Source organism: Thermobia domestica, chromosome 9 (genome assembly GCF_964235325.1).
Source record: "Thermobia domestica chromosome 9, izTheDome1.hap1.1, whole genome shotgun sequence".
Classification (NCBI taxonomy): Eukaryota; Metazoa; Arthropoda; class Insecta; order Zygentoma; family Lepismatidae; genus Thermobia; species Thermobia domestica.
Window position 1 is genome coordinate 158,819,315 of NC_137462.1, and position 144,179 is coordinate 158,963,493.

The window sequence follows — 144,179 nt, forward strand, 5'->3', positions numbered from 1 at the left end:
GGATGAATAGGCAGTACTCATACTTTCTCTCGAGTTGGTCACTCTTCCCTCAGTATTGATCTCTAGTCATGCTTCGTTTTACGAGATTTTTATTTATACTATAAGTAGTATATCGGGTTCAACTTTATTACGTTTGAAGACTTATCTTTTTTTTTTTTTTTATTTCACCTTCTTGCAATTGAAATTAATATTTAATTTATATAAAACTTCCAAATAATAAATAGATTTTTAAGATTTTTGTAAGTTACGTCATTAATCTTTTTTTCCTGTCTTATTTTCCACAATTTTCACGAAAAAGATGCCTTAACTAACCTCTGCATATAGCATCCCAGATAGTATAGTAAACCTTACTACACACTATCAGAAACTTTGCAGTACAAATCATGTAAACTTGCACTGCAAGTCTGCAAGTTTACAGCAAGGTTCAATCCAAAGTACGAAGTCAACATCAAACAACTTGTTTCAAATTTGCACGTAAGTTTGCAAGGCCAGTCAGCTACAAGATTATAGTATAATGTCTAGTAACACATTGGCTAGTTCATAACAATCCAAAACACCTATTGACCCAATGTTTTTGTTTAAGCCCTAAAGATACTAATGCTATTAATTGCATCATTTGCCGAGAATGATGACTAGCAAATTTAGCATATTTATTTCAGAACTTTTGATAAAAGTCTCAATATGTTGTTTTAATTATTATTTTTCTGTGTTCCTATGTGCATCTTACAATATATATATATATATATATATATATATATATATATATATATATATATATATATATATATATATATATATATATATATATGTGTGTGTGTGTGTGTGTGTGTGTGTTTTAGTTTAACGTCACATGTGTATGGCTTCTAGGCATGGGAGACGATGATTAAGGCAAGTTAATGATGATGAAAGAATTGGTGGAATGATAAAGTGGGAGGAAACGGGACTACTCAGAGAAAATCCACAGACACAATGTTGTCCCCTACAAACTTACTTAGCCGGAGATCGAACCAGGGACCCCACACAAGAGGTAAATACTCTACCACTAGTACTCTACCCCCTATTTTTATCGTCTACACTCCTATTTCAAATGAAAAGAATGTTTTCTTCCGAATAAAACCGAGCAGACACGAACTTCACGAACGGAGCGACTAGCGAGGAAACACTGTCGTTGGGTACTTCCCTTTAGTGTAATTGGCATAGCGTAAATTTAGTGTTTCATCTAATTCAGTTCGTTTATGTGATTTTTACCTACCTAAGTAATAAAGCAATTTCTTCACCTTTTGTTATAACACCTTTTGAAAAAAAAATCGGAAAGTCTTAGGTTATCATATTCCTAGCTAAATCTGTGCAAGTAAGACGACGAGGGAATACGTAAATATTGGCTGTTCCAAGTTCATGGATTCGGAAATTTCGTCTTGCATAAAATCATAGACAATGATAGAATTCAACCAGCAAATGTGTGATCGAGATGAAATTGTGTGCTTATGGATCACTGAATTTTATAATAAAATTTTACCCCATATAATTTAAAACCAAAAGAAAATCTTACATTGGGACTTTCCAAAGTACTTTTAATTCTGCAAAATGATTCAGCAGATGTACATTAAGTGATAAATTACAATATTTGCCGTATTTATGTTGTTACACAGAGTTTGAAATTTCTTAAAAATCAATGAGAAAATAATTCTCATGTAGATAGTGGGCCACATAAACCGTGGTCCCAAAGACATCTCCACCTAATTGCTGTGTTAAAAACATTCGGTTATGTAAGAATCGACAGATGAGTAACATTGCCATGGGAAACATACGTAATTAAAATATGAAAAGAAAAATAAAGAAAATAAAGAAAAACATTAGAACGCCTGATTAGTATTACAAATTTCCTTTTTCAAAGTAGGAATTAGAATTTAGAAAACTAAAAGGGTGGCAAGTCAATGAAAAAAAAAAGAAACTATACGAAACTGTTAAATTTGATTCAAGAATATGATTCAAAACTTGCTGATCATTTGTCAAAACGCAAGAACTTCAGCTAGAACTTCCTATACAACTCAAAATGACCTAAGCAGTTTTATAGCAGGGATAATGTTTGACGAAATAGGGCATGAAATTTTCAGTTCTTTCTATTGCAAAATAGGTCTACTTGACAAAATAATAGACATAAGTTGCAATTTCGAACATTATTACACTTCTTGGCAATGGTTGTGGAACAAAGATCCATTAGAGTTACTGATGTTACTAGAAATTGGATTCAACTGAAGCTTCGGACAAACACACGTAAAAATGGAAATAAATCTTTAATTTAACGTTCCAAGTTAACCGGTGATTACTAAAAGCGAATGATTATGAAACAGATTATGGAATGAGAATATAGGAGGAAATGGGAGAATGCCAAGAAAACCAATAACATTATCCATATTACTTTATGTTCTTTAGGTTGTATTCCTCCACAGTTATGTTCTTTAGGTTAAAGAAGACAGGTGATTAATGAAAATGAATGATTATGAAATTAAATTTTCTGTGCTCTCCTACTGGGAATCAGTGTTTCTTCCAGACATGTTTTTTGGGGGCACTGCCCCCCCCCTGGAGCTCTGACAGTGCCTCCCCGGAGGAGACCAAAATAATACGTCTATAATATAATAGTAAATAAAGTAGTACCAGCAATGCCACCCCAAAATACTAAGTGTGCCCCCCCGGAACATTTTGTCTGAAGAAACGACTGCTGGGAATCAAATACAGGATCACATGCACCAAAGGCACACGCACTAGCCACTAGATCAACTGAGAGGGTTAATATTTACTTTAGAGTTTGCCCTGCTGCCGAAGGATGTGTTGCCATTTATGATCTGTTCCCCCAGCCGGAAATAGCACCAGACGCCACTGAATAAATATCTAAATAGGGTAACTGTCCCAATAAATGACAGTATAAGAGCAGTATTTGACAATTTGCGTGTTTTTTCACCACCAAAAATCCTGGATCCGGTCCTATATATATACACACACACGAAAAGTTGTTTATTGTACCAGAAATTGACACTATCGTGACCCAGTAATTGACATCTCTTATTTTCTTACTTCGGATGAACAATATATAACTCTCTACCAACTTACAAAGTTAATTTATAACAGTTTTTGCTTGCATAAATACAGTATATGTTTATTTCTTTTGCTAATATAGCTATTATACTATTGTTTTTACATACAAAGAATGTTAATACTAAAATAATACAAATATTCATAACATACGTAGTCTTATTTCCAGTTGACATATGACAAGATACAACACAATCAAAGTTATATACTAATAATTAGGGTCTATCTAGTTGAAAAGTAAATTATTTCCTAATAGTACACTGAAAATTTGTATTATGTATAGGATTACTAAATGTAAGAAAAACTTTATGTAATATACTAAAGCTACATTTTTACTACATAGCAAATTAATGTATTGTATTTTCTGTAATCTCTTGTTTATTTTTTAAAAGAATCTAGCAAGGAACGCACATGAACCTGTCAACATGGACAGAATAAGTATGAGGGAAAAGCATGTATTGGTATACAACCTTTCCCCTCATATCTATTCCATCTATCAATACAAAACTTGGTACACTACTTCCTTATTCCTTATAGTATTTTCGAGATACATTTGGATTGTGTGCTTTTATCAGGGGTCACTCCAGAGGGGTCCAAAGTTGATGGGAGGAATTTCTGGAGGGAATTTTTCCAACATTCTTACAATTTTCCCTGTTCAAGTACGTTATGGGCCCAATACATAGCATAGCACCTGTGGAAAGCTCGTTTTATGCTGAAGAGAATGAACTATAAACCATGACTTTCCAATGAACAGTGTTGACGCAATAGCTATTTCACTGCGAGTCTACGATTTTCTTTATACTAACAGGATTAATGAGCCCCAGGATTAATGAGCTCCGTTGTCCGTCGCACCTAATTTTTTATGCAGGAACATATTTTTGTTATGTTTATCGAATGGACCAGGTTTAATTAGGATGTCTGGATGACAGGTTCAAGTCCTTTCCTTGTGAGCTTGAGATTTTGACAAAATTTACATTATTAAAAGTGCTGTCATATGTTTTTGTACTTGTAATTATACCTATCTCATATTTGTTCTGCACTTGGCTAATATGATCTTGAGGCTATGGTCGACTTTATACGTAGATTAGTATAAGAATAACTCTTGTAAAATGTCAAACCAAGGAGTGTTAAAATATGTTGAATAAATCTATTTACCCTCATTACTTTTAAATAATCTCCTTACGAATGCTATTTCCTCTTTCAGATTCGAAAGGGGTCGAAAAAATTTATAGAAGAAAAGAATTGAATCGCTTTTGTTTATGTCACATGATTAATGTATTTAAGCTAAAAGAGACAGGTAAAAGGAAGCGAGAGAAGGAATAATTGAAAGAATGAAGATAATGAGGTGAATCAAGAAAATCCTAAGAAACCTGAAGAGCACGATGCATTACATGCCTGGGATGGAACCAGGAACCCTTTTCACCCCACGAGTGAATATTCTGCTTCAGTGATCGTGCCGGAACACAGAGAGCCTCTGTGAGAGGACAAAGGAAAGCCAAAGTGTGTAGTTGATCTTAGGGTGTCATTTTGCTTAAACTTGGTTCTGTTGCATAGAAGTATTATGTATTCGATTGGCAAAAAGCAGGACATTGATTAAATATATACTCTATTATTTTCTTCGCATCTTTACATGTGTTTTTTGTATGTTCATTAAAACATAAACATCTATCAAACATTTCACCTAGATCTCTTACCGTACCAATCTTTTTAAAAATGTGCCTTGTATTTTATATTGACTGACGTAATACTGAGATTTATTAATGTATGACATACACATAAATTTTAAACCATTTATTACATATAACAGTTGGTATCACATACAAAAATTTATTACATACATCATACAACAGTTCTACTTAAATCATTTTGTAGCATAATATTGTCCTCGATGTTATTTGCTACTCAGAGTAAAATTTCAGAACGTATTAAAACTGTTGGCAAGCCATTAACTAAAAATTGTAACAAGTAATGGTTCCAAAGGAGAACCTTGGGGAATTCCATTGCTGATAGTGGATGAGTCTGGCAAGATATATTCTATTTTAATTTAGTATTTTCTATCTGTCAAATAACTTTCAATAAACTTTAAATACAAGGAATATATTTCCAATTTCTTTAAATGTAGTTTATAATCAACCGAGTCGAAGGCTTTACTCATATCACTATATATTGCATATGTTTGCGACCTTTGTTTCAATGCGTGGTAGACATGATCAGTTATTTCGCTGAGGTTAATTACAATGGATTTTCCTTTATAAAACCATGCTGGGATTCATGTAATATACTTTTTATACTAAAAAATAAACGTTTGTGAATAATGTTTTCAAAAATTTTAGAAAACACATTCAATAAAGTTATTGTTATGTAATTATTTGGATTCAATTGTAATTAATCTTACAAACTGGTACTACATGCATAGCACATGTTTCCAATTCTTAAATGTTGCAGTTCTTAAAGAGTCGAAATCGACAATAAGGATCATCGGCTTGTCTATTACACAATAACCATTCTCTCTCACACACGTGCTGTACATACGATACATACACCGATACACAAACAAGTTAAATTAATCTGGCTAGAAACAGTTTGAGTTTAGGAAAGCAGGGAAAATGAAACATTTTCCCGGATTTTCAATAAAATCCAGAATCCTCCACGGCCCAGGAAATGGTTTCCAGAGCAATTCCTCTCGGCCCTAGCCGATGAGAGAAGACAGATTGCCTACAAGTTGAGTATAGCGTAGGGTTTCTGTGATGTTCTAATTGATATAACTTTTACATTTATTAACTTGAGCACTAGTTGTTTTTGCATTATGTTAAAAGTATTTTTAAAATATAGTAGACCGAATTTCATAATCCTGTCATTATTATATTTTTAGTTATAACCAATTACAATTGTTATTATCCAAATAGGGATAGTTGTCTTGGAGGGCACGGCAGTGGCACAGGAGCTCTGGTCGAGTATAGCCTTAAAGGAGGTTGAATTAAAACGATCATCGTAAAATAGTTTAACTTTCTTATAAAAGATATTTTTCAAGATAACGAGAAAAAATAATAAATTCAATAGAATTGTGTTGACGAAATTCAAGAAATGTTTTTAGTGGGAAGAAATTAGAAATATGAAAAAAAAAAAACTATGCTTATAGTGTTAATTTACTGTCTTAAAACAATATTATCTATTTTACAGAATGATATGCTCTTAAATTATATGAATATGGATATATTGTCTGCTTTTCGAAACAGTTGCATATTCCTGAAAAGATAATATACAGAAAATTATTTTGTGTAATTAGGTTTAATATACTTCAATGTAGAAGCATGCCGCTCCGAAGAAACTCTACATTAGTCATTAGAAATTTCAAATTTGGGCTACAGAAGGAAACTACTAGCGATACTAATAGTAAAATACAGAAAACTTCATCATATACTTTGATTGTATATAATTTGATCATTAGCAAAACAAGAAATCGAGATATGTGTGAAAGAATTTAAAATTACTAACAACCCACCATGATGAGTGTATTTAAAAAAAAACGTTGTAATTCATTAACACATTAATATTAATCCCTCCTACTCTGCTTTCCTCATCCCTTTCTGTTAAAACAATTCAGAACATAATAATTCAAGCATGTTAGTTGAGATCATGAGCTGAAAATGAATTCGTATTTTCCTGTTTCAATCATCAATAGTACAGTATTTCTCTCTCTCTCTCTCTCTCTACTCTGACATGGCGGAAATGATAGAATATGGAAGTTACGAAGTGAACCTATGATCTATTGAATGAAGATAATGTCGGACTTGACGTGTTATTCATTGAAAGCTGTTGGATCGCAGTCAGCTTGGATGCAGGGAGTGAAGTGCTCGATAAATCTCTCCCTCTCACACTCATTCACTTTCTAACCATTTTCTAACAAGAGAAGAGAACAGACGGCGACCAAACCGAGGTCAAAGCTGCTGGGATTGTTACACACTGGGGAATCACCGGTCGGAACAGTTAAGCGCTCCATTTCGACTTCTGGGTACAATCCACACAAGTTGGCAAAGTGCCCACAGGGAAAGGAGATTGTCATGTTCGGGAAGAGAAGTCTTTACCAAACCAACAGCTTACTAAAACTCCTTTACATGGAAGATTTTTATCAAGAAATTTCCCTTGAAGCCGGATTTTGGAACAAATGGAGATGTAAGGATTATGATCTCGTAACGATAAATACGGGAACACGAGAACTAATGAACTGTGAATTTCCCCCACATTATAGATATTTTATTTCACTGCTAGCTCTGTATTAATTCTCAAATCAGGATTAACTTTTCCATATCAAGATTTACTTATATTAGAAGCATTTTTATATAAAAGCCGCGTACAGATTAAGGATTTTAGCTACTGTTGAAAAATCGTCTACTATTTCATTTATTTCAAATTATTAAATAAATTTTACGATATAGCCTACACACACAGGATAAATTGGTTTGACTAAAAAGAAAGTGCTGATAATTTCAGAACATTAGTAAATCTTAAATGTTTAATTTGATCAAAGATTAGAACATTTTGACATCTTCTTTTAATATTAGATTAATACAGACTAATGTTGGGTTTTAAGGTGAGTTTAAAAGAGCCCTAATCGCCGATAGATAGCAGCACGTTTTCTTTATTTTTTCAATGTATTTTCCTAGAAAGAAACAATATTTCCAATAACTTAGTCAAACTTAAGAGAATGATTTCGAAACTTTATCTAAGAATAAATTAAACCAATAATCAGAGATAATCCGTGCAGTTTTTAAATATCTTATTTCTCCCATTGTTGAAAGAGTGTCAATATTAGGAGTAAGTTTCCGAAAACTAAAATTATTCTAGATATTCTCAACAATAAATTAAACAAAATAATTAAAAGCCTGCACGAAATATCCTCTGAATCTATATCCAAGTTGTCTTTGGACAACGTTTGGATATTCATCTCTTGAATTTGATTCTATTATTGTGAATATTGTCGTCGCTCCTTATAAAATACATTGCAAAGATTGGGAAATTGTGCTGTCATCTATTGGCAATAGTCAAGCCTTTACATTCACCTTAACTTTCTTTTTCAGCACCGTCATTTGAGATGTACATAACCGTAATTAACTCATTAACCAGGAGTAAAATGAGGGGGAACGCCGTTATCCCACTATCAAAAAATACCTATGGCGTCCCTATATGGCGTCCCTATAGATAAGACAAAAAGTATAGACCGACCTAGGTGCACAAATGCTTCCTTTCGGAGTTATAGGCTGCCGAATACATGAAAAAATGAACTTTAAAGGTCCATAGCTCCAAACCAAAACTATGGTACCTACCGTAATCTGGTCAAAACTACACTTAGTAATTAATATGTGCGCTATTCAAAAACACATGTTTCAGAATCTTAACCCTTATCCGGGCAAGCTATTTTTGTAACGTAGACTGCAACTGGGGCCTTACCAACTCTATTAGCCTTACCAACTCGATATGTTCATAACTTTAACTTCGACTAAAGATAGAAGAATGCAGAATTTTATGGCATCGAAATATTAAGAAATTCGAAGAAAAATATGAAGCTACTGGGCCTGGGAGGCCCCGGTTGCCCGGAAAAGGATTAAAGTACTCACGCAACAACTTTAAAGAGGGAGTTTAGCTACGGGCATTCAATTTGAAGTACTCACAAACTACCTCTATAAAAGTTGTTGCGGAAGTAACACAGGATTCTGAAACATGTTTTTAGATAGCGCACATACTAGTTACTAAGTGTAGTTTTGACTAGATTACGGTAGGTCCCATAGTTTTGGAGCTATGGACCTTTGAAGTTCATTTTTTCATGTATTCGGCAGCCTATAACTCCGAAAGGAAGCATTTGAGCACACAAGTTGGTCCATACTTTTCGTAAAGAATAATGCATGCTTAAATTTTTCGTAAGGAATAATGCATTAAACGTATTCTTGCTTTGCAAAGAACGGAAGCAAAGACTGAAGTATGAGGTGCGACGCCAAGAGCAAAGTCTCCAGTTAGCCAAACGATAGTTTCATTACATTTCTTAATAAACTTATCATGCTGTTATACATTTAGAAGACACATCTAAAGCTCCAGCCAATGATTATATTGTTTCCTAGACAAATTCGGTCAACTTCGTAACTAAGACTAAACAAAATCGTAGGTTTGAAAGAACATACTTTTCTATTGGCTCCATATAAATTTCATTAGGATCTCATGATAGTCTCTGGAGCTAAACCATGAGACACCTCAACAAGTTTAGTGTTAACATTGTAATAAACCGACTTCATTGTATATATATATATATATATATATATATATATATATATATATATATATATATATATATATATATATATATATATGCATAACCCTAACATAGGTGCGCCGATTTTTGGGGGGGCGGAGGGAAGAGTACGCTGCCGCGGTAGTATTGTATAAATTTAATTAGGATCTTATGTTGGCCTTCGGGGCTAAACCATGGAACTTTTCAACGGGTGAAAGTATTGCATTAGATTTGAGTTTAACCTCCTGTTCAGCAGCGGTGCTATATGAGACGTGGATCTATAATTTAATAATGGTATTCTGCCATTATTGCTAGGTCACTTGTCGCAGCTGAGAAACTTCCATGCTCCACAGTATTCACCTAACTTTTCGTCTTCACTTACAATTTTTGTTTTGATGCCATCCAACAACTATAGGTTCCTCCGCCACCTCCTTCTCTTTCTTGCCACTGTACTCTCTAGCACATCCCTCATGATACATTCTAAGACATTCTTTTATTTCGTAATATTAAAAACTAAAGTGTTTTATTAAGCTCTTGTTTAGTTTTACCAAAAAATTAAAAAAATAAGTCCAAACCAGTTCCTCTTTTCTATTATATCTCAAACTGTTCTTTTATCTCCCAGCGCTCGGCCGGCATCCCGTGCGTGCGCACTGTGTACCTACATCTGTTGGCAAGCCACAAACACCATTACGCAAACATTCGATCGCGTTTTTTACGTTTGTTTGTGAACAGTTAAAATTTAAAATGCCTCCTTCGATTGGGAATCCTGCTGACTGTGAAATATGCGCTGTGATTCGTTTTCTTAATGCTAAAGCGTGAAAACGGCTGAAATTCATTGCCAGATTAGTCAAGTGTATGGAGAAAACATTATGAGCGATTTAATGGTACCGTAATTGGTCAGAGCTTTTAAAGATGGCGGTACGAATATTCATGATGGGGAACAAAGTGGGCAACATTCTTTCATCACTAAAGATTTGATGCAGAAAGTTGATGCAAAAATGAAAGAGAACAGAGGCTTTACGATTTCTAATAAGCTTCCTCAAGTCTCAAGAAGTGTTCTCTATACAATTGCGACTCAACGCTTAAACTATCGAAAGTTGTCCTCAAGCTGGGTACCGAAAATGTTGACTGAGGTGCACAAAATCAAGCGTTTAGCAGTACAGTGAGGAATGTAATAATTTTTAAGCAAAATTGTAATAATTTTTAAGCACAGGCGACGAAACATGGGTGGCTTACCTAACATCCGGATCGAAGCAACAATCCATAGAATGATGGCATTCAACATCATAAAAAAAGTGAAGTTCAAGCAAACAATTTCAGCCTCGATAATCAATGGTACTGTGTTTTGGGACAGGAAGGAGGTGTTGCTTGTTGATTTTTTCTTTCGTGATAACACAATAAATTTTACGACGTATTGTGAGACCTTAAAAAAATTGTACCATGCAATCCATAACAAAAGGCTGAAATGCTGAGTAAAGGGATCTTTTTTGCTTAATGACAATTCTCGTCCACATGCGGCAACTCAAAATGTCAGAGCACTTTTTTTTGGCTGGAAACAACTTGATCACCCTCCGTACAGTCCCGATCTAGCACCCAATGACAACAATATGTTCCTACACTTGAAGAAGCATTTGGTTGGTCCGCGCCACGACGACGACGATGATGAGGTCAAAAGGCCGTGCTGCAGCGGTTGTCAAATCAGGCGGCAGACTTCTATGAAGCTGGTATTCAAAAGCTTCTTGTTTGATACGATGAGTGCCTTAATATTGGTGGAAACTATGTAGAAAAGTATATTAAGATACGAGGTTTCATTAATAGTAAAATTATTAAGAAAATTGTACTTTTACTTTTTCAAAACGGCACTTACTTAGTAAACTGAACTCGTAACTAAACTGAAATCAAGTGCATCGTCTTTTTTGCAGGAAAACTGCTGAACCATTTGAAATGAATTTTTGAATATAGTTAACATTTGGCTCGATTCTTTCTTTTATTTTCTTCTTTCGTTTTTTCTTTCTTTCTCTTTTCATTTCACTTTGATTAAAATGTTATCCTAATGGGGAGAAAAGGGTTTAAATTATTTACCGAGAATAAAGCATCACGTGATCCCTTCAAGTTAGGGTGAAGATAGACCCTACTCCTCATTAAAAGTAAGTTAAAATAAATTTCTGCGTTTTCAAAAATTCCTCTTCTAAATAGGGAAAGTGAATGATTTGTATAATATTATAAGTTTCGATTTTGTAGCCATAAAGACTGCATAATTTGGTTGAATCTATAAAATTAGGGGTTGAGAAAACGATTTGACTTGGTTTTGGTGCTGTGAAAATTTATTTAGGAGTGATTGTGTGCAGGCGCACACCCAAAAATTTTTGTCGCGAGAGATTCAAGCTTTGAGGGTGTCCAATACTACAAGTCACTAGGTCTATGTAATATTGAACGGGTATTACTCTACACCTGAAAAAACGATAAGTAATTGTAAAATACTTTCACCTATATTTTCAGAAAAAGAGTGATAGAACTAGATTGTTTTTATTAGCTAGAGAAAGAATATAGATGAAGTGTAAGATCAAATTTTCGTGCTATATCAATCATTTTCCCGTTTCACAAACATAGTTTTATTGCGAAAGTGTACAAATGTATATTAAGAGTCTTCATCCCGGCGAAATTAAAATACCGCTAATTTTACAGTAATTATGTGATAGCTCCAAATAGATATAAGATAATCGAAATGTGGAACAAGAGCTCCCTAGACAATATTATTTTACATAAGAAACCGTTATCACGACTCACTTATCTGCTTTCGATTTCGAGCCATTGTGAAAATCGGCATTTATTTTCGCGTTTCTAAACAGCTGAAAACGGAAATCCACTAGGTGACTTGTGATAACGGTACCCCACGCAAAATAATATTGTCTAGGGCGCTCTTGTTCCATATTTCAATTATTTTTTTTATCTATTTGAAGATATCATATAATTACTGTAAAATTAGCGGTATTTTAATTTCGCCGGGATGAAGACTCTTAAGTTATGAAGTTTAGGAGGGAATCCGCCCTCAGTAGATCCTCCGTGGGTGCGTTTCTGATTATGTGATAGTTTACGTAACTCCAGTGAAATCGAACTTGCACCAAGAAATATTTTGAAAACCAGAAATATGCAGACTTAATTCATATATATCTGGGTATAATCAGTAATGCTAATATATTTCTTTGTTTTATATCTCAACAATCTATTAAGTAAGAAAGGGAATAAATTATTTTGAATGATGTCAAACGTCATATAGATACTAGAATTAATTTTGCACTTTCAGCTATTTATTCCGTTAGATTATTGTTTGTTTGTTTATTGTTTAAAGAGATTTTCTATTGACATGAACACATCGTACATTCTAGTTAACTCGTTAAATGAATCAAACATTTATGAGCGGTAGGCTACATAAAATACTTTTCTAGATGATAAATACTAATGTTACAAGTGGACGACCAAGGATAACTATAGATATAAATTATCAAATGATCTACTTTAATTTTTTGTAGTCTTAAATAAAAAAGGGGATAAATTATTTAAAATGTCAAGTATCACACACTGAATTAATTTTCCACTTTCAACTATTCTTTCTATATATATATATGTACAAATTGAAACTCTCTCCCTCTATTTTCAAAAATTAACTTTAGTCAGTATGAAATACATGATATAAAAATCTGAAGTATATCACGATTTTCATTTAAATATAATAAGAAATGATAGAGGTAATAGTTTATTATTTTAATACGCTAAATAGTAAAAAATGGTGCTTTCGTACTGAAAAAAGTCGTGATAGACATATTCGCTTTTCCATGAAATGAATTATTTGAAGAAAATAGTTTATAGTCCACATACACAGAAATGTTTCATTTCACCTCATATATCAACTTCCCTGAACACTACATACTTACTATAAAGGTCTCACCCTCCACTCCGCTGGTCTAGTGGCTAGCAGCTTAAGTCTTCGGTGTACACAATTCCTGGTTTCGATTCACAGTGAGAGAGTATTGAATGCATTATGATGGTTCAGATTCCACCTTAAACTGTATACCCACGTCTCACATAGCCTCGGTGCTGAAAAGAAATGCTAAACTTCAACAAACAAATAATTGTAAAATAATTACAATGAATGTTGTCGTTTGACCCATATTATTGATGTTTCAAATCGTACTTTGATAGACCTCATTCTCTGCGTAACTTTTTGATTCCCACTTAATGGCTATTATTGACTTCGGATATATATATATATTTGGTCTAGGAATTAATTCGTGCGGTTGGTACGCACACATTGAAGCTGTAGTACAAACACAAAATACATAAATACCTTAAGAAAAATATTGTCCATCGCTAGCCACCACTTTCGCCCATCTGTCAGGCAATGTACGGATTCCGTGGCGAAAGAAGTCCTCATCCTTGGAAGCGATCCAGTCAGAGACCCATGTTTCGATATCTTCTGAAGAAGTAAACCGCTGTCCAATCAAATCGTTGTTCATGCAATCGAACAAGTAGTAGTCCGAAGGAGCAACGTCTGGTGAATACGGCGGGTGGGGTAAAACTTCCCATCCGACATTTTCTAAATAGGTTTTGACCGGTTTTGCGACATGTGGGCGAGCGTTATCATGTTGAACAATAAGTTTATCATGTCTGTTCTCCCATTCTGGTCGTGTTCTGGCCAGAGCTTGCTTCAAACGCATTAATTGTCGTCGATAACGTTCTCCATTCATAGTTTCACCCGGTTGCAGCAGCTCCTAGTACACCACACCTTTCATATCCCACCATATGCACAGCATAACCTTTGCACAGTGAATATCTCGTTTTGGTTGTGATGGACCTGGTTCACCTGGTTTCACCCAGGCCTTTTTTCGTTTAGGGTTCTCGTAATGGATCCACTTCTCATCACCCGTAATAATTCGATGCAGAAACCCCTTTCTGCTCTGTCGTTGAAGCAGCAATTCGCAAATGGTTTTTCGTCTTTCAACGTCTCTGTCTTTCAATTCATGTGGAATCCAATGTGACATCTTTTGAATCATTCCCATGGCTTTCAAGCGTTTGGAGACTGTTGTTTGATCAACGCCTAATGCTGCTGCAAATTGTTCCTGCGTTTGACACGAATCCTGCTCGAGCAATGCTGTCAATTCTTCGTCTTGAAATTTTTTTGGCTGTCCAGCTCGCTCTTGGTCTGCCAAGCCGAAATCACCACTTCTAAACCGTGCAAACCACTTCTGACACGTTCGCTCAGCTAGAGCATGGTCACCATACACTTCCACCAAAATACGATGACTTTCAGTCGCACTTTTCTGCATGTTAAAGTAATGCAGCAGAACACCCCGCAAAAACACTTTATCAGGCACAAATTGCGCCATGTTCACTTCACTACAAACTGGTGTTGTTGACGCTTTAATCCACTGCCCTATACTACGAACGATACGCGATGACAGGGGTTTGCAACACATGTGTGGATACACGGAACTGTGGGACTCTCCGTTCGTTGCGCCATCTCTTGTCCACCCGCACGAATTAATTCCTAGACCAAATATATATATATATATATATATATATATATATATATATATATATATATATATATATATATATATATATATTGTTCTAGCAGTTAGCTTAAGGATCAAGATAAGCTGCTCTTTTGCCATTTTCAACTTGTTAAAAGCAAATTTAGATATGATTAACAATTTTAATCGTGAGTAGCTTGTAGCTTGTGTGATTTCTTAACGCCTTTGTCTCCATAAACGTTTCTCCTTTTACTCTTATTAGAACAGTTATTGTTCTTTATTTTTTATACAAGATATTGATGAACTCAGCGCCATAAATTTGGGAGGTAAATCTGCACACCAAAATACAAAAAATATTAATGTAAATACTACCGCATCATTCACATATGAGCATGAACCTCTTTATCATTCCTCACATCTGTACATGTCCCTTTACAGACACAAGTGAAAGACATCTTGATAAAAATAGGCAAGGGGTACCATCAACGGGAGATTTTTCGATTATTTTTTTTTAAATCTAGCACGTTTTCAAGATTTGAGCCTACTTCCGGTTGGAGTTTCTAATTCATGTATGATCAGTGTTTTCTTTCTTCTTACATGCAGTATGTAACAAGCAAATACATTACATACACAATTAATGATAATGTCAGTGATATATGGGGTTCATTGGGCAAAACACTCGAAACAATAAAGATTCATCTTAGCCTGAATAAATGGTTATCCTTCGTTTTTCATTATCATTTGGCCATGAAACAAACGCCTGAAGGATATACAACCACTGTATACAAATATATTGTGTTAGAATATATAACTCGTAGGATATAATCTTTACTTTTTTCTAAATTTCAACACTTCCAGTGTACTCCTAAAAAAATGTGATAAAGAAATAACAACCATGATTTTTAAATATTCAATTAAAACTGCATAATCTACACAAAATTTGGAATCGACCAGCGAAAGCGGCACGTTTCTAGTCTTTGTGGTTTTTGAGTTCTCACAGTGGAATGGATTGGAGACAAACATATAAACTTTTCTTTGGAGACAAACATGTAAACCTAGCATTTTAACATACGTATAGATGTTTTTAACTGCTGAAAATAAGAGAAGAGCATCTTTAATAAAGCTGTGTTTCTTCAACAAACCATCAACCCACAACGGTGGTCTAGGATTTTGAAACAGAAAAGCAGCACTGTACTATCCAAAACCGTACATGGAGAAGTACGCAATGGACTGCGAAACGGATTCTCCGTAGGACATAAGGGATCTCTGAAGTAAAGATGGGTCGAATTAAGCATGGATGGAAGAGAGCATCACTAGGAAATATGATTTCGTGTCGACAAATCAATATTACAATCAGATTCAACATAGTAGAAAATTTCTAAATGTTGTGCGTGGTTGCATAACTACATAGGGAAATAACTGTTAGATATTGACATGCAACGAATCTCACGGATAGAGATCATTTAGGGGATACGATACCACAAGGTGGATTATTAAGTATTTGTAGCGTATCCCCATCATCAGCAGAGATATTACATTCCTAGGCGAAAATGTAGTGAATAGCACCTGGGCCTTAGTAAAAATACGAACCCAGGTATCTCCAGGTATCTAAACAACATCAAACGTGAAGATGATCAAGGTTATTTCATACTCATAACCCGAATGTGGTGTTAGCGCTCTACCAACTGAGTAGCCATCGATTAGAGGGACACCGAGAGTAGACTTCACTACTTCACCGGTGGGTTAACAAAATGAAACAACTATTGACATATACATAATAGAGATGAATAATATATATTGACGCAAATTTTAGCCGCTAATCAGCACTAGAAATATGGAAAAAGTAAATGAAATCACGAATATAGGAAAGCGATATACAGTGTGATACAATAGTACCAAAATCAATTTTCTCCGAAACTCAAATGAGTACAATAGTTTTAATGTCATCTATGTAAATCAGGTCACGAAGCCTACCTTTTGTGGCACTTCCAGATTATGACCGTCATCTTGAAATCTGCCATATTGAATCGACGTCAACTTTCTTTAAATGGAAAGGGGATCACGTAGGGTATCAAACAACAACATACCTCTCCGAAAAATATAATACACTAGTGAGTTTGCTCATATCGATTGACGATTTGCAGTACTTGGATAGTTGACAAATTCGCTGTGTGAAGCAGGTTACAGATGCCGACACTGACAATGAACATAGCTCCAAAGATAGCATTCTTGCCGGTCAAGATTTTATCAAATCGAGATGTGCAATCAAGTAGAACCAAAGTGCGTATAAATAATATTCTTTATATCTTCATTGAACTCATTGAGAGTCAGGATAGTATTCCGCTTTTCTCAACATTAAAACTTATTTCTGCAAATATAACTCTTAAGGACCACTTCAAATCCTAGACCACTAAATAAAATTAATGAATAATGTTGTTAGTGACAAAATCACTTATTATGCTAAGAAACTAGTCATTTATAACGATAGGAGTTTGCAGACCTACTTCTCAAAAAGAGTAAGATTAAATAACTTTATAATTCGAAGTCTACACTCAAAGATTACTCATAGACCGAAGTAAGTTTTATCATATTCACTGTCACTGGAAATGTTCCAATTTTTTGTTCAATTTAACTACACTTAAAAAAAACTTGTGGTGCTATGACAGGTGTTAACAATAGAAATTGACTCTGCAAATGATACGAAGATGCTTTGGATCTGATTGAAAAATGCTTGAGTTTTTATGTTCGATGACCTTCACATTTTACTTTCTCAACATCTAACTTATGGGCTCTGGAAAGAAGACGAAGTGCTTTATCCGTTCTAACAAATACCATTTAGATTTATGTCTTGGTAATAAATCAGACTATTAATGCATAATTATACTAGAAGATTTATAAATGTTCCTTTGCTGTACTTTTGTCTTTCCCATAGCATTAATCTTCTTTCAGTTACATCTTCATCTTTTAACTCTTTTTCAACGCCAATTGAAGATGTGAGACTGGTACCCTTACTATTCTTCTTGGCAACCTTAAGCTTGTATTTGGCCAATTTTCTCTCTGAAATACTTGCCAACTTTTACCTCCCACCCCCTCTTTTTTTCATTTTCTATTGGCAAGATAGTAGAAATCTATTATATTTATTTGAAAAACAAGCTGTTCCCTTTTCTATAAGGAAAGAATGTGTGGTTATTTTTACCATAAATGGAATACAGTTAATTAAATTAACCAGTAAATCTGTACGGCTACAAGAAAAAAGCACAAGACAATGGTATAGTGAAAAGAACGCCTTAAACAAAACGAATACTGTCAAAACCTTCAGGACATAAATCGTTTTAAATTCAGACGTTTAATTAGAAGGCTATATGTTTGCTTTGAGGAATCAAAAATTGAGAAGAAGATTGGGTAGCTTAAAGAAACTGACTTTGGGAATGAACCGATTGTACACAGAACATAAGCACGTATTTTCTTTCTTTTTTCTTTCCTTTGAAAAGGACGAGCATGCATTCTTTTTGAAAAAAGAAAGAAAATTACAACTGTTTGTATCAATTACACTACAATTAGCAATTTTTCATTGAAAGTTTGATAGATTGTAAATTTTAACATCAAAATGACAAAATAATCTTGAATAAATTAACCGTTTAGGGACCCAGAAAAGTGATATTTTGTATCTTGACTTTGAGAATTTTCATTTAGAAGATATCTTAGGCTTTCCAGTAGATGCCAACTTTACCAAAAAAAAAAAAAAACTCCTTTATAATCAAATGAGTGGAGTGATAGAACTTACGTAAGTGGTAATCGGCCATACCGAATTGGCCTAAACGGAATGGTCAGATGAATAGTGTTTTAGAAGACAGCAACTCTTGCAATAGTCAAAATGACGGAAACTATAGTGATTGGTACGGCGACTTGACTCTAATTCTAGACGGCGTTATTAGAGAGACGTTGATAGCTGAAACACTGCAATGGGAGTAAATAGCAACAGGAACTACAACACTACTTTCCTTAATTTGCAAAAACTGGTCCGAATGAAAACGTACATTGATGGTCTTTCGCAATTCCAGAGTGAAAATAGGTGTCCGAGACCTCCGGGAAGAAGATGTCCGCATGCACTATTCAACAATAGCATAACAAGGAAACTATAAGTTTTTGAAACAAATAAAAGTAAAGTATGGAAAACATAACCATAGAAACTACGTATCTGGCTACAGTGAGTGAAATTAGAAAAATTCATTGTACACGCTAAATAATTCATTGGATGGAAATATTATAGGAAAGTACGAAGAAGAAATTATGGAATGTTCTGTGCGAATGACCAGACAGTGGAGTTATGTGAAAATTATTCTAAGAAAAGAATCCTAAGAAAGGTAATAGAGAATTTCTGAAGAACAGATTTATGGCAATCCGGCTAAAACAAAAGAAAAAATCTTGTGGTAATACAGATGTAAGCGCGCTTACATTATGACGGAAGGAATAAGAGAATTAGATAAATTAGAATAAATCCTACATGTTATACATAGAGACGAACAACGTATTGTAGAATGACAGGAAATTAGAATTGTGGAATAGTTAGGAGGAAGGAATGAGCAAGGTGAGGGATTCGTGAGTTTCCTGGATATCACAAACTAATGAATAAGAATGTCAACAAATTCGGTTCACTCCGACGACTCATTGATTCCACTCGAATCGCTTACGAAGAGCCTGAATGTGAAGGCCCAAATATAAGTGATATGTAATTTCTATAATTACACCGAGTGAAGTAGCTCAAGGGGTAGAGCGCTGGCTTCGAATTCAAGAGGTCGTGGATTCGATTCCCGCTGCCACCAGCCTGACTGGGCTTTTTCAGGGCTTTTCCTCAGTTCTACCAGGCAAATGGTACCTACTAAACAGGCCCTGGCCGATATTTTCCATTGTTATTATTGTTGTTAGATATCCAGTATAAAATGGCCTCTGAGCTGCATCTAGTGATTGTTAAATAAATAAATATATTTATGGGAGAGAAAGAATTATTGACCCAATTGTTATATGATGCCAACTAAGTGTTTTTTTTTTTTTTGTGATTTTAGGCTTTATCAAAAATGATCCTTAAAATTAGTTATTATTACTGATATTAATAGAAGTTATCCACGAATCATTAGAGCGTTTGTAATTAATTAATTTCATAATATCTATGTGTATTTGAACCTTTGTTTTATTAATTAGTATAAACATATATTTTACAGGATGTTTTTTTCTAAAAGACTGTCCGAAAGTAAAGTCTTGTAGTTTCCTTCTCTTTCAGGTAAAGGCAGCAGTACAAAATGTCAGAATATTAGCTCTGTGGGTCAAGAAGAATAATCGACCACTCTCAGTATCAACCAATAGATACTGTCATACCTTTGAAGCAGCCGATTTTCATCGTTTAAGAGTACTACAAGTACCTCAACAGTCTGATCATGGTATTGACCATGTACTGTGCTGATCTCTGTTTCACCCTACACTACTTGCAGAAGGTTCAGCGAACCGTTTTTAGGCTCCTATTGCATTCGTAATACTGTATAATTATCAGACTCCGTTGATCTAATGTATGTCCCATATATCCCGCCAACTATTGATTGATCTTGAGGACGTCAGAATATTTTCTTGGTATGCAGAGCTGAATTTCCGACAATTTGTGAGGCTGTCCGTGAAGTTTCCTGCCTTTACCTGCAAGGCTTTACTTTTGGATATTCCATGTATTAACATCCTTAGAATAATAATAATAATAATTCTATATTGCAAGAATATTCATGATGGTGTGTGTTTACAGTGCTACTTATTTAAGCATTATAATCTTCTGCATCATTTGAGAAAGGGAAGGTGGAATTTCCTTCCCCCTGAGTTTGAGGAGCACATGCTTTTTAATAAATTGTGTACTAATATTCCAATGAAAACCACGACTCTTATGTTGGTTGATAATCTTGTTCCCCTTTGGAAAAATTTGAAATGGCACTGCTCGTCATAATTTACTGCTCAGTGTTGAAATTTGTCATACCGTGAACATATGATACATTAGTGAAGAGAATGATCCTCAGTGAGTGCTTAATAAACACTTGAACACAAACATCAGCTGTAATTGAAACTGGAATATTATAAAAGTAAAATAGAAGTTACTTTGAAATATACCAGTAACTTTAGTTAATTCGTCTGAAATTCAGTAAGACAGTTACGTGTTTTTATTTTTGCTTGTCTTTTACGCTAGGAAGATATCTTAAACAGAAATGGTGCCTGAAGTTACAATCGTGAATAGTGATGTACAAATTATACTGCAACAAGTTAAAAGTGGTGATGGGGGGAATGGGTTCATGATTACGTACCAAATAGTATGAAGAAAGTGCCATAATAGATCAATTCTGTGCGGAAAACAAATCGATTTTGTATATACAAACATAAGTAGCAGAAGGGAAAATAATATCCAATTCGAAGAATCATCAACATAGTCACAAGAATATGTATTGTCCCAAATGTCCCACTACATTTTTTGTTATTTTAATTTGTAATTTTACATTTTACAATTATTTATTAACCTTTCTGAGATTTAAATTAGCTGTTAATTTTATGTTATGCAAAATTATGGAATTTTTAATGTATGTATTTGAAAACAAAGAGTATTTTATTCTTCTTGAAATATTTTACTGTTCAAATAGTAAATATTTGAGTACAGATATTTACATTTGTTCACATATAAGTTTAAAAAACAAATGAAAGTAACATCTAATATCTTTAATGCAAAAATTTAGACAATGAGGCTGAAGTTTGAATAAGTTACATTCACTTAAAAAAACGACTTTTTGTATTCTTTAGCAACTACGGATATTTTAAATTTTTGCAAAGTGCTGCTTAGCGATGTGACATAGTAGGCCTATACACTAAATTAACAGGAAAAGTGCCCTGATAAGAAAATAATATTTTCTATTTTGCAAAATAATAATAATAACTTATTTAACATAAAAATTTTATTCATTCTCATATGAAAGGAACTACTGTATGAATATGGAAAGTTACATTTAAAAGTGGGGCAAACTTTCCCCAGTAACAACCGAAATTACAAAAAAAAAAAAAAGAGAGAAAGAAAGAAAGAAAGAAAGAAAAAGAAAAATGACGTCTTGTATTTCTGGAATTATTTTGGAGTTCATAAATAAAAATATTAAAAGTTAATATTTTAATTCGCATAATCAATACATGGAATATATAAATCTCTCCAATTCTGAAATATGATATTTTGTTTGCCTAATTGCTTAATGAGAAATATGTGAAATTAATTTGTAAACGTGGAGGCATAATGGATTAATGTTTACGGATTGTTATTATCATGTGCCACACATAAGTGCATTTATGGTAGGAATATCGAGATAAATAAATATTCATTTGTGTATGTGTAGAAGTTAGATGTATTTAATATATATATATATAGGTATATACGGTATATTCAGGCTATTGATATGTTTACATACGATGTTAATATTTCAAGTATGAGAATGAGTTAGATTAGCCGCGGTTTACTGTGATAGTTTCGATTCACTTTATGTCAACACCACTATAATAAGATGACTATTAAATATCCCTATTAATATACGCATTTCGGTTTAATTTATTTTTTGATTGAGCAATAGAATAATATATATTAATCAATGTCTACGAGCAATGCTATACAAGAGCCTTAATAGTTAAAAACGAAGTTGAGATACAAAAGTACTGAAGGATATCATTGCATACAACGGCGAGTCGTTTACGAAATTTTGTATAATTGTACTCAGAGAATAATATTAATAATGCCAAACGAATATTAAGGACACTCCTAACCAGTGAAGTGGAAGAATGTTTAACGCGTGCTTGATTTAAAAATAAGAAAAGAAATCTTGTAGTGACGAAATTCATTCTTCGAGACATAAGCAAAAGATTCTAGTGTTGCAAATATGTCTGTATTTGCTTCGAGTTCTTTGCTTACTAATCATGACAATATTGACGAATTTACACCAAATTTACTAGAAGAAACGGCCACACAGAAAGGTGACCACAAATTACTAAGTAAAAATGTCCAAAATTTAAAATATTCTCCAGGTTCAAAGGATCATAAATTATGGTTATAATTACTACCAGAGAAGATCAAAGTAGATGTTTTGTTAAAAGCACTTAATCGTAAAAACAATTGCTTAGTAAACATAATAATTGTGTCAGTAATTCTTCCCACATAAGCAACTTATTGTCATCTAGTAATTTTCCTGATAGATATATTGTAAGATCACCTTCAAATTATAATATCTGTGATTTTTTAGTACAATAAGGTAGATTATTTATAACCATTAGGAACAACAATGAATCAAAATTGGATTCCAGATGTAGTCATGATAACTTTAAATATTTTGTCAATTTGGGACGTTTATATACAATAAATTGTTTTCCTGTTTTTCATGTAGGATTGAAATAGATTAATTAGTTCAGAACAAAAACTGAATAAATTGTATTTGTAAACCAACCTACCATGATTTACACTATCAAAGGTTTTGGCAAAGTCGTTATACTTGATCTTTACTTGCCCCTCCTGGTCAATTGTTTAGCTATGAAATTAGTTACTTCACTTCTTATCGTTGGTCTGCCATTAACGAAATCATATTGACATTCTGTTAATGATGATCAGATGTGATTCATTACACGTTGATTGCTCATTTAATCTTAAAATTCTTTTCTTTATACAATTGTATATATTCACATATCATTTTGAAGAGTTTCAATAAGACTGGTTATTTTGGTTAGTTATGGTGCACCACCTTCCTCAGAAAATCCTGGATCCGACCCTATATATAAGGTCGGATCCAGGATTTTCTGAGGAAGGTGGTGCACCATAACTAACCAAAATAACCAGTCTTATTGAAACTCTTCAAAATGACATGTGAACATATTTTTTACGCCTGATTACATTGATACATAGAACGGAAGGGGTGAGTATTTTAAAGAGTCGCAAGTGATATACAGGAAAAATTGTTCTTCACTCTTCCTGGCTTCTGCTTTCTTCCCTCCTTGACAAATGTTGTATTGCTTTGCTTGGTGAATCCTTTTCCTTCAACCTTAAACTATTGCTTTTACAAAACTCCTCTTTCTTTTAAGCCCCAAACTGAAGCATGACGGTAGAAAGTTTAGAAAAGTGTTGCTATTTCACTGCTAGCTTCTCATTTTAGATAGTGTATATTTACAACGAAGAGGGGGGTGCACGTGCACCGGTGCACCCTCTAAATCCAGCCCTGTATATATCGGGTGTTGCAAAATAAGTGTTACAACTCTTGGGAGGTGACTCCTACCACTGAGACAAGAAAAAAAGTTCTCTTGAACTTTCGGCTATTGGACAGTTTCAGATCTACAAGGTGCCGAAAGTGTGGGAAAATGACTTTCGGACGCCAATAGTTCGGAAACTATCCAACGTAAAGAGGGCGGGTAAAAAATTCACTGAAGAAGTCATGCGTGCTCTATTGAATTTCCCATGTTTCACAATCCTACTATGCACGCGCAAGGGATTCCCCAAAGGAACGTACGGAGTCCCGGATAATCTGCCAAATGAAAATTGGTCTAAATGGATATGAATTGATAGAGTTTCTACCAGGTAACAATAATTCGTTTGTATTAAGTCGATATCTGGAACAAATACAAAATGGCGGACATCTTCATGCCTGTTGTGTGTGGTTGCATAATCGCCAGGTACGGATGCTGGCCAACAGTGACGTTCTGAGTATTAAGAGTAGCGAATTTGTACTCAAATGCTCTAGAAAGACATCTGAAGTGTCGGTAGAGCACAACAGATGAAGCAGGGTGATTCACATGTGTGGAAACGTAACAAAAAATGCCCTGAAAAAATACACTAATATTAAATAAACGTGAGTTCAAACCGTCGGAAATGTAAGGAATAGCATCAAGAACATGAAAGCCATTGCTAATTTACCAATAATATTCCATCAATCCAATGCAATATGATGTGCACCGTTGTATACTAATAAGGATGTAACAACTAAGGCTAAGTTGAAATTATGCAAGGGGACTCACAAAGAAACTGGGTAAACTAAATGAATGTCACTAGTGGGATCGCATGATCGATATTGAAATGTGGCCAATGTGTGTGTTGATATCGACATGTAGCTAATGGACAAATGCCAACATGTCCCACTACTGTTGGGACACCGTCTCACGTACGAAAACTAGGAAAATAAAGTTGTACATTCTGTTATTAAAACTGGTGCACTTTTTGGTAGACCGTAACTAGAACACGATTGTATCAATGTCCCTCTGTTTGGGACACTGTCCCACAGTCGACACATATGAAAATAAATCTTTTAATCCATGGTTCAAATTCACATAGAGCGTGAAAATAACAAACTTGTATCATGTCCCACGTCTTCTGGGACATATGTCGTACACGAAATATAGGAAAATACCTCCAGAAATTCGTATCTTACACACAGTGCACATGCCAAGACAAAGACTAAAATGAACCAACACTACAGGTAGAACACCATACATATGGAAAATAAAACGACATGAGAAATAGGAAGAAACGTCTTAAAGCTCTGATTGTTTACAACTGTGCAGTAGGAGCAACAAAATAAAACACACAAGCATATCGGGAGGCTGTACAAAAGCGCTTGCCAAACAAAGTGGGTACTCCTCAAAGAAATGACTACAGAGAAAGCGAGGCTCCCTCAAGCCTCAGGGATAGAGCGCTCGCTTTCGCTCGCGTGGTCGCAGTTTCCAATCCTACTGGGACCCCTAGGCCTCAGATCCAAGACCCGAGTAGTTATTTTCCTATTTTTCGCACGTGGGACTGTGTTCCAGCAGTAGTTGAACATGTTGACATTTGTCCATTAGCTACATGTTGATATCAACACACACATTGGCCACATTTCAATATCGATCATGCGATCCCACTAGTGACATTCATCTAGTTTACCCAGTTTCTTTGTGAGTCCCCTTGCATAATTTCAACTTAGCCTCAGTTGTTACATCCTTATTAGTATACAACGGTGCACATCATATTGCATTGGATTGATGGAATATTATTGGTAAATTAGCAATGGCTTTCATGTTCTTGATGCTATTCCTTACATTTCCGACGGTTTGAACTCACGTTTATTTAATATTAGTGTATTTTTTCTGGGCATTTTTTGTTACGTTTCCACACATGTGAATCACCCTGCTTCATCTGTTGTGCTCTACCGACATTTCAGATGTCTTTCTAGAGCATTTGAGTACAAATTCGCTACTCTTAATACTCAGAACGTCACTGTTGGCCAGCATCCGTACCTGGCGATTATGCAACCACACACAACAGGCATGAAGATGTCCGCCATTTTGTATTTGTTCCAGATATCGACTTAATACAAACGAATTATTGTTACCTGGTAGAAACTCTATCAATTCATATCCATTTAGACCAATTTTCATTTGGCAGATTATCCGGGACTCCGTACGTTCCTTTGGGGAATCCCTTGCGCGTGCATAGTAGGATTGTGAAACATGGGAAATTCAATAGAGCACGCATGACTTCTTCAGTGAATTTTTTACCCGCCCTCTTTACGTTGGATAGTTTCCGAACTATTGGCGTCCGAAAGTCATTTTCCCACGCTTTCGGCACCTTGTAGATCTGAAACTATGTCCGATATCCGAAAGTTCAAGAGAACTTTTTTCTTGTCTCAATGGCAGGAGTCACCTCCCAAGAGTTGTAACACTTATATATATTTCAAACTTAGTTGCAGTTATAAAACAGTGTAATAATAATAATAATAATAATAATAATAATAATAATAATAATAATAATAATAATAATAATAATAATAATAATAATAATAATAATAATAATAAATGACAACATTTTTAAAAATAAAAAAATTCCTACTTGTAAATTAAGTGTTTTGCTATCAAAAAGTTTTTCATATTAATATGTTTATTCCTGTGTGCGGATCTATCTTAAAAAGCAATATAAAGCAGAATTATAGTGATATAATGGTTATTTATCTTCCAGACTCAATGATTACATACTACATAGATTAAAATGGCGTTAAAATGTAAAAATTATAACAAGAAAAAGTATAAAAATAAAATACAAAAAAAGTCTGATTAAAAAGAAAGCAATCAATTAAGTGTGCAGAAGAGACAAGGATGGAACCAAAAGGTGTCAAATATGATGTTATATATTGTTTTCTATTGTTTCCTTTTTTCATTGTTTTCTTCTCTCTGTTTCAATTTTACCAAAGTGTGAACGTCATTTTGTGATGGACGGTCGATGGACCTGAGAGACAGTCTATGTGTTGTAGTAGGAAATGCTAATGAAGTGTGGTAAAGCAAAAGACTTTTTTCTGCCTGTGTGTGTGTGTGTGTTGGAGAGAGAGAAAGAGGGAGTGAGTGTGTGTGTGAGAGAGAGAGAGAATCCTAACAGCAAGACTAGAGGATCAATATCCCAAGCTCTCTCATACGTACCAGAATACAACTACAACACGCGTAGTCTTCCCCATTGCTACCACCCTTCTGCACAGCATAGGGTACATTGACAGCAGTAGCCAATACTAATAATAATAATAACAGTATCCGCATGAAAATTACGTAATGCTCTTTAGTGGTAGTAGTGGTGGGATGTTATAGAGCCACTTGTTGTTGTCTTTTAAATAACAACAATAATAACAAAATGAAACGCTACAAAAGTCATATGTTTATGAATACCACAAACTCCAAGTAAGGGTACTTCTTTTTTATTGAATTTGCATTTTTCTTTACACATCCACACACACACACTACCACATACACACATTATATATATTTATATTCACATTTTTTCCAATTATAACGAAAACTCTTAGCTGGTCTCTTACATCGATTGTCCATGATGGTAATGCCGACACAAAGGCATCTTGCTAGCTTTTGTGTTCCTCCACTATGAATAGATAGTGTGTACATTTGCATTTGCATATAAAAGCAAGCCATTTCTACTCTCTACTATTTGTGTTTTTTTCTTTCTTGCGTTTTTTTTTCCTACTTTCACGATTATTTGGTTGTTTGAAATAGAAAAATAACCTTTCGACACGAGAACATAACATCCAGTGTGTTTTTTCTTTATAGCTTTTGTACTTCTGTGCCTTTTTTTATCTTCTTTCTCTTTATGATACACTTTTCCATCACAAAACTATATTCAATTCTACTTGTTATTTTCTAAAAGTCAAAGACAGAAGTGCTCACAAAGTACACAGTTTAAAAACAAATTACACACGTTGATAAAAGCTTTTTTTTAAATAAAGTGCCTATTGCAAATCACAGTTTAAATGCAGACTAATTTTATTAAATATGTGTATCTGGGTAAGATATATACTCTCTAAACTTAGAAGTGATTTTTAAAGAACTACTTTGGCGTTCTTGTTTCATAGTAACTATTTCTAGGGAGCAACTAGAAATGTTCCTAGCGGGAGTGTATGGATTCTTACTGCTGAGAATTGAAAATACCTTTCAGATGTCCTTATAATAATGTTTATTCTCGTTTTGGGGTATATTCTGAATAGTGTTGGTCACAAGACTACATTTAAGACTGTCTCATGTCTTATTACGAAAAGTATGTCTCGTCACACTAATTTTAAACCTCAAGCTCACATCACCTTTACATGACATCTTAAGAGCAGTTGCTTCTTTGGGTATTTTGATGTCATCTTTGGATTTGAAAGTCCACACCCTCTGTCATAGCATAGCAGTGACTTTATGACAGCCATGTTTCAAATCCTAATACAGGGATCAAGAATGTGATGAGGGGAGGGGGAAGAAGGAAAGTATGAAATATACAAAATACAAATTCAACAGAAAATAGCTTTGCGTAAACGGCGATAATCTAAATACATTACGGTCATCCAATAAAAAAAATTCTGAGTGCATGGTGGTTTAGGGGCCACTGGCCTTTCCTAGCCCTTCCCATTTACACCTACAGATAGCAATAACATGTATCAGCTGCTCTCCTTCATTTGACTACAAAAGCTTCATATGATGATATATCAAAATAATGAAAATATATCCTTTCCGTTCATCATTCTCCAATCCATTTTATCATTTCTTCAAAAATATATTGTAAAATTCGGAATAAAATCTTACTGTTTCTATGCTTACAATTATTTAAAAGTTGGAAGATACTACAACAAAGCTGTCAGATGTGACAACCAATGAAAACCTATAGTAAGAAAAATGCTGCACTTATTATTTTTTATTATTTTTCTGGCCTTCTAAGCCTTAATTGAAATAGCTCCCAATTATGAATCGACACCGACAATCTGCGGGATCGAATACAGGACCATGCGAACCAAAGACACGTCCGTTAACCACTCTTTTGCATGATTGCACTACGTAACGGTATTGTTTAGTAAAAAAAAAATAGTTACAGTTGTTTAGATGTACTTCGTTGTCAAGAAAAACATCAACAAATTAATTGTGATGTGACAGCTATGACAATGAATTGATCAAAAATAAACTACTAATCGCAAACAACTCAAAAAAAACTGCAGAGAAATTGGAAGAATACTGTTTGATTTGCATTTACCACTATCATTACATTTGTTTACATTAAGTAAGTAAATATGCATATCACTTAACATGCAACCAGATACATTTTCCACAGCCATTTTACAATAACAACATGAACAATGATATATAATATTTTTTCTTTTCATTTCTTTTTCAAAGGAAGTAATTCAGTGTTTCTTTTTACTGTATTTAAAGGAATAAATCAATTTACTTGTACAGCTCTCTCATGACAATATGATTATTGTACGCGTCTTCGGCATGAGAGAAGAACCGGGTTTGATCCCAGGTAGAAAATCAATGTAGTTCGCATTCCACGTTAGGCTATCGACCCACGTCTCATCTAGCCTAGGTGCTGAAAGATGCGAAAGATGCATTAAACTCCAATCCAAATAACGTTTTACTATCTAAACTAAAGAAAATCCTGGAAAAACTCGTCACGAAAATTGATCACAAAATTTGAATCCTGGCATTCTTTATTATAAAGAATTCTAACCCTAATCTTCCTATCGTCATTTACAGGTCAAAGAACTTGCACTTGGAATTATAGGCATAAACGATATTTTAATTCTTATCAAGTAAAAACAATGTTATATGATGCTTGAGTTGTAAGAAGCACAAATGTTAGTACTCTTGAACTTAAAAAGTTTAAGTTACTTCGTGGAGATTAACATTCTTTGCAACCAATTCTTCTAAGACAAATATGCCATCGTAACGTTCTGTTTACAGTCAGAAGAAGATGTTCTCCAATCTTCGTTTGTAACTTCTCCATCGAGAGTTCTCACTTTATAGCGCTGACCGAGCAATAAATGTGGGTAATTTTCGGATTTACGCTTAGTTTCACCACAAATCCCTTGAAACTGTTTGGTTATAGAGGGACGGTCTTGTAGAAGCACTAAAACTTTGAGAGCGAGAGAATTCTCATTTATGGATGATTCAATCAATACACTGTGTGTGACCACTTATGGTGCAAAGAGCTATAAACAAACGTCCGTTCACTTTGGTAATAGTAATAATAATCTAAAGATAAACATACATTACTCAGGAAATATTGTGTTTTGAGAATGTCTGGACGGATATTACATAAAACAAATGTATCGTTACTTGCTAACATAATACGAAGTCATTTCTGTAATGATAAAATTATTAGACCATAACTGGATGAGTTTAAATCGTACATCAAGAATCATTGTGTGCTTCAGTTGATATTCTTGAAACATACAATGTTTGAGGCAAAGCTAAAGTAAGATTTTAAACATAAGCCAGAATGAAAAGCAGTTAAGATGTTCCAGTAGTAATTTAATCGATATTTGGAGCATTCAATATTCTGTATTATTTCAGAAACTGTTTCCAGTGTTATAATTTGTTGTTTAATCTTTTCTCTTTTTACTTTTTTTTTATTACGTAAAGATGTTACATCTTTACTATAAAGAGGAAATAAAACTTGTTATCTAAGTCACTATTATATCCTCATTACTTATTTAATGGCCTATATTTTAAAAAAAGGGAAATAAAGAAATGCATGGTATGCAGAGTGAAAAACAAAAACTTAGACAAAGTGAGAGAATACGAAATTAGATCAAATATTTCATATGACACAAAATCTCCATATCACTAGTTACTGGCCAGAATCAAACTTACGTTAAATCTGATGTAATATTATATATAACGTTTAATTTTGTCTAGTTAATATGAACAGTTCTTTCTAAAATGGAGATAGTAAACACATTCGTGTTCAATTGTTTTACGAAGAAGTACACACTGTGTGCTTAATTCAGTTTTTCATTGATGTATCATCGTTTTGCTTGTATGTACAATATACTCCGACATTTGTCTTATTTCCGCTGTATCTTTCGAACAATCCCCACCATAACTTATTATGATCGAATATTTTTGCTCTATGGACACGTGAAGCAACCTCAATGAACATTTGCTTTGACAGTTTTTTTTTATGTTTCTGTTCATAAACTAATAGTAAGTAAACAGGGTGGCTCACAAAAATGTAGCTCAAAACTCATTACTATTGTTACAATAAAAATATGATAGCGCACACAAGAAAAAGTATGCTGTTAGTACAACTCAATTTAACACAAACCAGTTGTCCCAGCATCACTATTATATTAACGCGTTATTTCAACACCAAGGATTCATGTTGCTGTTAACACATGCCTAGTGTTACTGGTTTGATGCAGTGTCGGTGTTGTGAGGTGAAAAAAGTAAGTGAATGACCACCGCAAGGCGCACACCAGTATGCCAAGCCAAATTCTCTGGCTGGAACACGCCGTGTGCCTGTTTACACGTAGAAACTCAAAATCCTTTTCCAAACATTCATAATTTCTCTTTTTATGAAAATAGACCAGCCACTAAACTGGATCAGGTCATGGATTATATAAAATTTCAAAGTTAAATTTCAACCAGTTTACGAGATAGAAGGTCGTAGAAATTTCAAAAACTACAAACTTTTTGGCACTCACTCATTGACTCATCAAAACCTACAGGATACCTTCTGTAGACATGGAAACTAGAAAATTGGCACAGGTTTCGGATTTGTACGCATTCAATTCCTAACCCTATCATTGCTTGCAATTCCAACATCACTTGGCAACCCTGACTACCAAGAAAAAGACAATTGTTCAATTTACTATATTATTATACTGAAAAATGTTTCCTAATCTTAGATAAAGGGAACAAAGTGTTTTAAAACATGTAAAGATTTTATTATAGTTATAACTAATTCTTTAGATGTATTTACATACATTCTACACTTCCTCGTGGAGGAGTTGATGGTGGAAAGAGTAACACAAAATTAACATTTATCAAACCATATGCGTGAGCGTGTTGGGCGGAAATTTATTTACACCTCCTATAAGCTTATATGGGAAGAAGCATAGAGATCGTATGTTCAGGCACTAAAAGCAATGAAAATAGTCAGGCAAATCAGCACTTATATTACATTTAGAATATAGGCGCTAAAATCTAACTTGTTGTTTGTGGAGAACATCTTATGCTAAAGGAAGGAGCAGGAAATTCTTTCTATACGTATCTAATAAAATTTATTTCTAGCATTTTATCACTTTTTTACACAGTAAATCTGAAGGTTTATTTTATTTTATTTTTATTTGTTTTTTTTTACAGCACTTTACACCCAACTCTCAGAAGAAAGGAATTATTGGTAACTTTCGACTGAATAGATAAATTAAATATATTTTAATTTAATTCACTCTGGTATTGGACAGCAGCGTCAATTCAGATTTTCCTTCGTCGGAAAGAGCTCAAGTAGAGTTTCACGTTTTTCATTAGTATGTTATTACACTATGGATTAAAATACTTACATATCCTTTAGCCGAACAGGCATAATCGTAGAACGTTAAACTAAAAATACTAAACTAAAATTCTAATGAATTTTTGAGAGATTATAGTGAACATCAAACTGGAAGATTTTTTATACAAGGTGCTTCAAAACAACACCGACAACGTTTGGAAGGTAATTCCTGACACCAAGATAAGACAAAAAGTATAAACCAACCTGGGTGCAAAAATGCTTCCTTTCAGAATTATAGGCTGCCGAATATATGAAAAAATGAAATTTAAAGGTCCATAGCTCCAAAACTATGGACTTACCGTAGTCGTATCAAGAAACTAGTATGTACCGTGTCAAATTTCCAAGTTTCAGAATCCTGCGGTACTTCCGCAACAATTTTTATAGAGGTAGTTGGTGACTACTTCAAACTGAATGCCCGTAGCTAAACTCCCTGTATAAAAATTGTTGCGGAAGTAACGCAGAATTCTGAAACTTGGAAATTTGATAGGGTACATACTAGTTCCTAAGTGAAGTCTTGACCCAACTACGGTAGATCCCATTGTTTTGGAGCTATGGACCTTTAAAGTTCATTTTTCCATGTTTTCGGTAGCCTATAACTCTGAAAGGAAGCATTTGTGCACCCAGGGTAGTTTATACTTTTTGTCTTATCTTTGTGTCAGGAATAACCTTCCAAAAGTTGTCGGTGTTGTTTTGAAACACTCTGTATAATTAAGTTATCAACCGAGTAGCAAATTGAAGAAATCCATTCAATGTTTCATAAGTAGAAAATCATAATCTTATGAAGTAAGTTATACAGAAGTTTTCGTTACTTACGCACATTGTTTCACTTGGAGATTCTCATTTACCAATGTAGTGAAAGTCGATTGACCTAGGAATGAAACAAAAGAAAATATTAGTTAATATAGTAAGAAAGAAAAATTTGTATATTAAATATAATATATATATATATATATATATATATATATATATATATATATATATATATATATATATAGGCCTATATATATATATATATATATATATATATAGAGAGAGAGAGAGAGAGAGAGAGAGAGAGGAACAAATTTAATAATGAATAGGAAAAAAAGATATATAAAACAATAAAAAGAAATGTACATTAATTAAGAAATAGGAAGTCGTATACTTCCCACTCATCTAACCAGATCTTCGAAGGACACGTCGTGTGAAATCTACGCCGAATCTGAAAGAAAAGAAGAAATATTAAAATTAAATAATGGATTTGCTATTAAATAAAACAACTAAGATAAAACGCTACTTATTACATAATGATACTATGTTTCATCTACATTCAATGTTCTATCTATAATTCAAAATAAAACAAAAGTACCTAATTAAGCGAAAAAAGGAATAAATAAACACAAAGGTCAACCATTTTCAAATAATCAGAAAATTAAATACCGAAAAGTTCAATTGTATGGTTATTGTCGAAGGTGAAACTAAGAATGTATTTGTATTCCTACCGACATGTTTCAACTTAAGAAAGATAAATAACACGAGTCAAACAGATTATAAATTACATTCGTAGCTGAGGTTGTAACACTTTATGTCAATTGTATTATTATTATTATTATTATTATTATTATTATTATTATTATTATTATTATTATTATTATTATTATTATTATTATTATTATTATTATTATTTTGTGTGTTGGTGATAAAATATAAAATTATAAAATTTTCCCAAAATTCATTTCTAGCATATAATAGAATGGCATATACTCAGACTTTATTTGCGTGAAGGTTTTATGATCCTTACCTTACGCTGTGAATCATATACTTCCCCATATGTTACCTCACCTCTCACGAAGAATCTTGCTTCTTCTGATTGATTTTTCATTACGCGCGGGAATGGCGATCCGTTTATGTAGAGAAAAAATATCAACTAGGAATGCAATGTATATACCCGATTGCAATGAAATGAGCTGAGCGAGCTTAAACTACGTAATCAGGAAGCGGTTTTCGGTGATTATTCCTCGATGGTACATCGGATTTTTGATTTCGACCTATGTTGTCACTCAGCACGACATACTCTATCAGCGTCCTAAGTTTGGTTGAGATCGGCCAAACGGTCTAGGAGGAAGCGTTTTTCGGTGATTATTCCTCGATGGTACATCGGATTTTTGATTTCGACCTATGTTGTCACTCAGCACGACATACTCTATCAGCGTCCTAAGTTTGGTTGAGATCGGCCAAACGGTCTAGGAGGAGTTCGCGGACAACCAAACGGCTAACCCGAGTATAAGAGCTTCGCTTCGCTCAGCTCAATTAAATTCTTAATGGGAACGATAACAATATTCAAGAAGACCACACTAATTTTGTCCTATGGACGGTTTTAATTACGAATACTTTCAAGGTTTCTGAGTACATACAGGAAGTTAAATAGTGACCGTACAATGATTTTTGAGAAAGAATAACTGTAATAATGATAATAGTACAGTAACACAGCATGAAGATCATTACCCGGGTTCGATTCCTGGTAGGAAAGCATCGAACGCACTACAGTTATTAATATTCGACTTTAAACTGTAGGTTTTATCCTATATAACCTCGCTACTGACAAGGAACGTTAAAAAAATCAATCAATTGTTTTGATCTCCTGAACTCAGAAAAGTATATAGATCACAAGTTGTTCTTACGTTTCTCACAAAATATAGGCATTTTTACCTTTCTTTCTTTCTTTCAATTTGTTTTCCGCAAAAGTCATGAAAATCAATTGGTATTTCGCTTGAATCGCTGCACTTTACTCACGAGAAGAATTAGTTTAATAGATAAAAATCTTACATCGATCTTGAAAGAATCTTGTCTTGTCTTCATCACCGTTATCGATGTTAATTATGTGCACCAGATATGATGCCTCGGGTTGCTACAAATGTATAAAAATTGAATTATATATTTGAAAAATTGTAATTAAAATTACAAATTATGGTTGACGCCATTTGTATTTGTGGACCGACCACAAGGTCGAATTGCCTGAATTAAGAATTTATGTAATTGATATAATGCAGAAATATAATATAATTGAGTCAGAATCTAATATACGTATTAAATAGATAGGTCAAAATCGAGATAGAATGAAATTGTCAATATTAGGGGCGTATAAGTGTCAATCGGGAAGGGGATTCAAGCGGTGAAAAAGGGCTAGTTGCCCAGATGATCGGGACAGAAATATTGGGGAAAAGTAGGAAATTAGTAAAGTAAAAAGTGTTAGGAATTTATGGATGTATGTAGATGTATTTTGTAAAGAGTTATGTAGGTGCGTATGTAAAGTGTAGAAATTTCCACTTATCCTCCCTTCCTCTTTGCAGCACAACACTAAAACAGTTATCATTTCCACTGCCACCGCAGAACCTTAACATAGTTTTCTGGCTCACTTCTAATTCTCGCTGTCTCGAGCTTGAATGCCGAAAAAATCTATTTAAGATGCAAATAATGGTTTCTACGTAACAAGTTGTTCATTCATTCTTTAATTCTTTAAATTTCTTAGCCACTATGTTTTAGTTCTCCTCGAATTTAGATCGAAATTTCCATTACGGTTTGAACTTATTTATTGCAAATAACATGTATATTCATGAGTTGCATTGTATATGTGATGGGTCACGTAACTTCTGAAAATTATGTACTATGTATTAAAATTCATAAAATTCACGCCATTTTAATGTTAATCAACAAATAAAACGTGTCAAGAAACAAAAATTTATAGGGAACATTACAATTGTTTTGAATCGTAAACAACAATTACGTAGCAATACAATTACTCGAACTATGTTTCAGAATACGAAATCAGGGAAAGTATTTCAAAAGCTGATATGATATTATTTTTGTGTTCTTTGGCGAACGTGGACATGAATGACGTCGTCTATCATATATTTTGACATCGGTAACGTTTGATAAGCAAATGTTTCTAATGTATAGAATATGCAGATGAAGAGAATTGAAATAAATATCGTAACGGGAAATTACTTGTACTTATTTTAACAAGCAATAGATCATTTTGTTTGTAAAATCGTGATAAGAATGTTTGTTTATTTTTGTCTCTTGGTTCTGGATAAATAAATAATAATGGAATAAAATGATAATTACAGTAATATGATGTGCATGATTTTTTTTTTCTTTTATGTCTACAAAGAAATTTTGTAATAATCGTGCCAATTTATATACGTTTCTAAATCATGTTTTACGTATGTATAAATATAACATTTTAGTTAATTGCAAAAATATTTATGTGCAACTAGTTGAATATTCACTTGATTCTTTTCGCTATGATATCAAGAATCGATGCGACACGAAATCATGTTTTAAATCACGAATTCAGACAAGTAATTAATAAAAATGCTTAAAGTATATTTTTTAAATATTATGATACATATGTATTTAAAGACAGTGAAGTAGAAACTACTATAACTTTCTGAAACTGGAAAATCAGATTCGTTAATCAAACTACAATTGATATATATTAACATCATCTCGGATCTTGAATTTTCTTTTTATAGCTATCGATTTAAAATTAGGATTATGGTGCTTAACTATATATTAAAACACAATGAAAAACTGTTCAACAGATCTTGTATATTTTCCCCTGGAATAAATATAATGAGATATATATACACAGTAATTTGAAACAAGGGAAACGATGGATTAGTGGTAGAGGACTCATATCTGCTTGAGGGATGCCTGATTCGATCACAAGTCTTAATTTGTAAGTTTGTAGTGGACAACATCGTGCCCGCAGGGTTTACACGAGGATCTTCTCTTTGATCCTTCATTCTCATTCCACCATTTTTTTTTATAATCATTCACTCTGATTAATCATTCGTCTCCTTTAGCCCATAGGGCATAAGTGTGGGACATAAAAATGAAAAAAAAAAGTTTTTGAGATAAATGATGACTATTAAACTTAAATTCTAGTCTAGCTATAATATATTGCGCAAAGATGCGACTACAGTATGCGAATTGATAGGTTACATCAAACTGAAGAAACTGACATACTTGACTTGTAAATTCTCATGTGTACTTTTCGAAAAAGTCGAGAAACACGATTTTTTTAATGATTCTAAGCTGCATGTCATTAGTTATCAATAATAAACAGTTATTAATCTGCTAAAGCACATTGATTATTATTTACTTATGTATTTTATATGTAAAAATACACTATAAAAGGCAGATTGTATCCGTAGTTGTAAAATATTTTCCTAACTGCGACACATATACTCTTAACAATAAGTACAATACTTCCTCTGTAATATAAAAAATTGTCCATCTCAATTTGCCATTCGCAATCACTATGATTTACACAGTCAAGTCAGGTTATTAGAAACACATCTAATAACGGGAAAAAAACCTTGTTTAGTACACAGAAAATAGACGGTGGAAAAGCGAAAGGAAAAGTTTAATGGCATCAATTTGTTCCCGTATGTGTTGCCAATAATAGACATTTAAAAAACGATAAATAATAACATCACCTTCTATATTTTTGGACGAATCACTTTCAATGAAGAAAACAAGGTTTCAATGAAGGTTGTTCTCTGTCTCTCATGCATGTATTTCAACTCCCAAAACGTAAAAGTAGGAAAGAATATTTTGAAAGGTTTCTAACGAATGAAAAATCCCATGTACAGGCGTGTATTCAGATTAACACTTCAGATGTCCAACATATAAAAATGAATCCACGTTAGTGACAGAAGAATAGTTGTTTGAAAGCGGTCAAATTCTTCCTAGATACATAGGTAAACGTCTAATAGATTAACAACTAATTCATGTCTTATAGAAAATACATTTTTTAAAATAAAAATGATACCATGTTAATAGCTTATATTGTATCTGGATCATCATAGTTTCTTGACAGACGTTTTGAGTTCATTAAGGTAGTGTATAGTAGATAATCATTTATTTGTTGTTTTTTTTTAAATTATGTTGTATCTTCTTGGCCACGGTTTATATTATAAACATTTTTTTTCTCAATACTTTCCATTAAATAGTGCATTTATTGTTATGAGTGTGGAATATTATTCATTATAATGTATGGACTCTATCGTAACATAAAATTATTCATTTATTGATTGAAAGTCAGCTAATATCAAGAATTATCATTCAAACTCTTTGTGAAAGCTTACCTTTTCAATAACACTATTTTAATTTCTATTTTTTTTAAAAATATTTCCCTTATAACTGAAAAAGAATTAAAATTGAAAAAAGAAGTTTATAATTTTGATGAGCTTTCACGAAAGGGACATATAATAATCTATGTGTAATAAATTTGTACTAATGTGTACAAATATGATCAATTGCCATTTGTTTGTTAGTAGAATGAAGTTAATTGTTAAGTGTTCAACTTTGCTACTAAAACTTTATACCTGAATTTATATCAGATACACAGAGGAAGATGTTCATTAATTTCTCACATTTCACTTAAACTGATTTCAATTATTCATTCCTCTAAAAAAAATAAAAAATAAAACAGATTAATGTAAAATAAAATAAAATTGAATTTCATTTTAATAAGTTAATTATTATATATACAATCAAAGAGTTCTTCGCACATAAGCTATATTTTATCAGCACGGAAAAATATTAATTCAAAATCAGAAGGTTAATATTTCGATTTCCAGAAATGATCAGTACAAATTTGGAATTAGATTATGTATGAGATAGTGGTGACATCTTTAGCAGAATATCATGTCATCTTCACTTCAGTTTCCTTGGGGACACGGTGGCTCAGTGGGAGAGAGTTCACTTCTGGTGCGTGGGGTCCCTGGTTTGATTCCAGCTGGCGCCAAATGGGCTTTGTGGTGAACAAACACCGTGTTCATTGATTTCTCGCAATTCTTCTGCTTCCTCCCACTTTATTTATTCCATCCTTTTATTCATTTCTCATCATCACCGTCTCCTTTAGCCTAGCCGGCTTAACTGTGCGACGTAAAACTGAAAGATTTCATTTTTTCCCGTTTCCTTGTCGTACTTATTTTTAATCACTAATTTAAAACTCGAATTAGTATGACAGTGTGCACCACATGAAGAAGTTTGGTTTGTAACCGTGTACACAACGGGAAAATTGAAAATTAAATTTCCCCTCATCTTTCATATCCCACTCTAAAATTTTAGTAAAATGAAGGAATAATTATTTGAAAATAGAAAATATTTAAATCTTTAGATTTGTCAAATAGAAAATCATTCAGTTTTATTTTAGCGTAGTGTTACACGGACAGCTTAGTATCCTGAGAATTATACTAACCCGCTAATCTCAACAGTGTTGCGGGAGTCTATACAAACAAGGATGATATCCGTAATTATCCCCATAGGAATATATGGAGATATTTCATTATCCATATCTTGGGATTATCTGAATGAATCGCATCCACTAACGAACGTGATTCGTAACTTTTGTTCGTCAACGCCCTGGATAAGATTTCATGATGGTCCATAAAGTAGTTCTTGAGATTTTGTGTCTCTTGGACAGACACACAGACAGACATCATAAATACATATAGAAAGGAGAGTTTGGTAAACTGAACTTCTTTAAAATGATATAAAAGGAGTAAAATCTAGAAGTGGTGTTACCCACGAGACTTAAAATTTCACGAGTCTCATGGACGACACTATTGTGCTGCCAAAGTGTCTTGAGCCGTGGCAAAAATGCGAACTAAAGCTCACACCCCGACACACCCACGCGCTGAGACAATAAGGGTTCAGCAGCTGGTAAGCGAGAGAGCCTTAGCGAAAGAGAATGGAATTCCTTCAGCCGATAGCAGCGCCTGAAACTGAAGACTAGGTGTCAAGTCAATGTGGCATATTTATAATTCACTCAAAAGTCTTAGATCTCAAACATTGTCTGTAGTGTTACATGATTCATAGCACAACGAATATTAAATTGGTAAAAGGATTCAACGAACAGAGTGGAGAGCGTTTATCATCATTTTAAAATACGCAAATCATTGCTTAATATGTTCCAATAATAAATATAATTTAAATATTGTTATATCACACCTTTCATGGATCCTCTAATTACATGGAAGGATTCTGATACCTTCTAAATGGAATTAAGAAATAAATCAGGGCATAAGTTTTCTACATAAATTTATTAAATGAGACGAGACGACACGAGAATATCTTATTGTTCTAGTCTCCTCTCGTGGGAAACACTATCTAGAATTATAATTTAATCACCGTTTTTTTAAAAAATAGAGAACTAAAATTCAACAATTTAAAAGTATAAGATTTAATAATCAATTTAAGAAAAGTAAGGAGTGGGATAAAGTACGTTTATATATTGGTCACCAACATGTTGGTAATTTTTGTAAAAGGTGAAGATATTAGTTTTCCAAATTCTATTTTGTAATAGAGGACATCAATTTTGTATGAGATGCAAGTACATGGAGAGATAATATTCAATAATTAATGGAGGAAATGACTTTACAATGTTCTGGTAATTGCCCACTTGAGTGTAAACCAGTAATAGCCTAGCCGTTGAGCTAATAGACAAGCTTCCTACTCACTGGCTGTCACAAATCCCTATGTTGTGTTGACTTACATAAAGTATCTGTAGATGAAAGCTATTGTGTCTCTGTTCTGAATACATTTGGACTCTCTCACTTTCTCCTGGCTTTAACATGATCGTCGAGGTTATGTACGAGGAAACACTTATCGACTTTAAATGGACGTTTTTTTATACTTATAATCTCGTATTTTAGATATTTGGAATTAGAATAAAAACTAGAATTTCGGTATGCTTCCATGTTTTTGTTAGTCCCACCTAAGTTAATCACGAGAAATAAAAATTTCCAACTTTAGAGTGGTTTTATGGGGAACTGAAAAATCTTTCCTGTGTTATTTATATGGCACATCTTCTACACCTCAAAATGTTTAGGTACTTCCGGCAAGATTAGACTGATACAATTTGGCATGATTGTAGCCTTCCGGGACTAACCCACAGAAAAACTGAACAAAAGTGAACAATTTTAGATTTTAAGAGGTCTAAAGGGGAATGAAAAAATTCCCATGTTATTTAAATGGGTGTTTCCTTGGGATACAAAATCTTATCTTTCAGTTAGTTATGAAAAGAAACTTGAAATTCTGTCGAATTGTGGGCTTAAGAGGAATGAGGTTGTAGGTCAAGCAAACGCGAAGATCTAGGGGCAAAGCCTCCAGCTAGCCAATTTCTGAAAATATTAAGAACAAATGCACGAAATTCACTCTTGATGGAAAGGTTGATACATAAGAGATGCGAGGTCGTAAGCCGAGCAAACGCTGGAATTTGGGGCGTAGGCTCCAGCTAGCCAAAGACTAGTTTTAACTAAAGTTGGATGACGTTTTTAATATATGTATCCCTTATCCATATACGAACTAAAGGGATGCGATATTTTTAATGAGTCTACATTTAGTTAATTTCTCGTTGTGAATTATGAGAACCCTTAGGCTATGAGAAAACTAAATAAGTACCATTTGGAAGCTAACAGATATTTTGGTTAGTTACAATATTATCTATGTTTGCTCTTTTGATTGTGTATTGAAATTTTGACGAAAATGACAATGAATTTATTAAGTTTTATAAAGGAGAACTTTAAAAAGCCACCATCCAAGCTCATGATTCGTAATTGAATGACTTATTTAATGAATTAAATGCAAATAAGTCCAATAAACCACACCCGTCTTCTCTGTTCAAATATTATGATTATATACTACACCAATGTTCAACGTAACGATCAGCTGTATGTTTATATGCCACGCGCTCTCTACAAAACTAAAAACATGTTTGATTTAACTAAGGACAATAATGTTTACGAGATTATAGGGTGCCTGTAGCTTAACACTTCAAAGTAGCTAAAATTGTTATGTATGTACATGGATATGTGATATGCAATTTTCTTTTTTTAAAAGAAAGAAAGAAAGAAAAGTGTCCTGACACTACTATGGTGTAATTGAGCATTTTTTCTTTATTAAATATTAACTTTTTAAAAAATTATCTCTAGAAGCGGCTGACGAGGAAAGTCACGTGGATAAATATTAAAACTTTATAGCTACAAACTAAAGGACGTAAACTTGCTTAGTGACCTAATTTTAGTATGCAACAATTAGTACATTAGGTAACTTTTCTTCCTTTTTGTAGAGATAAAACTTTAATGTATACTCATATGTAACTTCCCTCACCAGCCAACTCTGATTAACTTCAATGTAATGTATAACTATGTTCCAGAAATTAAACCTTAGCCTTGCCACCACTTACTTATGGAGAGAGTATTTCTCACTGCACATAATTAACACCACAATTTCTTAAAACTTAAATTTATTCTAAGGTTATTTTCTGTTTACTCTATAATGCACTATGAGTACAAAAATTTGATTTCCATAACGCGTCCGATATAGTTTTCTGGTAGTAAATCACAGTCATTTGTATTTGAGCTGCTCTTACATGTTCGAAAGTACGTACCAATGGGTCGTGGACATCAGTGTTGTAAACTTAAATTTAGTCCAGTGGCGGATCTTGAGGGAGATCACAACAGTAAAAAATATATATTTTATTTCTACAAACTAAGGGAAGAGATCATCATACAACGTCAGAAAACTATATACAAGATTTATTGCATTAGGTATGCTTTCTTCGTCTAGCTTGTAGCGATAATTTTTTTTTACAGATGTGATTTCCCTCAAAAGCCACCACTGTCATATTTACATTAGCTAATATAAATAGTGTTTAACCATTAGCTGTAATTTTGGTCAATTCTGCATTCATAATTTCAATTTCTTGGTATATGAAGTAAATTTCATCCTTTCTCCTTTCTGGTTTTAGTAGAGAGGTTAAACACACAGATTGAACTTATTCTTGGCTCTATATAGATCAATGTTGAAATCGGAAATAGTAGGTGGCTGCCACTTCCGTTTGGAGTAGACTGTTAGGGAGCAGATGGAACAAATGTTGTGAATATTGCACCCATATCAAGAATCTCTTATTCGATATCTTTTATTATTTTATCTCCAATACCTCTCAACAGACAGACAGAGAAATGGACGAACAGCTATCTATAAGTCAAAAACAGAAACAAAACAAAAACGAAATAAGCTCTGCTAAGTAGGTCTATAATACAGAGGATTACGCGAGTGAGGCAACCAGCATTTCTTCCCTATTGTGCAGGTTGCTAAACATTTTAAACGCGAAATGGATAGCCATATCGTTAACGTCTCAGTTACCAGTAAAAATATTAACAGATAGACTCTATTAAAGTACTTAGCCAAGATAGTCACTCTAACTGTCTATTGCAACAAATAGAATTCAAAAATTACTTTCGTTCAAGAGTTATCGTGGGAAGTAACGTACGTACGTACTAACACTATAATTGTATTAATTGAGTTAATTTTAACGTCCCTTTTAGCAGAGAGGCCATATGAGACGGGACCTACTGATTAACGTAGAATACGAACCACATGAGCTCCCTCCGGGAATCGAACCCGGCTCTCCCACGCCAAAGGCGCGTACGCTAACCACTTAGCCAAGAAGGAGCTCGTTAGTCTTACTACGTCACAGTAATAAATTATCTGAGAATTGATTTGTCCATGATATACTTTTCTAGTCCCATTTATTATTATAATAAGTAAAATATACGTTTTTGTTACGTCTTAAAATAATAAGGCTGTTAATAAATATGGACATAAGCTACCCACCTCAAAGTGAACATAATAGCCCACAAAAAAAAAAAAAAAAAAACTCGGCACCGGAGTCCCCCACACCCTTTAATCGACTTAAAAGCTAATTGAGTTTCGTGGTAATTAGTTTGTCGTTTAGAAAATGGATGGATATTTTAGATCATTCCAACCAAGAGCGGCAAGAAACAAAACGCATTAGACTAAATTAATTATGAAAGCTTAAAATGTGGTGTTGCTTGCTTGCCAACAATGTTTTACTTGATCCTTCCTCCAGTAAGCTGTAAATTATTTCAATGGTTACGGTTGTTCGCTAATAGCTTAAACAAGAACTCTGTTTTAATTAACTCTACTTTGTTCCATTACTATCGGTCGCCACTTTGTATATTTTATATGATCCGATGCACAATACCGCCATCTATTGATACAATTATTAATTAAATATTGCGTTTGGCTGGGAACAATTTATGACTTTGTATTGTGTTTGTCACGTCAACTATGTCTAATTAATTGATAACATATGTTGACATTCATTATGCTAAATAAGTAAAACTGTAGGCTACTAGTAATTGAATAGTTTACATTTTCTTTGTCAATAATATGCTTAATTTGATATCATACAATTGCTCGATTTGCGATAGTTATTAACATTACTTATTAAAAAAAAAAAAAGAAAAGAAAAGAAAAGAAAAACAAGAAAGAAAACTAACTTGAGAAATTTCGATCCTGTTTTTGACTTCAACCTGCTTCAGCAAATAGATGTTAAAGATATCTTAAGCTCATAATGATCAAATCTTGAATTTCTTACAAATTTAATTGAAAGGGTTGGATGCAAGAACCAGGTAGGTCCATCTTTTTTATATATATAGCAAATTTGAGATTTTCACAAATCACACTATATTCTGTGCAAGAATCATGTGGATCCAATGATTATATTCAGTGCTATAATGCAAAGGAGGTACCTACATACAGTGTCCATCGTTAAGTTCGAGCAAGAAGCAGGCAGCTCTGGAAAAATTTCTAAAAGTGGACTTGGTTCTTGCATCCAAACCTTCATCTCTTCTTCAGGGGGTCACCTTCTATTAAGCCTGTCTTTAATTGACTCTGGTAGAAGCTAAATTGAAATATTTATTTGGCATACATCGATACATGCATTCAGTCTTCCTGGTATTGTGTTAGATTCTTAACGAACCTTAAACGTCCGATGCTAGAGATTGCGAGATTTAACTTTGTCACTTCACGCCAGTGTACTTGGTTAGCTTTCTATGTAGTTTCACGAGATGTTAATCACGTCTGGATACGAAAATCCAATAGATTTCTGAGATCTGGTTTCGTGTACAGATGGAACTGACATTGATTGACGCTAGCTAATCAGACAAGATTTACACCTACTATTATAATTTCCCTAACAAGAAATGCAAGATATGAAATTTTCCGTTCTATTTTGATACTTTAATAGAGTTAATTAATAACTTTATATTAATGTAATAAATTAATATTTTTATATTAATTAAATTAATCATATCTATAATTAAGTTTCATTATTTGTTCTGGGAAAGACGCGAAGGTTTTTAGTAGATTGGCTCTTTCTAGTGCAATTCAAGGCAGGGCAATATTTATACATGGGCCAACATGGGAATGGACAATTTTCCAGCTACGGCAAAAAAAAAAAAAAAAAAAGATAAATCACCAAATTGGCAATACTAAACTTTTAATAAAATAGTAATCATTAGTAACAAGATTTTGAAAAAACAATAATACTAACTTCTTCATATAATACACTTATAATTACCTATCTAGCTTCCTAGGTATCTAGGAGGCTCAGTTGAGCAGGCCACGTAGCCAGAATGGAAGAAAGCAAAAACGCTTTCAAAGTTTTAACTGGAAGTCCAATCGGAAAACGACCATTAGGAGGACTTAGGTGCAGATGGGAAGACAACATTAAGATGGATCTCGCAGAAATAGGAGTACAAAGCAGAAACTGGATCCAGTTGACTAAGGATAGAAGTCAATGGAGAGCTTTTTATACGTAGCATTGAACCTGCAGGTTCCATAGGTCATAGAGTTAGATAGATAGGTAGGTATATACACAATTAGGAAAACTGAAGTTGCCTCAGTTTCATCTCGGATGAGGATACTAAGCTCCTGACCCAAAGTTTAGTAATAGTTTAGGTCCAGTCCATATGAAGTGATCCAATGAGGGTTGCATGACCATTTTTAATTTTAATTTTAATTAATTAATTAATTTATTTATTTATTTTATTTATTTATTTATTTTTGCTTCAAACTATGCTATGCATGTGTCTGAAGTCGTATAAACAGCTTCGTCCGTCCGTCCGTTCATTTGTCGACAGGTATCAGAGCGAAAACAGTAAGACACAACAAAATGTGGTTTATTGCACTCGGTTCATCATCTCAAGGATAGATTCCATCCGCTCCGTTAACTCTCTATTGAAAGCAGAAATGGTTCAATGTAGTCATTTCTGGTTTCAACGTTTATCGCCATAGAACGAAAACGGTAACAAATAGCTAGAAGAGTTTTTTTTTTTCTTCAGACGATTCATGGTCCAGCGACAATCCACAACACTCTACCAAAACCAGAACTGGTTAAAAAAATTACTATTACTTCCGATTTCAAGAATGATTTCCATAGAGTTAAAATGGTAAATGCTATTAAGATGCTATTTTCTGCCATCGATTCAGCGTGTCAAAAATACGTTTCATCTTCTCGTTAACACTCTGTTCAAACCAAATGAGTTAAAATTGGAAATTTTGGTTTCAATGTTTATCTCCACATAACAAACACGATAATAGATAGTGAGGAGCGTTTTTCTTTCACACAACTCAGCATCTCAAGACAACACACCACGACTATCAACAACACTCTACCAAAACCGGAAGTGGTTTCAATTTAGTATTATTAATGGTTTCAATACTGATTTTCGTAGCAAAAACGGTCAAAGATATTAAGAACCGGCTTTTTGCAACCGATTCAGTATCTCAAGAATAGGTTCCATGTTCTCTGTTAAAGCTCTATCCAAAACGGAAGTAATTAAAATTACCCACTTCTGGTTTCAACGTTTATCGTCATAGAATAGAAACTGTAATAGATAGGAGAGTTTTTTCTTTACAAAAGATTCAGCATTTCAAGACACCATAATATAACTATCGACAACACTCTACCAAAACAGTAAGTGGTTCAAATTTACTATTACTTTCCGGTTTCAATACTGATTTGTATGGATCAAAATGCTAACAAGTAATATATATCGATTTTTTTTTTTTTTTTTTTTTTTTTTGCAATCGATTCAGTTTGTCAATAATAGTTTACATGATTTCATCTCTTTCGGTAACCTCTGTTAAAATCGGAAGTGGTTCAAATTAACCATTTCCGGTTTCAAAATTTATCACTATAGAACATAAATGATAATAAATACCGACAAAAGGTTTTTGCAATCGGTACAGTATTTCAAGTGTATATACACTATATATTATCACAACCAGCAGCACTCCTACTATAGTCAATAAGTTCGTGGACTGAACGCAGTGTGGCGCTAGTGGTATACTACAGCTGATAAGTGATATCCCGGAGGAAGTAGAGGAAGCGCCGCAGCGAACGTGGGGAATGTAGCAGTTTGAGCAACGGGCGAACATTGGCGTAACTAGGATATTTTCCTAGGGGGGCCATGGCCTCTTAGTTCTGAAAATTGAAAGAAATCTTTTAGATATATATTCTTCTGAGTACCACTTACCCCGCACTCATTATCATCTGTTTAAGTTATTTAGTTCTCCTAACACGACACTGTCATGTAACAGTTCAATGAAAATCTATTGCATCAGAAATTTGCTTAAAATTGTATATTTCTATATTCTGTTCTACTAACTATTTAAAATCTACTCTAATTATGAAAGCTCATAACTTTCTATTACTGTTTTACTCATGCAATTCTGAGCGAAAGTACATATTCGTAAAATACAAGCAGTGGCATAATTTAATATATTTTTTTTTTAAAATTCAGTCACGTTCTAATATTTATTCCATTTCCTTATTTGAAGTAAAGTATAAAATCTTTTCACTTTAAGTTTTTCAATAAACCGTTGTCATTTACTAGTGTTGCAGCTTAATTACACAAACCTTTGCGAACAAAGAAATACAATCATTTTTTATACGCAAAACGTTTTTAACTTAAAAAAAGCAAATAATGGTATGATATGTAAAACTACCGAATCGGAGAAATGTAGTTGGCTAACTTTCCATACAACTTAAATATTTAAATAATAATAATAATAATAATAATAATAATAATAATAATAATAATAATAATAATAATAATAATAATAATAATAATAATAATAATAATAATAATAATAATAATAATAAAAGAATGAATGCAATTAGAAAAGAAGCAGGTCAACAATACGGGAGAAGACTTACAGATAGATTGAGGGACTCGTTTTCCTGTAAAACGTTTTCGTTTTCCATTATCTTCTCAATGAAATATTAAATTCACACCTTACAATTTAAAATTTTCGAGGGGACTTATGGTAAGTGGCCCTGATGGACAAGCAGAAGTGACTGTAAAATTTGAAACAACAAATATTTAATGAAACAAAGATTTAACCAACAGAATTGATTGATAATAATGTTGATCGCAATATTTTAACCGAGAGAGAAAGAAAGTGAATTAAATGGTATAAAAAGACTTATATGTTAAATTATGAAGACAGATTTTATACGTTTTGCAGCGTTTACAAGGTATTTCAAAACAACACCGACAACGTTTGGGAGGTAATTCCTGACACCAAGATAAGACAAAAAGTATAGACCAACCTGGGTGCACAAATGCTTCCTTTCGGAGTTATAGGCTGCCGACAATATGAAAAAATGAACTTTAAAAGTCCATAACTCCAAAACTATGGCACATACCGTAGCCGGGTCAAAGCTTCACTTCGGAACTAATATATGTTCTATCCAAATATCCAAGTATCAGAATCAAAAACAATTTTTATAGAGATAGTTGGTGAGAACTTTAAATTATATGCCCATAGCCAAACTCCCTCTATAAAAATTGTTTCGGAAGTACCGTAGGATTCTGACACTTGAATATTTGGATAGGAAATATATTAGTTCCTAAGTGAAGTCTTGACCCGACTACGGTAGGTGCCATAGTTTTGGAGCTATGGGCGTTTAAAGTTCAGTTTTTCATGTTTTTGGCAGCCTATAACTGCGAAAGGAAGCATTTGTGCACCCAGGTTGGTCTATAATTTTTATCTCACCTTGGTGTCAGAAAACGCCTCCCAAACGTTGTCGGTGTTGTATTGAAACACCCTGTATAAGACAATTCTTGTAATATTCCTGAATTACGTATGAGCTTCTTAGTGTACTGTTGTAGTTGCATCGTTAGTATCAACTGTTGGGAAATATGGTTACAACAAGGGGGCACCCACGGATTCGGACCCTCAAAAAATCTTATTTTTTAGTTATTGTGTTTTGTCTGTACCAGGGTGCACTCATGGAAAGTCCATCCGATCTGGACCGCATGCAATTATAGTAAGGTGATAGACATTTGTTCACATTCTTCATAAAACTATACTTACTTTAACAGAGAAAATTCAATGTGGCTCAAAGATTTGATCTTACACTACATCTGTATTTTTTCCTTTCTTATAAAAGCAATCTAAGTAGTTCTTTAATTTTTTCCTGTGATTATTATTATTATTATTATTATTATTATTATTATTATTATTATTATTATTATTATTATTATTATTATTATTATGCATACTAATTGTAATTTGGTAGTAATTGTATTATTTTGGTAGTAATTTGTCAATCATAACATGCTATGGACAAAATTACTTGCTTCTCAAATTGTCAATTTCCCTATTTATTTATTTATTTATTGTTCTTTCGTTGTCAAGAGTGAAGGCTCTTGAGGGGAATAACACACTCAAATAAAGTAGCAGTGTCACATGAACACCTCCATGAACACCTCATAAAGGAGTTTGTTTTCTATGGCGTGATATATATATATAATCAAAATTGAAACCGAAAGTAATAGTAGATTTCTACCACTTTTAATTTAAGTAGAGAGATTAGAATTGGGACGGAACATCATATTCTTGGGACACTTAAGTGATTTGCAGGAAACTCGCTACCTATGACTGTTTTTAGTGTTAGAAAGAGAAGTGATTAATTTATACCCATTCCAGTTTGAATAGAGGGCTAGGAGAAGTTATGGTACCTATTCTTAGAATGCTAAATCAATTCTTATTTTTTTAAATACATCTTGCTACGTTTTATCGTTTTTGCTTTATGTAAATCAATATGAAAACCGGAAGTTGTAGTTGTGGATTTCTATCGTTTTCGGTTTTAGTAGAGAGTTAAGGATTGAGATGTAATATGTTCTTGAACACTTAATCGGCTGCAGGAGACAAATTCTCGCTATCTGTTATCATTTTTGCGCTAATAGTGATCAACGTTAAAACCGGAAATCGTTAATTTATACTACTTTCAGTTTGAATATCACCTCAATAAACGAACTCGATTTCATTTGACTCTACATCCTGGTGATCAAATCAGATAGTTCTGGAGACTTTTCTATCCTGGACGAACGTACACATGGATATACAAGGTATAGATAAGTGTATTTAAAAAGCTTTGTCTTGTAAACCACATACCCTAAAATAAACATTTTATGCCTACAAACTTAAGGAGTCAGGCACATTTTATCGCTACAAGCAGTATAGAAGAAAATAAAATCTTTGAGTTTCACGTCCCACGGTTATGCCAGTTAGGCTAAAAGAGACGGTGATGATGAGAACTGAATGAAATGGTGGAATGAAGAAAGTGGGAGGAAACGAGAGAACCCCGAGGAAACCCACGCACACGGTGTTTGTTGACCACAAAATTCACTTAGTGCGTGCTGGGATCGAACCAGGGACCCCATGCACCATCGCTGAAAGAGTTAGTATATATTGTCTATTATAAGTTTTCTTTGCTTATCTTACATTCATAATTTATTATTATTATTATTATTATTATTATTATTATTATTATTATTATTATTATTATTATTATTATTATTATTATTATTATTATTATTATTATTATTATTATTATTATTATTATTTTAGTGATATAACTTTCCTCAAGAGCTACTTCTGAATTACAGTTCAAAAATCCATCGTTAACCATAACTATCCACACAATATTGTAACTTAATTTAATCTTTTGTTTCGTCTCTTATTTGAGATAGAATGTCGAAAATTTGAGACAAAATACATATCCAAAATTTAGTTTGTTTTTAAATTATCTACTTCTGAATGTCTCCTTTGGACATGTTTTATCTTCTGGGGTGAAAATGTCCATAAATCTTACACGGTGCTTTAAAAAATAGCGCTAAAAGTGCTCGAAAATTTTGTATAAAAGTGTGGTGTTTTATTAATGTAGATTGGGAATTATTTGGGTTTATATTAGTTAAAGTGGACGAATGTAAGTGGCAATTACTACACAGAATATCTAAATTTATAATTACATATTTAAAGTGCTACGAACAGTAATAGCCAAGTATAGCACTATGCGGCGGTAATTAAATACGTATAGAAACAAATACCACATTTGTATGCAACATTAGTATGAAGCATAAAAACTAGGTGTTGTTTACCGAACATAAGTATAATATCGTAGCATGAAAACAAAGTTATGAATAAAACAAAATAAAATAGAAATAAAATGCAAGTATTAAAATAGCTCTAATCATAAGGATTAAATTTGTCTTATGCTAAAATATACGAGCAAATATAAATAACGTATAAAACAGAAGCGTGTACCAACTATTTGTTCAGTAAGTTAAAACATAATACATAGTAATAAAAAAAATCATCTGAGGCCTAATCTCTTTGATTTAATTTGTCTATTATTATAAATACTAAGTAAATTGCTTATAAGCGAGTGCTTTGCACTATTTGTTCACAGAAATTTTATTTATTTTTCTTATTCCGTATGTTGGTATTCTGAATGAAACGATATTAACTATATACAGTACTGAGTGTATAGTTTGTTTTCTAATATTGATTTAGGATTTTAGGATTTAGATTTCTGGGCTTTCGGCATCTATGGCCATTTAGCCCTTCACGTTTTGAGTTATGACGTCCCTCGGCGATCACACTATCCAAGGAAAGGGAAGGAAGAAAGGATTGGGAAAGGAAGGAAGCGGCCTAGGACCTATAAGTTAGGTACCACCCCAGCATTTGCCTGGTGTGAATCAGGAAAACCCAGGAAAAACCTCATTCAGGATGGCTGGACTGAAAAAAACGTTTTACAGTTTTTCGACAATGTCCTCACCGGGAATCGAACGTGGGACCGCTCGCACTTTTCTAATATTGGGTCTACAAATTTTAATGCTTATTGTTGTCTTCTTCGTGACAAAACATCTAGTTTAAAGACTTCGAATAGTCGTCCATAGCCATAGTAATATTAATATAAATGTAAGTAAAAACATACATACTTTAAATGCTTTTTCTGTACCCTTTTCTATTTTGTCATTATTTATTCCCCCAGCCCCCGCCAAGTGAACTTTGTGGTGGACAAACACCGTGTGCGTGGGTTTTCTCGGGGTTCTCCCGTTTCCTCCCACTTTCTTCATTCCACCATTTCATTCATTACTCATCATCACCGTCTCCTTTAGCCTAACCGGCATAACCGTGGGACGTAAAACTCAAAGATTTCATTTCATTTTCATTATTTATTCTGTTAATGTTTATCCGAATCGTACTTGGAAATTCAAGTTTAGATCTGACAAGAGTTCTTTTTACAATATAATAATAATAATAATAATAATAATAATAATAATAATAATAATAATAATAATAATAATAATAATAATAATAATAATAATAATAATTTCTAAGCTATTATAGAGCCACAAGCAAACGTTGGGGACAGGGGCGTCATTTAGGGGGGCAGGGAGGGGCAATTGCCCCCTCTGAGTTTGAGATTTCTATAGATTTTATCAATAAAATAGTAGCAAATCAGTGAAATACACGAAATTTTACATATATATTAAGGGGTTTTGCCCCCCCCCCAAGCAAAATCTGAAATGACGCTCCTGGTTGGGGAAGGGGTTGGAAATAGAAAATATAAGAAACAAATTGATTTTTTGGGTTATCATTAGGTATAATCAACAGAACAGAAAAAGTCTAGGACGTGCTCCTCAGCCCCCTTTCTAAGAGTCTGATTATGCAATCCATAAATCCGTGGAATCCATATATATATTTAGAATTCTTCATTCTATCATATGATTTTACGAGAAAAAAAAAATCCTTCGTTTTATTCAAACTAACTATTTGCACATAGAACATATTAATACAGTAGTGTGTTTAATTTTGGGGTCATATTTATCTATGATCTGACGTAGATATTGTCTTTTATGCTAAGTAATTTTGTTGCAGTCTGTATATTACAATGCACTCAAGGTCAGTTCCCGAGCTCTGAATACAAACGTGCGTTAAAAATAAAACAGACGAAAACATCGAGGAATTACACAAAGCAGATTGTGGAAAATATTCCTCTGCGCTGTTTTGAGAATGCTTTCGTTACGAGAAAGCTCCACCTACCGTCGCCGTATTGCATGACGTTCATTTGTCTCTGACGTATGTTCTTGCGATGAAAACGAGTTTTAAAGTATTCATGTTGGTTCGGTTTCTCCCGCTATGATGGTCGTGGCAGCACTTTCTGCGCTGATCCCAATGGTAGTTTCTGATTTGCCCAATAGATGTCGCTAATTTCATGGATAACCTCATTTCCCGCCATATTGGGAGGGAGCGTAGTGTGCGTGTGTGGCAGGTAAGCCTTGCAATTTTGTTTGGTTTATTAACTAGTTTTGTGGATTTGTGGCTTTAATTGAAGATTAAGGAGTGTCGAATGGTGTTAAGTGCCTATTGGAGACAGCATTGGAGAACTTTCGGACATCTTTCCAAGGGCAAATAGCCAGGTAATGTTTTAAGTCTTGCAGGGATCGATGGTGTAGATGGGGAATGTACAAAGCAGGGGGTGGGACGGCATCAACCGGAGCTACCGACCAACCGACCGACCTGTCCCGTTCATTGACTGTTTCCACTTGTTCTTCGACTCAGGGGCTTGTGTGCGGTAACGAGTTGTGCCACACCAACCGTTTCGGCTGCCCTGCCTAAGAAAAATATACAAGCAAAATGTACCACGTCACAAATGCCTTGAGATTCAGGCAAAAACCGAAGCGAAAACCGATACCAAATGATCAGGATGACTTCGGTCTCGACATCACTTCTCATGTTCCCGTCACTTCGTCCTGGAATTACCATATTCATGTTTTTATCGTGTTCCCTCCCTTAATTCTGTTTATTTAAAGTCCATTATTTCAGCTGTACACTAATAATATTTATACACTAAAAACAGAAATAGAAGATAAGAACGAATTTGTTTTTCGCATTGCGCAAGGAATCAGATGTAGATCCATCCCCTTAGAGAGGTGCGGCACGTAAACAAAACAAATATTTACAAAAGGCTAAAAATATGTATAGGTGTGCACGGGATACGTGAAAGTTACAAAAATGTTAGTATTTCCTTTAAATTTTAAGTACTATTTGTAAGCATTCTATAACAAGAATATTTCAGACAGTCCAAAATCTGTTTTTCGTCAAGATAAAATAAAATACAGTGCAAGCTGTATTTAATAATCATAATAACAATAAACATTCGTTTTGCTTATATGTTTTTTAAAATTATTTTCTGTGTGTGTGAATTTATAAGTGAATAAAGAATGTTTCTAGAAACGATATGTATATTCGTAATGCTTCAGGGGAAGAATTATGCATTTTGTGTTTTGTTTACAAGTTAACACTGATTGAATGGTGGTTGCTAAGTAAATATTTGTGTTTGTCTCGGCGATGTTTATTTGGTGTTTGTTGCTGCACAAGTTGGTCAGCTGTTGCACACGGTTTATATTGTGTTTAAAGGGAAAAGGAGATTAAAAAAAAAAAAAAAAAGATACAGTTAATTTGCGATGTTGTGATTTCATATTGTGAGTCGTTCTTTCCGTATTACTTAATGAGCGCATAATATTTTTTTTTTTTCTGAAGATAATGGAATAAAATGTAATGTAGTGAGAAGCGTCTATCGTCCATGCTAAGAGAAGCGTACGGAGCATGTTCGCTAATGGTCGATTGCTGTTTCGGGGGCTTGGCGACTCGAGTCTCGCTCTTGTCAGTGCCGTAGTGTGCATGGCCTGTGTTGGGGGGTTTGTAGGAACAGCGAGTGAAAACGCTTGGTTATCATCATCTGTGTTTGTGTAAGAGGAAAGTGCCGTGGTGTGTCTGTGTATATGTGTGGTGTGGTTGTGTTATGCCATCATGGTGGCAATATCAACAACACGCTTTCTTTACAATACACTTTGTGTTTATATTGGTGCACTTGATAAACATATTTTAAACAGTAATTTGAAGTGTAGTGCTAATGTGTCAGGTATCAAAACTCAACGCCAGGTACGAATTACTCAATATTGTTTTATTTCTCAGTAAATAGGCCTCTATTGATCGTATTCGTTAAATCATAATGCAAAACTACAACGTACATATATGTTAGTTACAAAAATCTTTCCTCTGGTCTAGTGGCTAGTGTACGTGTATTTGGTGCATTGGGTTCTGGGTTCGATTTTTGGTGGGAGAGCTTTGAAAATTTGGACGCATCATGGAGGTTTCGGATTCCACCTTAAAACTGTTAGTCCACGTCGAATATAGCCTCAGCAAAGAAATACACAAACAAAAAATAATTTTAAAACGAAACTTCAGTAAGCTGCCCCTTCCCTCACAGCACACGAAGAACTGATGTCGCCCAGAGAAATGTTAAGTGGTGTGTGTTCAGCACATTGCTCCCATTGTCATTATTCCTAGTTTGAGTAAATCTCATACTGGCCTTCTTCGGTGATGGATCAACATAAAATAAGTATTTTGATGTGTTTCTACGGAGAATCTTTGATTCCGACTACCCGCTCTTCACAGTAACACCAAAAATAAATATTTATAATGATGTATACAGTTTAAAAATTACGTATTTGGGAGATGATAGGATGGACGAATAAATATATGATGATATAACGGTGGAGGAATGTTGAAGTGCTGAAAAATCGCCGTACATTGTGAAAATACTAATACGGTACATCATTATAGCACGTGGCCCGATCTCGAGATCAAACTAGAGAACGTTTAACTAGAACTGTATTAAGAATCTTGCGAAATTAATATCTGAAACAAACCCTTTGTTGGAAAATTGTAAGTATAGTTATTTCGCTGATGAGCTTTCAAGCAACTGCTTTTGCTTAAAATTTAAAAAAAAAAATAAATAAATAAAAAATAAAAAAAAAAAGTGGAACTATGACACTAATAAGTTTGTAGAACAGTACTGTATTTAGATTCATGTAAAGCAATTGACAGATGTCGGAAAACATGAACTGAAAACAGTAAATACGTAAACATCATTTTCCCAAATTTATTTTCATCACATGCTTGGATTGATAGTCATATTGCTACGATTGCAACTCGATGAGCGAATAATTGTTAAATTTTATGTTGGTAAATTCACAATTCATTAAATTGTTATTGATTTAAACAGCGGTTTAAATCAGTTACGAATAAATAAATAAAAGTTTTATGAAATCTATCATCGTGAATACTTGCCCCCCAAATGCTTGCTCGTGAATGTGGTTCTGAGTCTATCGTTAGGTAATTCATCGCATCTCTTTGCAAATAATTTCTTCTACTTATGTTTTGTGGAGCAGTATTATAGGTTGAAACTCCGTAAAGGTTAAAGGTTGATGCCGTCTCTACACCTTAGTACAATTCTTTTTCTTTCTTTTCTTTTCTTTATTTTTTTTTTCAAATATACAATTTCCTTAAATGTTATATAAATTGCAATTGTGTTTCAGCTTGGTAAGTATACTTCTTCTCTAATTGATTGAGTAGTTTAAATGTATGGTAGTAAAAGCTTTTGATGTATGCTGTTGCTAATTTATGTTTTCGTGTTTATAGATAATTATAACTTTTATATTTTATCGTAACAACTGTCAAATCTCAATATTCATATGATTGGGCAATATATGTATATTTACGTATTGATTAAACAATAATATAAATAATGTCTTTAGGCATTTCATCACTATTAGCGTAGAAACGTGAAAACATAATTAGACAGAGAAGTAAACATGGAAAGAGAGGATATCCAGGAAATAAGAAGTTGACTGGTCGCAGGAATGAAACGCGAGACTTCTTGATCTCGAAGGGAGATTCACCACTCGACCCAAGACAACATGAGATGTGGTCCGGACCTGTGACGATGGTAGTTTTAATTTCTTGAGAGGAAAGCGGGGGGATTTTTTTCTTTGTATATCGAAAGTGTTTATATTACTTGACTTATGTTACAATACACTATGTCTGATCGCAGACGAAGCCATCGAGGGAGCGCCCACCCCCTTGTTCCCTTTTCTAGCGTCGTCACTGGTTCTAACCCAGCGTTGAACTGTAGGCTTAATTCCATACAGCTTGAGTTGAAAATATAGACTTAAAGAACATGTAATCAGTTATTTCTTTTTCAAGGGGTGAGTGGTACACTAAGAAAAAAGCTGTTTATTTTCTTCCTTTACTAGCGGAATCTCACGTAGCTCGCATCATATTTTAGGCTTTTTTAAAGTCCCACCTCATAGACTGGTAGTGAATAATGTCCAGGAGACGAGACGAGACGAGAAATAAGGTTTTCTCGTTTCGTAAATTTGCAGAAGTCTCACCTCGGGTCAATTCTCGAAGAATTCTTTCTCGAGATTCTCGAATTTATTATTAGTGTGTTGTGTAATGTTTTACATATCTTTTAACATTGATAAATGCTCTTCGTTATGTTCGTGCAGTCGCTTTATCAATTTATAATTTTTGTATTCTGAATTATGTAACACTGAAACATTGTTTGAAACCTAAGACTTGAGTGAACTAGTGTTACCCGTGAGACTAGAAATATTTCATGTTTCGAAAAATACATGTTTCAGAATCCTAAAGTACTCACGCAACAATTTTTATAGAGGTAACTGGTGAGTACTTCAAATTATATGCCCGTAGCAAAACTCCCTCTATAAAAATTGTTGCGTGAGTACCTTAGGATTCTGAAACATGTATTTTTGGATAGCGCACATATTAGTTCCTAAGTGAAGTCTTGACCCGACTGCGATAGGTCCAATAGTTTTGCAGTTGCGGACCTTCAAAGTTAATTTTTTCATGTATTCGGCAGCCTATAACTCCGAAAGGAAGCATTTGTGCCCCCAGGTTGGTCTATACTTTTCGTCTTATCTTGGTGTCAGGAATCACCTCCCAATATATATATATATATATATATATATATATAGAGAGAGAGAGAGAGAGGGCTTTGCAATCAAACAGCGACTGGTTCTTTGAACGATTCATCTAAACAGGACGAATCACTGAACCAGTTGTCAATTTTTATTCGCTATATTTTGAATAGTTACAGTATAAGTAATACAATAAAAACTGAATGGAATTGCTTCGTAAAATGATCAGTCGCTAATTACTAATTAAAATAAAAGTACAATTGGTCGTCAGCTTACAGATCACCGGCACATAGAACTGTGTAGGACGGTTAAGTCAGAAGTTATTATTATCATCAGTGTCTAATAATAATAATAATAATAATAATAATAATAATAATAATAATAATAATAATAATAATAATAATATGATAAACCTGCATCCTAAATTATACCTCCTCGAATCATCTTGTTAGACGAATAAGGTTTCATAATAAAGTACAGTATGTCACTTATATTAAATTTATGTAAACCTTTAGTTGAATTTTTGTGACCTGAAACCTTCGAAACCACGATAAAATTACATCTTAGGTACAACTAATAGCAACAGAAGCTATCATTACTTTAGTAATAGAGTTAGCGCTTTCTTCTTTAGCGCGAGAGATCTGATTTGTGCGATTTGAATCCCATTCTAAAGTTATAGTTCCATGTTTTGTGTAATTTTGATACTAACAAAACTTAACAAATACAAAATAATAATAATAAATTACAAATCGTTTTGGCGTATTCCACTTCGAATTTCTTATATTGGTTTCATTTGTATGCTGCAAATAAATATGGTTTATGGGTGTAACTAGAAAAAGTTTTTTTTTTTTTAAATATGGGTTCCTATTGAAGATGTCATGTCACTCTAAAGATCAAACATGTGTTTCTAAAATAAAATAAAATGAAATATTTATGTACCATTCCATGTTCTGGCCTTAGGGGAAGATGATAATTTCTAAGAGGTAATTAGTTTTTTAAAACTTATTTTTTCTTCAAGTTACTTCAGCTGCTCGTTATTGGATGGGATAGTGTCTCCCTAATATTTAAATCGCTTTAATAAATCGAGAAACATTACTTCTAGGCACTGCAACAGGCAAAGGTCTCTCTCTGGTCGAGTAATGTGGTTCAGCATATCGGCCTTATCTGTATTGATTGCTTTTCAAGAATGTAATCCTGTACACCTTAATTCAAATCAATTCGAGTAATCCTTAATTGCTTCATGATGTCGAATCAACAATGGAAATATTGTGCCGTACCGGTAATGGAACTCAAAATTACATGCACGGTAATTACGTGTTCTAATTATTCGCACAACTCAAATATTACAGAATGCTTCCTTAGAATCAGGGATGTACGCAGGCATTTATTTCTCGAGACAAAGATTTTTGAGGGAGGGGATCGAAATTCAATATGGGGACATATTATATTAAAATTTTCAATATCTCCTTTAAAATTAGACATAAAATTTTCAAAAAAGTCGGTATTTCGAGGGGTCCACACCCTCAAGATCCACCCCTTGCCTAAGTCTTTGCCTAGAACTAACACTCTGTGCTAGGGCAATCCAACAAAGATTATTTCTTAAAAAAAAAAAAAAAAAAAAAAAAGTAGATATTACAAATAAATGTATTCTTTTAAAGTTCAAAGATAGTTACATATAGACAGTTTCTTTCTTTGTTAAAAATACCATTTTATTAGAACATAATGAATGATAATGAGGATTTTTTTTTACATAAACTTTCGGAATAATTAATTAATGAAAAAAACTATTCAAAATGGAAATTTACAAGATAATAATAATAAAGAGTACTACCGACATGATGGAAAACAGAGATTAGAATATAGAATTCTAGGAAAGATACAAAATGGAAAATTTTCACTAAAATATGAGATAAATTTTATATTTTTCCCTTTCCGTTCAAGAGCTTTTGATTGGTGTCATTTAGGTCGCTTATTATGTTTGAGGAATTGTTAATATCTTGGTTAAAAGACCTACGCCATGTTTTGTGTTAACAGTTGAAAGCAAGTGAGTTTTGTTTCACAAGCGTGAACCTACGGCACTCCCAAACTATGCTAGTTCAATACTCAATTTTAGTGAAACTACATCTATAACTTCTGGTCGCAATAAAAGGGTAAAATCATAGATGAAACATTCTTGCGGTAATAAAAATCCGTATCAAGAATAACTTGACGCTATCTATTTCCATCTTACCCATTATGCGATCAATGTTGTAACCGGAAATTGTAGATTTTTACGACTTCTGATTTGAGCAGAAAAATAAATTTCGAAATAATACTCATTCTTGGGACGCCCAATGTGGGTTTAAAAAAAAAAAAACTTTCCATTATATATTATAAGTTTTCTTAGCTGGAAATCAATATTCAAACCGGAAGTGTTGGTAAATTTCAACCACTTCCGGATTTGGTAGTGTTGAGAGTGGTGCTGATGTGTTGAGACACGGAGTCGATTTTAAAAAAGAAAGAAAGAAAGAAAACGCATATCTCTATCTATTGCCATTTTTGTTCTATGACAATAAATGTTGAATACGAAAACGGTTAATCTCAATCATATCCGGTCTGAATATAGGGTTAATGAGAAGATGGAACTTATTCTTGGAGCACTGAATCGATTACATGAAACCGCTTCTCGATATCTTTTTATTCGATCTGAATCAATGGGAATCAGTATTGAAATTGAAAGTAGTAGTAAGTTTCAACCATTTACGTTTTTGGTAGGGTGTTGCGGCTGGTGGCGATGTATTCTCTTGAGCTCTAATCCATTGCAAAGAATAAATTTTCGATCTGTTACCATTTTGCTCTGATACCTATGGACAGCCGGCCATACAGGTTCTATACGACTTCCGACACTTATGCATAGCATAATTCGGAAATCTAATAATTGAACCTAACAGCCAGATCAATGATTCCTGCTTTCCAAAGGTTTCGTTCAAGGAATCAGTCACTGTTTGATCGCAAACCGGACTATTTTATCATAGCTGACAGATCTTACATGCCTGTCAATCAAAGGTGATCGCTAAACAGACTAAAATTGAGTTAATCGCAAATTGGAATATACTCATTAAATTAGCTAGTAATTGGTTTTCTGCAAATTTCCTTTCTCAGCTAGTAATTCGTTTTCTGCAAATTTCCTTTCTCTATTAGTTTTATCCAATAGTGGAAGCCAAACTTCGGTATAATCCTGGATTGTTTTCCAACAGTGGGACGGCATTTTCGATTGTGGAAGATACTTTAAGTAACAGGTAACGAATTCCAGTGTAGAAAGTCACAAATAATGACAGGAGCTTGAGCTTGTGCACTGACCATACATCGCCCTGTTTAACGTGTACCATTTGGTTGGTCATATTTTTTCGTGCCAGGGAGTTTTAAAAGCTAAACATAGTGTGTGTGTGATAAATGTTGCGCAAAGAAGGCTAGATGAAATAAACATCATATCAGAGAAATATAAGAATGAGGGAAGATTCTGTTCTGATTTCAGTACGAATTTAAGGATTTTACTTCGAGTAAAATACTTCGTACGTAAAAGCGAGACGTGGCTATTAAAAACTTTCCGGATTATGAGTCTGTTGAGACAAAGAAAAGAAAAATATAAAACTATGCTTCAATACATACGTATCTGTTTGAATCTCTTTCCTTCAACGTAGATTATAGTAATACAGAAATAAAGAGCCAGGAAGCATAAACTTACACATGATAATCCAACTTATCAGTATTGAATACCTACGTCACCTTTATTTTATAGCCCATGATTTTTATTGAATACCTTCACCATCCTTATTTTATAGCCCATTGGTTTTACTGAATACCTACGCCATCTTTATTTTATAGCCCATTGATTTTACTGAATACCCACGCCATCTTTATTTTATAGCCTACTGATTTATCGTGGGAATTATTTAGCAATGTTCTTTGTAATAAACTCGAATTTTAATGATTTGATTTTACTATTTTTTCTTCAAATGTGTTTAAATGTCCCTTATTTCGCGAAAATTTAATTTGTGGATATAATTTAAATAATGTTAAACTTACATATAATACAAAGAAGTATGTAAAAAATCATATTATTAAAAATTCCAGTCCGTTTCAAAGAGAAACAGAAAAATAATTTCCCACATAAATCAAGGGGGAGAAAAATAATTCCGCACATAAATGAGTAGGGATAAAAATAATTTTGCATATAATTCAACGGGGACAAAAATGCTTTTGCACATAAATCAATAGAAAGAAAAATATTTTTGCATATAAATCAATGGGAGAAAAATAATTTCGCGCATAAATCAATGGGGAGAAAAATAATTTTGCATATAATCAATGGGAAGAAATATAATTTCGAATATAAATCAGTGGGGTAAAAAAAACAAAGATGACATAGTCCTCAACCTTGTTAAGAAGCGGCGCCATTGACTGATCAGTGTTTTAATTTCAAGATGAGATATGTGTGTGAGCATTCACTGTGTCACTACTTTTAAAATATTAATTTGTATGTTCCATTATTTAACCCTTTTAATCCCACTGTTCCCAAATGGGAACAATTTATTTTTATCAAGTTTTGTCTGTGGATTATTTATTGTGGATTTATTCCGTTTTTTACAGTAAGGACCTGGCACCAGTCCATATGCTATTACTAAAATTCTCTTGAGCTCCTTTGTGGCTAAACGGTTAGCGTACGGGCCTTTGGCGTGGGAGACCCGGGTTCCATTTCTCGCGGAAGCTCATGTAGTTTGGATTCCACGTTAATCGGTAGAACTATGTCTCATAGCCTCGCTGCTGAAAGGGACGATAAACTAAAATCAACAGTACTAAAATCCTCGAAATATATTAAATGAGGTCAGAATCAATAAGTTTAGAAGGAATTAAGAAATTCTGAAACTAAAATAATTTGGGATTAAATGGGTTATTGGCTATTCATTATGACGTCACACAAGAAGTAGTAGAATTACGGCATGGCAAGTAACGTTTCGAAGACACTTTGTTTAATACTACTTTCTAAATACAAGACCAGTATGAAACAGAACTTTCATATTATCTTTTGCTTTTACTTAATTTGAAAGATTTTAGGGAAAAAAAAAAAAACGACTACAGAGACATAATCTAAGATTGGTTACACACTGTGATTTTGGATCAAGTTCACTGTCTTCACATTCGGAAGTATTGTATTAAAATCACTACTGACTACTGTTATAACTGAGAAACAGTGTTTATGCATCTGATTATTCGAATTATCTGACGGTGGAGTATGAATGAGGAAAAAGCAGGAGCAGGAGCCATAATTTCAGGTTTTGCGTGTGGAAGAGGGACAAAGTTTTTTTTTTTTTTTCGCTTTTTTCATCAGTATATATAACCACTCTATTGATTAATATATATAGGTCAGGGGAAAATTGCCTCTCTGTCTCCCCTAAATGACACCCCTGGGAAAGGAAATCAGCATCCGTACATTTATCTGGTTGTGCGACAACAGTATGCACGGAAAGGAGGAGGATTGTGACCCACTAATTCAAAACTCACCTGAAGTTTGGAGGATTCCTGATTCGATGTTCATTTCTAATAGATCAGCATCCTGAATAATGAAGTCATAATTGCAGAGTGCTTATATTTGCTCCTAATCCTAATTCTTAATCTATCCCCCTCTCCAACTTCTATTTTTTTTTCAATTATTGTTTAGAGCCACGAGAAAACAAAATGGTCACCTAACTCCTGATATGCTGGTCTTGTTCTCACTACCTACCCTAGGTAAATGGACTAGAATTTGCCGAGCAGAACATTCGGACTATCGAAGTATAAAATGGAAAAGTAGATAAAAGTGTACAGATGTCCATATTCGACAGTTTATTGGAAAATAATGTTTGCACTAATATGAGGTCTTTTTTTTACGAAATTAAATCCATACGCACGTTACTGAAAGATTTAGAACAATCCTATACTCATCTGCCTGACTACATTCATATAAGTTACATTGAAATTGCAAAACTATTTATCTTGATATACCGTTGTAACTTCACTTCCTTATTTTAATATTGAGAACTTCTCATTCATTGAGCTTTCAAATACGGATGGCCCAAAAGTACGTAGGTATACAGTACCGTACTGCATTTTATATAATTTCTTACTATTATCCATCAGGTAGATTTAGTTTCTTTATTATTTGTTCTTAATGTGTTTTTACTTACATCTTGAGCTCGGAAGAGCCGAACCAAATAAACCCATAAAGTAGAATTTTATACTTGATCAATGCAGGGGTGTATACGTACTTTTGGGCCACCCTATATAATTTGTTTGTTTCATGTACTTGAAGAGTCACTTCTAAAATAAAGATTAAACCCAATGACACGTGTAAATTACTACTAGTAAAAAAGTATTTTTTTTTTTTACTAAAATTAATAATGCATTACACTTGAATAAAGGCAGGTATGTAAGTAAAAGTGAAAAGAAACATTCGCCATGTGCATATAAATAAATTTAAAAGTCAAAGGAACTACCTAAATTCAAGGTGAAAAGATGCTTGCCGCTACTAAAAAATCTGAGTGAGGAAATATGATATAAAAACTGGGAAGAACATAAGGGAAAATTTCAACCGTTACGGGTGTTCCAGCCGTCAAATAAAACTTGGCAAGTATCATGGTCGATTTATGTTCAGGTTCATACAAAATACGCCAAATTTTCTAATACAAACATCATTTTACAATAACATTACTCTGTTGAATGAAAGTTCTAGTTTTAAGTCGCATGGTTATGTCCTACAGGATAAAGCAGACAGATAATCATTAAAAGTTATTATGAAACCATTGGTGGACTAATAATAAGGAAGCAAATGGGAGAACCTACAGATACGTTGTTTTCTAATACAAACTCGGTGATCGAATCAGGGACCACCGCACTTAGTGAGCCACCGTGAGCCCTTTTAATCTATTGGTAACTATTGTTTAAACTTCAAAAATGCATATGTTGGCAGATAACGTACGCTGTGAGCTCAATTTAAATCTTTTTTTTTTTTTTTTTTTGCGTAAAGAGGAAACGGAGCCTTAGTGGTTAAGCGCTAATCCTTTGATGCAAGGTTTCCCTTGTTCGATCCCAGACTGCGTGCTTGTGATGAGAGACATCATATTCGTGAGTTTTCTCGGGGCTGTGTTTTCTCCTATATTCTCATTCCACAATTCATAAACATTCAATACCGTTAATTACCCGTCTCTTTTAGCTTATATGATTGTTAATTTAAGTTTAGCGCCCTTTTCAGTGCTGAGGTTATATTTGATACGTGAACCTACAGCTTGGGGTGGAATCCAAACCACCGTAATGCATTCAATACATTCCCATTGGGTATCGAGCCCAGGACTCCGTCTACTAGGCTAAAGGGAGGCCATCTTCTTTAATCTAAAGCGCATAATCTTGGGAGGTTTCATTTAAAACTTTCCTAGTTCTTACCAAACAAAAATTAGTTAAATGTTTAAAAAAAAAAAAAATTGCAGTACACTACAAACTTCGTAGAAATTGTTTCGTCTTTACTTTTCTCCAGTTCGACACATTTTTTGCTCCATAACAACAGGCGGTACATAGGATAAATTGAGATATATATACACATATGTGAGAAACGAATTAATCAAAATCAGAAGCTGAAGGCAAGTTAAATGATTTGTCTATGTTTATTTGCGTAAGTAGTTGTAAAAAAAATCCTATTAGTCTTACTTTAAGTGTTCGTATGTGATTAGGAAATCTGTCCTTGGTGATGCTGATTATCTTTGTTGATTCTGTAAGAGATAGTGCATTCTTTGAAAGAAGAAAGAAAAGATTGCCAAATATTCTCCGACAAACTTTGCACAAGAGGAACTCTTGGCGTTCATTCCAAACTGTTAATTATGATCACGTGTTCTAGCTATTGATCCGAGAAACAAAGAAACACTTTAAAAACACACGATGCACTCCAAGCGTTAAAAGAGGAAACATCTTAGTGTTATTAATAGGGTTTCACGTTTCCCCTCTTGCTTGCTGCTAATTCTTCTCTGTTGTCCGTAAACAAGAGTCAAATCTAGACACTTAACTGGCGTTCTCTGGAAGAACTGAATCATATATTGCCCGTAGTTCTTACTTTTTACATGTCCTAATTGCAGCTGGAGCTAACCGTTATTGTTTGTGTACCATATTTATGGGTCTTTCGTTTTATGCATGTTGAGTATCGTTTTGACTGTGCAAGTTAGAATTAAATTTATTTATTTATTTTATTTATTTATTTATTTAACAATCACCAGATACAGCTCCGGGGCCATTTTACACTGGATATATGAAGAATGCGATTGACTCTTCCTTATGAGCAATATTTATGTCGCGTAACTGAAAAGGAAAGTAAATATTCTGGAATCGAATTCGGGACTTCACAATGAAAATCCAATATGACAGACATTATAAGTCCATTAATTCAATTAGATTTAACAATATAATGGTGTGTTTAGGTGTTTAGGCCACTGTCTCTAAGTCGGATTTCAAAAAGTAACGCGTATTTGAATCGTCGGAACACTTCATACTTAAACATATTAATCGTACAAGTAGTATTGAGTTACCATTTTAGGAGTGTGCGTGTCACCTTTAGATTGAGTTGACTGGCTGGATTAGTGTCTCTTTCAGCACCGGAGCTCTGTGAGGCGTGTATCTATAGCTTAATATGAGGTCCGAATTACACGAGCTTCCACCGGGAATCGAACTCGATCTCCTGCATCGAAAGCACGCACTTTACTGTTAGGAGACAAAGAATAGTAATTATATTTATAAACTAGTAGCTAACAATGTATATATTTTTTACATATACGGTACATAGTAAATTAAAAAAAACGGTTCAGCATATTAAAATAATCATTATTGGCACCGAATGGTCTACTTTTTACCGACATAAAAACTAATTGTAATCTCCTTCGCTCCGTCTCTCTTTTTTCTGCCACCATACTCTCTAAATCGTCCCTCATGATACAGTTCGTTTTTAGCCAATATCCCAACCAGTTTATCTCCCTCTTCTCTCCCCCACGGTTTCTATTACCCTCTCATTCGTTTTCCGGTCGACCCAGCTAATTCTCTCCATTCTCCGCACCCACATTTCGTGCGTAGTGTCCATGTGTCGGAGAATGTCCAATGACCTAAACATTCATCACCAAAAAGTGATAAACCAGTTGGAGAAAGTTAGCTACAAACAGAAACTCTGCATGATCTGACTCAAAAACATTTACTCAATCGAATTTCAATTTTCGAATCTCTACTGAAACGTAACTGACTCAATCCATTTCGGAAGCGGTTGATCGTAAGTGATTAAAAGTGGATAACCTACGACAACAAAGTGCGAAAAATATCGTGACTGAAGTGAGAAGCAGCTTCACACTCTGTGGCAAAGCCCACTCTGACGCCCAGGCCGTGCATTTGGTGGGATTATTAGGGGATAATGTTTCACGAGCTGCTGCCGCTGAGCAGAATGATAGATTCGAACCTGTACTGTCGACGTTTAGTACAATTGCACCTAGTAATTGAAAGAAATGGACGGAACTGGTCAACAGAAAGGGTGTCGCATATCACGCTGCGAAAGCCAAGCAGCATACCTCTTTTAACGATCCGTCAGAAACTGACAGAATTTATTTTGGAAAGTTTCAGTCCAGCCACTGTATAGCCCGGACCTGGCACCGTCAGACTATTATGTGTTTCGATCTCTTCAGAACTTCTGAATGGTGTTAAGTTAGTTTGAAAAGAGGCCTCTAAAAATCACGTGTTGGAAATATTTTGATCAGAAGCCAGAGAGGTTCTATAGCGACAAGATTGTGGTGTTGTCGAAAAAATGACAAAAAGGTCATCGGACAAAATGGTGCATATGTAGTTTCATAATGATATTTGCAGATAACAGTAAATGTAATCTTAAGTTTGAACTCCAGAGGCTCAGTACTTTTTAGACAACCTGATATCTAACTGAAAGGAGGGAGTTGAATCTACGATATTGTCGTCTGAGATTAACACCGCGTATCTCTAATTTTGGCGAATTTGAATTCTTGATATCATTAGAATCAGTATAGAATGGCGCACAATCTGGTTAAGTAGTACACATATATCACGAAAAATGGCTCTGTTATCCCCTCAAAGTAATACCGCGTATAATGAGATTGAAGCTAGTTTGTAAACAGTTTTTTTCCTCCTGTAAAATTAGTGAAATGTTACGCTTATTGAATCTCAGAATGTTCCATTGTGTACGCTACTGCGCAAGGTCACATGTTCGATTCCCAATGGGAGATCATCATATACTCTACAGTGGTTCAGATCCCACTTTAAACTGTAGACTTCTTCCTATGAAGTGTCGCGTCTGACAATGGACGTAGATAAGAAACCAATCAATCAATCTCATCAAGATTGTCAAATTATAATGCTCTGAAATAGTGTCAGACATCATATCCTTGTGCACAGTAACAGTAAAATAAGTACAGAGTTTATAATTATTTGCAGTGTGATTGTAAGATAAATGAAATATGTTTTTAAGACATTGATGAGTGTAAAGGAGCATAGTAAGAATAAGAGCGTGACCCTTTTATCTAGATAGCTACGAACATATAGGTACATAAATTAATATGTTCTATGAAAATGAAGGTTACTTAGGTATGAAATAACACTCAACAGACACTCAGGAATTGTAGTTTATGTCACAAAGAGGAAAATAATGTTGCTTCCTTCTCGTGTTAAGAGTGAAATATGGCTGTTGATGTGTTTATTGCTGACTGTAGGTGTGTACTCGACACTGAAGAGAAGAGGAGGAAGTACGGAATTTGTAGCTTATGAATGTCTATGATGAAACAAATCGGCAGCAAATTCTAGTGCAAAAATTTCATGGAGGGTTGAAATGTGAAGCCAATAAATATACGTATGTCTTCGTCCTTTGCAACAGTTTGAAGAAAAACTAAAATACAAACATATGTTTACACTTGTAGAGCTCCCAAGATTCCTGTCTGCTCAGCAGAAAAGACAATTTTGTGTCTTGTGGCGTGTGAGAGAGCACCACACGGAAAATTTCGCATGTGAAGTGAATTTGGAAGAAGTTCGTTTCGCCTCACGTCCCACTTTCTGCTCGTTTCGTGATTTTTGGATCGTGGTCTGCCTTTTAAAGAATCTGTTTTGGCAGTTATGTCCGTATTTTCCAAAGTGTGAAGTTCAGAAATAAAACTGTTAGACTCTAAACTGTATTTGTTATTGAGGCAGTAACACTAACAGAAATGGAACAAAGTTTGGTTGTCTTTTCCGATGAAGCTCTTATCTTCATTCTGACGGGTTTACGAAAGGATAGTAAAGTTCCAATTTATGATTATGACTGTAGTGTATGCCCTAGTGTATAGTAAAGCGTATTCCTTTCATACAATGACTCGACGAATTCCTCGCCGAAAGCGAGCACTATAGTCGTAAGTTCGCGCTAAACAAGATGGAAGATCATTATCGTATATATATATATTATACGAAGGAGCTCTCCTATCAGTCACAGTAAACAATCTAGAAGGGCTTCTTCGTCGCTGTGTGGATAGCGTACGCGCCTTTGCGCGAGAGACCCGAGTTCGATTCTCGTCGGGAGCTCATGTGGCTCAGATCCCATGTTAAGCTGTAGGTTCACTCTCATATAGCTTCGCTGTTGAAAGGAATGCTGCTTAAATTTAAAAGAAACTAAGCAAAGCAGAACGAATGACAGGATTATTAAGGCTCAAAGGAAACACACACGACCCGAAGCTTATGAAAATCCGACAATTTTTACTAAAGTTATAAATTTACAAAAACTTATAAATTGGTTTCTAGTTTTACGCCTGTTATGTTATGCCTTGTAGCGTAAATGAGAGTTAATAATTATGAAAGAATTGGCGGAATGATAATGTAGGAGGAAATAAAAAAACCTGAGAAAACTTACTGTAACCTAGAAAAGATAAAATAAACATTAGCTTGTATCGTATCCTTATGGCTGACTAACTTGTTGCCTTGCACGCTTGAATTCTGTAGGTTTTCGATACCTGAGGTATCAGTCTTCTTAGTTCTTCTTTCGAAGAAATTCCATTTTTACTTGGTTCCGCTTTGAAGTAACTTCTGCACATTTCACTCTTGACCCATGTTATTAGTATGCTTGCCGGTCTTGAGGTATATACACGTAGTAGAATTTGCCTATGACACAAAAATTGAGTCTGGTTTGTATCTTAAAGTGTGTTTGTCTCTGTCGGGAGAGCATCTCTTTCGTCTCGAAAATGCTGTCTTGTCTCGTCTCGCAAGCTACCCTACTTATCTTTCATCCACGATGTAAATACCAAGGTTCGTAACCCCTTAGAGGGTAGGAACCCTCACATTATTGTGAAACAAGTTCGATACTTTAGCGTGGATAATGCATTTTCAATCCCTTCTTTCATGTTCACTTATTGGTACATACATCTAAACCCGTAGGAAAGAATCACATTTTTCAACTGTCCTTATCCAGGTGTTCTTTGCCGAACTTTATTCAAGATACACGGGTTATCTTGCTCATACCACATACTCTTCCTCAAAATCCGCATATTGCCATATGGAGAATCCCAAAAATGCATCTGTTCCAGCCCAGCATTGACTAGTTCAGCGCTCAGTGATGCTTCACTGTCATTATTTCACTTGAACCAGGCCAGCACAACTAAAGCATTTACTAGAAAGCCTCTATTTTCATTCTTTAATAGGATTATACAATATATATATATTTTTTTAATAAAATCTGAATCTCTAGTGTAGAATAATCAAGGCAAAATGCCAAGCGTCCAGAGTGTATAAGATTGGTAACTGTTTACAGTATTTATTCGGTAATATTATAATATCAAGAAAGAATATACAAAATCAGAATTTTTGATACTACTCTTGAATTCATGGGTGTCTGAGAAATTCGTGTCTCGTTTACAAACATGCTTTCTCAAGCTTGCTTCTTCTGGTTCTCCTTTCACGTTTAGTTTTCTTGGAGAAGGGGAACTGGGTTTTTCTTAACTCCAATTCTCTAAACACTTCCTTTTATTTTCCTTCTTTCTTTCTTTGTGGAGGCTCATTTTCTGTAACCTTTTCATATGTCTTGTTTTTCTTCCTTTTCTAACCATGCTTCTACCTGCAACCTCCTCCGCCTAGATCTCCCATTTCCCCAAACAAATTCACTCGCACAACAAAACTTCTAAGCATTTATACTGGAGACATTCTCAAGCAAACGAGGAAGCTTACGGAAAAAAAAAAAAGTTGAACGAGTTTTTACCCTTACACAAATCCATGGTCAATGTGAAACATCTTATAGCAGACATTTTCTTTTCACGGTACCTTTTAAGTCTACATACATACATACGTACATTCTATATCGTCTTTTATCCCTTCTGTGTACATACTTGCACTATCTAGAAGAACCTGTACTACATTTAAAAGAAAACTTCTTTTCTTGTTTAATGCTTTTCTTGCTTCTTGCTTCGTAGTGGAGGAAAGAAAACATGTCCAGGAAGTAATTGAACACATAAATATTGTGTAGTTTCCTTCCTGCAAGGAAGAAAGAAAGAAAGAAAAAAATCAAGTATTGCAGTTACAAATTCTGTTAACTTGCTGCTTACATGTTAGAGGTTGGCAAAATTTCATTACGATCAACCTTCTTGCTTGCATTCTCGTCTCTCTCTCTCTTAGGCCTCCTGCATGTATTTTACGGAGAAACTTCGTTTGCATTTCATACACACGGCTGATATTTTAAATAGAAACCACCACAACAGACGTTAGCGTCTATCTTTACGGCTGGTTAACTTGAGTAGTTTCGTACAATAGTACGCAATTCTCATTCTCCATTAAATGCTTATACATGGAGGCTAGTACTAGAGGAGTACGAAATTATGATTATGATGTGTTGCATGAAGGAAGCTTTACAAAGAAGGAAGGATAAAGGATCAAAACTTTCGTTGTTTGTTCGTGCAGCTGAGATACCGTGTTAAGGAGTTAAGATGCCTCTCTCTCTCTCTCTCTGTATATATATATAATTGGTAACAAAGACCTGCCTCCAAATATTAACTCAATATGAAGGAAACAAACTTTTCTGTTCTACTTAAGCCTTCAGTGTTCTATCATCTCTAAATGACCAAGTGACATCAAGTTTTGAAATCGGCAGAACAATTTCTAAAACTTTTAAGTACATTCTGCTTCTAGTGAAATTGTCATTGATTATTTGTTTAATCAGCTATGATTAAAATAAGTGGATAAGATATATCAATTGCAGTAATAATACATAAAATAAGAGCTCCCTCGTGGTTAAGTGGTTAGCGTACATGCCTTTGGTGCGTAACACCCAGGTTCGATTCCCCGTGGAAGCTCATGTGGTTCGGATTCCACGTTAAGCTGTAGGCCCATGTCTCATGTAGTCTTGCTGCTGAAAGGAATGCTAAACTGAAAATGTAATCAAATCAAATTTCGTCAAATCAAAACAAGTTCAATCAAATCAAATAAAAAATTAAAAACATTTTTTTAAAAAACATGTTTCCTTAAAAAACAATCGTGCTATAAAAAAACAAAGTGTGTCTTCAGGAAAATTAGTTTAAAAAATCTATATATGACCAAAAAGAAAAGCATGAATAGCACTCTCGTATACAATCACTTGATAAATTCTTCAAATCTGACGTAATATTATACTATTCTAATATACTCGTAACATTTCTTTTATTGCTAATATAAATTAGAACATACGTACATATAAGTTAATATTAATGAAAATTGAAGAATTTGTAAATCGATTGCGCATGAAAACGCTCCTCATGCGTTTCCTTTTTTAGTCATGAATAAATAACATTTTTTAAGTAAAAAAATGAAATTTTCTTGGATAAAGAATTTATTTGGTATTTTTTTGGTATGATTTGTTTTCTTTTACAGAAAGCATGTATATTTTTGAAATATAAATTTTTTATTTTCTATTTTTTTGCCATAATTAAATGCATTTTTATCGTAAAATTTTATTTATTTCCTTTCGTACGTGAGTGCCTAGCCTCGGTGCCTTTTGACATGATCTGGCTCTCTCTCTCTCTCTCTCTCTCTCTCTCTCTCTCTCTCTCTCTCTCTCTCTCTCTCTCTCATATATATATATATATATATATATATATATATATATATATATATATATATATATATATATATATATATATATATATATATATATAACAATGGAATATTGTATTATCACCCAACTTTAGTCACTGTGTAAAATTTGTATCATTGTATTACTTGGAAAATGAGTTAAAATAAAGGTTGTAAGACTTGATGACACCTTTTTTTTTGGGGGGGGGGGAGCGGAAGGATGAAGAAATAGGACTAATTATAAAAGCACTAGTTGTTCTAAGTGGTTCGCTGTAATACATTATTATTAATCCCGCCCAATGTTTTTTATATTCTTAGACTCATTTCATCTTTTTATTCACGAAAATCTTCTTTTTTATGCATTTTTAAAAGCATTAATTTTATTTTCCCCTTGTTTTATTTTTAAACCTTTTGTTATGTTTTGAAATAAATCATTGAATCTTTTTTTTTTTTTTAATTACGTACTGGTATGTCGTACTTTCACAATCTGAAATGTAGATCTCCTGATGTTATACTGTACATGGCAACTCTAGAGCATTGTTGGTTGCATAACGGAGTAGGATATACAATATAATTACTAGAGAGCAATTTTAATAACAATAAAATTATTATATATATGAAATTATACAAAACTAACAAGGGAATATACTATCATCGACTTTCTTTGCTGTGTAAAATGTCATCATGTGTGACGTCGAAAAATGCGTTAAATTGAGGTTGCAAGATTTGAGGACATTGTTAAATCATTGAGAGTTAAAAGCAGGTAAAAATCACTTTTAAGATTTATCGGTAACTTGAAACAACAATCCTCATAAACAAAAGACATAAACGTGATATAAACATAAAAAGACAAACAAAAAGAAACTAGTTGATAATTCCTATACCGATAAAGGAGCCTGATTGTAATTCCTATGTGGGTGAAGAAGCCAGATTGTGATTCCTGTAAAAGGAAAGAAACCAGATTGTGATTCGTAAAGGTGAAGAAACCAGATTGTGATTCGCATAAGGGAGAAGAATTTAGATTGTGATTTCTATAAGGGTAAAGAAGCCTGATTGTGATTTCTAATGTGAATGAAGAACGCAAATTATGATTTCTATTAGGGTGAAGAAAGCCAGATTTTTCCCATAGAGGTTAGTCTTTAAAGAGGAAAGGAAAGCTGTATTGGAAAACCAACATATCTTATGAACGAAGGAAACCAATTATGGCTGAATGCAAGCGGAGGTGAGCTTGAGGGACGAAAATAAGATACTCCAGTACTTCAGTGGTGAGAGTGAGGCTAGCATGTTATACTTAATTGTAAGAAGTACGTAGTTCTGGATTTATGTTTATCTGACGCAAAAGTGAACAAGCACAGCTTTCGTTCCAAACTTTGTCACTGTGATTACTGTATGCAATTGTGACCTAAAACTAGATATAATGGAAAATAACAATGAATATTTAAAGTGAAAATATCTGTAATTTGTCACTGTGATAATTGTGACCTAAAACTAGATATAATGAAAAATAACAATAAATATATAAAGTGAAAATATCTGTAAATTATTATTATTATTCTTTTTGTTTTATTAAGAGAGTATTTGAAAATGCCTGATCTCGAAGAAGATGATTATTTTGATTGAGTCAATTATTTGTTTTTGAAGTGTAGTGTCCCTTGTCAGCACTGAGGCTATATGAGACATAGACCTATAGTTTACAGTGGAATTCGATCACTGTAATGCGCTCAATTTATTTTCAAAACAGTCTAACCGGGAGTCGAACCTGGGATCCAAAGGCACGTGCCCTAACCGCTAGATCAGTAGAGAACGTAATTGGATCTGTTCTGCATTAGTATTAAAAATATAATAATTATCGTAGAAAGATTAAAAACAAAGACAAGTTCATCACTCAATTGTTACGTTTCAGATGAACGATTCTGACCTTCCCTAACCATGTGCTCTCAATTTCCTCCTTTGTAGGCAGACATTTTTTTTTTTTTTTTTTTTTTTTTTTTTGTAAGTATTTGTTGAACGGTTTCATGGATCACTAACTTCAAATAGAAAATGTGCGGTACGTGTGTGTATGCAGAGTAAACGGAAATATGCCTTCTACCGTAAAGTTGACATTACACACTTTTTTTTGTTTTTTTAAGTAGTGGGAGAATGATGGGATATTTTGAACTTTTGGGTTGTCTATTTTTTTTTAATTCCTGAAGGAGTTTCCTTCATTATCTATGTAATTAATCTCATAATTAACTTGTAACTAATTGAATGGCTATTTCCCTACAAAGTAATGGAGATGATGAATTAAAAAGAATACAATTCTTTTCAGGAAAGTATACAATTCAGCCAGTTATGGGAGCTATTACTGTTGGAAATGTAAGATCTGGGATTAGGCTGAAGTAAAAACAAATTTTAAGTTTTAATGTTTTAACAAATAAATGAAATAAACTAGTTAGTCTTAAAAAAGAAATCCGATTCTCTAAATCAGTAATGGTCAAATGGCGGCCCGCGAATGATTTTGCTTTCAAACTCATGTATTAAAATAAAGAAAAATAGAAGAACAAAGTGGCAAACCTCATTGTTTGCATTTAAATCAATAGTTGTTGTTGTATTGCGAGTTAAAATTTTTATATTAACATTTAAATAATAATAATATGTTGTTTAATTGTCATTGATTTATGTTTTATATGTATAAATAATATTTTAATTTGCCTGCCCCCGTAATATGGATTCTATTTTGTCATGGCCCTAAGTGTATAATAAATTGACTGTTACTGCCCTAAGGTATGAAATCCGTCAGCGAGTGCAAAGCTACAAATCCCGCAGTTCAAATATGCACCTAATTCTGTCAGCCTCTGTTTCACTTTAAAAAAAAATCCAACTATTCAGTGAAGGCAGAAATCCCTAGTTCAATGTATGCACGAAGTTCTAACTTAATTTTAATATGCAACTTTCAGATCAAGTTTTGTTTGTTGAGTTTTAGCATCTCTTTTTCAACATTGAGGCCATATATGAGGTGTGAAATGCGAACCACTATAACCAACCGTTCAGTGTTCTTTCACCGGAAATCAAATCCGGGAGAACATGCACCAAAGGCACGTGTGCTAGCTACTAGTCCAGCAGGGAGTGTTTTGTGAATTAAAAATGAAATCAAATCAAATTTGCCAGTTTAATGCCCCACTATGATGCCCTATAGGCTAAGGAAGACGGATGATTAAGGCAAGTGAATGATGCTAAAAGAATTGGTGGAATTATAATAATAGGAGTAAATGAGAGTGCTCCGAGAAAACCCACGGACACGGTGTTGTCCACCACAAACTTACTTGGCCGGGCTCGAGCCAGAGACCCATGCACCATAGTTTTTTTTTTTTTTAAATGAAGTGATTAAATTACCGTACTACATATATAACCTTAGCCATTGCTGTTAGGATATAAAATCATGCTTCTGTTGGGATTAGAAACGGGAACTGTTACTCTGGACCATTTACTTTTACTACCAACAGTAGCGACATCGTGCGGCATAGGTGTAAAGCTTTTTTCACTGGAGTTGACAGCTACACTCTCACAGTACAGTTGTTGCTAACGAGAGAAGAGTTGCGCCTGTAATCTTGTTACTCGTCACAAAAAAATACTGTTTCGTTCCTTTTTGTGGGGAGCTCTATTAGCCGATTACTATATAGATAACATCATGAATGTATTACCAATAATAATTCATAATAAGTTATACTTCCCCCCTCCCCTCACACTGATTTCTAAGTTGTGTGTTAACCAACAAGGAAACATACCATTAATTTATTTGAAAGTCGTTATGTGCGTGATGTAACAAATCATAAGTTACGGAAAAAGAGTAAGTTATATATGCGTGTTAGTAAAGAGTTAAATGTATTGAAATAACACCTACATATACTATGTTTCTGAGTGAATTTATTTGAATAGCTAAAACCTACATAGTAGCTACACGTTTCTATCGACCTATATATAATCTACTATGTCACGCGGAAAGTAGCTAACTATTTAAAGCAACATGGCATTTAACAGCACTTGGAATTCACGAACCTAACTATTAAAGTATGTGTTTACCTTTATATAAAAAGAAGAAACTGTCCATTTTATATCATTCAATCTTATTGATTCTTTCTTAATGAAGCGTGTAACATGTAGTTAAACATATTTATTGACTAGTATTTAAAAGCTGTTCCTAAATATGTATATAATAGATTTCTCATTGTTTTATTAACATTTGCTTGTCTACTAAATAACATGGTAGGAAAGGTAAAAAGTAAATTCTGTTGTAATTACTATGCCGGTTCGCACATAACCACTGTAGTTATCTAATGATGGACGTTGAAAATAAGTAGTCATTATAAAGTGTCTCCGAGCAATACAAGCAAGTGACTTCTTCGCAGGAAAAATACACACACACACATATATATATATTTTCTATATATATATATATATATATATATATATATATATATATATATATATATATATAATATGTTTATGGGAGAATATCCTCTTGGTGAATTAAATTTTTTTATTCTGCTCACGGTTGGTTTTGCTTGGTAATTTTTCAATCCTCTTCTCTCATTTATTTTAAATGCTTATTTTATTTTTTAATTAATTGTCTTTTGTAAAAAAAGTAATGAAGTTCCTTTTTTAGTGGTATGTTTGAATTTTTATTTTCAATATTTTAAAAAAATAGACAATAAAGGCTTGATTTAATATTGGTTTTTACATCTATGACGAAAAGTATCTCATTATCATATTAGTGCACACTGTACTATTTCTCTCTCTCTCTCTCTCTCTCTCTCTCTCTCTCTCTCTATATATATATATATATATATATATATATATATATATATATATATATATATATATATATATATATATATATATATATATATATAAAATTCAAACGTTGCATTCAGTGAAGAAGAAAAAGCAATTTGTTTAGATTTAATTAGTTGTCAATAGCATTCTTTGTTTTATTTCATCATCAAAGAGCCATCAGGGAAGCATTTTTACCCCCGCCAAAAATTATTATTATTATTATTAGGCCCATATTATAAGCTGGGAGGCATGTTATTTACGTTAGAGAAGAGATCCGTCAATTAATTTTGCCTCATTTTCATTTGTAAAATGATTAGTCTTCTTTCTCTTTTTTTCCTTTTATATTATTAAATTAAAACTGTATTATTTTATATTGTATCCATTTTTACGCCATTTATTACTGTAAATTATCATTTTCCTCATGTAATTGTCAACTATTAATTTAATCGACTCTGTTCACACACTATACAGGAAGAGAAGCTGAAATATTAAAAATATTCTTTTACGCCACACTTGAAATCAGACTTAGTTTGTAAAAGTTCTGTGTTTGGCATCATTCTTTTCTGATTTTATCCAGCAACTTTAATTAGAATTTCAAATTCTTATAGGCTACCGTACCTTTTTAAACTTATAAACCAAGAAATAAATTACATGGAAGTCGTAGTTTACGAAATGATATTTATGTTGGAGTATATATATATATATATATATATATATAGGGAAAAATCATAACGAATCTTACTAATGTGTTTCACACACAAATACCAGGCTGTGAGAATGTAGCATTCAGTAAGAATGTAATTATATATAGTTTAAAGGAAGCTTGTCTAAGCAGAGAGTGACGTTTCATAATTGAGAGTGTGTAAAGAGCGGGAGTGGTGCTCCAAAATAGTTTAGAGAGAGAGAGAGGTTCCTGTGCTAATGTCTTTATATGTGATAAGCGAATGAATAAGAATGTGAAACGTAATTGTGTGTATTTAGTAGTGATATTTACTTGAAACATACTGTATTTAGCAGCGTTACTGTCATGAAGAAATTAACAACGGTGCTGGTTAAACGGTTTAAATTTTCGGGTCTAGCATTTAGGGACGCTGGGTCGAGTCAGTGCTTAGATAGATGCACCGTGGAACTCAGATGATGTTGGCAATAAGGCATTCACTCAGGATCATGAGGTCGGTTGGGTGCTACTCGAATGAAAGAGGTAGCTAACTCCTGTCGACAGAAACCGGTTTTTAATACGTTGAGCCTACAATCCTATTTTAGGTAACCATACATCAATTCATGTGGTATGTACTTCTTTCATCGGGAAATGTACTTCTAATGCCTTGTTAATTATTTCTTGTGGGTGCAGTTGTATTTTCGGTGCAGATGCACTTAATTGTTATGAGTATAAATAGCGTCCGAATATATGCTATACAAACTACAGTGAGAAAACACTGCAATCTGTGCTCGATGCAGGTCCGTATCCAGTGGATCTAGGGGGGCCGGGCTCTCCACTAAATTTTTCACGGTAGGCTTGCAAATTTACTATAATATGGTGATGAACTATAATATGGTTGGATCGGCCCCCCTAACTTCATCCCCCCCCTACATTTTTGGCTGGCTACCGGTCTGGCTTGGTAACCATTGAAAGCAAGAAGTGTATCGAACTCAGTCAGGGCACGGCGAAGCTGGTGAACTCATGCGGGGAGTGTTCATAGGGAAAAGTCGCATCAGCGATAGTGAGGATAATAAAAATCTACTGTTTTTCCCTGATGTTACTAGATGCCTTACGTGTGAGACAGCTGTATCGTTACGAATCATGATTTAACACACTGCATTGACATTCTAATTCAGTTCACTGTGGCGTCCTTAATGTACCATGCGTGTATGCTTACAAGCATACATTTTGAATTATGTTTCTGTACGGTATTACGGATGTCAGAAGTAAGATCCCATTTATTTTGATTACTTGTACATTCCTCTTTTGAAGTAACATCAGCTGTAAATTTTACAAATCTATGGTTACTTAAGCGTTATTATCATCAAGTAAGAGAAGTTTATTTAAACCAGTTCTTTGATATGATGAATGTCTGTTCACTTTGGTTTGAGATATGTACGTATGTAAGCAGTAGTACAAAATTGTTTTTCTTCTTTGGTCCCATAAATTGTCCTCGTCACAAGTAGTTGTAGTTGCTAGTTCGTAGGGCGTAAGAAAAAGAGTATCGCGTTCTATTTTGTAAGTAATTTGTGGCAACGAACTTATAGCTCTGATCCGCGTGCACAGTAAATAAATAAATAAATAAATAAGATAGATATGCATGTAGAGTTTCTCTTTTGTTTGATTGGTGAGAAGAGTCGAAATGCCAATTACATAAAAACGGACGAAAGTATCCAGTTAGATTAAAAGAAGGGACGGCGTAAAGACTTGCGGGAGGCTTTTTTCTGAGTGAGAGGAAAAAGGCGATCTTTGGGTCTGTTTGAGTGAGTGAGTGTTGAAGGGAGGGTGTAGGAGAGAGAGAGAGGTTACGGGACTCTAGTATCGACCCGTAGTTCCGTGTGCATAGGGCCGCAGGCGTGTGGTTTCTGTGGGTTTGATGCTCTGCGAATGAATCCGCTCAGCAAACAACTCACTCTTCAACCAACTGAATACACGCTGATTGGCTCGTATTGGTATATTTTGATAATTAGAGCTAATTATTTTTTGTTTGATTACAGCAATTTGGAAGTTAATTTTTAACAAATGAAGTGAAAGAATTAGGAGGGGGATGAACTAATCAACGCTAACTGTTTGTAAATATATATTGATTGAAAAACATGGAGTAAATATGTTCTCAGGCAGAGCAAAATTATCGGTGTACACAGTTTAAAGTACCTAGGCTACCTCATGTATGAAATACTGTGCATCAAGCATGGTAGACTTAATAACTATTTTTTTTTTTTTTTTAATCAGTATCTGTATACATGCTCCATAAACAAATGTCAGTGTAACGTGTCGGTCCATCTGCGACCATAAAATTGGCCGACTGTTCGATTAACGTATCGGCATATGCATATGGCATACATGTAAATATGTAACAGTGCCGGTAATTCTCTAAATTTAAACATAGAAACATCCATCTATGCATAAGAGAAGATCATCAAAGGAAGAGAAGCCCATAATTGATTATATGTTAGTATCTGGAGAAATCTGAAAAAAAAAAAAAAAAACTAAAGATGTTAGGTCATGAGAAGACCAGAAATAGAGAGTGACCATTATTTTTCATTGGTGAAATTAATAGTAACTAGGTAAGACGAAAATCAAATTCTAAGGAAAGATAAACTACGGAGAACATTAAGAAATTATCAGAAAAAGACCCTAGTAAATATATAATATAAAATAACAAGAAACGTTCGAAAAATTTTTACAAGAAGAAGAAATAGAGATAGTGAAGCTATGGAAATAATTTAAAATAACTATTTTAGAAACGACAGAGTAGATGTGTGGAAAATCAGATATTGGAGACTCACAAACTAAAAGGAGAGCATAGTGGAATCTTGAAATCCAAGAAAAAGAGGTGAAAAAAAAAACACCTATCAAATAAAAAGGAGAACATCTGTGAGAGATGTAAAGCACAGACGACAAAGATAAAGAATTTAGTAATGAAAAGTGGAATGAAAGCTTGCGAAAACTTCGGGAAAAGGCTACAGGAGAATTATCAAGCCAGTATAAAATTATTCTACGGTGCATTAAAAACTATGAAAAAAGAACAAAAAGAACCTATGTTTAAACAGAATATATAACAAAGAAGGAAAAGTAATTATTTGTTAAGGGAGAAGATATAATAACAATAAAGCGAATATTTCGAAGAAATATTGAAAGATAAGGAAGAAGCAATATATGAAGAAAAAAGAACAACGAAAATATAAAGAAAGAATTAAGGGAATATGCACAGAGGGAAAATGGAAAACTAACAATAGAAGCCGATAAACACAAGAAAGACTATGATGAAAAGACTAAAAACATTATCCAAGAAGAACTGGAAAGAGCGATAAGGAAGATGAGAATTGAAAAAGCATCTGAACACGATGGAAATTCTCCAGAAGTGGTCAAATAGACGATGGTGGTTAAATATTTAGGAATGTTTGGAACGAGAACAGTACTAAAACCATTTAACTTGATCTGGAAAGAAGAATGAGTGCGTAGCGATTGTGAAGTTGCAGTGAGTGTACCATTTTATAAGAAACGAGATAATAGAGGTAAAGGGATCTCGCTCCTGAGTATCGTAGCTAAAATTGTTTTTTGCAAGAATTCTTGATGAAAGATTAAGGAAAAGAAATAGAACTACAACTAGAAGATAATCAAAGCAGATTCAGAACTAACAGAAATACACAGGGCCAAATATTTACGTTAAGACAAATTACAGAAAAAGGAATAAATCAAAACAATACCAAAAAAAAAAAAAAAAAAAAAGAAAGAAAGAAACTCTGTTTCATAGACCTAACTAAAGCATTTTACATCGTCAGAAGAGAAGAAAGTATGGCAAAAATCTCTGAAAAGGAAAGTGGATAATAAGCTATCAAATAATTCAAAGCTACTATAGACGAACAAGAAATTCCATAAGAACATGGAATCAAAACTTCCAAAGAATTCTCTACTCCAGCAGGAGTAAGACTAGGTTGTGTTTAGTCCTATTTTGAGTGCTGAAGAAGAATAAGTGATATGAAGTAGGACATTGGAAAATGCAATCAGTAAAAATTGCAGAGTTAGCATTTGCAGACGACGTAGGTAGTACTAATAGCCAAATCCAAAGAGAATTTGAATTACAAATTAAAGCTTTGGGAAGTCGAACTGACAAAGAGAAATCTAAAGATAAACATAGACCAAACAAAATCGATGATAATTGTTAAACAAGATTTAAAAAATAATATATCAAATCAAAATTAAGAATGAAACAATAGAACAAGATCGAAGACTTGGGTTAACTAGGTTCCCCACGAGACGTGTGAAATTTCTCGTATCATCTCATAGGTAACACTATTTTCTTGTAATTAAACAATATATATCGTGATGATTCTTAGTTTGAATTTAAGTTTGATTCAAAATTTACTACACTTCGAAACTTTGCGATGCACACCTTTGGGAATGCTTATCAAACGGCTATATCTGTCCGTCTGTCGACAGGTATCAGAACAAAATCGGTAAGAAATTGCGGAAAACTTTCTTTCGATATGGATTCAGTATCCGACGAATAGTTTCCGTCTCTCGCTTTAAACCTCTACTTAAATATAAAGTAGCAGATACCTGCCATTTCCGGTTTCAACACTGACTACCATAGAGCCAAAACAGTAATAGTCAGCGAGATGTGATTTCTTGTTAACGTTTATAGCGTTACAAGATCAGATTCCGCCTCCGCTTTGTATCTCTGTATTAAGCGGAAGCGGTAGAAATCCGGTTTGCCGTTTCAGTATTGATCCTTATAGAGCAAAAAGCGGTAATGGACAGCTAGATTGTTTTTTCATATATGGATTCAGAATTTGAATAATCTATCTTAGCTCTTATGCTGCTGTTAAATCCGGAAATTGTAGAAATTACGCTACAACTTTCGGTTTAATACTACAGTATTTATTCCCCAAAGGAATAGCGAGAAACTGTGTTTGATGTGGATTCAGAATCCCAAGAACAGGTTGCATCTTCGGCCTTATCTCTATTGAAACTGGAAGTGATTCTGGTTTCAATCTGAATAGCCATAATTTGGAAATGTTAAACGATTGCTACTTATAATTGAAATACTTTAGGCTGTATATGTATTCATTAGTATGTTTATAGAACAGGATAAGAAAAGTGTAGCGTCTCCATTTCTAGCCAGGTTGCCTATATATGTATATAAATAATAAATATTCTACGAACGAATTACTCTACAAATTGTGCCTAAAAAATCGGAATTGATGAGATGATAGGAGAACTTGATTTTACCACTCTATCAACATTATTATAATATAAAAATTATTGTCCGATATTCTCTTAGGCAGATGTGGTCATAATAACACGTTGTTGAATAATCAGGAAAATAACTTCGGTTTTGTTTTGTATCTGAGTATGTTATCTCCTCTCCTATGCCTTGTACACCTGCTATCTCCACACTGTACAGGTGCAACGAGTGAAACGAATAGAACCATGTGTGGAAAGAGAAGTCTAGTGGTGAACCTAAAATGTGAGTTGTGGAGTAATATGTAATTAGCTGCAGACACATCGCCGCAAGGCACTGTAATTATTTAGTGAGGGGGAATAATTTCAGAACATTATTACCCCAGTAGAGCTACATATTTTAGCAGACGCTATATGAAAATATCTGTTTGAACAATGCAGTATTTTATGTAATATTTCACAATTGCAGTTGACCTACAGTTTATGTCGTTGTCATTCTCAACTTTCACTCCTCATGAAAGAGAGGAAAATAAATGTTTCCTTTGTCTAACTAAAAAAGAAAAAGAAGTATTTTATTAGTAATAAAGTACTGTAAGCAGTACGTGTGTAATATGCCTTGTACTTTGATTACTAGCCAGTAATTGAATAATTTTCATTTCCTTTAGGTGAATAGTCGTAACATATTTCGGTCTACTTTTAATTAAATTCTTAAAAATGAAGCAGCTTTTTCTAAATTACACGGAAACACTATTCTCGCTTTTATGTATACTCCCATATACTGTATACGAGGGTTATTCAGAAAGTCACTCACGTTTTGACAGGCTGCTGCTAGAGGCGGGTAGAAAGAGCGCCATTTTGTGCAGGGATTTCCTCCCGTTCAGTCCGCATTTACTGTTGGACATGTGAACTTCGTGTTGCTTCTGCTCTGTTCATAATACATTGTTAACGTAAGTATTTCAATTGAAAATCTCGCCTGTTCTGAAACGAGATCTATCATACTTTTTTCTTTTCTTTCTTTTTTTGGTATAAAACATTGAACCAATTGACATTCATTGACAACTGTCTAAAATTTGCGGTAAAGATGTAAGGAGTGAACGTGGGATGAGGCGTTGGTACTCACGTATTAAGATGACCGAACAAAGGTTCACGATGAAGACCGTATTGGGTGACCAAGCATTGTGACAGATGAACTGTAGCAAAAATCAATGACAAGATTCGTGAAAATCACCGTTTTAGGATAGTAGAGCTCTCGTTTGAGTTTCCGCAAAATTTCATGGAGCTTATTGCATGAAATTGTGACTCGAAAGTTAGGCTACCACAAGCTTTGTGCAAGATGCATTCCGAAAATTTTGTCAGAAGAACACAAAACTCACAATGGATGGTAGCCGCCTTGAAATACCGTGAGGTCAATAACAAAGATGGCAATTCGTTTGTTGCTCGTATCGTTACTGGGAACGAGATTTGGGTTAAGCACGTTAATTGTGAAAAGAAAAAAAATATATACCTAACAGTGAGAAGACACCAGTTTACGCACAGGATTTTTTTTTTTTTTGGTACAAACCATGTCTGCAAGAAAACTTATGAGTGCTGTGTTTTGGAATAGGGTAGTGCTAGTCGACTTTTTGAAACGTTGTGCAACAATTACTGCTAAAACATGTTGTGAAACATTACAGAAGTTGCGAAATGCAATTCAAAACAAATGCCTAAAATAACTGACTGCAAAAGTCCTGTTGTTTCATAACAACGCCTGCTGCGCATACTGAATTCTTACAGGCCTTTCATTGGGAGGTTTTTGACCATCCGACATATAGCCTGGATCTCGCACTATGTGACTACCACTTATTTCCCCACATGAAGATCTGGCTACAAACGGACGCTTTGATGATGACCGAGACGTTTAGGCTGGCGTGCAGGAATGGTTGAAGTCAGAGGCAACAACTTTTTATGACAATGGACTTTGTAAGCTTGTTCATCGCCGTAATAAGCGCCTAATAAGGCGACTGTGTCGAAAAGTAGTGTAAGAGTGTCGCTTCAAAATGTATATAATAATAAATGTCTACTTTTACTTGCTTTTTTTTGTTTAATATTCCAAAACTTGAGTTCTTTCTGGATACCCCTCGTACATATATTACTATTATACAAAACCGCACTATTATATGAAAACGCAGAAAAGAGCGGTTCATCACCCAGATCTACTACTATAGATAGAAACATGAAATTTGGACAAAAGAGTGCTTTTGTCGCGAAAGCAATGGATAAGAAAGGATTTTTGGAAATACCTGTCATAAGGGGATAAACAATATTTGAATCCCTGAAATTCGGAAGATAAAACTTGACATGTACTCTTATCATAAGAAATAACTGAACTTAATTTTCAGCATTTCTGGAATTTCTGTATCTAAGCGAAAAATGGGGCAATTTCTATATTACTCATAAAATGCCAAATGCAAGGCCTCACTTAAGTTTGAGGTGTGAAATTCAGTATGTAAACTCTTAACTAAAACTAATTGAAAATGTGTTTAATTTTTCTTTTTTTCGAGAATTCCACTTCTCGGCGAGGAAAGAGGGTAGTTTCTACAACATTAAAATTTCCCTCGATTTATTCAGAAATTTCCAAATGTAAGGATTTCCTTTAGTTGGAGATGTCAAATTCGGCATTTGAGCTCTTAACTAAGAATAACGGAACACTTCTTTCATTTTTCGAAATTCCCTTTTGAGTTTTTTGAGGTTTTTTTTTTTTTTTTGTCTCCCGGGCGGACCACGGAGAGAAAGAAGAAATATATAAAGGAGCTTATGGTAAACCAAAACATTGTTTAAAATGGATGCACGTAAGTAATAGACCATACGCTAGAACTCTTTTTCAATGAGTTGGAAGATTGCCTCTAGGATTCAGTTGTAGAGAAATATCAGTTGGAATTTAGAAGTATCTTTAATAATAATAATAATAAAACTGAAAAGAGTATTTTGTCTATTCGCGGAATAGTAATGCATATAAGTGGGCTTTTGTCTTATAGTGAGTTTTTTTTTTTTCTTTCTTGCTTATTCGTCGTCGTCGGTGGTTGAGTGAGCTGCTATAGACTTGTGGTTTTGTAGCGTGACGGAAGGTAAAACCATGACCGTTGTGGCATTTTAATCTCTATGGTCGTTGGTTCAATGGCCGAAGAAGGTGCATTTCCGCAAACAGAGCAAACGTGCTTTAGAAAGCAGAAAGCGGCATTTAAGAAAGGTGGGAATTTCCGTGCTTTTATTATTTAAAAAAAAAAAAAATCATCTATTTTGTTCCGTTTCTTGCACTTTTCAGAATAACCTTAAATCTGCGTGTGTTCGTTGAATGCTCCGTCATTTTCTTACGGAAAAATGGGAATTATTTTTTTTTAAACTAAAATACAGCTACCATTTCCCTCATCGGTTGCCGATTTACTCGCAACAAAATTATTTTATTTTATAATGAGAATTAAATACCCCCTTCCCTACTTTGAATAGGATCGAACAATTTGTGCTCTGTTCGATTATAAGAAATTAGTTCTATACTCTTTCCAAGATACTTCTTTTTCTAATAAAATTTCGTGTTCTAATCGGTTATAACAACGTGTGGTAAATTTAACTTTTTTTTATTCGTGTACTACATATCTTTTAATACTTAAAATTCATGAAATTTCGATTATTGGTAGGTTGCCGGATTTTTTTCAATAAATCCGTGGAAACTTTTCAACTTCTGTTATGGAAAATGTGAATATTGCTTTAAAATCTTGAAGCATAGGGTATTATCCCCGGGAAATGATGACGTTTGTTAATGTAGCATGTTATATTCTAATTTATTGTGCAGCTAAGGAAAAGTGGCAACTGACAGCTGCACGCACTATAAACCGAAGACAGGGGTTGTTCGCCAATCACTCCAGCAACATGTTTGCACACTATTTCTTGGTAAACCTATAAGTTACTGACTGCGCTGTTGTTGGTAGTTGAATACCAAATCATGTGACAAATAGTCCAAACATTATTATTTTCATTATTTCGAAATCATAGTTTATACGTAGAATTATGAATTGTTAAATGTTCTAAATTTGTCGACAAAGTTGTTGCCTCAATTGTTGCAGAGCCTGTGGCAACATCACCTGAAACACACCACATGTTCTGTCCAAATTGTCAGATGCCAGCTTTCTTTGCCTCACAGTAGGACCATGATATACTCTGTATTGATCAATGTTTTCTTAAACACCTTCGAATTAAGAGATCCTCGAACTCCTATAAACAGGCACGGATCCAAGGGGAGGGCTATAGCCCCCTCTTGACGCTTAGGTATACACTGGATAAAGCGGCATACCATAGTCCCTTTAGTTTAGCCCTTTCCATGATCATATCCTGGATCCGCGGCTGCCTATAAAGATTGACTGATCGGTATGACTTACCTCATTCTGAAGGTCTCATCATTGGTAAATAGTATTAGGTTGGTACAAATAAAATGTCCGTATCAAATGTATTATTTCCGAAGGTCATAAAGAAAAAGAAAATAAAAAGAAAGACAAAACAAACCTACAATAATTGATTAATCAAAATAATCAGTCGTCTTCTGCAAGTACACACTTTTGCTACCCCCCTTGTCAATAATTGGATTCCCTAGCAAAACAATTCTGGAGTCTGCGATGTGAAGAAATTCTTAACCGTATCAGTTAGAGTCTTCCCTCCCAACAAGTGCTAGAGGTCCCGGAAGAGATAGTAAGTAGTGGGAGGAACATCAGGAGAATACAGTGGATGAGAAACGGTTTCATGTGTATTGTCCTGCAATATGAGAACACCATATGTTTTGAACATTTCTGGACGCTTGCAGGCTAAGTTGTCGTAGATTTAATAGATTTTGGCACAGTAACGATCTGCAGCAATCGTTTTGCCTTGACGAAGAAAGAATGATGGATTAACCACACCATAGATCACCATACCAGCAACAATATCTTCCAGGGATTTTGGAAATTGTCCTGGAGTTTGTTCATGATCCAGCCACTGTCCTAACCGTGCCCAGTATTGTCGTAGCAATCCACTTTTCATCAAAAGTGACAGTCTGATGAAGGAAAATTTCCTGGTCATTCCTTACACTCAGGGAACTCCATACCTCCAGAAGGTGATTCTTGTTCGTCGATACCAACTCATGTTGGAAACCCATGAGTTTAACTATTTCGTCTTATAAATTGCACGGAGCTAACAAATGATAGTAGTGTGATGTATACCTAATTTGTTTGCAGTGGCTCAAGGACTTTTCCGACAGTTCTCTCAACGAGTTCCTTAGAAGCTCATCGAAAGGTGATGTTGGTCGATGCCCACGTGGCTCATTTTGCAATCTGTCACCGTAACGAAATTTGACAAAAACAATGTGAATGGTGAGTTCATTCACCAATCCTTTTTTTTGGTGGCTTGTTGTGCAGAGCGTCCCAGTGTAAATTCGTGAAGAAAAATCATCGTCCTCGGAGATCATGAAGCATTTAATAATTATTCAAAATGAATTTTGAAACAGGCTGTATCAATCAATGTGCCATTTAAATATAATGGAAATATTCCCTTTTAACAGTGACCGATTCAATTATAAAGTAACAAATAACAAGGAAGTGGTAGTTTTACACAATATTTTTGATGGAGTAAGTTTCTTTTAGAGATTATAGAATACCTTTATCCATATTAATACTGTGTTTCATGCATCAAGTACCAGGCTGGAACTTTGGGAAGTTGGTCGTTGTGGGCGTTAAGAGGGCGATGCCCCCTACACTTTAGATACTTGGTTTTATCCAGATTGCGTGTAACTGGAGAAACTGAAATATAAAAAGATGCATTTCAGTGCGTTAGATTTCACTGAATACCTCTGTACCACTTTTCTCTAGCATTTCCATTGTGTATGACGTGAAAGATTCAAACGAAAAAGATGAAGAGACCTTGTGAAGGTTTCTTTCGTATTTGAGATTCTCCCCCCCTTCCCCCCGCTCTTATATATCTGCTGATGACCAGTGTAGTGCCTCCGTCATCCATTCTATTCTGAACGTACTGGAATGATTGCTGTTCATAGCCGCAAGGTATTTGAACCGATTTATTGGTCACCAGCTCCTGCTTTGCTTCAATGCTCCGCGTAGTTCTGGTGGCGATTGTAAAAAGAAGATAACTGCTGCTGATTTGAGAATCCCTTACGAAGCCTCGAAGCGTGTGTGTGTGTACATATATATGCCTTTGTAAGAGAGGAAAGAGAAAGAAGACGAAAGAAGATTTGCGGTTTTACTCTCCTCTAGAATTTAAGACCATTTTCCCTTTTAGCAAATTGCTTTCCTTTTTATTAAAAGAGATAGATTGATCCGTTGCGCAGTGCATATTTACTTTTTACCTTTCGATAATGTATTTTACGCTTAGCGTCACTCTTAGGATTAAGTATCTCATTGTTTATGAGAAAATCAAACAATAAATACAATCAACTTATTAAAGAGTGCATAAATAAATTAATAAATTAATATATTCAATTATATCAGATTGGCAACAAATGATAACACTACTGGACGCCACTAAAATAGTTTTTCTCAAAAATTACGCATAAGAATTTAGTCTCAAGCACGTTAATTTGTTCAAGTTGATGTGATCTATACACTGATATATGTCTCATCTTTGGACAATATCATCAACAAAAAGTTGTGGTGGACATCGTGTCCGTAGCGGTCGCTAACGCTTTCGCCTTTGGTGCGAACGGTCCCTGTGAGAACACTCGGTCGAAAATGTGTAATAGTTTTTTTTTTTTCCTCAGGCCAGTCATCTTAAGAGTCTTCATCCCGGCGAAATTAAAATACCGCTAATGTTACAGTAATTATGTGATATATTCAAATTGATAAAAGATAATCGAAATGTGGAACAAGAGCGCCCTAGACAATATTATTTTACATGAGAAATCGTTATCACGACTCACTTATCTGCTTTCGATTTCGAGCCATTTTGAAAATCGGCATTTATTTTCGCGTTTTTAAACAGCTGAAAACGGAAAGCCGCTAGGTGACTTGTGATAACGGTAGCTCACGCAAAATAATATTGTCTAGGGCGCTCTTGTTCCATATTTCAATTATCTTTTATCTATTTGAAGATATCACATAATTACTGTAAAATTAGCGGTATTTTAATTTCGCCGGGATAAAGACTCTTAATCCTAATCCTAACATCGTGTCCGCAAGTTTTCGTGGTGTACTCTCGTTTGCCATTTTCTCATTCCACCAGTTCTTCCTTCGTGATTTATTTGTCTTAAAGGTCTTCACTACAGCGAAATTAAATTACCGCTAATTTTAGAGATTTGCTGTATTGTATACAAAACAAATAAAAAATATTCGAAAAGCAGAACCGTAGTGAACTAGACAATACGATTTTGCATATGCTACCGTTATCACAACTCATCTATCTTCTTTCGATTTGGAACTGTAGATAGATTTAGCATTTTTTGCGGGTTCTGTAAATAGCGGCATACCAAAAGCAGATAGGTGAATTGTGGTAAAGGTATCACATATAAAATCATATTGTCTAGTTCACTACGTTTCCGATTTTCGAATATTTTTTATTATTTGTTTTGAAGATATTACAGAAAAACTCTAAAATTAGCGGTAGTTCAATTTCGCTGTAGTAAAGGACATAATCGTGGGACATTAAAGTAAAAGATTTCATTTCAAACAAAAATTGAAGTTTAAGAGTTAATCATAATTTTTAGTTATATCTCTTTATGTTTGTCTAGTCATACTCTATATTGTCATCTTTGTGGTGTCATAATGAAAAGTATCAGTATCCGTTTCATCTGAATAGATGATGGCATGATTATTGTACGTAAAGTGTCATTTTTTAGGTTTACAAAGGAAATTTTGTTTTCTCAATTTGTAGAAAATTACACATGTGGATTTACAGTTGCAACTACATCATTTTATTCAGCTCAATGATGTATCTATATCTCTCTCTCTCTCTCTCTCTCTCTCTCTCTCTCTCTCTCTCTCTCTCTCTCTCTCTCTCTATATATATATATATATATATATATATATATATATATATATATATATATATATATATATAATATGTGTGTGTTTGTGCAGGGCCGGCTTTAGGTTATGCGGGGCCCGATTGGGAACATTTTGCGAGGCCCCAGGTTTATAACTAACTTGCACCAAGGTCTGTCGAACATATATATATATATATATATATATATATACATTGCTCTCCCTGCTGGTCTACTGGTTATACCCAAATCTCTTTATAACGTTTTTCCATCTGCAAAATGTTCTGGTGAAATTCAATGCTTATAGCAACTATTAAAAAAAAAAAAAAAAAAAAAAAAAAAACTCAAATAGAAATGCAGACAGTGAATGAATTTTAAAATATGTATTTCATCCTTGTGCCTCGCAATTTTTCAAGAACGTTCTGTACCAGTATTTCATAGTTTTCTTCTCTTACAAGTAAACTTATCGATGTCGAAATCTAGTTTCTTGACCAAACTTGGCAGAGAAGCATGCAATATCAAGAAACGAATGTAAGCAAAATTTAAAGCGCTTCCGTCCATAAAATGGCCGCAGTGGCCAGAAACCTGATTGTTCAGGATAAGCCATAATAATGTGTTTCAAGTTTGAAAATTTAATTTTATTTGTAAAACGGGTAAAGGGATGAAAGACAAAAACACATTAACCGACACCGGAAGGAAGTAGACATCTATTTGAGGGTGTGAGTATTATGGCCATCTTATATCTCGCTCGACATTTTTAAATAGGAAGGGGGTCATGTAATATATCAAAGTAGGTTAGAATTTTACGAGAAATAGAATGGTGAAGTCTGTTTCCATAAGTTTATATTTGTAAGACAGAGTGAAATGCATATTGATATGAATTCGTTGGTTCAAATATTTCTGAACAGCTTTTTGAAAAGAATTCAAGTCAGAGAATCCTAATAAGAACATTGTAGGTAGCTACTTATGAAAGGTATAATCAGCTTGAAATCGTTATCAACTGCAGACGAAATGAAATGGCGATGACATGTCATAGAGTCGAGACTTGCTCCATCTTCTTTCATTTCGCAGCGCATTGAAATGATGTGATATTTAACCCCCCTTGCCATTTGAAACGTTTGAGTTGGACCCCGTCTGGGACCCCGCGGTGGACCTTGGGGCAACATTTTAATCCCAAAAAGTGTGCCCTTGAAAATGATAGGATACGTGTTCGCCGAGTTTTTAATCTATCCATCCGTTTCCGAACAAATTATTCTGTCAGCTAATAGCTTTTACATTACAAAATATGTTCTAACTCACGATATCCCGACCGGTGGCACGTATAACTTTGAGATTCGAATTGCCTCGCTCAGATCTCAGCGGAGCCAGTTTGTGACCTTCCCTTTTGAGTCTGATTTATCTGGTATCATCTCTGTATTCACGTTAGTATCACATGGCATAATCAGTGAGAACGCCAGGAACTTTTACTTAGTGGGGTGTTCAAAACAAAAGAGGGTGTGCACCCAGAATAATGATATACATCTTTACACAAACTCAAAGAAAACAATATTTTTATGCCAAAGGGTGTGTGTAAGGAAATTTGAGAAGTACGTATTAGAGGTGTTGCGGGTGTGCAGAATACTCAATGGATATATCTATTTTTACAACAAAAGTTGTAAACGTATAAAAATAAAGAAACTAATCCAGCATTAAATTCAGAAAATATGTACTTATACCCGGAAACTTAATACAAACTATTCAGTTCCTTGTTAGGGAGAGGCTATGCCCTCCTTTATTTAGTCCATGGATGTACCTATATTGCAATATATTGCTGTGTGTTCTTGACAACCTAGAGTAGCAGAACCATCTTAATGATACCATAACCATTTGGTTGGGGGCCCCGCGAATAGTATGGCATTTACTTGCATGTATTAGGAGCAAAATTTAGTCATAGGGACCACAACAGACTTGTTTGCTCTGGGGCCTATGATGTTAAACGGCAATGGAGAGTACAGTAGATTAGATTGGACAGTAGAGTAGACGGCACTAGCGCGGGGCCCGATTTGAAGCAATCGGTCCAATCGGCTTAAGGCCGGCCCTGTGTGTGTGTGTATGTTTGGATTTTTTGTATACACTTTATAATATGCCAGAATTAAGTATAGGTTAAAATTCCGATTTTTGGCCCAGGAAAAATAGTGTTCTGCTTTATAGTAAAATTGACAATTGTTCAAACCATGATAAAACTTGATTTTTTATGAGATTGGAACGAAGAAGAACGTGCATTTTCCAGTTTTAATGTATTTATGTTTGCGAAATTACGTTATTATTTACTATCACTATATATAGTATTTAAATTCATTCACCTAATGTACATAATATTATATAATCTCAGCCCATTACTACATACTTGTTTCTACATTCACTCAGAGACTGATTACTTCACAACGCTTTCAGGATATTGACGTACTTTCCCACTGACACTATATCGTCTGTATGCATTGTTTAGTGGTGTTAAAATTGGATAATCCGATGTTGAAATATTTGATTTATGGGGTTCTTCGAGTACTCGAATAACACTTGTTATTGGAATAATTGTTTGAACAATTCGAATTCGAACAATAATTGTTCGAATAAATTTTAAGAACGTTAGTATGCGTAAGTAGGTGGTTTTGATCATTCAATGCGAGTTCCCTGTCGCTATCTTTAATCTCTTTAATTGGTCAACTGATTTGTATCTACGTCTTTTATCAGTAGCGAGATTATGTAGGACGAAACCTACAATTATATTTGTTATATTTGAACCACAGTAGTGCGTTCGATGGTCTTCTATCCTACTGGGACGTCAAGCATGAAATTCACGCACGCTAGACACTAACCCAACGAGGAGGGCAAATATTCTTATTTGTCTATAAGCAAAGTTACATGTAAACCTTCAGTTGCATGGTACAAACAGAGATAGTAAAAGTGATAGTAGCAAGATATTGAAAAAAAAAAGTCCATAAGACCACAAGTTCCACAAGGTAGTCGATAAGAACAGGTTAAAAAAAAAAAAAAAGAAAGAAAGAAAGTAACAAGATTTGTTTTATTATGAAAGTCATATGGATGCATAATGAGGGTTATAGATATTTCAGGATAGATGTAAGACACGTTACATTCTTACGCAATGATATGTTTAAAAAGCTGGAATTTGGGTATAAGGAGGAGTGCATAGCATACATTTTACTATTGTCTTGTTTTGTTTGCGGAATTGACACTGATCCTTATTTAATTCACAAAACCATCACAAATTACTCTGACTGGCTAAGTATTTGCCACTACTATCGCTATTTGTGGATGACATTGTATTAATACATCGTACACACATCAGAAGGGAGAGAGAGAGAAGGAGATTGGCTATTCATGGGTTATAATATTCGTTGTGATCATAGCTTTCTTCTTTGCTGTGCTATGTATACAGAATTACTACATCTTTTATTCTCTTTCGCCTTATAAATATTAGCAATGAAAAAAGTTGGCAAAAGACAATTCTCACGGTACAACACGAAGTCGGAAGTTATGTTGTGCCCATTCCCATTGTTTGAAAAAAAAAATGAAATGAAATCTTTAAGTTTTAGGTCCCACGGTTATGCCAGTTAGGCTAAAGGAGACGATGATGATGAGAGATGAGTGCAATGGTGGAATGAAAAAAGTGGGAGGAAACGGGAGAATCCCGAGAAAACCCACGAGCACGATGTTTGTCCACCAGAAAGTTCACACGGCGCGAGCTGGGATCGAACCAGGAACCCCAAGCACCGGAGGTGAACGCTCTACCACTGAGCCACCGCGCCCCCCATTATGCTTGACAAACAGTACCAATAGTAAACAGTACCATCAGTGTCTAAGGAAGTTAGAAAATATGTTCTAATTGTAGTATACAATTCCTTTCTCATTTTTGGTATTTACACAGCATGCAACATCGTCCGTACATGCAGTAATGACATTTGTATTTATTATAGTCTGCCTTTCAAAGCCTAAAACGACAAATAACTCCCGCTTCACATGTTCACATTCGGTGGTCCTGTCTTTCATTTTATATATTTATGTTTTTCTTTGAAAGCATTATATATAAATCACTTGTGTGGTGGCTCAGTGGTAGAGCATTTACATCTTAGACGTGAGATCCTAGCTTGCGTCAAGTGAGCTTTGCGGTGGACGCGAGGTTCTCCCGTTTCTTCCCACTGTATCCATTGCATCATTTCTTTAATTCTTATTAGCATAGTCTCCCTTAGTTTCGGATCATAATCGCTTGGACATTTTAATTGTATTTCCATTCGAATTATTTAAATTTTGGTTGATTAATATCCTTTGTCAGTAGCTAGGCTATGTGGGACGAGACCTAGGTTTAAAGTATGATCTACATACCTCGGTATTGCGTTTGATGCGTTCCCTTCGGGAATCGAACTCGTACATCAGACACATGTGCTAGCAACTAGTCCAGCAAAGAGTACAGACATTGCTTCCAATTATTATTGGTCTTAATAGATTTGTTATTGTTGTTAGCATTGTGTGTCGCTATAGTTTTTGTTTCCTTAAATTTTCAGCATTATTAAAAGATAAAAATATCCGGGCTAGAGCACGGAAATCTCTCATTTTATTCTATGATGAGAAATCACAAGCTGTAATGTCAGACATTGTGATAAAGAGTTATAATACGAAAAGGTAAACAGCGAACAATGAATATCCATTTTCAGCTGTATAAGCATTTTTAAGCAGTCGTCAGATTAAGCAATGGTAAAGACTATATTTGAGACATTGACTGCTTTTTATTTTTTTTATAGTACCCTATCTTGTAAAGTACTAGACAGCTGTGGTCTCAAAAATTTTGCGTCAATCTGTATTTTCTTTGAAGGAATAGAAATAGAAAAAAAAAAAGCTGAATTCTAAGATCACCTCGTGCCGTTTATCTAGTGACTGGTAAGAAAGAAAGATAGATAAATTTTTTGCTTATATTCTGTATAATACTCGGGACATCGTAGCTCTTCGGTGAGTGCGAAGTAGTTGGAATATTATAAAATGTATGATGTTGCTGAAGGCTTTCACCACTTCTGAGGCTCTTGTTTACAAAGAAAACCTTCGTCTGATGTTTCGCCTCCGATCCTTCCATGTAACCTAACTCTTTACACGTGACTGGAACACAAACACACTAGAATCGCATTACACATCCTCAACACAATTTTTACACTACATGTACATATAGAACGAAGAAAAACACATAAAGAAAGTCACGCCTTTCAAAAAAAAAAAGTATGGAGAAAGGAACTTCCTTTCATATTATTTTTGCAAAATGCATACAGCGTAAAAGTAGGCAGCTCTTTAAAATCATATTACTTCACAAAAATTACACATACATAATGTAGATATAGAAAGAAGGAAGTGTATAACTTCATCATTTACATAGTCTTTTAGTAGTACTTTATTTTTCTGTTCGAATATGAAGTGTTGTTGAAGTTTACGAGCTCTGGGCTTTAAACTTTTCCACCATAGTTATTATTTTCTCCCACTTTCCTGAATAACATAAAGAGAAGGAAAGAGTTATATATATATATATATATATATATATATATATATATATATATATATATATATATATATATATAATGTAATCGATTTAGTGCTACGAACTCTATATGGATAGAGTTATCATTTACTTATAAAACAGTGTGTTTTTCTAATTCGTAAATGTTTTCTTTCAGTGTTGTTTCAACTCTAAATAATAGTCGTATCCATACAGAGTAGCTGAAAAGCAGAACAAATTAAAAACATTTCACAGTGTGAAACTATGGGAGACTTTCAACCTATTCGGGCGAATTCGATACTCAACTTAAAGTACTGCGTCTATAACTACTGGTTGCAATAGAGGAATAAGATCAAAGACAGAATCTGTTTCTCGGACGCTGAATCAATTTCAAAAATCATTACTCACTGTCCCTTACTGTTTTTGTTGTATGGCGATAAGGGAAATCGTTAATTTGAACCACTTCCGGTTTCAATAGAGGATTGAGGGAGGAAATGGAACCCACTCTTGAAAAGCTGAATCGACTCCAAAAAAACATATCTCAATATCTTTTACCGTTTTTTCCTCTACGGAAATCAGTATTGAAACCGGAAGTATTAGCAAATTTCAACCATTTCCTGTTTCAGTTGAGTGTTGGGGTTGTGATTACGGTGAGAACCCGAATTGATTACAGAAAACTGCTTTTCTCTATCTAATACCATTATTGTTCTATGGTGATAAACATTGGAACAAAAAATGATTAATTTGAACCACTTTCGGTTTCAATAGTGGGTTAACGGAAAAGATGGAACTTGTTGGGACAATTAATCGATTGCAAACAAACCTTATTTTGATGTCTTTCGCTGTTTTTGCTCTATAGAAATCGGGATTGAAACCGGAAGTAATAGTAAATTTGAACCACTCCCAGTTTTGGTATAGCCTTGCAGATAGTGATGGTATGTTGTTTTGAGACGCTAAATCATTTGCATAGAGAAAGAAAAAAAAAAACATTTATTGCTATCTTTTACCGTTTTCTTTCTATGACAAACGTTGAAACTGGGAATCGTTAATTTGAATCATTTGCGGTTTAAATAGATGGTTAACGGAGGAGATGGAACGTATTCCCGGGACTTTGAATCGATTGAAAAAATCCGCTTCTCAGTATGTCTTACCGTTTTTTCTCTGATACCTGTTGACAAACGGACGAACGGACGGAGATAGCCGTTCTGTGTATAAGACTTTCGACATTTATGCATAGCGTAGTTTTGAAGTGTAATATTGACTGGCGTTGTTTGAACAAATGCCAGCTCAATTGTTATTACGAAAAGCTATTATAGAAATGTAGTACATAGTTTATTTTTATATTTTTACAGCCCAGAAATTTGAGAGCGCAGTTTATGATCTTTTAATACGGGCTCAATTAATGATGCATAAGAAATTAGGAGGAAATTATTATTCTACAAAGTATTAAAAATAAGTTTATGATATAAAACGATCCACTTTTCAAGATCATTATACGAGGTATTGTTAATTGTTTTCGTGCCATTAACCTTGTTAAGTTCACTCATATAATTTTGAATTTTAGTGAATAGAACACCAAAATTCTTTTAAAATAAACAAGGAAGAACACAAAACATTTAGGAAGTGAGTCACATAGTATCTGCAAATTGTTATTACGTGAACTAATTATCGTTTATACCATGTTTCCAACGGTGAATAAATTTGGATACCGAACAGTTAAGAGTCCCTATCACTGCAAAATTAAAATACCGCTAATTTTACAGTAATTATGTGATATCTTCAAATAGATAAAAGATAATCGAAAAGTGGATCAAGACCTCCCTAGACGATGTTATTTTGCATGAAGTACCGTTATCACGAGTCAGCTAGTAGCTTTCCATTTGCAGTTATTTAGAAACGAGAAAATAAATGCCGATTTTCTAAATGGCTGGAAATCGAAAGTAGATAAATGAGTCGTGATAACGGTGTCTCAAGCAAAATAGTATTGTCTAGGGAGGTCTTGTTCCACTTTTCGACTTTCTTTTACCTATTTGAAGATATCACATAATTGCTGTAAAATTAGCGGTATTTTGATTTCGCAGTGATGAAGCCTCTTAAGACGTCATAAACTGGGCACCCAAATTTCTGTCTTTCAAGAAGTTTGTGAACAGTTATTAGTGTATCTCGTAATAGTACTTTGTAGATATTGCTTTCCTCTTTTTCTAAATTTTTTCTCTTCTTCATTAGTCTAAGTTATTTGTTAATTAAAAAAATGAAGAAAGCTTACTGAAGAGTTTTAAGAAAAAATCTGAAGAAGAATATAGGAGAAGTAATGAAGAGCTTTAACTGCTCTTTACAAACTTGTGACCAAGAATCAAGTAGAAACTTGTATCGTCATCCGCAAAAAAAAGTTCGCATATACTGTAACTTCCACATTTTCATTAATAACTCGCTCTTCTGACCATATTATCGCTTCTTTGTGATTTCCTTAACAAAGCAGTGTAATAATGCATAATTATTTATTATTTTAGAGAAAAAATAAAGCAAAATAAGAAAATTATAAGCAAAAAACCTTTAATCTTATGAAACCTTAGTGTGTCAAATAATTACACGAAGAATATCCCGTGGGAAAAAAGAGGGAAAATGACACAGGTATTAGGAAACACTCACTAACATGTGAAGCTATTGAACAGAAACATGAACTGAAGAGTCAACTACGTATTTCTGCGTTTAATATGCAATTCACACTTAATGCACAGTTCCAATATGCAAAATCAGTCAATATCTTCAGTTGAAATTACTGATATAGGGAGAAAATGACTATTTAAAACTTCAGGTGTGAACGTGCGCTTGGAGCGATATATGAGCATTATTACAACATATATCTTTCATGAATTGTCTCGGTGGTCAAGCGTGTTTAGTAGTGTTCATGAAAGTCTAGCATCGGAGGGCGGCAGTTCGAATCTGCCTCCCGGCAGTTTTGATTTTTTTCAACATATGGAAACATTTCTTTAAATATAAAGTTTTGCTTTGAAGTGCTTGAAAAAAAATCAGATGAACTATCACGTTTCAAAGCCTGTTACATTTGTTCACCCTGTCATCATTTATATACGACGACGCTAAAATGAGGAACGTTAACATTGTTATAATGGGAACAACTTTCTGATTTGAGTACCAACCTTAAATCACACGTCCAAAATGAAAATTATTCATGTTCTGATACCTATTGTAATATACAGGTGTGTATATATAGAGAAAGAAAGAGAGAGAGAGAAAGTATGTGAGAGAGATAGAAAACAATATATGCTGTTATTTTAATTACAACGTAAAAAGTTATTGCAATTCATAATCTGGATTTTTACAAAGCGATTTCAACGCTTGAAGCGACTTAATATTCATAAAGCATCTTTTTCTTGAAGTGTCGCAAATATCCGATGCTTTGTAATATGTGCCAAAGAAATAAATGCATGTTTTTAACAGGATAGTATCGTCTACCTTTTGCTTCAATTGATGGTATAAAATAATGTTGAGTTGATTTTAACATCCCTTTCAGCATCGAGGCTATATGAAACGTTTACCTACTGATTAGCGTGAAATCCGAACCACATGAGCTCACACCGGGAATCGAACCGGGTCTCTTACGTCAAAGGTGCGTATGCTAACCGCTTAGCTACGAAGGAACTCGGTATGAAACTAGAATAACACACATTACCCCATATTATTTCACCGAAAGATTTCTGTTTTATGATCAGTTAAATTAGTATTTCTGGACACCGTAGCGAAAAATGTATTTGCTTTTTCAAGTAGTGTACGAAAAATACAAAGAATAACACAGTAGAAACGAAACCAAGAAATGAATTCAAAGTAAAGTGCTTTGCCTCTGTCGAATAAATCACTCAATGTATTACAAGTGCATATCTCGTGCATTTCCAGTAGAATTATTAAAACGCGCTGATTTTATAAGTTGGCTGTGTGGTCTAGTGGCTAGCATGTGTGTCTATGGTGTAGAGGGTACCGGGTTTGATTCCCGGTGGGAGAACTTTTGGAATTTTAAATGTTCTCGACGTGTCTGTGTTTGTGTCCCTATCATTCAAGGTTACTGTAAAACGTGTATAACGGAGTAGGAAATATACAGAAATTACTGATAAGGGAAAGTAGACTTTGGTAAGTGAACTTCGGGGCCGCCTTTCGCGACGTAAATTAAGAAGAAAATAAGTGGGTTTAGCGAGGCGCTTGAAATTACAGTAATGATTGACGGTTCGGTTCCCAGTCCGGTTTTCTTTCAATATAAGGATATTTTATTTTTTCTAAATACAACGTTACATTTTTAACATTTGAATTGGTTATAAAAACAAAATCAGATAAACTGTCAGCTTTCAAACCTCTGTCACTTTTATTCACCATCTGTTTGTATACGAAGATGACGCTATGGAAATGCTAGCACTACCAAAGTTCAAATAGATTTCTAAGTTAATATCAAATTGAAAACACACGCCCAAAATGAGAATATATGTTTCTGCTTTATATGTATAGTTCAATTATACCAAACAAAATCCGCTATCCCCATTCCCTTTGGCGGTAGGGGTAACTTTAAAATTTTAAAGTGGGACCCCCATTTCTTATTGGACATTTCGATTCTTCAGAGAAAAGTGACTGATTTCACCCAGAATTGAAAACAATTCCTTCACGGATGGCACTTATATCGATACAGGAAAAGGAGGGGTAGCAAAACGTTATGAAAATGTTTTTTGTCAGATCCGTGCTCTGTGGTCATACAGTTAGCATACTGGACTGCACAGTCAGAGATCCTGATTTCAATTCCTAGTAACCCTAGGGGAACACCAAATGAATACATAACAAGTAGTGACTATTTTCATGAATATATGCATCATATAAAAATCGCTTAAAGTTTGATACTAAGATATTATTATTATTATTATTATTATTATTATTATTATTATTATTATTATTATTATTATTATTATTATTATTATGTTACATATTACTTGAGCTTATAATTAGGAAGACCTAGGCGCAGATGGGAGGACAATATTAAGATGGATCTCGCAGAAATAGAATTACAAAGTAGAAACTGGATCCAGTTAGCTAAGGATAGAAGTCAGTGGAGAGCTTTTGTGAATGCGGCATTGAACCTCCGGGTTCCATAGGCCATAGAATTAGTTAGTTAGTTAGGAGGGTAAGTGTGCCTAAAGTCAGCCGTCTCCAGTAGTCAGCCATTTTTCAGTAAAAAGCATATTAAATAAACATACAGTAGCTTGTTATCAAACAAATAATCAACTACAACTTAAATCAGAGCTCCAGTATTCAACCTCATTTGTTCTGGCCTGGTGTGACTCCTCGTGGCAGAAAAGAAAAATTATCATTTGAGGTCTGCTGATGCAAGTGAGCAAAGTGTGCATTTTGTTAATAAAAAAAATAAGGAAGAAGCTTTACTTCAAAGTTAAGTTAAAATTATATTATTGTAAAATAGTACGAGTTATTGCTTTCTTCTATGCATGAATGTATCGTAGCTTATTAAAAATTCGTGGTTTATGATACAAAACAAGATATTGCGTAGAAATAAGGGGGCTGACTACAAGTTGCATTTTTGATAACGTTTTCCGGTAGTCAGCCATTAGGGGCTGACTACTGGAAATGACTCTTCACTTCAATTTCCAATGGTCAGCCCCCCATTACTTTCAACGGACGACTACTGGATACATATACTCCAGTAGTCATCCACTTATCATTCATTCAATTTAAATGACACATGGCATACAACTAACACACTTAACTAATACGTAGAAGACTTTTCTAACGATTTAATGAAAAAGTAACTGTTATGATGTCACTAATTGCATCATACAAGTATAATACAGTTATAAAGTACGGGACAAAATTAAACGATCGAAAATGCCATTAAAACTTATGACGATGTTGGTCGTTTATTTTTGTCCCGTACTTTAATATCAGTCTGGTATTGTAACCATTTCAATTCTTGTATTTTTCTAGAACTGAGGGAAAAAAGGTTAAGGATTTATGGCTGGTCTGAATTATTTCTCTAAAATTTCAAAGGACAGGTAATGAGTATTTATTTTACCCTAATCAAGGGCGCCGATTTCCTTGTAAATTTGGGGGTCATTCGGATGCGGAAGGTTAGGATTTTAAGACAAATTGCATTCAAATTATGCCAAATATTGTATATTCATAAATACAATAGGGGGCCCACATAAGCTTTGGGGGTCCAGGCCCCCCGGCCCTAGCAGGATCGACGCCCTTGACCCTGATCATAGCTTAGTCTTTTAATCTAAGGTAGCTATGAGGAAGTAAGGGTTATCAATATCTAATTGATTTATTTTTTTAAAATTACTCCGCACAATGTCACGTTTCTGCACGTTTTTAATTCCAAGGCTGCAATTGCTCTTCAACTATTATTATTATTATTATTATTATTATTATTATTATTATTATTATTATTATTATTATTATTATCTGTTCTTATCTGCTCTGTTCCTAGAGTTGCCTGATTGCCGAAACAATACAGAATAATCATAAATATTTACATTCTAACTCACTGTGAGCGTGAGGAAAATATGTCTAACAGTTTAAGAACGCGTGATTTAGCGTTTCTTTCAACCAGTCCAAAGACATCTACTGGAATAGACTCAGTGTCAGATGTTTTTGCAATCAGGTGCGTTGAGGATACTCTATCCAAAGAGTCTTCTTATTCTACACTAATGAACACATATAAGGCTATTGTTCTGTCCGAAGAGGATCGATCTGCTATCAGTAGATACTTGCTAGTGAAATGTTCGATATCTTAGTCCTGGAACATACCAAATTTTAGCAATTGGCTGTCTAGAGCCTACAAATATATCTTCGATATCAGAAATAGACGTTACGTCTGACTCAAACCAGGAAAACAACATATCCGTTATGGCATCTTGTACTGAAGCGACGCAAGGTGAAAGGTCTGCTTCTGTTTCTACAGTCAGTAGAGCCAGAAATAACTCCATATGATCTCAGAAGAAATTCAAAGAAAACCTTCGTAAAATACTTCCATATCATCTGGCTTTGATTAGCATCTTTTCTGGCTAGCTCCAATCAAAAACAAAACTACCAAACATGTGCCCAGAGAAAAAGTTCAAAGTGCAGTATCCTCCCAAGCATGGAGAAATTATCAGATGGTAAAGAATGAAAAGAAAAGAAAACTAGAAGAGGAATGTCTAAAATGAAAAAGGCAGAGAATACAAAAGAAGGGAAAAATTTTAAGTCAAACAAAAAGAAAAGGACTGTCAAGCCAAGTAGCACTAGTAGTTAAAAAGACGAGACGCAAGAAGTTGTTGAAATGCCGTCTAAGGCCTGAAGAAGAATTCATAAGTGATATTGAGAACGATACACTATAATATATTGGGTGTCACTTTTGTGATCACTGGTACCACTTAAAATGCACGTGCCTCAGTGAATTATCGTACGAGGAACCTGCTAAACAAGTGCTTATGTGTCCTGAATGTGCTTAATGAACTTCATATTAAAGGGTTAATGTCATAGCTAAATATAAATATCAATGTAAATATAAATAGGCCTATATATTAGTTTTAAATAGGCTAGTCTAGGCCGAGGCACATTTTTCTTAGTTTATGGTAAATATCATACAAGAAGTCTTTTTTCCTGTATCGCAATATATTTTCCACCAGGCCTGCTTCTAGCCACAGAGGTTTGGGGGGGGCATAGATATGTTAGGGGGGGCAAGTCATTAAAAATCTCTTACACATATCTAAATTGTGTTTTTTGTGTTGAGGTCTGGAGGGGCCACGAAAAGTTTAGGAGGGCCAGGCCCCCTAGCTCCCTCTAGTTGCGGGCCTGTTTTCACGTAGTTTTTCTTTGTAGGAACTCTGAGTGCAATATATATGTCCCTTAATTTGCTACTGAGGAATTGATCTCTAAAATTCCATTAAAAAAGTCAATTCTATAGTGTGGCTGAGTACTGGTTAAAGTAATGGCTGACCTTTGGTTTTCATAGGCCGACTACTGTTTTTTTTTTCAGGGTTTTTGGTATTTTCTTTTTCCTGTGTAATTATTTATAAAAGATTTCCTATGCGAGCTACACAAACGTAAAATTTAAACACTGTTCTTTCTAATGACATATGCAGTAAAAGTTATTAGTAAAAAATTATTTTTTATACTTTAACAAAGTTGAAAATCTCCTTAAATGGTCGACTACTGGCACATTTACCTTATTACTTGAGATGCAAATTATAGTTGCAATTTTTTGAAGGAATGTTGCCTAACTGGAAAGTAGAACTTTACATATTGTTTTGTCTGTGAAACATATGCTTGTTTAGCTTTATTTGAAAGTGTTAATTTTGCCAAAAATATTGAACGTTGGAAAACCGCAATAGCATTTCCTTATACGGGCCAAAAAAAGAGAGCTGATATTTCTAAAGGAGGCAATCGTAACAAAAACGGATAGGAGATAAACATAAATCGAAAATGTTATGTTGAAAACATTTTCATTGATTTTGTCTTCTGCCTCAGGCACTGACAAGGTCAGACAAATATTGTCTATTACGTTTAAAATTGCCTAAAGGAAAGTTGAACAGAATACCACAGATCTTATCACTCAGTAATCAGTTGTGAAGTGCTCCCTTGTAGTCAAACAACATATATCGAAATAACGTGTTTTCTGCCTCTTAGCAAATAAGAACTACGATCATACTAGCTCTTGGAGTAACCAACTGCGCATGTCGTTTAATAGCTTCAACTAAAAGGGGTGCTCATTCAACGTGCAACTCGTGAAAAGGGTAGAAGTCAGAAATGGCTGAGAATAGAAAAGAGCGTGTTCTTGCTTTAGTGCAAGAAGGCTATTGCGCTTCACAAGCCGCTGAAAGGTGTGGAGTTTTACCAAGAACAGCACAGAAGTGGATAAAGCGTTTTCGAGAGACTGGAGAAACTATGCGGCGCCGAGGTAGTGGTAGGCGTCGTATGACGACACCTGAGCAGGATGCGCAGCTTGTAGCTGCTGCGCGACTTAATCCCAACATGACCGCCAGACAACTTCGGCACGCATCAGCTTTTCCAGGCTCTCGAGATACTGCTGTACGGCGTCTTAGGGAAGCTAATATTCACGCCCGTCGTGCTGCGGTGAAAGAATTCCTCTCGGAAGAGCATATAAGACGACAGCTTCAGTTTGCGGAAGAAAATGTGAACCGTGATTGGAGGCATGTTGTCTGCACAGGCGAATGCACATTTTCTTCCTCAAATAATGGCCCAGTAGTCGTGTGTCGTCCGAGAGGCTCCAGGCATGATCCTAAATACGTTTTCCACAAACGTCACTGTGGACGCGTATCTGTATCTGCTTGGGGTTTCATGACATCACAGTGTCTTGGAGTACTCCATAGGGTAGAGGGGCGTCTTACAGGTGAGCAATATTTACATATCCTTCGGGATGTTATGTTGCCATCTGTGCGTTTTATCTACCCCGATGGAGTAATCCAGTTTCAGCAGGACAGGTCTCCGGTTCATATGTGTCAATTAGTTCAGAATTGGCTCTCGCAGCAGGCTGATTTAGAGGTCCTAGATTAGCCACCGCGTGGAGCCGATATGAATATAATTGAGACAGTATGGGCAGAGGTCAAAAGGGTGATTAAGGAGAACTGGCCTAACCCGCCTCCATCCACAAAAAATCAACTATGGGAAATGGTTGAAAACAGCTGGGAGGAAGTCTCCCGTAGTGAACGCTTTCTCCGCAGACTTACTGAAAGCATGCCCAGAAGGCTCCAGGCAGTCATCGATGTAGAAGATCATTGGACCTCCTATTAGACACTTATATATAAACAGCCCTTTTCAGGGCTACGTATTCCCTTCCCTTCCATTCTTTTTTTTTTTTTTTTTTTTTTTTTTTTGAATGCCAATGAAAATGTATCTACGTCACTTTCACCGTTAAACAATTAAAATTAAAAAAAACATAATAGCAGTGGACAAGACTCGATCGTGCGAACTTCTGTATTGTAATCTCTCACTTATCCCCTGAGCTACGAAGTAACACGTAGATTTTTTTTGAAAAAGATAGTATTTCTTAAGAACACACTCTCTTTTTATGTAATTCATGTGCCCCTTGCTGCTATCGATGGCGTGAAAACAAAATGCTACACATTACCCCATATCATTTCACCAGTAGATTGCTGTTTTCTGATAAGTTAAAACAGGATTCCTGGATATCTAAGCGAAAAATGTATTTCTTTTTCATGTATTCTACGAAAAACCTAAAGAGTAAACAAAATCGAGACAAGCAACTTTCTCGAACAAACCACTCAATGTATCAGTGTCATTGCAAACAACGTCTCGCTGATGTAATGAATAACATCATGTAGTAAAGATCATGGGGTCTTCAGATCAAATACAGCTTGTCATATGGTTTTGTTTTCTTCAGCACAATAGAATTTTTTAAAAAATTATCCAGTCATGTGAGAAAAACAAATTTTGCAGAAATATAACATTTCGTTTTGAGAGGCGTATTAGCACGAAGAAATAGTTTTATTTCTTGCAATCCAAACCGCGAAGAATGAGCTAATGAATAGCGTTTATGGGTCTTTCGATAAGCACCATCCAGTGTGTTGTCGTCGGCAACGTTACGTTTTTTCTTTTCTTTTTTTCTCGTTTTCGCGCATCACATTCTGTTTTTCAATGACTTCTAATGCTAAATTTTAATCCGCTGTTACTTCGTTCGTCGTTTTCACTTCCACCTACAATAATAGATTTAGGCATAGCTGACTATCCTCTAATTTGTATCGAAGTTTTGTCAAGTTTCTTGTGAACGTCAGCTAACCATTTTCTTCCAAGTACTAAATGTATTCAAATATTTATTTCAAACGGCTGATTTGATTTCCCGTGATGATCGGACAGACAAACACGACGTCACTTTTACATATTGATCACCTTATTTGGAACTTGCCCCATTTCCCCCTCAAAAGTGGATTTTTAAGGACAACGGAAGATGGGCTCACATATTTTAAAATAAGGTGTTTATATCCATCTGTTCCTCTTACGACATATGTGTTAATGAATCCGACTGGACCAAATGCTAAATACCGTATATTTAAAAGATAATTTCAAGTGCTTCATCCGTTTTGCTGTGAAGACAAGACACAATCTCGATGTCATCATTCTTAAATATTGAGCAAAACCGATACAAATTGCCCCTCTTCTCCATTTAGTACCGAAATTTCTAAACACGGTCGGACACGTGCACACTCGTTTTAAATAAGGAATTTATGTATCATAATTCATCTCACAAACGTGAGAGATTCTATTTTTGGCATACATTTTAACCCCCTCTCTTCTGTTTGGATACGCATTTCAATAAAAATGGCGTGACAACAACCCAGTCCGAGGTAGGTTTTAACTATGTTTATAAAATTCATTTCAAACGGTTCAGCCATTTTTCGTTATGATAAACGTGTTTTTAATTTATATACTATGCAAATATAGGTTAATAGTATTGTTCTGTCTTGTTATTTATTTATTTAAGTTATTTATTGATATAAAATTGAGGTGTTACGTTTAATGTTTAACAATACCTAGCATTTACCATGTTATCAACCGTGAAGTAGCGAATTTTGTGTCTAATATTTATATTATATTCAATTTAATGTGTCACGCTAGTAGCAAATTAAGCATAAATGCAAAAACATTGTTCACTTTCAGTTCTCAAGAGAATTTCTTTCCTGTCTTTCTTTATTTTGTCAATAGCTTACAAAACACTGGCATCAGACTTTTGCAATTATATTTTTTAACGTTTTCCCCATAAACTCCCCTGAAAATTTAACCTGAATCGACCCTTACCGGGAATCAAACCCGAGACTACAAGAACCAAAAACACTCGCGCTAGCCACTAGACTTTTTTTATTTTTATTCCACGTTAATTAGTAAGCCCACGTTTCATATAGCCTCGCTGTTGAAAGTGTTACGTGAATATAGACTAGACCAAAATTAATTATTGGTGTCCATTTCAGGATCACTCAGTATTATGTTTTTAAGTGTTCGAGTGTTACAAAATCCAACACTTTTCAGTGCCTTATTAAACAACTTATTCTTTTTAAAAAAAGTCTTGAATGTGTATTCACGGATACAATAAGAATAAAAATCACTATTAGAAACAAACATTTACAGTAAAAGGAAAAGCAGAAACTATTTGTGTAATAAAAATGTATATCTCTGTCAAAATATTTGTGACTTGGTGTAATCTATATTCACGTAACATTCCTCCACTAAAAACATGCTACCGAGTGATCCTGAAATGGACACCAGTAAAAAGTTTTGGTCTAGTCTATATTCACATAACAAAAGGAACAAGAAACTAAAAATCAACTCAACACTACTTTTATACCACCAATAGCAGCAAGGGGCAGACGATACTATCCCGAAAAAATGCATTTATTCCTTTGACCCGCATTGCAAAGCATCGGACAATTTGCAACATCAATTACAAAAGCTTGAAGAGAAAGAATATTTATGGACAATAAGTTTCTTACATACAATATTCAATTATAAAATGCCTACTACTTATCTTTCTTATTTAATTTATGGGGCGCGATGGTTCACTGGTAGAGCGCTTACCTTTGGTGCATGCGGTCTCTGGTTTTATTCCGTCCAAGTAAGTTTGTGGTGGACAACATTATGTCCGTGACTTTTCTCACAGCATTTCCTTTTCCTTCCACTTTCTCATTCCACCAATTCTTATATCATTTTTCTTACTTTAATTATCTTCTCCCTTAGCCTAAAATAGCAGGATTCTAGAACACTGGTCCGCATACCAATTGAGTGGTGATGAAGAAAGCAATCAACCTGGTTAATCTGCCTTCACTCGCTATCGCTTGCTCCACATTACTATATGAATTGTGTATTGAGATTTGATAAAGGAAAGAACCAAACTGGTTACTAATCCAAATTCTTCTCTATGTGAGGACCAGCAATCTAGAACCTTCCCGCCTAAAGGGCGTAATAGTGGGATGTTAAATATTTCATTTCATTTTCTAATTTAATTTAGCTCTTCCACATAATATTTTATCTAATATAATAACAAAATATTATCAAGTGCTCGCAAAGCTGGGAGCGATCTCGGACTCTACCGTAATGTGCGGTAATCTTATTAAATATGTTTCACTACTAGATCAGTTGTTGAATGTTTCATAATGCTATACTAAATTCCATAAACATTCAAGCGAAATAAGTAAAATTGATGAGATTGACAATTTAAACCGCACAGTATTGCAAAGCTGGCGGTGTAAATATTTACTCCATTACGCAAACTCTGTTTCAAATACAACCATTATTATACAGTTCATTTTCATAAACTCGTTCTTATAGCAACTATATCATTTCCTATTTAAATTCAATTTATAGATAATTTTGTGTTACATATCAGCTGATACTCATGCTATAAACTATACAATAAGTTAACATTCGATGTAAATAAATAAGAAATGTATAATGTTAGAGATTCTGGAATTGCAATTTAATTCAATTTTAAACTGTATACATTTTCTATATGATTGTTTCATTTACTTTATAAAAATCCAGATTATGATTTACACTAACTGTTTTAATTAAAAATACAAGCTTATACAGGGTGCGGGGAAAGTCCCGGAACGGTCCAATATCTCGCGTATTTTACAAATCAGCAAAATAAAAATAACACGTGTTAAACAGTTTTGAAAAATCTATCCAATGATACCAAACGCAACCCTCCATTCCCACACGGGGGGTAACTTTAAAATTTTAAATGGAAATCCCCATATTTTGTTGCACATTTGGATTCTTCAGAATAAGTAACAGTGATTTGACCCAAAATTGAAAACAGTGCCTTCACGGATAGCACTTGAATCGACACATAAAAAATGGAGGCGGTAAATCTTTATGAAAATGTGGCCTCTCAGTGTCGAGCTCTGGGCCATGCGGTTAGCGTACGGGACTGCGGCATGAAAGGTCGTGAGTTCGATTCCCACGCAGAGTAAAATTTTTATGTGATTTTTTTACCCACATAACGAATTCATGCATTTTAAGTTCCATAAAATAATGCATTTGTCCATATTTATTAATTTGCAAGAAAATACAAATGGTGACAAAAAATGGCTTATTTTTGTTGTAAATAACCCTACTACTAAGAACTATTTCATAAAGCTACTTTGCAAAACAATTATCGATATTGTATTCCATGTAACTTCATCTTCGCACACACTGTTTTCAATTTTTGATCAAATCACTATCACTTTTTCTGGAGAATCCACATATGAAATAAGAAATAGGGGTTCCCATTTAAAATTTTAAAGTTATCCCCCGTAGTCCCCAAGGAGGTAGGGATAGGTGATTGCGTTTTCTATCATTGGATAGCTTCTTTAAAACTATTTAACATGTGTTATTTTTGTTTTGGTGATATTTATACTTCGCGAGATATTGGACCGTTCCGGGAATTTTTCCGCATCCTGTATACAGTATTTTATCTCTCTCTTTCGCACTCTCACTCTCTATATTACAACTGAGTGTTGCAATAGGTATCAAGAACATGAATAATTTTCATTTTGGACGTATGGTTTAAGGTTGGTATTCAGATCACAAATCTGTTCTCATTATAACGGATGTGGTATTAACGTTAATAAGGATCGTTAACGTTCCACATTTTAGTGTCTTCGTATATAGCCTAATTGATGAACATAGTGAATAAATGTGACTGAGCTTTGAAAAGTGATTGTTCATCTGGTCTTGTGTTTTTAAGCACTTCAAACTAGACATTTATATTTTAAAAAAATATTTCACTATATTGAAAAAAAAAAAACGTTCCGCACTCAGGCTCGAACTGCCACCCTTCGGTTCTAGAATTTCAACAGCATTGCTAAACCCGCTTGGCCACGCAGGCATGTTACGAAATAACGCGTTCTGATATTAGAAATAGACTCGCTCCAAGCGCAGGTTTACACTTGGAGTTTTAAATAACCATTTTCTGTTTTTTTCAGTAATTTCAACTGAAGATATTGATTGATTTCCCATATTGGAACTTCACGTGAAGTGTGAATTGTATGTTCATCTCAAAAATACATTATTTTCTGTTCCTTCAATTTTACGTATTTGTGAGTGCTCCTAATACCTGTGCACTGTATGGAGTGAATTTCCCTCGGGATATTCTTCGCGTAATTATCTGACAGACTAAAGTTTCATAACAATCACAGTTTTTTGCATATAATTTTCTTATTCTGCTTTATTTTTTCACAAAAATCATAAATAATTATTCATTACTACACTGCTTTGTTAAGGAAAGCACAAAGAAGCGATAATATATTAAGAAAACTGAGTTATTAATGAAAATGTGGAAGTTACAGTATATGCGAACTTTTTTTTGCGGATGACGATACATATGTAATTAAGACTTGTATGAAATGTTGAGTGTGGAGATTAAATGACTTTGATGTAAGTCTCATGCCACAAGCTTTATGTAACAAGCTATAATTCTATTTGCTGAATTTTACCGCGTCGTTTTCAGATATTTTTAAGTAGTGCAAAAATAAAACATGAAACGTTCCCACTGCTGGTGAGACTAGTAGAACACAAAGAAAGTATCACTGCTGGACGCGCGATCCAAAATCGACTACCGCTTAAACATGTATGCCTAACGGACATAGAGAACTGTTTGTAAGATGTGTTGGAAAATTTAATGCTTATGCGCCCCTGCTAATATACATATGTACTCTATATATAGTTGGAGCTCGTATGGACAGCATAAGCAGAAAACTTTCCAACACACACTATATATGTAACAACTAGTATTGTGTGTATAAAACTTTGAAAAATAGAGCCGAAATACTTGAACCACTAACAGTAGCATTACACTTTATATATTATACAATTACTTTTTTTTTTTTTTACTTTATTAACTTTTCTTGATTGATTAGTTTACTTATATGAAGTTACCTGCCATGAGAGCCAGGAATGGGTCTCAATTAACCCCTTTTATAAAGCATCTGTTCTCAGTTTCGATTATCACCTTAACTAATTAAAGCTGAGAGTATGTCTCTTACGCTTTCATGTAAATTTACTGAACCTAGCCACGATGCTTAAAAACAAGTTTTAAATTTGATTATTAATTACTTTGAACGGGGAGGAAGTAAATTTTACTATGCTTAAAACACCTATGCTAACGAATTCAAACTTAAAAAAAAAAAAAAAAAAACTATCTAAAAGTTGATCTTACAGGTTCGTAAGCACAGGAATTCTTACAAAGTATGTGAAAATACTCTACAAATTCTTGGAAATACGAGGTAATTACATGAAAGATACCGTACGCTATTTTGAAAAAAATGGCGTATTTTAACAGAAAAGGAATTTATTTTCAGTTTAGCGTCCCTTTCAGCAGTGAGGCTATATGCAATGTGGACCTACAGCTTAACTTGGAATCGGATCCAAATGAACTTCTGCTGGGTATAGAACCCGTTCTCCCAGGCCAAGAGCGCGTATGCTAACGGCTTACCTACGAGCGAGCCCCAATGGAAGAGAAGTGCGAAAGTAATAGTATCGCGCCAACCCCTGAAGTTAGACAACCCAAATGGCCATGCTGTGTTCCAGGTTACATACTCTTATCCAGAGGAAAAAACGAGCACTCTGCTAATTAAATGAAATTGTATTCGTCCTTTTTAATCCAAGTTTATTTCCAAATAATCTAAAACACTAACATATTTTTAAAATCTACATTTGAATATTATGATAATTTGCAATTAAGAATATAATTCGTATTTTCGTCCAAAGGCTGTTTACTTTTATCTCGAAATAATAATAGAACTTAAATTGGACTGTATCGTTAGTAGTCTTCGGCTATCATGCTGCAGATTGAGAACCTTCCTTGAGTCTTCGCTTTTATTGGAAGAATTACTGTCTTTAATACCTTCCATGAACTCCAGTCTTCTTCGTATTTAGTGCTCTCAAACGGGTCGGGTTACGGGTCGGGTCGGGTCAGGTCAACTCGGGTCGGGTTATCGGGTCGGGTCAGTCGGGTCAGCTCGGGTCGGGTTGTCGGGTCAGGCTACTCGGGTCGGGTTATCGGGTCGGGTCAGTCGGGTCAGCTCGGGTCGGGTTGTCGGGTCGGGTTATTCGGGTCGGGTTGTCGGGTCGGGTCAATCGGGTCAGGTCGGGTCGGGTTTTCGGGTCGGGTTATTCGGGTCGGGTTGCCGGGTCGGGTCAATCGGGTCAGGTCGGGTCGGGTTGTCGGGTCGGGTTATTCGGGTCGGGTTGTCGGGTCGGGTCACTCGGGTCGGGTTATCGGGTCGGGTTATCGGGTCGGGTTGTCGGGTCGGGTTATCGGGTCGGGTTATTCGGGTCAGTTCACTTTGGTCAACTGAGTTTAGGTTGAGTTTAAACTCGGCTGGAGTCGAAAGCTGCTGTTTTTCACTAGCTGCCTAATTACAAATAGCAATTTTCAATTGATTTTATAGAAACCATAAATCTATTTTGAACACTTGCAGCTAGTGTTTTTATGATAAATGCTTATTTTTCTACTTGTGTGTACTTTAATTTTTAAATGTGGAAGATTGATTTTACCAATCGACTGTAGGCTCTAATATTAATATCTATGCCAATATGGAGTCTGGATTTAGAAGAAAACTAGAAGTTGTTTAAGCAACGCCAAAAGAGATATTGGATATGGACGACCAAGCCCAAGCAGGGCCGCGGTGGCTCAGTGGTAGAGAATTCATCTCTGGTGCATGGTGTTCAGTAGCGTAGCTAGAGTTTTTTCAGGGGGGGGCAATGAAGGGCCCAAGAGGATTTTGAGGGGGACATCTCCAATATATATATATATATATATATATATATATATATATATATATATATATATATATATATGTGTGTGTGTGTGTGTGTGTGTGTGTGTATTCAAGGTGAATGTTTCCATCTTTATTGTTCATGATTTTACTCTTTGGAAATAGTGAAAATATAAGAATTTAGTACCTCAAACAACTAGGATTCATTAATGCAATTGATTTCTAATAGAAGTAAATAGTTATTTAATCATGGCGTTTAAAATATGTGTAGCTAGTTGACTTAAGTGGAAGCAAATACACTTTTACAGGTAAAGAAAATAACTTATAGGTTTATGCCTCTACTTGAAGAGGATCTTTCTATTCGTGTAGGCAGCAGCAAACATATCCACAACTTGTTAAAGATCTAACGATTTAGCAATTTTCTTCTCAAAATAATGTAACACTAAGTTTTTCAATCTATCATGAGTCATTGAATTGCGTATACAAGTCTTCAATCTTTTCAAAGAAGAGAATGACCTTTCACATGTAGCACTAGAAACTGATATAATCACAGAGATGATACCTAGCTTGTAGGTTTCTAGGAATGCGTTTTTGTAGACACAAAGAAGATCAACGAAATTCGTTAAGGAATCAGCTTTCGTTTTCTTCTCGTCTTCATACAACTTAATTGTTAGAGCAACCCACATTATGCTTTATTTCTTGTTTAATTATGCTTTTTTTTAAAATTATGCTTTATTGTTAATTTCAATGATTATTTTACATTAATCGTGTATAATGTATATTTATTATACATTAAATATTCTAAATATCTTGATCTATTTATTGATATTTTTTTTTGCAACTAGTTTCTCTCATATTTAATGAACTTTCTACTTAATTCATTGTAAAGAGATGTGCTTTGCTCGAATAATTTTTTCTATCATTTGTGTGCGCCTTACAGGTACATATATACAGAAAGGGAAAGTAAAAGATGCCACCAAAAATACAGAAAGTGCTTAAGTTCAAAAAGTAAACATAACAATACAGTGACGACGCCAGAGGGGGGCAAGAGGGGCGAGCGACTCCTAGTAGCTACTTCTGCCCCCCTGACTGCCACCTAGACTGCCCCTCCAGACTCGTACAATCTTTAAACATTCTTCACGTAGTATTTTATATCAGTATCATAACCAATCTCATTGACAAATTGTAGTCTACTTTCCATGAATTTACTATGTGGCAGATTAATCCTCAAGCTTTCTTCTTTGAGCGTCTGGGTATGCACGCATATTTCTGTTTTCTAATTTAGCCCCTTTTGAGGTAAATTTTAGTTATACTTCTTTCTTATGATTTTTAATAATTGTGCCTAGCGAACAATAGTAGATTTGGTCGACTTGTTTTCTTCTCATTGGATCAACTTCGATTGGAAACAAAAGAAAGGTAAAACCAGTTACGTAACTTGTTTGTATTTATCCAGGTTTGAAGTTTTCAGTTTCATATTTTGTTTTATTTAAAACTTCTTTTTTCTGAAACATTATTCTCGGCTTCCAATATTCAGAGGATGTGCTTATAACAGCTTAGTTTGCAACTACCAGGGCTTAATTTTTTGAAGGAGATAAAAAGAGTTGTGTTTTCCCTTCCTGCAAATGATAATAATAAAATTATGGAAGAAATTGATTCCCAATAAAATGTATTGTCAGAGTGCTGATCTTTAGTTAGTAATTGGTTTATACTAGTGCTCCTTTACTTATTTTGTTTCAAAGTACTGACGTGACGTCTACCATATTGACTAGGAACTGCTGAAAAATTCGTAGCCCAACCCAGAAGGAGTGCACGTGGATTGGTGAAGTTTTACTTCTTCTTCTCTTCCCCCGAGAGTCAATATACTACCTTGTACAGTGCTCCAGCTTTTGCAGAAAAGTTAAAAAAATCTAGATTTCCTCGCACCACTGTTCGTAGCACTACCCCTATCAGATCTAAAATGGCGTCTTTCAAGTGTTATTTAAGTTTGGGAAATAAGTACACGTAATAGTTAGACGGAGCTAAATCTGCGGAATAAGAATGATGATGTAGACATTGAAATCCTAGATTATGCAATGTCAGTTATGTTCGCAGGGGCTTGATGGACAGGTGTATTCTTCTGAAGGAACAGAATTCCTTTCTTTTCATTTTCCGCAGCGTTGAACTTTGAATTTTTCTTTCAGTTTTGAAAGTAATGTATAGATTCTGGATTAAATATCTGACCATTGAGGAGGTAGTCTACCACTCCATACTTATACCAGAAAAATGTTCCAAACAGTTTCTCAACCTACTTCTGTGTCTTGAACTTTTTGGGGCGATGGAGAAATGAGTGCTACTACTCCATTGACTGTTGTTCCGATTCAGGATCATAGTGGTACAACCATATTTCATCTATGGTTACTATTCGTCAGCGAAATTGATCAGCATTACAGTCAAATTGGAAGAAGACTTCTCTTAATGCCGTTACCCTTTTATTCTCCTGACATATATTTTGGGAACCCATTATGCCGAGAACTTGCACATACCCAAGCCATTCTGAATTATGCTACCGACGAGTACCAAAGAAATGCCCAGAATCTCTGACACAAGTTTTGCTGAAAAGGTAAAAACTGAGAAAGCGGGGTGCAGACCTCAGACTATAATAAATATATCGTGAGTTTACTATACACTTTAAAAACTATATAAATAATAGCTTAAATTATTTTTGTCACACAAAAACTGGGAGTGGCCTAGGCCCTCCGGCCCCGGGCTATATCCACCACTGGGTGAAATGCTGCAATTTTCAAGAATAATGTCACAAATTGCATCCATGATTCCAGGAAGAGTCACTGCTTTTAATCATCCTGGATGTAAAGCATAATTTGTTGAGAAATTGCTACGTTTATACTAAGCCACTTACTTCTTCACCACTGTATATAACGGAGGAGAGTCCCGTGATGTTTCACTGATTTCCTAATTAATTTACTTCGGTGACTTTCCTTGGTGGAACAAAAATGTTATAACAGTAAGGATCTGGATGTTCGTGAAATTATCTGTTTGGGCACACATAATCACTTCAGAGGCCTGAGAAACAATAAGAATTTCATTATTAATATGAAAATTTATATTTGTACATACAGAGATATGTTTCTCTAAACTACGGTTTCATTTTTCTACCTAGTACCTACACTCCTTCTGGATTGGACTACGACATTTTCAGCAGCTCCTCGTAAATTCTCTCTCTGGCTATATATATATATATATATATATATATATATATATATATATATATATATATATAGAGAGAGAGAGAGAGAGAGAGAGAGAGAGAGACGTAGCATATAGACGAATGTGTTACTTCTAGCATACGCGAAAGTAATTCAATTTATGTTTAGGCTTCAAAAGTTTTATTGAAAAATATTTCATGTGTAGACGTTACTTATTTGTTAGTTACAAATTTTATTTGAAATAAGTTTAATTTATAATCATATAGATCTAACATAAAAACAGCAACGAAATACACAATGTAATGTAAAATAAGTCAAACGTAATAAATATGTCATTTTTGGTATGGCAAATAGCCCCCCCCCCCCCGAAAATGTATCTGCCTCTCCTTTGCCCACCTAAGAACTTAAAGCTGGCGTCGTCACTGTAACAATATAGTATGGAGTTCTTGCATACTATTCATTGTTGGCAGAAAAATTTCTTCTTTTACTTTTTTCTTTTCTCCACATCAAAGGATTTCACCGAAAAGTTTACAGAAATAAAATTAAGCTTTTCATTGTTTGCATTGTTATGTTCTCAATGATTTTGCATTGTAAATATTGGCTTTAAAGATATTAACACAGTATGTTAAACTTTCAGTTAAAGAGAATTTTCCAAGAATTGTGCTATATATTTTAAATTATGCTTTATGCTTTATTTTCTAAAATTATGCTTTTAAAACTAGTTCCCCAATGTGAGTGCATTTTGGTGTTCACCCAGTGTCGTAACCATAGTGCTCTCAAACGGGTCGGGTTGACCCGACCCGACCCGTGACCCGACCCGACCCGACTCGGATCGGGTCAGTTCGGGTCGGGTTATCGGGTCGGGTCGGGTCGGGTCAACTCGAGTCGGGTTGTCGGGTCGGGTCAGTCGGGTCAACTCGGGTCGGGTTGTCGGGTCGGGTTATTCGGGTCGGGTTGTCGGGTCGGGTCAATCGGGTCAGCTCGGGTCGGGTTGTCGGGTCGGGTTATTCGGGTCGGGTTGTCGGGTCGGGTCAATCGGGTCAGCTCGGATCGGGTTGTCGGGTCGGGTTATTCGGGTCGGGTTGTCGGGTCGGGTCAATCGGGTCAGGTCGGGTCGGGTTATCGGGTCGGGTTATTCGGGTCGGGTTGTCGGGTCGGGTCAACCGGGTCAGCTCGGGTCGGGTTATCGGGTCAGGCCAATCAGATCGGATCACGGTTCGGGTCAGTCGGGTCGGGTCGGGTCAGTCAATTCGGGTCACGGGTCGGGTCGGGTCGGTCTTCAACCCGACCCGACCCGACCCGTTGAGAGCACTATTCGTATTTTACCTTCTACCAAATAATGATTTTTTTCTGCTAATTTTCTAACCATTGCTTTTCCTCGTCTTAACTATCGTATTATTAATTATTTCTTCTCTTCCCCAGAATTTCCCAATTGATTTTACGTTTCAAGTGGTTATTTTTCTAAGTTCTTTACTGCGTCTACATTTCAGATTTGACGCTACATTAATGTAAACATTAATAAAATTTATCTGTATACATGTAAAATTCCAGTATTCCTGGTACACGCGCTTACGTGTAGACGTTCTAACAATTCATTATTGAACAGCTTGTAACGTCTCCTGCGTTATAAATTTACAAGTCTCGATGATTTGCTACTTGAGATGTTTTTGTGCGCACGTTCTCACCCTGTAACGTCGCCAGTGGAAGAAACAGTATAATATACACACCTGGTTTTGTGTAACTCCACAAATGGAACACCAAAGGCAACAGATCAAGGGATTGTGGTGGCTCGTTGACGAGATCGTCTCTTATTATCCAGGGTCGTGACAGTGTTTCATTGTAGTTCTATTAAAATTATGCGAATATTCTTCTCTATTATTCAAATATCCAAATATCTGTTTTGCGTATTCGAATAATTATGAGTTAATTATAATTATAATTATGAATTCAAGTGAGAGTGAGCACAGTTGAAGATGTGAACCCAAGCCTTTGGTGAGCGCGAGTTTTATGAGGTATATGGACACGAGGTTCAAGCTACGTTGAGGATAGCAAGCTCGAACGTTTGAGAGAGCAAATGTCTTGAGCTAGCGCGAACCTCAATTTAGATCAGTGAGGTGAGTTCCTTTGAGGATAGTGACTCTTAGCCCGAATAAACCTCGATTACAAAATGGCTATCTCTGGAAGAACGTACGTATATGAGGTAAGCAAATCCTTTTTCTAGCCCTTGTTCGAAGATGTTAAAATCCTGATTATTTAGTGCAGTGATATTCAACCTGGGATACGCGATGACTTCTTAGAAGGAACGCAAAACTATATGTATAAGACTTTATACTTTAGAAATATTTATTCCATGTTAACATTCTATACATTAAAATGCTTGTGTCAATCTTTCGACAATGAGATTTCGGAAACTACAAGCTCTAGAAACTTGTCGTTTTCGCTAATCGATTCCAAATTTTGTGACACTTGCTATTTGTTATTATTATTATTATTATTATTATTATTATTATTATTATTATTATTATTATTATTATTATTATTTGCCATTTCCATTATTTTTCTATTTAACATCTTAGGGATCATTTTAGCCCATACATTTGTCACTAGGATGTTGGTAAAGTTGATATCCTTGTGTTAGGCAACCAGTAGAATTAGTACATTTAGAGAATTGATGGACATTGTAGGCGCTTTGCTTTAATCTGAATGGTAAACTTACTGCATGGTAGCAACTCCAAAGGCCTGTAAAGCTGCAGTGAGGTGTAATCGCATATAGATTTTTAGAAACATTATAGATATTTACCATTTGTCATAATCTATTATTTCTCCAAGTTTGCCACAAACCAACCGCAACATTTATATATTCAGATGTTTATATGTTCGTCTGCAGCAATTAATTCACTGCATTTGTGAGTCCTCCCCAGAGTGCGAATTACGGAAAGGGATGGTGGGGAAAATCCCCCTCTGGAAAGCTTTTATCCCTGGCTGGAAGGCAGAAAAAGTTCCCAGGGTGGATGCTATTTTCACCTCCTACCCTCAGTTATATTTCTTACATCATTCAAATTATTCAATTCAATGTGCTAATTGTAAATCCAGGAAATATGCTGAACTGTGGTTAAAAGAAGGACGTCAATAGTACTCTTGATAATCCGAGTACTATTATCCCCCTGGAAAAACCACCTAATTTGCAGCCTGGTCCTCCCGTTCTACTTGTGTCTGTAAAGGAATATGTACAGATATAGTGATTAAATGGAAAGGAAATTCATGCTCATATTAGAACGATGCGTTGTGCAGACAGTGCAAGTTGAGGTAGTCATCATCATCATCATCATAGGTATTCTGCCTTTATTGGCAGGCCACTTGCCGCAGCTGAGAAGCTTCCATGCTCCACGGTCTTCCGCTAACCTTTTCGTCTTCGCGTATGATCTTTCTGTTTTAATATCATCCATTAATTGTAGTCTCCTTCGCCCCCTCCCTCTCTTTCCCGCCACCATACTCTCTAGGACGTCCCTCATGATACAATCTCTTCTTAGGCAATGTCCCAACCAGTTTCTCTTCCTCTTCCTAATAATATCTAAAAGTGTTCTTTTCTCACCCACCATTTCTAACACTCTCTCATTCGTTTTCCGCTCGACCCAACTAATTCTTTCCATTCTTCTCCACACCCACATTTCGAAGGCTTCCAGTCGATTTTCGTCACCCTTACGCAATGTCCACGTTTCCGCCCCATACAGCACAACACTCCACACGAAGCATTTTAGGAGTCTTTTTCTCAACTCTTTGTTCAAGGTCCCACAAAACAGACTTTTCTTTCTTTTAAAGGCTTCTTTCGCCATTCCTATCCTTGCTTTTATTTCACGTTCGCATTTCATGTCATTACTAAGAACACTACCCAGGTATCGGAAACTATTCACTTGTTCTATTTTCTCCCCTCCTACTTTTATATTTGACACAGTCCCCTTTGTTCCAATCACCATGGCTTTTGTCTTTCTAACATTTATTTTCATCCCATATTCTTCAAAGCCCCTTCTCATTTTTTTCTAACATTTTATTGATTTTCTTTTCAGATTCTGCAACAAGGGCCATATCGTCTGCAAATCTTATGCATCTAATCATTCTAACTCCTACCGAAATGCCATCATCATCATGTAGGCTCTTTTTCACTATCTCTTCTAGATAGACATTAAATAGTGTTGGCGAGAGGCAGCATCCTTGTCGAACTCCCCTTCCAATTGCACTCTCTTCCGTCAGTTCTTCCCCTATCCTAACACTTACTTGCTGGTTCATGTATAAGTTTCTTATGAGTCTTCTATCTTTCCATTCCAACCCTATCTTTGTTAGAACTCCCAACAACAATTCCCAATTCACGCGGTCAAAAGCCTTTTTTAGATCAATAAATACAACATACACCTCTTTCCCTTTTTCTATAAATCTTTCACCGATCACCCTTAATAATCCAATAGCATCTCTTGTGCCCTTGCCTCTTCTGAACCCGAACTGCTCCTCCTCAACATCTTTATTTGTTCTTCCATATAACCTTCTGTTCAGTATTCGGAGCAGAATTTTAGCTGCATGAGATATAAGACTAATAGTTCTATAATCCTCACCTCTCTTTGGGTTCGATTTCTTAGCCATCGGTATCATGATCGTTTTCAGAAAGTCTCTTGGCCATTCTCCTATTGTTCTATTAAAATTTATAGCATGACTTATTTTTAATGAAACTGGGCTATGTATTTAATAAGTAATAAACTCTATAGATTATTTTTAATTTAGTTACCTTTAATTTGAAGTAAGGATAGATTAAATGTGAGGGTACAGGCTTGAATGGAAAAGCATCGATAGGAGTACGCGTAAATGAGAAGTTGAATATCACTGGTTTAATGTTTATTAACTGTATTTCTTGCAATATATATAACATAATTTAATTTTTAAAGCCGACGAGACGATTTACTGCTTTTCTTCTTGTGGTATAAAATTTTACCACAATCTGTAAAATTAACAATGAACATGATTGCAGTTCTAATATTTTTTTCTTTTTAAGCAGGAGAGAACTCTTGAAAAGTAACAAAAAACCAAATAGGAGGAAGAATGATCATAAAAAAAGAAAGAAAGAAAGCAGAACGACGAACGGGAGAAAATCGCATCAGAGACTAGCAAAACACACAGATACTCACGCTCACACACACACATTTAATCACATACACATTGAGGCACTTTTTTAGCTTGTGGAAATTGGCAGAAAAGTGTGGAAAGAGAGAGAAATAAAAAAAGAAGAAGAGAAAAGGGAACGACGCATGATGTTTTCGTAGTGGTTAGACCGCAAAAACCAAATCGTTTGGTTACATAAGGGACGGAATGGGGAGAAGGCAAGGGAACGAAGACGGAGGGGATGAGTGAAGAAAGGGAACGATTAAGAATACTTCCCTCCCCTCTACTCTCTCGCTCCTCCCTCTTAATTGTTCGCTTAATGGGAAGGAATTGATTCTAGATTAGATTGAAAGACGGTCGATGCCACTGCTTCTTCATCTTTTGGAATACGTACACCATAAGAAATCATTTCAACAATGTTAGTTTTTAGTCGTTTCACCAGAAAAAGGGAGGAAAGAAAGAGAAGCTGTAGTAAAGAGAGTGAAATGAAGAAAATAGAAGGGAAGTTAACTCAAAAAGAAAAACTAAATGGAAGAAGATCAAGCAATAAATCAAGATGGAAAACTTGTTGTCTTTTTTTTTTCTTTTTCTTCCCTTAACAAGCTCAAGTTATTCGGAAGCTGCAGGCAATTGCTTGTAATTTGAATTTTAATAATGGGTTCAGATTCGATTTGTGAGGATGATGAAATTTGTTCAAAAGAGAGAAATCGTCGTAGCACAAAGATTTGAAACGATTTAAATACATAGGGCTATCTGATTTAAGAGCTCGGTTTCAATGGAAGCTTACGATATTGCCTTATAGAGTTTATTCCAACTTGATTTTAATTGAGAGACAGTGATACTACTTAAATATGATTACTAAAAGAAGTAAATCGCAAAAATCTTTTCCTACCGCAAGAAATATTTATATTTAAAAACAAAAAGACTCCAGCAATGAAGATCAAAAAGTGATATCGGAAGTCACCATATATTTTTCACCTTGGCATGGGAAACGGTTTTATTAATTATATTCGAATGACAGACATTCTCATCTAATTAATTATATATGCTCTGTTTATGTGTTTTCGTCTAAACACAGGTTCTACCCGATTTACCCATGTAGCGAAGGGAGGCAGCTAAGTTCATATAGGAGGGTAGGGTGGTTCAGTTCTTTTTTCCGTGTGATTTAAAATATATACAAAATACGAAAGATTCAGAACTAGAATTTGTGATAATTATAGTGCACTTTGAGCAGTCTTGTAGCATCATAAACAGCCTGCTCGTTCTTTTGTGCTTATGTTCGCATGTTCAAATCCTGACGGGAATACAAAACCTCGAGTAAAATTCCGTGTTGTTGTTTACAGTTAACTTTGGTAGTAGATTCTGTCTTTCATAACCTCGGTTTTCTACAAGAAGATACAGTGAAACCTGCCTTCAACGGAACATTTATTAAACGAAAACTTGTCTTAAACGGAAATATTTCACGGTCCTTTGAATATAGGATCGAAAGACGTGTTAAATTTCCTTCATTAAGCGGAAACTGTGTTACCCGGACAATGGAAATCAAAATATGCCTTTTAACTTAAAAATTCATGTTCCGGATTGCACTATGTAGAAAATTTTTAGACATGCGTTGAGAGCTAAGATATATATAAAGACTACGTTGTCAGTGAAACAGATAGTGATGTGCAAACCGAAACAGACATAATAAATGTATGTAGATGCCTTAATTGGGAATTATACGGAAAATCTGAAAGGAGAAGAGGAGAAAAAGGAAGAAGAGGAATATAGCATTCAGCTGGAAGAAGATTGTACGGTAATGACTTATCAAGATGCTGGTGAAAGTTTAAAGGAACTGCAACAATTTGTCTTACATCAAAATGACAATGATATGTTGAATGCGGTTTCTCAGGTTAAAGTGTTTGTGGAAAGTGGAACAGCCATGCAGTAATGTGTACAGAAAAAATATCCTTGACTATGGGGAAAATAAAGTTAACGTGTGTACAGTATTTTTTTTTTCTGTTCACCGTAAGTTTTGCGCGTATTAACTCGTAGGAGTAAATAATGTAAATTGACTAAGGTATATACAGTATATTATTTTATCTTGGTCCCATTATATACACGCATTGTTTTGAGTAGGTCTACCTTCGTTAACCGAAAATCTATCTTTAACGAAAATTTTTGCGAGTCCCGTTCGATGCCGCTAAAGGCAGGTTTTACTGTATACCAAATTTGCAATCGCATAAATCACATGAATCAAGTAATTAGGATCTCACTATTGCAGATGGCTTGATGAATTTTAAACCTACCAAAGTTAATTTTTCTGCAATATAAGGTGTAGTGTCAAGCCATTTAAAGCCGATAATGATCTTCTGGTATAGAATGAAATATATGTATGAAATATATACGAAATGAGTGTTTTACTTGGGAATTATATTTAAGACCTTGTTTTAGAAGATTAAAAAAAATAAAAATAAAAATACACATGTAAGCGAACATACAAAGAACTTGTGACCTCCTGTCTTCTAACGTCACGACTAGCACTGCCGGTCTTCTAAACAATTACTGCGTTTGAAGTAAGAAGCTTGCAGTTTGTCAGTCAGTGTTCAGTCTTCACAAACGTACAATTAAAAATAATTAGGAAAGTGTTATTTATAATCTCTTAATTGTGATTTTATCGCTACTTGTGTCACTTGTTTTGAACAAAATAAATGTGTCTCTTCCTGTTTACATTAGACGACGCTTCAAACAATTTCATGAAAGTATTCGTTCATTGGAATAATGTATTGTGTGCCCTTTAGTGTCTTTTTTCATGTTTAGTACCTTAATTTAAAATTCTGCGTGTATTTTTTTGGTTACATTTGCCTTTCTCAGAACATAAAATCGTCGTGGAGATTCTTTAAATAAATGGTTTCATGTGTTTTCGTAGATCGGTTGTAGAGTTTTCAGTGTAACACTAGATATCATTATATCGTACGTGTATGGGTATTTAGAAACACTTTCTTAAGATTATGTCATACTTTCGGGCAAGAAGTAGTATTTCTTTTACATAATAACAATTATTTCCGGTACCATTTTTAAAAGTTCTGACTCCTTGATAGTACTGGAAGACATTTTTTTTTTTTTTTTTTACATCAATACAATCGTCGGAGAAATATAAATTAACTTGTACAAGTGATTTAGAGCTTGTATACTGAAGCGCTAATTATGATACACAATTTTTACATACATGGTAACCCTAATCCTAATTTCAACCTGCCCGCGTACTCAAGCTCTTAAATTTCTAGTTTGTCTAACTAACCTTTGTAAATTATACAGGAAAGGAAATAGGCACATTAACCATATTCTATTGTCTTATTGACTCCTAGGCTTGCCAACCTTCCAGTATTTTACCAGACAGTTCTGTTGTTGTTGTTGTTTTTTTTTTTTACCTCCTTCTTCAGTGTCCGGTACGACCTTAAAACCGGACGTTAAATGTCCGGTAATTTTTCCTCTTGCTAGTCATATTCTCTGTTCTATTCATATTACTTTTTAATTCCGTGGATAGTAGATTTAGTTGAATTTGGATTCTAAAATGAACTGCATTTGACATCTGGCTGATCACGGCCAAAACACAACTCCATTCCACAACTAATTTGTTGTTCCGTCGCAGTGATGTTATCGTTTGCAAGATGTATGTGATGCCAATTTGGCTTTTTTGGGGTGGGATGGGGGACTAAATCAAGCATAGCATATTTGGAGAGGCATTTACTGCTAAGTCAACAAGATTGCTAAAGGTCAACACTAGTACATTTTCAAGAGGAAAGCTAGCCTACCTTCATCCTCAGCTACATCTTCCAATTAAGTAATGCATCGAGATTAAATAATGATCGTACTCGGAATCACTGAATTTTATGTGAAGCAACCACTCCAGGTTGTTTGACAAGCGATGTCGTCACAATCTTAAAGAGTATGCGTACTCCAGGAGTGTGTCCGCTATTTTCAAAAGTTGGCGACCCTAGTGATTCCGCGTAGCTGCGTTAGGGTAAGTAGGCTAGAACCTGTCTTCAGCCAGAACATCCATACACACGTATGCGATCGTGTTCATCAGAAAAGAGCTCACAAGACACCATTCTAATAATTACGTAATCTAGATAAGCATTCAAAATTTAAGAAAAATGAAATATATGAATTTAATGTCCCACATTTGTGGCCTTTTGACTAAAGGAAACAGATGGTTAATGAAAGTAATTGATTATGGAGGAATTAGTAGGACGTGAATGTGAACGGGGGAAGATCGATAAAAACTCATGGGCACAATGATGTCTACCAGAAACTCTCACACAGTCTGGGATCGAATCATGGACCTCTTGCATCAGAGGCGAGCGCCTAGTATCACAGAGCCGTATTGTCCTCATACAAACTTTCCAAAGTACATTTACCTGTCACACTATTCATCCCTCTTAGCGAAATACTTCTTTCTGATAAATGCCTGAACTTCTATTAAAACATTAAAAAAAAATGTAAGCCTATAATGAGTTAAGTATAGCATTAATATTCAGTCTCTGTCACTTGAGGAATACAATGATGTATGACTACGTAGTTATTGCAGACATGTTTCTAATAAATTTATAGTTCTCATTAAAAATTACTGAGGTAAATTGAACTTGAGAAATTGATGAAATATGCAACACTGATGGCTATTTTTTATCTTTCGTAGAAAATAAAACATGACATTGTAGTGTAAGAAAAGAAGTTTCTTCTTCCACAAGAAATTTAGAGAGAGAGAGAGAGAGAGAAGGAACAAGATTCAGAAAACAAATTGAATTTTGGATTTGCTTCCTGTTGCAATATGCGTGTTGTGTTTTTGATTTATGCCTCTCATCAACGTGGAGCATAAAGCATATTCCAATATAAAACTTTTTCTTTCTTTCTTTCGTCTGTATACTTACACGGACGCCTAGTTGTTAAAATTGCAATAAAGAACGCTTTCATACTCGGCAATCAAATTTAACTTGACAGAAAATTTTGACTCATAAATCAACATAAAGCTTACAAGCACGTACATGTTAAAAAAAAAAAAAAAAAAAAAAGTGCTTTAAGATATTGGTGAAAGGAAAGTTATAATCTTTGTACTACAAAACCACATATCAATAAAATCTGCGACTGTATTTGCATGAAATACATATATGCGTTAACACAATCTTGGAGAGGTTGAAAATTATCTACTTTGCAGTAGAACGTATTCATTATGGATATTTAACCTTTTATGTATATTATTTACACGGTGAAAAGATTTGGCCGGTTGATCACAAAATTTGTTGAAATTTTGTGTCCCTTTTCAGATTCGAGGCTATATGAGACGTCGTGGGTCTAGAATTTAATGTGGAATCCAAACCACAATAATGTGTTCAAATTTCAATGTTTGCCCACCGGGAATCGCACCGGGGATCCTGTATTCAAAGGCGTGCGCGGGAACCATTATATCGTCCGGAAGGGCTATTTGATGTTTATTATTATTATTATTATTATTATTATTATTATTATTATTATTATTATTATTATTATTATTATTATTATTAAAATATTGTAATTTAAGAGCACTCGAGGATATATATTGCAAGTAACTCGTAATATTGTGTAGTGTGTGTGTGTTTACCGATACTTCAACCTTATTAGGTAAGACGCCTCTGTTAGTGGTTGGTAGCTTAGAACTAATCAATAATATAATTACAGATCTTATTTGAGCACATTATTTATCTCTATGTCTATTAAACATTAAACATAATAGCGTATATAACTCTTCACATAATCTATAGTAAACTTCACCTTCAAATTTAGATATACTGTGTAGTAATTGCCACTTACATTCGTCCACTAGCTAATATAAACCCAAATAATTCCCAATCTACATTAATAACACACCACCATAGAATATATTGTAACTATACTTAGTTACTTTTATACAAAGTTTTGTACTCGAATTCGTTAAGGAACCCTCTCGTATCTATGTGGTTAGCGTACGCGCTTTTTGCACGAGAAACTCGGGTTTGATTCCCGGATGGAGCTCATATTACTGGGATCCACATACTTTTAAGCTGTAGGTTCACGTCCCATATAAGCTCGGTGCTGAGCAGGATCCTAAATTCCAAGTACTCATTAATAATCTATGACAACTCAATTTTATATTTGGTCTAGGAATTAATTCGTGCGGTTTTTAATAAAAATTGAAGCTTTATTTCAAAAACAAAGTAAATGAATACGTTAACAAAAATATTGTCCATCGCTAGCCACTACTTTCTCCCATCTTTCAGGCAATTTACGGATTCCGTGTCGAAAGAATTCCTCATCTTTTGACGCAATCTAATCAAAGATCCATTTTTCGATATTTTCTGAAGAAGTGAACCGCTGTCCAATCAAATCGTTATTCATGCAATCGATCAAGTAGTAGTCAGACGGAGCAGTGTCTGGTGAATATGGCGGGTGGAGTAACACTTTCCATCCGACATTTTCCAAATAGGTTTTGACCGGTTTTGCGACATGTGGTCGAGCGTTATCATCTTGATAAATAAGTTTATTATGCCTGTTATTCCATTCTGCTCGTTTTCAGGCCAGAGCTTGCTTCAAACGCATTAATTGTAGTCGATAGCGGTGTCCATTAATAGTTTCACCAAGTTTCAGAAGTTCATAGTACACCACACGTTTCAAATCCCACCATATATACAGCATAACCTTTGCACAATGAATATCTCGTTTCGGTTGTGAAGGACCTGGTTCACCTTGCTTCACCCAGGCCTTTTTTCGTTTAGGATTCTCGTAATGAATCCACTTCTCATCACCAGTTACAATTCGATGCAAAAATCCCTTCCTTTTCTGTCTTTGAAGCAGCAATTCGCAAACGGTTTTTCTTCTTTCAACGTCTTTCTTTTCAATTCATGTGAAACCCAATAAGACATCTTTTGAATCATTCCTATGGCTTTGAGACGTTTGGAAACTGTTGTTTGCTCAACTCCAAATGCTTCTGCAAGTTCGTCCTGCGTTTGACACGAATCCTGATCAAGCAATGCTCTCAATTCTTCATCTTCAAATTCTTTTGGCTTCCAAATTGCTTTTGGTCTTCCAAGCTGAAATCACCACGTTTAAACCGTGCAAACCACTTCTGACACGTTCGCTCAGCTAGAGCATGGTCACCAAACACTTCCACTAAAATATGATGACTTGCGGTAGCACTTTTCTTCATGTTAAAGCAATGAAGAATAACTCCCCGCAAAAACACTTTATCAGGCACAAAATGCGCCATTTTCAGTTGAAGAAAAAATGTTGTTGATTCCGCTTCAAGCAACTGACATATACTAAACAAGATGCTCAATGACAGTAGTTTTCAACGCATGTTTGGATCAACGAAACTATGGGACAATAAGCTAGTTACGCCATCTTTTGTAAAACCGCACGAATTAATTCCTAGACCAAATAGTTTTCTTACTCGAACTCTTTAACAGGATATGAAAACTCCTAAATTCTTCCAACCGACACATTATTATTATTATTATTATTATTATTATTAATAATAATAATAATAATAATAATAATAATAATAATAATAATAATAATAATAATAATAATAAATAAGTAATTTGCCATACTCTCGAGCTTTATGACATACTTTACATCTTAGTGTCTGGTCTGGGATAAGTAGACAGGATTTTGCCCTTAAAATCCTTTTATCTGACCCTAAATTTATACTGTTGGTCTTTAATTACTTTTAGCGTCGCCAGGCGCGTCATTTGGGGAGGATAGGGGGCAATTGCCCTCTGAGTTTGAGAAGCACGTGCATTTTAATAAATTGTATACTAATATACTAATGAAAAATGTTAAACTCTTATGCCGGTGAACAATCTTGTCCCCTTCCCCTCGTAAACTCTCAAATGATGCTACCAGGACCGGATTTAAGGGAGGATGCACGTGCATACCCCATTCGTTGTAAATATACACTACCTAAAGTGAGAAACTAGCAGTGAAAATAGCAGCACTTCCGAAAATTTCTGCTGCCATGTTTCGGTTTGGCCTTAAAACAGGGGGAAGTTTTGCAAAATCGATAGTTTGTCAATCTCCTAAAAGTTGAAAGAAAAGGATTCACCGAGAACAGACACTTAGCATTTCCAGGGCATTTCCTCATTCACACCACAGATGCCTAAAGGCATTTAAAAAATTCCAATTCAATTCAAATGTGCTAGTAGTTATTGGTGCACGTCCCCTCAGAAAATCCTGGATCCGACCCTGGATGCTACTGAATTCTTTTCACAGAAAGATCGCTAAGAGCAATTAGCCACGAAAGATTTCTAAGAGTATTGCATGTGTATAGTTAATTTATTTAAAAAAAAAAAAAAAAAAAAATTACTATCTAAGTATTTGAAACACACAACGCATGGAAATGAACTTTAACTAATACCTAGAAAGAGTTGTTCCATTGTATACATTGAGACATGCCTCCAGAGTGGCGTACATGTTACGGAATACGCACGAGAGTTTGCCAGATGAAATAGTACCAATAGTATGGCTGATGCTAAGTGATCTACAGTTTCCGTGTTGTTCTCGTATAGTTCTGCTTTGAGTTTACTCTCAAGACGGAAGCATACAGAAACGTATCAGGAGACAATACCAGGTGTCCATCTGCTGATGATCCTGTTATGTGAAAAGAAAACCTGTTGAACTAATTCAAGAATCACTGATACTGTATAGACTGTTTACCATTCTGTTGAAATTAGATTTCCATTAATTTGCTTGGGTGAGTTATTTTCAGACATTGAATTTTCTTTTCCACTAACGTCGGTAGTTGACTGTTCCATTAAAAAAAAAATATGGGTATGATTTGGCGAGCTGAACTACGTATCCAATCTTAGCATAGGGGGCCGCGGTGGCTCAGTGGTAGAGCGTTCAGCTCTGGTGATCGGGGTCCCGGGTTCGATCCCAGTCCCCGCCAAGTGAACTTTGTGGTGGACAAACACCGTGTGCGTGAGTTTCCTCGGGGTTCTCCCGTTTCCTCCCACTTTCTTCATTTCACCATTTCTTTCATTACTCATCATCACCATCTCCTTTAGCCTCACCGGCATAACCGTGAGATGTAAAACTCAAAGATTTCATTTTCCAATCTTAGCATAATTAATGGAAATTTTCTACATAATGTATAATTTTCCCCTAAAAGTGACTTATATTTTGCGAATATGCAAACCTGATAACCGGTACCGTGGTTTATGTGACATAAACAGGTATCCGGACTCTGCGATTTTTGGAGCAACATCGTGCAACTAGTGTGTAATTGTTTCCTTGTATGGATGCAATTGCAAATCTTGTTCCGATTTTCACCGCTGTTGAATAAAAAAAAACACGAAGTTTTTGTGGAAATTTGTGTGATGAGTTCCACACACTTCAGTAACAGTTTCTATTACCGTGAACAGGTTAGATTTGGCATTCTACACAAACCCTGTCGCATGGCATTTTGCTATTAACTTTTACACGAAATTTTTGCGTAGTGTTTTACCAATGTATTCCAAACCATAAATTCAGTTACAAACAACTTCCTGTTTCCTTTCAAGGATTTATATTTGGCGCAGTATTTTTTTCCCGACAGAAATTCCCTATTCCACTATTGCTTATTGTTACTTGCACAGTTCTTACCCACTACGACCCCTCTGCTAACTCGGTATATTGTCCACGCAGCATATGCATCTTCTTTCGTGCAACATATAAAAATTCAGAACGTTGGTGATGATTATAGTCATACTTTACGTAATAAACATTTACATGTAAACTCATCCTAAATATCACCCTCCAGTTATTTTGAAAAATGCCCTATGTAAGGAATACTGTGGAAGGTAACACTCTTGACAAGGGCGAGAAAAAAACGGACCTTTGTGATCTTATTAAAAACAAAAGCTTGAGATAATTTCAAAAGTAGTTCTTCCCCATTCTTAACTTCAGAATTTCTGGTGATCGGAATTCTGATGGGTACCTCCATGTTTTTGGAGTGAATGAATGAAACTTTGTATGATCTGTCAGGAAAGTAAATGTACACCTATTTTTCGAGTCTGGCATTCCTGCGCTCCATCCGTGGAGAGTATGAGAATTAAATCAATCAAATGTTTACTGAGGGGCAAAAAGAAAAGCTTAATCTGAATAAGACATTGCAGAGGGGCACAAGCTGTGAATACAAATAGTGCATTGCGTAAATAAAGGACGACACCGAAACAGAAAGCCAGAAACAGCTGTTAAACTTACAAAAAAAGAGTAAAAATTGTCGAAGTGGGAACATAAAACACAAATACAACAAATACGCCGACAACTAAACGATTACCATGCCATGATCTTGGTGTAGTGGTTAAGGTGCTGGCTTACAAATGAAAAGGACGCAAGTTCGAATCTTAAGCGAGGACATTTTAAAAATTTTTGTTAATAATACATACAACTCATGAGAGATGGTAAAAGAGGTCGTATTTAGTTTTTCGTAGCAATTATTATTGGTAATGTTTAGTACTGATAATACTTTTTGTCTTTGCGTATTGCTTTTATTCTTTTCTTCATTTCGAAAGAGAAGAATATCCGAACAAATGCCACCAAAATTCCTCATATTTTGAATGTAAACGCCATTTGCAATTAGTAGAGAATATAAAAATTGAACGTTCCGAAGTAGCTGCAAAAAGTAAAAGGAAAAACATGGAAGTCGACCATACTCATGGTTATTAAAAATACAATTTCTACATGCCTTACACCTCCCGACCACGTTTCTACGTTAGCAAGTAAGAGGTTTGTGTTTAGGTTAGGTTGGTCAATACGTTTTGCAAAGGGGCCCGGTTTAGCTCTGACGCACCACAGGTGCGAGAAGGGAGAAAAACACTTTTTCTCTCTCCCTCTGTGTGTCTACTTATCTATCTATTTGTATATATATATATAACGCTATTTGTGAATGCCATAACCACCCTAATAATAATAATAATAATAATAATAATAATAATAATAATAATAAACATTTTCATCGGTCGTGCGCGGAAAGTGAGAATTAAATCAATCACATGTCAAGTCAATGTAAGAAGAAAAGCCTAAACTGAATAAGACATTGAAGCGGGTCACAAGCTGGGAATAAGAATAGTGCACGGTGTAAATAAAGGACGACACCGAAAGAGAAATCCAGAAACAGCAGGTAAAAGGAGAAAAAAGAGTAGACATTGTTGAAGTGGAAACATAAAATACAAACACGAATAGGGATGAGCACAAGTCGAGCCAAAATTCAATTCAACTCGAGTACAATTTGAGTCGAGTCAAAGGTAATTTTCTTGAATTGAGTTCCGAGCCAAGTCGCTGTTTTCGAGGTCTAGTTTCGAGTTGAGTTGAGTTTGATAATGGCTCTCTCATTCGTTCAGCTCGTTTTAACTCGTTTTGAAATATTGGCCTGATCAGACTGGAAAGCAAAAGCCATGAGAAATGTAAGCAGTAATGTGGAATACTTTTAGTGTTGCTCACGACAGAGGTGCGTCTCATCTCGTAATTTTAGTGCATCTCGTGGGGCAATTTTAGTGTATCTCGTCTCGTCTAGATAACGAGAAGACAAGAGTTTATTATTATTATCATTATTATTACGAGACAGCCTCAAATGTCGTAATCACCAATATAATTATATACTGTAGTTCTTAAAATCAAGGCTGAGATCTGCACGGTCGAATTCTTGAGCCCAAGCAGAAGACCAACTCGGGTAGTGATATCAACCGGCTCGGCTCGTATCAACTGAGCGAACAGCTCGAGTCGGCTCGGTTGGGATGAGCCGATGACCCGAGCCGGCTTAGTTGGAACAAGCCATCGACTCAGCTCAATTGAGCCGATGGCTCGAGCTTTCTCGGTTGGGATGGGTCACCTACTCGGCTCATGTGAACCGGTTCGAGCCAGCTAAGTTGAAACTAGTTCATCAGCACGTTTCGACTCAGCTCAACTAAGCCGATGGCTCAAATCGGCTCGGTGTGGTGAGCTGTTGGCTCGGCTCACTTCTCGATTCGGTTCGATATTGAATGAGCTGTAAGCCGAGCCGCTCGAGCCGTTGAGAAGCCCAAACCCGGCCTCAGCCTTGTTTTGAATATGTTTGGATGAAGCCTATAACTTTTAACAATTTTTTGCTCGAGCCCGAATACTTGCCCCTTCGGAACTCAAACCCAGAACGTGACCGATGTCCTTGCCTCCTTAAGACTTCCAGACGACCGAGATCGACAGTCAATTAGCTTTTACTATTCAGATACAAACCGTATATCTTTTAAAGATTATACATGGAGTTGATATAATAATAATAATAATAATAATAATAATAATAATAATAATAATAATAATAATAATAATAATAATAATAATAAAGTAGTAGTAGTAGTAGTAGTAGTTTTAAACTTGCCCTGAAATTTGGCAAAACTTACTTAAAATTAGAGATTTCGGGGAAAGGGTTCCGTACCTTCAAGACACACCTCTGCAACTACCAACATTTTAAACTAGAACCTTTTATTGAAGTTGCATGTAGAAAGTATGTTTTGAGGAAAATAACTGTAATAAATATAACTGAATATCACGCGACAGTAAGGCATATAATAAACTAATTTTTAGAATATGCAGAGGTAAATATAAAAGCTTTGCTACAAAAATACCTACACAGAGCATAATTCAATGAGCTCTGAAATACAATGTAACGAAATAGCCTATGAGATTCAGTCTACAGAGCAATTGTTACTTAAAGAATGGACATACACTATTTCGAGAATCGAGACAAGACGGGAAATGTTTACGATACTTTTCGTCTCGTCTCGATTCTCATCTCCAAAGAGAGACGAAAATTTTGATTTAGCCCTGACCCGTCTCGAATGTAAAATGTTAATTCTCATGTTATTTTATTTGTTTTAGAAACGAGATGACAAACTCCTCTTCTCGTGAGCAACATTAAACCAAACCGAAATATTCTTTCCAAATGTCACGTTTCTCCTTGTAACGGTATGACCTGAGCGATAATTTAGCTTCTAGATTTTAATCTTCTACGAGATAATAATAATAATTATTATTACTATTATTATTCCTGAAGATTTGATAGTTCAAGTATTGAAACATCCGAGTATTCAAATATCTGAATATAATAAAACGTATGTTATCGCCGATCAATCGCCATCAAAAATTCTAAAGTAAGAAAAAAAATTGCAACGTGCATTCGCAGAAGCACCTTGACGACTGAACCGCGATCGCTACGCGGTAAACGATCCGTCTTTAGTCTGGTTACGTTAGGTTTCTTTGTCTCCGCTTGCAAACTTGTATGTTATATTTTTCGATTCAAAATGTCTTTCGTATTTCTTTTATGAAGTCGGCAAAGTTTATATTAATAACTTGAGTTTTTCTTAAACCACTGGTTCACAAGTTCGTTCTTTCTCCACACGAAACTACAAATATGACAGATTGAATTCTCATACTCCCCATTTCTTTCAAAGCAGTCGCCATTACCTGGTCAAAGACTTATTTCCACCACGATTCATATTAACCAAAATAAATTCATTTTTCGGAAGCGGAACTTTCACTTTCCGGATTTCGCAAAATTATGGAATTCAGTTATACTCCGGAATTCAGAAGAATTTCGGAACTCGGAAAGAATCCTGAATTGTGAAAAACTCCGACTTTCCGAAAAAATCCGGATTTTCCGAATTCCGGAATGTTAACGAAATCAGAAATTTCTAAATTCCGGATTTTTCCGAATTCCGAAATTATTACAAAATTGGAATTTTCCGAATTCCGGAATTTGTCCGGCTTTAATTTCGGGAGTCCGAAAACTAATAATTCCGGAACGGGCTATCCCTAGTTTATACACAACCTTTCAGCACACTAAGCTAGTAGCTGTCTACAAACAAACAAGTAATGCAAAGCATGTTGTATACTGCAATACGTCATGTATTAAAATCCGACACCATGACCCTTTTATTACATTATATGAAGAGCATGTAGGTCTAAATACCTCATGTATTACATATAATGTAGGTTTTACTCTTCCACCAAAGAAGAAACATGTGATCATAGTATACAACCCACAGAAGTGATAGCTGGCAATACAGTGGTCGTAATCCCTAACGACACAGGAAGTGAGCGTTACCATCGCCGCTGGTCTAGAGGCCAGCACGTGAGCCTTGGGTGTATGGAGTCTCGGGTTCGATTCTCGGCGGGAGAGCATCTATCATTTTTAACTGTTCTCGATGTTTCAGTGTTCGTGTCCCTGTCGTTATAAGTTATTAGAAAAAGCAAGTTAAACGAGTGAAGCAAGTAAAATTAGCAATAAGTAAGTTACTGAAACGCGTTCGGTGAGTCAGTTAAAAAAAAGTGGACAAAGCACTGGCTTTTCGCGCCGTTCATGCGAGTTCGAATCAATCTCGGCTTGATATTTTATCCATTTGAGAGAAAGTATTGTTTCTTTTCGCTACAGGATGGATTTTCTCTTTGGTTTCATGTCAAACATGCTCACGTAATGAAAAGACGCTGTAGATAATAATAATAATAATAATAATAATAATAATATGAAATATTAGTAGCTAACTCGTGTGTGTATTTCGACAATATAATTTTATATTATTATGTGGAAATAAGTAAGGCTGGCTGGCGCCCGCCTCCCTAATTTTTTCGATGCGCCTTATGGGTCCACGGTGTCCAACGTTGGTCCCATCCCAGTATCACCTCCTGTTTTCTCGATATAAGCTATCGACATTTTGCGTAAAGAGGGCTCTGCCGTGGCCCCATGAGTACCCATGACAATGACTCTTCGTTCATTTTGCATTGAAATCGCTTATTTTTCTGAGTACTATGGGTACATACTGTCCAACGTTGGTCCCGTCGCTCTACAGTTTCCCGTTCTCTCGATATAAATTGCTAATATTTTGTTTGTAAGGGAGATATGGCGTTACAATCATTACGTTTGAAGAAGAACTGAGGAAGATATTGCCTTGCCACAAACAACACCTATTATTATTATTATTATTATTATTATTATTATTATTATTATTATTATTATTATTATTATTATTATTATTATTATTATTGTTTTACTTACCACTAATGTTGCCTACCTTTATTTGCAATGCAATGTGTTACTAAAAAGCAAATCAAATAACACTCCTCGCCATTCAGGCTCCCGAACTCGAAATACATGATTTACAGTTCTCTGTGTTAGAGGAATGCACATTTATTATATTATTCTTTCAAATAACACGTTACACAAGTTAATTCACTTTCAATGTGTAATTTCATATCATCAGTAACAATCATCTTGTTCCAATAGGAAGATAACCCCCTCCTGCAAAAAAAAAAAAAAAAAAAAAAAAAAAACCTGACCGTAGCGAAAGGGCGTGAACCTTCTTTAGGCGATTAATCGGGTCCAATATTTCAATAAGTTTCTGCACACAAATATTTCAGTAAAAGAGGAAAATTTATTCAAACTTTCTGAATACCTATTTATAGGCGAAATTTGGTTCCCTTGGAACTTTTTAAGAGTTTGAAGGGCCACCATTTTGAACATTTTCATCTGATTATTCTGGTTAACGAACTCATCAAGATATTTCAACAATTAATGTTTGTGCCAAGTTTCGTCTCAATCCGCTGAAAATTAGGGTGGTTATGGCATTCACAAATAGCGTTATATATATATACAAATAGATAGATAAGTAGACACACAGAGGGAGAGAGAAAAAGTGTTTTTCTCCCTTCTCGCACCTGTGGTGCGTCAGAGCTAAACCGGGCCCCTTTGCAAAACGTATTGACCAACCTAACCTAAACACAAACCTCTTACTTGCTAACGTAGAAACGTGGTCGGGAGGTGTAAGGCAAGTAGAAATTGTATTTTTAATAACCATGAGTATGGTCGACTTCCATGTTTTTCCTTTTACTTTTTGCAGCTACTTCGGAACGTTCAATTTTTATTCTCTACTAATTGCAAATGGCGTTTACATTCAAAATATGAGGAATTTTGGTGGCATTTGTTTGATATTCTTCTCTTTCGAAATGAAGAAAAGAACAAAAGCAATACGCAAAGACAAAAAGTGTTATCAGTACAAAACATTACCAATAATAATTGCTACGAAAAACTAAATACGACCTCTTTTACCATCTCTCATGAGTTGTATGTATTATTAACAAAAATTTTTAAAAATGTCCTTGCTGAGGATTCGAACTTGCGTCCTTTGCATTTGTAAGCCAGCACCTTAACCACTACACCAAGAACATGGCATGGTGATCGTTTAGTTGTCGGTGTATTTGTTGTGTTTGTGTTTTATGTTCCCACTTCGACAATTTTTACTCTTTTTTTGTAAGTTTAACAGCTGTTTCTGGCTTTCTCTTTCGGTGTCGTCCTTTATTTATACAATGCACTATTCGTATTCACAGCTTGTGCCCCTCTGCAATGTCTTATTCAGATTAAGCTTTTCTTTTTGCCCCTCAGTAAACATTTGATTGATTTAATTCTCATACTCTCCACGGATGGAGCGCAGGAATGCCAGACTCGAAAAATAGGTGTACATTTATTTTCCTGACAGATCATACAACTTTGTGCTAAATCTCTTTATTCTTTTGCTCACTCTAGGAAAAATTGCTTATGCTCACTCACTCATACATGCCTTCGGAGCGGGAAACCGTAGCTTGATTTCCGATAGAAGTTCACGTTGTTCGAGTCCTACATTAAACTGTAGGACCACGTCTGATATTGCCTTGGTGCTGAAAGGCTCGTTAACCTCGAAATGAACAAAATATAAAACCACGAATCAAGCGTGGAGTCATGTGTCTCAAAGTCTAGTGTATTAATACGTACTTTAACCTTCCAATGAAGCTGATTAGATAATCTAAATTCACGTATATTTGTAGAACTTAATGATTTAGTGTCAGAAGAGAAAAAAAAAAAAAACAAGCTAAATAATAACAATTTATAGCAAGTATTTGTATGTAAAATAAACAAAAAGAAAAATACATGTGTAAATTTGTAGCTTTAAGCCATTTCCTTACACTGCTTTACGTTAACACGGAACGCGTAATTATTTTTATCAAACGTGCGGGTTTTGAAATTTATTAAGTTTTTTTGTCCAAGAAAAAAATATTGCATAAATTAAGAGCGGTGTTCAATTTTTTTTTTTTTTAAATGTTCATATTTCCCTTGCTGATGTTCATTTGTAATGTAATGGGAGATGGCTTCAATTCTTTCCCCGTTGATGGGGGAATTAGTTGGATAATTAAGCAGAGCAGCATCAGCTACCGGTAATTATTCACGGAACAAATCAGGGGAAGTTCTCCGCAGTGGAATCGGAGGGGATTAACTTGTTGAAAAGCAATCATTGATTTTACTAAGCTTGTATTTTTTTAAAATTTTTTATTTTTAATATATGAATTTAACAGCGCTGAGATTTCCGTGTTCACTGGAAAAAAGAGATAGAAATGGTGTTATATTCTCTTAACTCTACACAATTTTGTATTCAGAATTATCGTACTTGGCAACTGTGTATTGTGTAATAGTTTGCTGATGTATGGAAATTTTTACATTTTTCTTACATGACTAAAAGAAGTTATTTTTAACAGATGGCGGCATGTTCCACATACCTTTTTGTTCGAAGAATTTGGTAATATCCATAATATTTCAGTCAATTTTAAGTCTTGGTAATCGTTGAAAACTGACCACAGACAAATTGAACTAATCAGAGGACAATACCTACGTTTTTTTAAAATTATTTTATTTCATTCACTCTTAACGTCACTTACGTAATTCAGTAACATTTCAATAATTAAATTCTTTCAACAATGAAGGAAAGCAGATATCAATACAGTGCACTAATTATTCTAATTATTTTCTTTCATTGTTAACACAACTTTAACTCTTGTACAATGTGTTTCCGATACTTCAATTCTCTCAACAATGAATGAAACCAAATTTTTATAAAATGCACGAATTATCCTCATAATATATTAGAATAATTTAATTAAATATACTACATTCTAAAATTCCATACACAGTTATAACAATGAATTATTAAACAAAACCGAAATGACATGATTACACTGAGTTTGCATTCACATAAATTACAATTTATAATTATTTCGTTCATTGTTAATACTATTTTATTTAACACTTCAGTAACGCATTTCAACAATTAAACTCTTCTAACAATGAAGGAAAGCAAATACCAATAGAGTTCACTAAATATCTTATTTTGTTTCACTATTAAGGAAACTTTATTTAAACACCTCTGCAATATGTTTCCAATATACCCTAATTAAACTCTATGAACAATGAACAAAACAAAATATCAATAAAGTGCACGAATTATCCTCTGATTGTTGATTTAGTTTGCCTTTGGGCAAATCTTCAATACCCATCTCTTGAATTAGTGCAATATTGAATAAAAACAGTGCATTGGCTATGTTAGCAAAAGTATTACCACTTAGAGATTAAGTGAAGGTTTACACTCATCTTAAGTATATTTAATTAACAGAGTTAAATCAGTTTTAGGAGACCAAAATGGTGGGGAAAATAGATACTCTTGTGATCTCATTGTATCAAGAGTTTGTCTGCCATCTGTTTCCTTATGGAGTTTACGATTATTTATTAATGTAATAAATAACAACTTTAATATGGGTCATTGAGAGGACAAAGAGTCAGGTCCAATTGCCTAAATTGCGAGAAAAAAAAACTTAAATAAAATCTGTGTGGCACGTTGAAGTACATGGAAAAGTGAACACAGTTTTTGTTAACATTATAAGAGTTATATACAATATAGTTTTTTAAGTTCTGAAAAGAGTTTCTAATACAGGTCTTAACTCTTTTCTGATTTTTAATTTAAATTTAAGGCTTTTAGTCAAGCAACTACTGCGTTATCACTATTTATCCTAGATTAATGGTTCGCGCCTCATTCTCTTCAGAATAAAACAACCTTCTAAACGGTAGAAAACGCTTTGATCTAAAAACATTCAGTTGAACCTTCTTTCTTTCTATAAATTTATGTTTATATAGAGAATGGATTTTAAAGTGAAGACGAATTCCTCTTTTAACTCAAAGTAAACAATGATAAGGAAATAGTAGAAGGGGAGGAAAGAAAAAACATTACAAATGTACTCTGATGGTCATGTCGACGATATATATATATATCCCATAAACCTTTTAGATAGCATTTGCGAGATAACAAAATACGCCTTTTGCGTTGTGTATTCTTGAAGATCAGATGACGTCATGGCCCCCACCAACTTGGTGAACTCAAAACACATGCAACCTGTTTCGCCATGCATGTACTATAATATATATGCAATATCAATCCCGAAAGGGTTAAATATGAAATATGTCCAAAATGACCAGGATGTGGATTTGATTCCATTGTGCACTGAACACGCCATACGCTGATGATACTTCATCAGTTCATCAGCATTAATGTATGTCATTTACATTGCTGAACTATGGTGCAATATTTTTTCAAAAAAAAAAAAAAAAAACTTCATAGACACGAGATATACTGTATAATGAAAAGTGTTATGACCATATTAAATCGAAGTTCTTAATCCATACTAACCATTACGACCCCTTAGCATGATAAATTGCTTTGAGCATTTAAATATATGTAAGTTATTTTTATTCAACTGTATTTTAAGAAGTTACTGGAATTCGTATTTTGTATTGAGTAAGATAAAAAATTCCTTCACTGTGATCAGCGAGAGTGAGATATAAAGATGAAAAGAAGAAGAAAACGAGATATAGATAGAGAGCAATGTGGAAATGCTGTTTGCTCATGGATAAAGGAAGGGAAGCGCATGTTTGACGAGATATCTGAACTTGTATTGACAGTTGCGAACTTGCTTTAGCTGTTGTCTCTTATCCCTGGCATGTTGTCAGATAAACGCCGAGAGCAGGCAGCCATCCACGTCAACACTGGCCCCTCCCTTCTATTGATATTGCAAACAGAACATC